The sequence below is a fragment of the Colletotrichum chrysophilum genome (genome assembly GCF_026319265.1).
Source record: "Colletotrichum chrysophilum strain AFK26 chromosome Unknown scaffold_77, whole genome shotgun sequence".
NCBI classification, from domain to species: domain Eukaryota; kingdom Fungi; phylum Ascomycota; class Sordariomycetes; order Glomerellales; family Glomerellaceae; genus Colletotrichum; species Colletotrichum chrysophilum.
In genome coordinates, this window is record NW_026517364.1 from 371 (window position 1) to 136,078 (window position 135,708).

The 135,708-nt window shown below is 52.4% G+C and overlaps 37 protein-coding genes and 4 non-coding genes across 41 annotated transcripts in view; 21 read left to right on the forward strand and 20 right to left on the reverse strand.

Annotated features, from left to right (window-relative positions):
- Positions 1-13,183: 13,183 nt before the first annotated feature.
- Positions 13,184-14,259, forward strand: COL26b_008605 (uncharacterized protein; the record flags this gene model as incomplete). Its single annotated transcript, XM_053181359.1, has 3 exons — positions 13,184-13,241; positions 13,296-13,330; positions 13,387-14,259. 3 exons carry the CDS (start codon positions 13,184-13,186, stop codon positions 14,257-14,259), a joined length of 966 nt encoding a protein of 321 aa, XP_053034635.1.
- A 4,061-nt stretch (positions 14,260-18,320) lies between these two features.
- On the reverse strand, positions 18,321-18,700 carry COL26b_008606 (uncharacterized protein; the record flags this gene model as incomplete). The annotated part of the gene is given in 2 exon segments (XM_053181360.1): positions 18,321-18,681; positions 18,693-18,700. 2 exon segments carry the CDS (start codon positions 18,698-18,700, stop codon positions 18,321-18,323), a joined length of 369 nt encoding a protein of 122 aa, XP_053034636.1.
- A 5,671-nt stretch (positions 18,701-24,371) lies between these two features.
- COL26b_008607 (uncharacterized protein) lies at positions 24,372-25,049 on the reverse strand (the record flags this gene model as incomplete). The annotated part of the gene is made up of 1 exon (XM_053181361.1): positions 24,372-25,049. One exon carries the CDS (start codon positions 25,047-25,049, stop codon positions 24,372-24,374), a length of 678 nt encoding a protein of 225 aa, XP_053034637.1.
- A 3,845-nt stretch (positions 25,050-28,894) lies between these two features.
- On the forward strand, positions 28,895-28,986 carry COL26b_008608. The gene has a single exon. It is a non-coding gene; the product is annotated as a tRNA-Ser (tRNA).
- A 682-nt stretch (positions 28,987-29,668) lies between these two features.
- On the reverse strand, positions 29,669-30,946 carry COL26b_008609 (uncharacterized protein; the record flags this gene model as incomplete). The annotated part of the gene is made up of 5 exons (XM_053181362.1): positions 29,669-29,726; positions 29,791-30,210; positions 30,275-30,412; positions 30,656-30,789; positions 30,914-30,946. The coding sequence occupies 5 exons, from the start codon at positions 30,944-30,946 to the stop codon at positions 29,669-29,671; spliced, it is 783 nt and encodes a 260-aa protein (XP_053034638.1).
- Positions 30,947-31,990: 1,044 nt separating this feature from the next.
- On the reverse strand, positions 31,991-33,358 carry COL26b_008610 (uncharacterized protein; the record flags this gene model as incomplete). The annotated part of the gene is made up of 2 exons (XM_053181363.1): positions 31,991-33,125; positions 33,180-33,358. The coding sequence occupies 2 exons, from the start codon at positions 33,356-33,358 to the stop codon at positions 31,991-31,993; spliced, it is 1,314 nt and encodes a 437-aa protein (XP_053034639.1).
- Positions 33,359-37,467: 4,109 nt separating this feature from the next.
- COL26b_008611 (uncharacterized protein) lies at positions 37,468-38,228 on the forward strand (the record flags this gene model as incomplete). Its single annotated transcript, XM_053181364.1, has 2 exons — positions 37,468-37,748; positions 37,823-38,228. The coding sequence occupies 2 exons, from the start codon at positions 37,468-37,470 to the stop codon at positions 38,226-38,228; spliced, it is 687 nt and encodes a 228-aa protein (XP_053034640.1).
- A 2,419-nt stretch (positions 38,229-40,647) lies between these two features.
- COL26b_008612 (uncharacterized protein) lies at positions 40,648-41,208 on the forward strand (the record flags this gene model as incomplete). The annotated part of the gene is made up of 2 exons (XM_053181365.1): positions 40,648-40,953; positions 41,014-41,208. 2 exons carry the CDS (start codon positions 40,648-40,650, stop codon positions 41,206-41,208), a joined length of 501 nt encoding a protein of 166 aa, XP_053034641.1.
- A 296-nt stretch (positions 41,209-41,504) lies between these two features.
- Positions 41,505-43,319, reverse strand: COL26b_008613 (uncharacterized protein; the record flags this gene model as incomplete). Its single annotated transcript, XM_053181366.1, has 1 exon — positions 41,505-43,319. One exon carries the CDS (start codon positions 43,317-43,319, stop codon positions 41,505-41,507), a length of 1,815 nt encoding a protein of 604 aa, XP_053034642.1.
- Positions 43,320-43,966: 647 nt separating this feature from the next.
- Positions 43,967-45,749, forward strand: COL26b_008614 (uncharacterized protein; the record flags this gene model as incomplete). Its single annotated transcript, XM_053181367.1, has 4 exons — positions 43,967-44,184; positions 44,244-44,607; positions 44,669-45,279; positions 45,335-45,749. 4 exons carry the CDS (start codon positions 43,967-43,969, stop codon positions 45,747-45,749), a joined length of 1,608 nt encoding a protein of 535 aa, XP_053034643.1.
- Positions 45,750-46,242: 493 nt separating this feature from the next.
- Positions 46,243-46,316, forward strand: COL26b_008615. Its single transcript has one exon. It is a non-coding gene; the product is annotated as a tRNA-Asn (tRNA).
- A 1,176-nt stretch (positions 46,317-47,492) lies between these two features.
- Positions 47,493-49,304, forward strand: COL26b_008616 (uncharacterized protein; the record flags this gene model as incomplete). Its single annotated transcript, XM_053181368.1, has 2 exons — positions 47,493-48,566; positions 48,621-49,304. The coding sequence occupies 2 exons, from the start codon at positions 47,493-47,495 to the stop codon at positions 49,302-49,304; spliced, it is 1,758 nt and encodes a 585-aa protein (XP_053034644.1).
- A 581-nt stretch (positions 49,305-49,885) lies between these two features.
- Positions 49,886-51,264, forward strand: COL26b_008617 (uncharacterized protein; the record flags this gene model as incomplete). Its single annotated transcript, XM_053181369.1, has 6 exons — positions 49,886-50,046; positions 50,100-50,266; positions 50,330-50,347; positions 50,538-50,596; positions 50,647-50,732; positions 50,793-51,264. 6 exons carry the CDS (start codon positions 49,886-49,888, stop codon positions 51,262-51,264), a joined length of 963 nt encoding a protein of 320 aa, XP_053034645.1.
- Positions 51,265-51,546: 282 nt separating this feature from the next.
- On the reverse strand, positions 51,547-52,264 carry COL26b_008618 (uncharacterized protein; the record flags this gene model as incomplete). Its single annotated transcript, XM_053181370.1, has 2 exons — positions 51,547-51,856; positions 51,915-52,264. The coding sequence occupies 2 exons, from the start codon at positions 52,262-52,264 to the stop codon at positions 51,547-51,549; spliced, it is 660 nt and encodes a 219-aa protein (XP_053034646.1).
- A 964-nt stretch (positions 52,265-53,228) lies between these two features.
- COL26b_008619 (uncharacterized protein) lies at positions 53,229-55,207 on the reverse strand (the record flags this gene model as incomplete). Its single annotated transcript, XM_053181371.1, has 8 exons — positions 53,229-53,267; positions 53,310-53,410; positions 53,700-53,786; positions 53,940-54,064; positions 54,539-54,645; positions 54,703-54,818; positions 54,875-54,997; positions 55,051-55,207. The coding sequence occupies 8 exons, from the start codon at positions 55,205-55,207 to the stop codon at positions 53,229-53,231; spliced, it is 855 nt and encodes a 284-aa protein (XP_053034647.1).
- Positions 55,208-55,871: 664 nt separating this feature from the next.
- COL26b_008620 (uncharacterized protein) lies at positions 55,872-56,999 on the reverse strand (the record flags this gene model as incomplete). The annotated part of the gene is made up of 2 exons (XM_053181372.1): positions 55,872-56,763; positions 56,821-56,999. The coding sequence occupies 2 exons, from the start codon at positions 56,997-56,999 to the stop codon at positions 55,872-55,874; spliced, it is 1,071 nt and encodes a 356-aa protein (XP_053034648.1).
- Positions 57,000-58,087: 1,088 nt separating this feature from the next.
- Positions 58,088-58,186, reverse strand: COL26b_008621. The gene has a single exon. It is a non-coding gene; the product is annotated as a tRNA-Leu (tRNA).
- Positions 58,187-58,918: 732 nt separating this feature from the next.
- On the forward strand, positions 58,919-59,974 carry COL26b_008622 (uncharacterized protein; the record flags this gene model as incomplete). Its single annotated transcript, XM_053181373.1, has 1 exon — positions 58,919-59,974. The coding sequence occupies one exon, from the start codon at positions 58,919-58,921 to the stop codon at positions 59,972-59,974; it is 1,056 nt and encodes a 351-aa protein (XP_053034649.1).
- A 99-nt stretch (positions 59,975-60,073) lies between these two features.
- COL26b_008623 (uncharacterized protein) lies at positions 60,074-61,615 on the reverse strand (the record flags this gene model as incomplete). Its single annotated transcript, XM_053181374.1, has 2 exons — positions 60,074-61,188; positions 61,384-61,615. 2 exons carry the CDS (start codon positions 61,613-61,615, stop codon positions 60,074-60,076), a joined length of 1,347 nt encoding a protein of 448 aa, XP_053034650.1.
- Positions 61,616-63,339: 1,724 nt separating this feature from the next.
- On the reverse strand, positions 63,340-63,423 carry COL26b_008624. The gene has a single exon. It is a non-coding gene; the product is annotated as a tRNA-Gln (tRNA).
- A 956-nt stretch (positions 63,424-64,379) lies between these two features.
- On the forward strand, positions 64,380-65,891 carry COL26b_008625 (uncharacterized protein; the record flags this gene model as incomplete). The annotated part of the gene is made up of 1 exon (XM_053181375.1): positions 64,380-65,891. One exon carries the CDS (start codon positions 64,380-64,382, stop codon positions 65,889-65,891), a length of 1,512 nt encoding a protein of 503 aa, XP_053034651.1.
- Positions 65,892-66,036: 145 nt separating this feature from the next.
- On the reverse strand, positions 66,037-66,876 carry COL26b_008626 (uncharacterized protein; the record flags this gene model as incomplete). Its single annotated transcript, XM_053181376.1, has 1 exon — positions 66,037-66,876. The coding sequence occupies one exon, from the start codon at positions 66,874-66,876 to the stop codon at positions 66,037-66,039; it is 840 nt and encodes a 279-aa protein (XP_053034652.1).
- A 3,685-nt stretch (positions 66,877-70,561) lies between these two features.
- Positions 70,562-71,033, reverse strand: COL26b_008627 (uncharacterized protein; the record flags this gene model as incomplete). The annotated part of the gene is made up of 2 exons (XM_053181377.1): positions 70,562-70,905; positions 70,976-71,033. The coding sequence occupies 2 exons, from the start codon at positions 71,031-71,033 to the stop codon at positions 70,562-70,564; spliced, it is 402 nt and encodes a 133-aa protein (XP_053034653.1).
- A 3,830-nt stretch (positions 71,034-74,863) lies between these two features.
- Positions 74,864-75,580, forward strand: COL26b_008628 (uncharacterized protein; the record flags this gene model as incomplete). The annotated part of the gene is made up of 1 exon (XM_053181378.1): positions 74,864-75,580. One exon carries the CDS (start codon positions 74,864-74,866, stop codon positions 75,578-75,580), a length of 717 nt encoding a protein of 238 aa, XP_053034654.1.
- Positions 75,581-79,666: 4,086 nt separating this feature from the next.
- COL26b_008629 (uncharacterized protein) lies at positions 79,667-80,333 on the forward strand (the record flags this gene model as incomplete). Its single annotated transcript, XM_053181379.1, has 2 exons — positions 79,667-79,871; positions 79,924-80,333. The coding sequence occupies 2 exons, from the start codon at positions 79,667-79,669 to the stop codon at positions 80,331-80,333; spliced, it is 615 nt and encodes a 204-aa protein (XP_053034655.1).
- A 164-nt stretch (positions 80,334-80,497) lies between these two features.
- On the reverse strand, positions 80,498-82,686 carry COL26b_008630 (uncharacterized protein; the record flags this gene model as incomplete). Its single annotated transcript, XM_053181380.1, has 6 exons — positions 80,498-81,053; positions 81,108-81,156; positions 81,278-81,534; positions 81,594-82,110; positions 82,165-82,370; positions 82,436-82,686. 6 exons carry the CDS (start codon positions 82,684-82,686, stop codon positions 80,498-80,500), a joined length of 1,836 nt encoding a protein of 611 aa, XP_053034656.1.
- A 1,904-nt stretch (positions 82,687-84,590) lies between these two features.
- Positions 84,591-87,013, forward strand: COL26b_008631 (uncharacterized protein; the record flags this gene model as incomplete). The annotated part of the gene is made up of 4 exons (XM_053181381.1): positions 84,591-84,741; positions 84,796-85,067; positions 85,120-85,629; positions 85,679-87,013. 4 exons carry the CDS (start codon positions 84,591-84,593, stop codon positions 87,011-87,013), a joined length of 2,268 nt encoding a protein of 755 aa, XP_053034657.1.
- A 7,989-nt stretch (positions 87,014-95,002) lies between these two features.
- COL26b_008632 (uncharacterized protein) lies at positions 95,003-96,385 on the forward strand (the record flags this gene model as incomplete). Its single annotated transcript, XM_053181382.1, has 1 exon — positions 95,003-96,385. The coding sequence occupies one exon, from the start codon at positions 95,003-95,005 to the stop codon at positions 96,383-96,385; it is 1,383 nt and encodes a 460-aa protein (XP_053034658.1).
- Positions 96,386-97,133: 748 nt separating this feature from the next.
- Positions 97,134-99,158, reverse strand: COL26b_008633 (uncharacterized protein; the record flags this gene model as incomplete). Its single annotated transcript, XM_053181383.1, has 1 exon — positions 97,134-99,158. One exon carries the CDS (start codon positions 99,156-99,158, stop codon positions 97,134-97,136), a length of 2,025 nt encoding a protein of 674 aa, XP_053034659.1.
- Positions 99,159-101,238: 2,080 nt separating this feature from the next.
- Positions 101,239-102,804, forward strand: COL26b_008634 (uncharacterized protein; the record flags this gene model as incomplete). The annotated part of the gene is made up of 2 exons (XM_053181384.1): positions 101,239-101,895; positions 101,950-102,804. The coding sequence occupies 2 exons, from the start codon at positions 101,239-101,241 to the stop codon at positions 102,802-102,804; spliced, it is 1,512 nt and encodes a 503-aa protein (XP_053034660.1).
- Positions 102,805-103,789: 985 nt separating this feature from the next.
- On the forward strand, positions 103,790-104,905 carry COL26b_008635 (uncharacterized protein; the record flags this gene model as incomplete). The annotated part of the gene is made up of 2 exons (XM_053181385.1): positions 103,790-103,855; positions 103,955-104,905. The coding sequence occupies 2 exons, from the start codon at positions 103,790-103,792 to the stop codon at positions 104,903-104,905; spliced, it is 1,017 nt and encodes a 338-aa protein (XP_053034661.1).
- A 5,672-nt stretch (positions 104,906-110,577) lies between these two features.
- On the forward strand, positions 110,578-111,079 carry COL26b_008636 (uncharacterized protein; the record flags this gene model as incomplete). Its single annotated transcript, XM_053181386.1, has 2 exons — positions 110,578-110,883; positions 111,053-111,079. The coding sequence occupies 2 exons, from the start codon at positions 110,578-110,580 to the stop codon at positions 111,077-111,079; spliced, it is 333 nt and encodes a 110-aa protein (XP_053034662.1).
- A 793-nt stretch (positions 111,080-111,872) lies between these two features.
- On the forward strand, positions 111,873-112,369 carry COL26b_008637 (uncharacterized protein; the record flags this gene model as incomplete). The annotated part of the gene is made up of 2 exons (XM_053181387.1): positions 111,873-112,255; positions 112,312-112,369. The coding sequence occupies 2 exons, from the start codon at positions 111,873-111,875 to the stop codon at positions 112,367-112,369; spliced, it is 441 nt and encodes a 146-aa protein (XP_053034663.1).
- Positions 112,370-113,105: 736 nt separating this feature from the next.
- Positions 113,106-115,810, reverse strand: COL26b_008638 (uncharacterized protein; the record flags this gene model as incomplete). The annotated part of the gene is made up of 3 exons (XM_053181388.1): positions 113,106-114,790; positions 114,848-115,450; positions 115,735-115,810. 3 exons carry the CDS (start codon positions 115,808-115,810, stop codon positions 113,106-113,108), a joined length of 2,364 nt encoding a protein of 787 aa, XP_053034664.1.
- Positions 115,811-118,694: 2,884 nt separating this feature from the next.
- On the forward strand, positions 118,695-119,648 carry COL26b_008639 (uncharacterized protein; the record flags this gene model as incomplete). Its single annotated transcript, XM_053181389.1, has 2 exons — positions 118,695-118,956; positions 119,011-119,648. 2 exons carry the CDS (start codon positions 118,695-118,697, stop codon positions 119,646-119,648), a joined length of 900 nt encoding a protein of 299 aa, XP_053034665.1.
- A 244-nt stretch (positions 119,649-119,892) lies between these two features.
- COL26b_008640 (uncharacterized protein) lies at positions 119,893-121,338 on the reverse strand (the record flags this gene model as incomplete). The annotated part of the gene is made up of 1 exon (XM_053181390.1): positions 119,893-121,338. The coding sequence occupies one exon, from the start codon at positions 121,336-121,338 to the stop codon at positions 119,893-119,895; it is 1,446 nt and encodes a 481-aa protein (XP_053034666.1).
- A 581-nt stretch (positions 121,339-121,919) lies between these two features.
- COL26b_008641 (uncharacterized protein) lies at positions 121,920-124,446 on the forward strand (the record flags this gene model as incomplete). Its single annotated transcript, XM_053181391.1, has 3 exons — positions 121,920-122,138; positions 122,214-123,362; positions 123,412-124,446. The coding sequence occupies 3 exons, from the start codon at positions 121,920-121,922 to the stop codon at positions 124,444-124,446; spliced, it is 2,403 nt and encodes an 800-aa protein (XP_053034667.1).
- Positions 124,447-127,132: 2,686 nt separating this feature from the next.
- COL26b_008642 (uncharacterized protein) lies at positions 127,133-127,627 on the forward strand (the record flags this gene model as incomplete). Its single annotated transcript, XM_053181392.1, has 3 exons — positions 127,133-127,271; positions 127,347-127,530; positions 127,591-127,627. The coding sequence occupies 3 exons, from the start codon at positions 127,133-127,135 to the stop codon at positions 127,625-127,627; spliced, it is 360 nt and encodes a 119-aa protein (XP_053034668.1).
- A 466-nt stretch (positions 127,628-128,093) lies between these two features.
- COL26b_008643 (uncharacterized protein) lies at positions 128,094-129,239 on the reverse strand (the record flags this gene model as incomplete). Its single annotated transcript, XM_053181393.1, has 1 exon — positions 128,094-129,239. One exon carries the CDS (start codon positions 129,237-129,239, stop codon positions 128,094-128,096), a length of 1,146 nt encoding a protein of 381 aa, XP_053034669.1.
- Positions 129,240-131,003: 1,764 nt separating this feature from the next.
- Positions 131,004-132,743, reverse strand: COL26b_008644 (uncharacterized protein; the record flags this gene model as incomplete). The annotated part of the gene is made up of 2 exons (XM_053181394.1): positions 131,004-132,174; positions 132,229-132,743. The coding sequence occupies 2 exons, from the start codon at positions 132,741-132,743 to the stop codon at positions 131,004-131,006; spliced, it is 1,686 nt and encodes a 561-aa protein (XP_053034670.1).
- A 2,789-nt stretch (positions 132,744-135,532) lies between these two features.
- The window catches only part of COL26b_008645 (uncharacterized protein), a gene marked incomplete at both ends in the record, with an annotated part of 700 nt that continues 524 nt past the window's right edge, over positions 135,533-135,708 (reverse strand). The window contains one exon of the mRNA XM_053181395.1: positions 135,533-135,557. Coding sequence (XP_053034671.1) covers positions 135,533-135,557 — 25 coding nt within the window. The remainder of the gene's footprint in view (positions 135,558-135,708) is intronic.

The window sequence follows — 135,708 nt, forward strand, 5'->3', positions numbered from 1 at the left end:
AAGTCGGCTGTTGTCTACAGTCGCCGCCATGATCCATTTGATGTGATGGTGTTCATAGCGAGCGGCGTATTCGAAGCTTCCACCGTTCGCTTGGTATCGTGAAACTCCCGGCAAGACTATGGCGGCGCCCGGTCGGCCGCGGTGGGGCGGTGATGGAGGTTGGTGGTCCGGCGTGGCGCTGCGTGGCGTGGCGTTCAGGGGCCATTGCTCAGATTCCTTTGTAGACAAGGGCGGCCCGTTGGTACATGTCCTTTGTCCTGCGCGTTGCTGGTGACCGCATGGCACTTGGGACCTCAGTGGTTAATTAGCGCGCGGGGCCCCGGAGACCGTGCGCCTCCCCGCAAGACCTGTTCAACCAATCAGTTCGCGCCTGGGGGCGGAAATGTACCACAAATATGGTACATTTTGCCGCCGCCATCTGGGAAGGCACTACCCGCCGCTGTCCGTGTCCCACACGCCACGTCTGTGAAAGACCGCGGCAGCAAGAAACGGAGACGGATCAACAAACATATTGGAAATTTCAACATTCTACCTCACAAAAGAAGACGGTCCAAATGAAGGGCATCCACAGCCAAAAAGTAGTTCATCTGCTGAATTGTTCTGCAGGCGGCAAGCAAGGGAGATTCGCCAGCGCCGGCCCCGGTGACTTTTTGTTACGGCGAATTCCACAAGATGCAAGCGTTTTCTGTTCATTGTGGGCACATTCCCAATGCCCGGCCATTGGATTCCGACCTGCCAGAGCTCTTGATCGAGAAGTAGGTTTTCTTACCCTCAATCTGATTGACCCGTCGAGACAGGACCAAAGTGGCCTTCACTTGACGAGGCTGCAAACATCTATCAAGCCCCAAGGTGACTGGGCAACTGGTGAACTTCATGATGACAGTCTTGGGGGGGAAGTTGGTTTGGGCTCGAAGCTTGTCTGTGGCAACGCAAAAAAGCTGAGCACCCTGCCCGCTACATCAACTTCCATACTAGCCAGGTCATTTGGTCCAAAAGCATCGCTGGTAATACTCCCACGGTGTCCTGATGTCCAGGTTCACACACGAGATTCAAGGCCGATCGATAAAGGCTCCAGCTGCGGCCCATACACGTGGTCATTTGCATCAGCGTCCCTGTTGGACAGGAAGATAGAAACTGGGAATATGGCCAGTCCACAAGATTGGATGCAAATCAATATTGGGAATTGATCTTCAACGAAAGTCCTCCAAATTATTTCAAGTTCTCTTGCAACTTACTTGCCGCAGAAAGTTCGGTTGTTAGCACTCTGGTAGGTAATCTTCCGCTTTTACAAAAACAACACAAGGTACGCGGAGGTGACGATGTTGGCCAAACACAAGACCGGAAGACGATTCAGATTTTGATGATCAAAAAATTGAGAGCGTGTTCCATGTCTTCCTCGGGGCCTGTTCCAATGAAGGAGGCGAGGCGGAGGAGAAGAAACTGGGGGTGATAGAGAGCCCCTCTTTTCTCAGTGCGCCACGCAACAACTCCCGCCAATGGGAACGCTTGCCCCCACTGACAGGATGCTTCTTGTCACTAAGGCGTTGAATGTAGGCATCACAATGTTCATGAACTTGACTGACCTGATCGTACGGAGCGTCGTGCTCAAAAAAGACTCGGCACATGCATCTGGTCGTTGTAAAAATCCGCATGGTTCCGTTCAAGCACAATCATGAATATCGTGAACGCCGTCGAATATGGTGCACGGCCCGTCAACGGCAGCCCGGAAGAGAGTTCAATCTGCTGGCGGGATGCATCCAATGGCAAGCAAAGACGGGTGGTTACTGCAGTAGAGTATACAGGCAGCTGGTTCGTAAGGGCACGAGTAGCCGCCATCCAGTCGAGTAGGTCGAGGTCCGACTGTTTCCGGTGTCTGGATGAGGAGAGTTCTGTTTGCCTGCGCAAGATTGAAAACGGGATGGTCAAGCTTCGCCGAGGAGGTCAATTCCCTATTTGGCGTCAGTCGTCGGAGATGGAGGCTTCGGTTGGGATGAAGGCGTGGGAAGTCGGGCAGCGGAAGTGCTCTGTGGTTTTGGAGTTGAGCGCCGAAGAATACGATTCACCCTGGGTATGGGATTCAATGGTATCGGACGATGGTTTCGGTTGCGGGAGGCTTCCAACGGCCAGGCCACAGCAGCTTTTCTGCCCATGCGGGTGTTGCAATGAACATTTGCCGATTTGGAGGAATCTGAAGGTGTTGAGTGCCTTCACCTTCCTCTCAAGCGAGATCTCATCAGTTCAAGTGCCTCGCAGAATGCTAGCGTTGGCTATTGTGCAACGGAAGCTCGATAAAGTAACTTGCGCAGCCCAGAACATAGGGCACCAGTGAACATCGTGCGCTTACAGCCCCTGCCTCTTCCCTCCGTCAAGACTATGCATAAACAGAGACAGGTATTACATGCCACAACGTTGCCCCATGGCGATGACCTCATATGGAAAGGAGCGGGTTAGATCCTTCTTCTCTCCGACCAGCACAAGCGTCGTAAAGCGGGCACGACATGCATGCTAGGTGGTGTGTAGGTCTTGCTTCTTTCTCGCCCCTTCTTGGGCCTGCCGACATGCATCGCCTTTCACTCCCTTTTGCACCCTTTCCCTCCTTCTATCCGCATCCTTACTACCCCGCAACAGCCCCATTGACTTTCCGGTATTATTCATTAAACCTTGCCATGTGAGCACGCGTGCTGATCGGCTGTTTGCGGGGTTGGGGCCTTTGGCTGCACTTGGGTCTTCGTGCCGCAGACGTATTAATCAGCATAAACTTTCCTCGACCAAATCGCGCGAAGCCAATGCGTCTTACAGTTAACAATCAATCCTACCTCAAGCCATTCGCGTAACGATTCCCTGGTTGGCCAATCCAGCGAGTTCCATGCCTCCGCGTAGATAGCTGCGTTGCGGCGTACTTCTGCTCGCACCTTCATCCGTGACGTTCGGTAGCCAACGTAGTCCATCCGTCCAATCGCAACTTGACCCTGATGTAGCTCAAAAACGCCGTGCGCAGCGATCTCTCTGGATCTCTTCCGATTCCGCGCAATCAGCGCTCTCTTGTCGAAACAGAGGCTTCGAGGGGTAGACGTCGAAGAGCCTGTCGGACGATATCGGTTCCGGCCGTGCGGAGGGAGGCGTCTTTTCGTCGGGGCAGGAGTCGAAGCAACCTGGATCTTGTGCGGCATGGTGGGCCGGCGCCAATAAGGCGGCTTCTCGAAAGGTAGATGCCAACGCTGATGTGTTGATCAAGCTGCACCCTGCGGTCACAGAGGTCGGTTCAAGGGCCGGAGCCTCTGGGGACATGGTTGCTCGTGGGCGTTTCGTTTCTCGGGTCTTTGATCGATCTCTAACGCAAGGTCAGCGGAGGGGCGTTGACGAAGGGTTGTCGACGACAGCATGGTCGAGGCAGGAGGCAAAACTTGGAGGCAGCGGCCAGCGATCAAGAGGCCTGGAGTGCGCACGCTGATCGACGAATTGGCCGCAGGTGGACGTTAACAGGCGACAAAAATGTGAGGCTGGCGAAGGCGGACGGAGGGGCAATGGCTGTTTGTCGATGCGCGCGGAAAGCATGTCGTTCTGGGTTCGAGACCGGGCTGAAGTGCAAGAGAAGAAGGCGGGGATCGGGGCAGCCGCAGTGCAGGGGATGATTATCTTGACGTGCCTGAGGGACTTGTTCGAGGGAAGGCACTTGGCGCGGAATGAGCATCCTCGATCGCAACGACATCGTCAGTTCTCAAGACTTCTTGCTTCTGCGGTTATGTGGTCGCGCAAGTGGTAAGTGCAACGTCAACTACCTATTGACCAGTGAGGTGAGGTTCCAGGCTCGCACTTTCCGCTAGTGCACTGCCCTCTGACTGGCCTGTTCTTATGATACCGACGGTAGCCTAAGGGTGAATCGTCTCTCTGATTGGCCTGCCGTTACGATACCAGCGGTATCCTAAGGCTAGCCAGTCACATCACTGGTATCAGTGAACCAGACCACTAGAAGGTGCGGTCCGTTGCAGCGACACAAACGAACGGCGCGGAGCGTACCTGCTTCAGTGCAGTCACAGTACTTGGTGCGGGGCAAGCGTCAGGAATTGAACGGAAGGACCACCGTGGAATCTCCCATCCAGGCCGAATGAGTCTGAAAACTCGGGCGTCCGCACTCCATCGAAATGCTGCCTTCAGCTGGCTTGTCGACTTGCATCGTTGTTGACCTGCAATAAACATCTCCCAAGCCACCCACCTCGGAGCATGTCACCGGCCCTTGCTTATTGGGTCCCGGCGGTTGTCTGGCAGAGCTTCTGGGCAGAAGTGGAGCTTCTCTGGCCAATGAGAGAGGCTGTGTGACACACAACCTTGAAGATGGTGGGGGGAAATGTCATCCTGGGTCGCTGATTGGCTCATCGGGCGCAGGCACAAAAATGTCCTGGCCGACGTCTCTGGTGCGGGGCCTAATTGATGCATGCACACGCGATTCTCAGCTGGAAATCAATTCTCAAAGTGTCTTCTAGCCGTGAGTCTAGAAGACAAAATATCCCATCACTCCACCTTGTGTCCTCGTCGTATTTGCAAGGTGCCTGTTTGCGCCTGGAAGTGCATCGGGCAAGGTACCCGGCTGTCCTTGAGTACGTACTCCTCTCATGGTCCAAGCTTCTGGTGATGGATTTCCGACCCAGAACCCCACACTTCAAGTGAATGGCCAATCACACCAGTCAATGGGGTGTGCAGCCCAAGAGTGCGACTTTGCCCAGCTGCCAACAGCACTTTTGAGGCGAACACCTCTTCGGACAGTTTTGCAACAGCTTCCCAGTCATGAAGTTGCATGGAAGCTGGCATGCAAATATGGCGCACTAAGAAATTTGCATGACAGTGCTTGGGTGCGCCGGGAAATCACCTCTGCGGATAATTGGGCTGTGCAGCGGCTGCTGACTGTCGCAAAGTTGTCCACCACCTGGCAGCGCAAAGGTTGCGCACGGAGCACGCGCCACATCAGCATCACCACAGGGGTCGTGGGCGGAGGCGGCCCTACGTAAGCAGGCCGCTGACATGCACGCAGCATCCTTTTTGAGGTTGAAGATCAAGGCCAAGCACTGCAGACTCAAGTGGAAAGATACAGGCGCCGGAGAATCGGCTGCACGCAAAGTTGCAGCACCAGATGATTGGGTCAACAGATAAATCAGTCGGCAGATAAATTGCGGGATGCATCTGAACAGCAGAAATGTGATGCCGTCTTGTTGATGTCGCTGCGGTCTTCCGGCTCCCACATTGGCCACCAACCCCCGCGGAGGAGTGATCGGGTTTGCGAGAGCAGCTAAAAAAAGAAAAAGAATTGATTGCCTTTCTTGGACACAGCAGAGTCGACGAGTGGATGGAAATGTAAGAAAGATGGCCGGCGAAGAATTTGTTGTCACAAAGCTTGAAGACATCGGACGGTCGGGACACATGTGTCGCTGACGTAAGCGTACCACATTTGTGGTACATTTGCCTTGCTGGGCAGCGTTGATTGGCCGCTCGAACTATGGGGCTTCGGTCCGGAAGCCACGGCACCTCCACCTTTCCCCCCACCCAGTTCACCCCCACCTGCGGATGCCGCCTGGTGCATGCCAGCGTGCAGACCTCACGAATGATTCATTGGGTACATAAGTTGCCAAAGCCGCCCGCGGAATCAACATTTCAAGCGGCGCAAAAACGATTGACATTCATTTAGGTGATTTGCACCTCGTCTTTTTTGCTCGCGCTCTCGACGGGTGCATCTGAGCGACCGAGGCCCAAATCGTGCCTCCAGCCTTCGGACGTCGTGGTCAACTTGACGCACATGCTACACGGAGGACTCTGCAAGACAATTTCCTGTCACTGAGAGGCTCTGTTAATGAAACATAGAAAAATTGGTATCCGGCCAGGAGCGTGGTCGGACGACTTATTGAGGTGAACTCAGAGTCCCCGCCTTAGGGATCAAAGTCACGTCCCAGTGCGGACATGTCATCGTCAGTCACCAACTCCATCCTCGACCCGGACCGACCCCTGGATGCGGAATACCATTGCGCGAATCTGGTAAGTCGCTCCAAGTCGAACAGATCGTCTAGATCTTTCCAATTGAAGTCACCCTACGATCGACATGCTTATCAAGACGGTGCCTCATTCGCCGCTCAAGGGCCGCACCGGACCTGGTGCTTCTCCAGACATCGTGGGTGCCATGACATGCTTACACCTCCTGAATTTGGATAGCAAGTGACAGCCCTTTAACCATAATTCAAACGAATACGCTCGAAAAGGGGACAATTATAGCGATTTCCAGCGACATCCAAGCTGGCTGACTTGCACTTGTCACACCCATTGCGTTTTGCATCTTGAAGCCTCTGAATCCGGCTCTGAAGACCAGCGGCGTTACTCAGGTATTTTCTGGGAAACGGCCGTCATTTAGACCAGTTGTTTTCCCCGCATTGCCCTTCCAGCTGCAACTTCTCAAGAGGCGCTCATTCTCAGTGTCTGAGTTGCTGAGGTTGGGCTAGACCTTGCCGATAAGACCTACGTCGATGCGCACGGCGCCGGTTTTCCGACCAGTGACCCGGTCGAGGCGGCCGCATTCAAAGCTATTCGTCAAGGCGATTCAATCCTGTAACCCGGCGTGAATAGGCTCTGTTAATTTCAATAGGGCATCTTGAGAGAGGCACTGGTTTGGCCCTGTCGTCAAGCCGATCCTCGTGCTGGAGCAAGCCCAGCCCGCGCGTCCCCTCAGACGATTGAAGCATCAGCGTTCTTGACGAGCTTACTTTATGATCATTTGTCAAGCTTGGTTGCATTAATACTAGTTAATTCGGCTGCAGAGGTACAAATGCTCAGTGCATCCTTGACATCACACGCCACCACGTGAAGATCAACGAGATGACTGATAACCACAGCGTCGAAAGTTATTGACAGATAATCCTCAACTATTTTCGGAGGACTCTAGATTTTCTCTTGTTGAGTATGTGGATTGGAAGATGATGGTCTTCCGAATAAGGTTCGGTAACTTCATCGGCTGACCCTTGACTTCTGGCCTGGAGCTGGCATGAAGAGGCCGGCATTGGCCGCCCTTTGATCATATGCGCTGCGGCACTCGCATTCAGAATAGACAATGACAAGGACGATCAGGTGCCAGAGACTTCTTTTTTAGGAGGAAATGGTACACGCCCGTCGCGCTCAACGAAGCCAATTTCCGTGGAAGAGCTTCACCGTCGCCTTTTCTTGCCAGAGGCTATCCCTTCCCTCGAGCAATTCCCCTGTAGACTCAGTTGGTAAGAAAACTCGTCTGGACATCGTTTTCATGGTGTAAGGTGCTGAGTGGCTTGCTATGGTGGGTCAGCTTTGTCCCCGCTCTCGTCTTCTAGGAGACCATCGAGGATACTGATAAGTACATCTCAGCGATAGGCGCATCATAGTCACTGACCGGCAAATTGAACTTCTCCGTCTGTGGATGAAATAATACTGACTATCCTCTGCCTGCAGCTGAACCCTCCTGGAACTAAGAGACCACCCAAACCGGACTTGCGCGCCCTGCAGGTGGCTGTGGTCGACCTTATGCGCCACTTGACTATGAATCCTGGTGTCATTCTCAGCAATTCAAGCTGAGATATTGCTGCGGCATGTTACAATAGTGCCCTCACTCGACAGGATGTCTGGATTATTGCAGTTCATTGTGGGAGACTGACGTGTAACGTTAAGTTAAACGGCGCGATATTGGCTACAATTCTGGGACCCGGAGACGCCGAATCATACATGAACCGCCACGTTCCGGGCAAGGCGATGGTCGGATGCGTCAATAAGACGTCCGGCACCACGCTCCCCGGAGACGCGGATACCATTGACAACCTGTTCTTGCTGGTCAAGGGAGACGGACACTTCGGGCTGAAACCTCAATCATAACGTCGCCTACCACTCCGTATGCATGCAAGCCGTACTTGACAAATATCGCCAATGTCTAACTCAGATCACGCCGCTTTACGAGAAACCTAACTGATGCGAAGTTGTTTTCGCCTCTGCACCCGGGCATTTTCAACAGCGGCGAGCTTGGTCCAGAATTAGGTCTCCAACATGGCCAGCCATATCAACCTCCCTGTCGGCAGGCAGACCGTGAAAGGGGTTGACGTGAATAGAAACATCTGACACAACAAGACGAACAATGAAGTTGAAAACAACATGATGATCGAAACAGACACCGCGGCACGCTCCAAGGACTCTTGCATCAGATATTCACTCACAGCTCTAAGATTCCAATCGACAGTGACAAAATCAAGCTACTTGTAGGTTCTCTATAGAGGCAAAAACGCATCCGAGACATCTCTGACGCTTGCCGGTAAGCTATTCAAACGAAGCCACCTCATCGATATCCAGGCTGTCAACAGAAACTTGGCGATCTTCAGGTTGTTGTTCAATCCTTCGGGCTCCCTTTGACTAGAACCATAGCTTGAATTACTGGTCTGTGTCGCACACAGCCAAGATCCACTGTCCCGCAAATACATTCGTAAATGTCTCTTCCGCTCCGACATTTTGAAGTCCATTAATCCAGAACTTGTATACTGCAACATCCTCAGGCGGGCTGAAATGCCATAAGTTCCATGTCTCAAGGTCGAAGGATCCATTCGGTGCTTGCCTGTCGATATGATGATTATTCCTATGTGCTAGAAGGCCGACGAGACCCAACAGGCGGATGGACACATGCCACGAGCTATTGTTATCGGCAAGACTCTCGCAGTACCCCAGGATGTGGATGATATCGAGACTACTTTGATAGTCAGTCTCTCGCATTTGTGATCTCACACGATCACATCCTTCTGGCATAAATGCCAACTATACCCCCGCAAGGAAAGGTGGGAGCTCAGCTGCTCCGTTCTAATCCGCATTTGCTACAATGTCTCCGTCAACTCAACCTTGACAAACTAAAATCAAATCACAACAGTCAAGTCGGCAGCGCGAAGCCGTTGCATCAGCAAGGACTACTTATTGCATGAGAATCCTCGACAGTCGTGGAAACCTCGATTTAGTGGGACTTCACAATGGACCCGTCTTCTACGGTTTGTTCAACATCAAGAACATCGTCAGCCAGTCGACTTGCTCGACTGAAAGCCAAAATACGAAAAGCACGATGCCGCGTGCGTTCGATCATCACCGTGTTATCCACCCTGTTGCCCTTGACATCAACATTCGGGGGGCGCTCCCCTTATGTTCCGCCATTGGCGAGGATCTGCCCACTTCTAAGATGCCTACAGCCATCTGTCTCCTCTATTCTAGTGTTGTGCGCCAGCATACCCACTTTACTGGGAGTTCAGCTTCCTGGCTTCTGTTGCGCTGATTAAGTCATCACGAGGAGTCGAAATGGTTTGATTGTGCTGGGAGAAGAGCAGGGGAGTACTCACATTGTTGTCTTTTAAGGCATCATGAGCGCCAATCCAGTTCTGACCACCACGGACAGCGCTGCCGACATGCTGAAGCTCCGAAAGCTGGCTTCAGTCTTCCACTGGTATTAGCCTTCCTCCATGCTCGAGTTCTGCGAAGTCAGACAGCTGAACGAAGACAGGTTCAACGATCCGGGCAAAGCCGACCGTAAGGTGCTTGAGGAATTGGAGACTAGATGCCTGACTTACGTCAAGCCAGCGGTCAAGAAATACCAATCTGCGGAGACCATGGCGTTCGCATGGAACCTCAAGCATGGAATACTAAGAATATGAAGAGCGATGCTCTAAGATAGGCCAGCGCGGAGAGGTCTGCAACCACAACTCTGGCTCCGAGGCAGACCGTCTGGAGATGAGCAGGAGTCGAAAGTCGAGCTACTGGCTCGCGTCCCACGAACCTCTATCGACGGCATCTTCTGGTTACATTTGGAGTACCTGTTGTAGATTTTGCAAGGCGAGGCTCCGCCCCTTCGGAATGTCATGCTCGACAACGTTCTCCTGAACATGTGCACTTATGGGCTTAGAACGGGGCAAAGTCTATGGCCGAGCTCTCATGGTAGCTGGCGGGAGCCCTGCATAGTCTTGCTCTTCAATTTCGCGCGACTGTGGAAGGTCATCATTCGCATTGTTCTGGACATTGTCCGTGATGACCAATTGCTTGGAGAAAACTGGCTCAGGGCTACCAGCTTGTCGTTCGATCGTATCTCCTGCGAGCCGTTGCATGCGCACGTCACCCGCAGAATTCTCGACAGGATGCTCGAGAAAGTGGGTGCGGTCTTCCATCGTGCTCATCGGCTGGAGCAGTTGGCGAGCGCGTCAGATGCTGTCTATCGCCGTTCTGCGGCACAAAGTCAGTCGGAATTGTCCACTTCAGCCTGCCCTGAAGTCGTATGTGAATGGATATGGTGGCATCGCAAGGGAGCTTGGTGGGCAGGACATTGAAAGCGTTGGTTGGTATTTCAGGCTGGAGACACATACACAATGGTTACGGTGCTGTGATTCCTCTTTAAGAACACAGAGGACCTTTTCGGGTGGTATATCAACCTCGGCAATCGGCATGCCCGGCCGCAACGTTCGGCATTATGGAACGCCATGGCCGCGCCTTGCATCTTTGACTCGAAGGATACATGCGATGAAGTGGGTTCGTATAACCCGAAAGTTCGTGTGGCTGACGGTCTCGACCATTCATCTAACACGCAGGTGACAGAACGCAGCCCGGGCCAACGGGACCGTCGTGGTTGTAATCGATGAAGAGGCGTTCGCCGCGCTCACAAATAAAGCCATCAATGACGTCCAACATGCTGATCATGATTAGGAACAGCATTTGGGTGTGCCTGAGAGAGGGTTGTGGACCATCCGGGCTGGAATGGCGGATTTGGCCAGACCGTCTATTGGAATCTTACTCTGAGAATGGCAACGCCAAGAATTGAATAAATGACCATAATTCTCATTCGACTCGAGTCGCACGTCAGGCTGGCGGCCTTGTCGGGGTATTGATCGGAGCCACCCGGCGCAACTTCGTCCACGGAGGCGGACGCCACTGGGTCGTGGGACCGAGGCTACACGGTAGCCATCGGCGTCCATACCGAGGTCGCATCCAGGCAGAGGCAATTTCATGGATAGCATATGGCTTACGGATGACAATATGAATGAAAGGGCAGTGATACGAACAGACCGGGGGGCTTGAATGACAGGCTTGCTCAGGAGCAGACAGGAATTTTCAGTGTTCCAGCGGATTCCCTGACGCTCTCTACTCTGCTAGCCGCAAGGAGAGAATTAATACTTTAAGACTTGGATGTAGAACCAGATTGGTGAGCTCAATTATCAAGAGGCGATCCGTGTTATTGACAACTTAGTTCGTTATTGTCTGCGATAATGATGCGTACGTCTGCTTCGGAGAACTCAAACTATGGTTGACATGCGGTCGAGCGGAGGATCAGGCGCGACGCCAAAAGAAACGATAATGCATTTTCTTATGGAAAGACTTTTTGACGGCAAAGCAGTGAATAGGAGACTCACTCTGTACAATGGGCTTGAAGTTCGCAGGATGCCAACAAGTCGACATCTACCTTGATGTTTGTCAGAATCGCATTGATAATGAACGAATCTCCTCGCTTGTTCATGACTTTCATGTCTCAAGCCCGCAGGCGACCTATTCAAAGCTCATGTTACTTCCAACCAAGCGTGTCGCGAAAAGACTTGTGTCGAATCAGTTCCTGAGCCACACATCACGCGTAGAAAACCACCCAGACTCCCTGTCAGCTGCCTTCCCCAATAACCCAAATGAAAGGCGAGAACGAAAGCAATATGTACGACAACAATTTTTTAGGAGACCCTACGGACAAGCGCTCTTCAGACCCCGAAGCCGACGACGACGACACGCAAGAGGGAGACTGTCCCATCTGTGTCATTCTTGTCAGCCAGCGCAGTCCTTTCTCCTCTTTCTCTGCCAGATGGACGGACTCAATCATTCGTTTCGTCTTGACAAAGGCACGCGAGCCAGGAAAAACACTCAGTCACAATGAGAAGAAGTCACAAGCCAAAATTTGCAACATGGTGACGGCATACTGCAGGTCAAATGGACTGACCAACGGGCACATCAAGTCCTTGGTTCTGTGCAGCGATTGCGATGATTTGGTGCAGTTCCTTGGCACAAGGCATTATTCGAGCCCCATCAGCGGTTAATGGCCGACGTAAATCTGGAACTAAAGCATTCGGCACTGGATGAGCGATCTCCAACAGCCAACGCCCATGACGTTGTTGGGTGAGCGGGCTGGAAGGGCAACAGGCCTCCAGCGGCCTGCGGGGAAGCTCTTACTCTCAAACACAGCAACCAAACGACATATATTAAAGAAACTCTCGATCTCGAATTCGCATTGCGAAAGAACTGAAGGATGGCATGTATACTCCCCCTTCCTTCCAACCGTGGGGTGCCAAACCAGCTCATCATCCCATGGGGTATCAGGATGCAGGGATCTCATGCCGTCTATTTTTCCAGCTGCTGGTCAATTCACAGCAGATGTCATGGGGGTGCAGGATAGCTCATCTCCCTAGGCTCCTCGCAACAAGATGCGCCCAGCAAAGCCCCAAGTCTAGATTACGCAGGGAGATTTCGAAGAGTAAGTCCGTCAGCATTACGTGTTTCCCATCTGATGAGTGAGCTCCCCGATTGAAGCTTTGATAATCATCGTGCACGCGAAGTTCGCCTTCTTCGCACTCTAGATGGGCAGTACTGCAGAGCATGTCTGGGGCGGGAACTTTGACGTGCGCTGAGAGACTTGACTTCTGGCGGTGGGCGCCACTCTTTGGATAAACCCAACTTCGATCATTTTGAAATTCTCTGAGATGCAACAGATTCAACTGCATTGTAGAGGAAATCGCGACTTGGCTGAGGCGTGGGTGCCGACGGTCGATGACCAAGTCCAGCCCGACTCATCCTGTGCCGAAAGTGGGTCGGGTCCGGAGGCTTATCCTTATCTCCTATCGCTATCTTATCGATTTTCAGGCAGGAGGCCCAAGCGCATGTGCGACGGGACATGCACTGGGGTTACGTCATACCACGACCTTGATGAGTGCCCAGGTGGGGCACTGAGCTTTTCTGACCAATGAGAGAGCTTGTGTGACACACAACCTCAAGGTGGAAGTAGCGGTTTCTTCTTTCGGCACCACGGCCCTGACAATTTCTTCCTCACAACCCATCCGGCACTCTGCAAGGCTTTGCGACCGCATCGACATTTTCGAATAGCAAGCAATTTTGCCGCATCTTCTCCTGAGAGCTTGATGCAATGGCACACTTCGGACGACACAAGAAGAAGACCAAACGCAGCGCTGCGAATCTACGCGGTTAGGAAACGCGCAGACGCAATGCGGAAGTGAAAGCGGAAGCCGCACAGCCAGACTCCGGCTTCGACGAGTCCGTCCCTGCTCCCAAGGTCTGCCCCATGTCACCACTTTTCTCGTTCATGTTCCTCAATCTGACCGTTGATAGCCGACGACTTCTGACCCTGAGCCGGCCGCTTCCAATGGCGCCGATGGCGCTTCGATCGCCCCTGCTACGGCCCTGGCAGTCTCCGACGGCCCGCGTCCTTCGACCCCTCCCGCTCCGACCGCGACGGCGCCTTCTGCTCCACCCGCTTCTCCGACTGCAATCGCACCAGGCCCAAGCAGCTCATCCTCCGCGAACAAGACACTTGCCGCCTTTGACGCTGCGCTCGTGCCTCCTCGCGAGTTCCACCGAGGCCCGGAAACGATTCCGGAGCTGAACAAGTACTCGGACAAGGTCGCAGCCATCACTGGCTATCACGTTTCCGCATACAACAAGCGCGTGATGCTCGAGTTCCATCTCGTCGGCTCGATGGACCAGTTGTTCGTATCCGAGTACGACGCAAGCTGGGCGGCCCATCAGAAGGTACTCGACTTTTGGGCTACTCAGCCCCGCGGGCGTGCTTACGCCGTCGGCAGGGGCAATGTGCAGACGGCCTATCTCGCTATGGCCGTCATTGGCCATCGAAACGACTCCTCCAGGGGACTGGAAATCCAGGTGGTTTGGCAGGGGCAGCCGTTGGGCGTCGCAACATGGGAACTGTACCACTGGCGTCGTGGCGGCATTCCCGAGGCTATGACGGATGCGTATTGGCGCGCCGCAGGCATCGTACCGCCTGCGAACATGGCCGACTTTCCAAAGTGCGAGCCTCAGGGCGTGAACCTGGCAGACGTATACATTCCGGAGAAAACGTTCCTTGACTTGGGTTCCACCTGGACCTCAGGCAACTTCGCATTCGAGGCATTGGAGGAGGAGCGCCAGGTGGAGGGCAGCTCGTTTCGCATCTACGTCGGAGGCACTTGTTGGTACCGAGGATGACATGATTGGGGTTTCGTTTGATGCAGATACGCGGAGCAGGGGTGGATCAGAGCAGCAGATGTGACCACCTAATGACAGCACATGAGGGCTCAAGAAGTTGTTGAACATCCATCCTATGACCTGCAGGTCTTTTGTGCAATCATCACTATGTCTTCGCATCTCAAGGCTTGGAGTGCTTCAAGCTGGCGATGGTGGGACAGATTTAGCGGGTCAAGTGCTTCACTGATCCTGTTGTGTGATGCCATCTGTTTAGCTGACTGAGCGATCTGGACTGCTCTTAATTTGTCATGTTCACTGAGACCAAGGGAACCCGGCTTTCGACCGATCGCAGGTCAATTGAGATGCACTGTTGGGTATTGGGCGCTGGCAGAAGCAGAGCGTCTTCAATATCTTGGTGTGCGCCCGAAACGAATGGGTCATCCGCAACCATGATGTCAAAGGCCTTGAAACACTACCTTTATCATCGGCGGACATCCCATCGCATGTACTATTACTTTCGCCTGCTGTACTGAATGCACTCTGCCGATATCCGCGAGGGCATTTCCATGTGATGTTTCGGGGTACTGCCAGACCGGAAAAGCTTTGTGCATCTTCATGCGATGTGCACTAAAGGGAAAAAAACCACAGGATGTCAAGGTTTAATTTAGCCTTCAAGCAATGCTGGCGTTGATGCGACACCAGGCTGGATCCGCTTGGGTGCAAAAGGTGGTTCCACGATGGCTTCACTTTCAGAGCGACCAAATTTGGAAGCATCTTGACAACATTGTGAACACTGACCAAAGACAAACACCACGAATACAATTTACAAACCTAAACCACCCACCATAAGCCTGCAGACCGACACACCTTGGTGCACTTCCTGAGTAGGCCGAGCTCCACCAGCTGCCTCTGGAGTCCCATCCCTTCAGGCAAAGCAGCACAGGCAGACCAGCACAACCCACACACACACCCTCGGTGATCCAACCGTGTCTACAGAACATCCCAACCCGCCATCTCCCTGTCTCTCGTCGAAAGTATGCTTTGATTTAGAGTGAGCGCGCTTTTGAAATGTTCTCACTATGCTCCCTAACTCCCTGTCCTCGTCCAGCGTGACTTCCACACCTGACCCTTCGATCCTAGTTCCAGACCTCGGTATGCATTGCGTCGATTCGCATTTTTCGAAGGGAAGATATGCTTTCCACAGCCGTCCTCCAACACCAAGTTTCCAGCCATACCAATTCATGCACGCCCATTTGGAGTCGCCTGCCAGCCCAGCGCAGGTACAAGATCCCAGACCGCGAGTCTCAAGGTATGCCACCACATCTGCTGTTGCTGACAGCAAATCTCCAATTGATTGACTAATTATTAGACAGGCCGTGGGCACACTGCACCCTGGCGCTGAGAAACGCAAAGCCGAGAGCAGCCGACATGCACTCTCATCCTGATCGACTTCACCGAACGCCAAACCATCACCATGCCCACCCACCGCCACCTTCATCAGGGTTCAACACCTCATCTGGATAGGCCAACTGGTCAAGCTCACAACCCACGGAGTATACTGCAGTCCAAGCATTGCCCAAAACCATGCTTTAATCCATGTTTGGCAGGGCAGATAGGCCCATGCAGGCCGTTGACGGCGTTGACAAAAGCGTCGCATTGCTGGGCTGCATGTCAAAGGCCGTGAGAGCGGTCTTAATGGGAACGGCTAGCTGGCGCAGGCAAGGGAGGTCGGGGTCCTGGCGAGGACGACACCTGCGGCTAGATCTCAGAGCTCGCGTGTCAAACGTAGTGATGGCTTTGAGACGCCTGTACGCTTGCTTGACCATCGTCTTGGGCAATAGCGCCACTCCTTTGAAAAGAACAACTCTTCTACTCAGCCGCCGCCTCACAAGAGATGATGGCCATGATCCCTATCTCCAGCTCCATTGACCCGATCGCAGCCTTACACGCCTCCTACTTCGCCAAATCAACCATGCTCTCCCCGTCGGCACTCTCGTTCCTCAGACCGAGACATACGAGACTCAGACCAGGCTGCTACGCAAGATCCTATGCTTTCCTGGCAGCAAGGTGTCGCCATGAACCTCTGGGCACTCCGGGAGAAGCGCCAACGCTGCCAGCTTTTAAGAAATGACAGCTTTTAGGACACGCTATGAACATGTCAGAATGGCACCACCTTCTCTGCTCTCGTGTGAATCTGTCCCTGGTAGATCGGGTTTCTCAATGACTCCCTCGTGGCTTGTCATATCGAACTTGTCTACGACGGCGCCTACATCCCCTATGTCCAAGCCGGAGCTCAACGCTGCCCCTTCCCGTCGTCGTTGACAAGCAAGAAGTAACGGCCGGTGGGCAAAAGTCTCTGCGACAACGCTGCTAGGTACGATTTGGCAAACCAATGCGGGAATCCACATCTATCCCGCTTGGCTCCCAACTAGCTCACGCAACATCCAAGCACCTTGGTCGCCCTGGTAGCCCTGGCGGAGACATGACGGCAGCTGTGGTGTGCTGAGACAATCAGTAGGAACTTTCGGGGGTGGTATCACCCTTCTCCCGTCAACATTCGTCAACAGCCAGCTGACGAACCCATTCGCAAAGGCACATGTTCTCTTTCTCAACGTTGAGCAACCTCGCATTCCGACCTGAGGTCTACGATACCAATGTCCCTGGAGTTTCCTCGATAAACTTCTCCATTATTAGCGGCCGCATAAGTCACTCTCATTTATTTGGATCAAAGGAGAGCAGATTTCGTTCATGTGGTTGTATGACCGATGGCTTGGGTATGCTGAACCTTTGTGCTGCATGTGCCCAAGAGAGCGCGCTTCTCCGTTGTTCTCCTTGTGCCTGTGATCAGCAAGCCGCATGTGCCATTCCTCAACACCAGATGAATGCTGTGCAATCGTATTGAAAGTTTTTCAGGTGAAGGTGATAGTTCATATGGAGGAGGCACTGCGAAACGAGTGGTACAGAGGTTCGCAAAACTGGTGTCCGTTTCGCAAGTGTGTTCTTTCTGTTGAGCACGGGCCTTCCACTCCTGGAGCGGCTTAGCTGCATTGCAGGTCGCAGGGGTACCTTAACAGAGACTATGCTGATCAGTTCACGAGAGCCCGAAAGAGCTGATTAAATAAATCGCTGACAGCTGGCCTTCACAATAGACAGTCATCATGACGCAAGCCAAAAACAGCTGATTGTGTGTATTCCAAGCAAACAGCGTCAGCAATAAGCGGCTTCTTCCAACCTACCCAGCGCGTTATAAAGGTATCGTTGTATCCAGGCTACCATCTCGTCCACGTAGTAAGCAGCTTATGGCGCCAGTACTACTTCTACTTCAAGCCACATTTGAAGCACCATCTGCTTCCGGTGATTCGCGATGGCGCCGTAGCGTGTTGAGACTAAAACTCGGTTTGGGCTCTTCAGGGACCCATATTAGCGCACGGCGAGGCGTGTGTATCTGCCTGAAACGATTGAGCAAGCCGTCCGTCCCTCAATCCGTCCATGTATCGGGGCTTCTTCCTATTGATTCCAGCCAAAGATGCCTAATGCCGCATTGGAGATCGCAACAACATCGCGTCCCTGGAGGTCACCCGCCAGGTCGCGAGGTAAGATACCGCACGAAGTTCGTTCCCCTTGAGTATAACGATCGTTCGACATGGTCTGTCTTCGCGCAGAGTCGGTCGGCGGTCCGGTACCTTGCAGCATCTTCTCGTCGTGCTCTTCGAGTCAGGTGATGCTATATGCGGTCAGATTATTACTTATTGAATTACAGCACTAGATTAGAAGCGCGTCGATGGTTCATCTGCAATAACTAGCAAGGAGGTTTCCCCCCAACAGTCAGTTGTTCGTGTTCCGTACCTTCTTTTCGTAAAAAACTGGGCGGCTATCTCAAGGTTTGTGGAGAGAGATTGCCTATGCAACAACGCTGCGAGCGGGCGGTTAGTTGAGGATGCGTTGTGTTCTGCGTTCGCAATGGCGTCAACGTGCATGCTTTGAGCAGCGAAACCGTGCGTGTCAAAATGAGGGGTTCACAGTGAGCATAGCCGAGCTTTATCCAGAATGACCCAACTTCACGTGTTCCTCCTGTTCGTCGTTCACACCCATTTCGTCGGCGCACCATCTTCAAGCAGCTGGTTTGCGCACCGTTCCTGAAGCATCTGGACGATGTTGTTGTGGCCTCCTGACGATGCAGCCTGAAGAGCGGTGCCATAGACGCCACCTTGAGCGTTGACATCTGCGCCCTTGTCGACAAGCATCTGGACGATGTTGTCGTGGCCTTTATCCGATGCAGCCTGGAGAGCGTTGCCATAGCGGCCACCTTGAGCGTTGACATCTGCGCCCTTGTCGAGAAGCGTCTGGACGATGTTGTTGTGGCCTTCTGACGATCCCCAAAAGAGCGGTGTGCGACCCTCATTGTCTCTCGAGTTTACAGCATCGTTGTCTGAGGCAAGTAGTCTTGATAATACTTCGTCATGGCCATTTAATGCAGCCAGATGCACACTGTTGAGGCCATCCCTCGATTGGTATTGATGGTTTGTTTGCCAGAAGATCGAGACCCAAGTTTGGAATCGCAGATTTTGCATGTCATACAGCCGCACGATCTGCTTTTGCAAGCCCTCCTCCGTTGGGCGCCTTGCACCTCGCGAGTGTGAAGGCCAGTATATTGCAGAATATTCCAAAAAGGGGTTTCGGGATGTATCGGTATCTGGCTTCCGTCTATCAACCCAAAACCCACCGTCTTGAATGTCATTAAATGACAAATATTGAACACAGATTTGCGTCATTATCGTGTCTGAATCTGGTATGTAGAGGGAGTGCTTCCAACAGCTATCTGCTGAAGAGGCGGTAATATCCTGTGCGACTAGGAATTCCTTCGCTGTCTGGTGTATTAGATAGATGCGGTCGTCGTTGATAAACACAAAAAGCCCGCAAAGCTGCCGTATATGTAGCTTGAGGTTGGCGGAGTTAAGATCGAGGTCCTTGTGTACCTGAACAGTTGGTGAATCCGGGGCCAACTGGAAAGCCACAGCCATTTCCAAGAGCGTGAGCGGTCGGCGGGCGGCAACAACGATGTGAAGAAGAGTCTGCGCCTCTCTTTGTTGATTGGAGTTAAGGCGGCCTAATATGTTCTCGTACGCATCTTCCACCTTGGTTGGAAGAGTGTTGATCGTCTTGATGAAGGTACTTTTTGGCCATATGTGGCTGTTAGAAATCTCATCCATTACGAGGTGTAGCCAAAGATAGGTTCGATGCGGGACCGACAAGAGCTTTTCCTCTAACGCGGTCTGCGCTTCCTGGCTCATCTCAAGTTTGCGCCCGGCTCTGGCTACCTCGTGTCTGATAACAAGGTTGATCTCTTCGCTGATATCAGCATTGCTCTCTTCGCCAGCAAGACGAATCGTTCGAGGTTCGGGTATGTCGCGAAACTCAGATTCGATGTCCTGATAAGGCCGGCTAGTCACCAGAAACTTCAGTCGAAACTTTCTCGTAGATGTCGGTTGTCGGTTATAGAAGTTTGTTAGAAGCCTGATCGTCCTTCGTCGGTCTTCAAGGCAGCACTCGTCTAGAGCGTCTAGAACACAAGTGACGTTGACTGCTTCATCATCCGTAGCAGCAGCTGCAAAGATACGCCATAGCTCATCCACTTCAGTCTGCAGTTTCTCTCCATTCTTCTCAAAGGCCGTCGTAGCATGACGGATGAGTAGTGGTTGAGAATTGAAAAGCTGATGAAGAAGAGCACATAAAGCTGTCGCTACGTTATTTTGGTCGTCGTTATCCTTGAAGAAGAAGTAGCAAGTTGTATGGTGGTCTGTAGATCGGAGCTCCCCATCGATGAGAGACTTGGCTAAAACAGATTTTCCACAGCCTGGGTCGGCTGAAATCCAAAGGAGATCATCGTGACAGCTCTTCCGCCATGTTTGGTATAGTGGATGCTCTAAAACCCATTTGCATGTGCCCGAGACCCGATCAGGGTTGATGTTCTTGAACTGCTCATATGTACTCGTTTTGAATGTTCGATGGCAATCGAACTGTTTTTGGCTTTCGTATCTGATCTCCTGCTTCTGTGTCTGTTCTTCAATAATATCGTGAAGGCGAGGATCTGCAATAAATATTAGCATCTGGTTTCCACTTTGTCACAAGGGAAACATTCAACTCCAAAGATAAGCTTAGACCAAGCGAACTTGCGAAAAGCAGATAACAACTAGCCACTTTTTCTGGTATACGAGATCTACTCACCACACACTAATTGCGGTATAGGCTTCTCCTGCAGGACCCTATCTGGCGGTATGACTGAAAGAAGCTCCTTTGCAAAAGCGGCTGCTGTTGCAACTGCGTATTCTTGCCACTGTTTGTTCTTGTGAGAGTCCGCGTAGTCGCAAACACCACGAATGACTAGACATGGAAAATCTTGCAGTCCAGCAGCCTCCATCTCGAAACAGAGCACTCCAAGCTCTTTGCTTAGTTTGTCGCGTGTCTCTCCATGCTTAATCACCTGATCGCCCTAGGCAATATTGCCGTAATGAATGACTGGATGGGTATCATCTCTGTCTTCCCGCTGAATCATCTGCTTGTGATCACACGTATCACAAGTAGAGTCTGGATTGACGTGGTCGTAGTCTGCTTGGAAGAGGTAATCGTGGAGAGTGCCCTGATAGCTGAATTTCTTCTTCATGACTTTTGGGCTTTTGTTGATAAGCTCAGACACAAATTGGGGGATTCTGCTGTCTTCGCTCATGTGATCGGCCTGGAGACGACCCAGGGCGGCTAATAGGACCTGGGGTGGTGTGTTGAGCGATCCTGTACGTTGGAACTCTCCCTCCTGCACTATCTTCCCCCGATTGTGTTGGATGCTACCCCCGCTGGATCCAGTGGGTTGGCTAACCACGATGTCTCCCAGCCGGATGTCATGTTTTCGCGACGGTACACCCCCGCCGATTCCAACCATCAAGCCGAACCGGATTGACTTGAAGGTCCGCAGCAAGTCCTTCGCGACTGTGGCAGCTGGTGTCGTTCCATAGATGCCTGCAGGCAGGCAGGCGATGACGACATTGTGGCCTTGCACCTGACCCAGGACGTAGCTGTTATGATCGGCTGGATCCTGCTGGGCTAGATTCGGATGAACCTGGTCAAGCATCCCTTTCGCAGCAGCCATCTCCAACGGAAGGGCACAGACCCAGCCTACTCGATAGTCCTCAATTGCAATATGGACATTTCTCTCTGGCCGATCAATACCACGATCTCTTTTTTTTCGGGGTTGACGGTCGCCAGCACTGGAATCTTTCAAGGACGTTAGAGATGCCTGCTAGGGACTGGCGACCGGGGGCTCACCAGGCTCCAAGCTGCAGTCACGCTTAAGCGGGCCACTGTTGCTGTCTACGCTGCTCTTATTGTTGTCATCGCCTGCCCTTTTGGCGTTAGGATCGTCCATCTTTTGTTGTTTAGCTGCTAGCAATCATATCTTCAAGCTGAGTTTTGGCGGGTAAACTACGTAGGAGGTGTGAAGGACTGAAACTCTGGCTCCTCGGGGCTTGAACAGATCACAGACGCACTGATTCCAGAGCCTCACGAGGGCTAGATCAGCCCCACGTTAATTGCACAATGCTGATAAATGGCGGCAGTTCAGGGTTCGACCCCCCATTGTTTCACTTCGACCTATCATATTCTGAAGATCACCTTACCAAGATGCATTGATGCCTGAGGTAAATCTGCCAAGGCTAAATGCGCAGGCAGCAGCGCTTATTCATTAAATCTGCCTTGCTACCTATGCAGGCCAAGGACTCATGGAGCCACCAGAACATGCCTGGGCATCAGCATTGAGGCATAGTTATCGCGAAGACAGGTGACACAACGTCAATAGTTTCCACAGCCCCAGTCTCAAACCCCTTTTTCAAGCCTCACTTCCAGCAAGACACTTGGCCATCATAGCTATTAGTAGATTTATGCGTTTGAGTTCACCAGCATTTCGCCATGTTTTATGTGGCCAAGTCTGCCTGCTTTGTCGTCCAGTGAGCTTATCGCTGCCACGTGGCTCCAATAGCGCCATTTGACCTGGTCCGCACCCATCACTGCATTGTCACGCACTCTGCTAACTACATAATCAGCAGCTAGGCTAATTCGTTGGTTTATTTGTATCGATGACATTTTTTGTCATCCAGGCGGCACAATATCAAATTGGTTCATCGTGCTAAGTTTGTCTTTCAAGTCAGGGACATTCCTTTTTTTGTCACTAATTCCGACGAAGAGCAGCGTGCGAGTGGTGCAGCCCCTTAGATGCTGGATTTGAGGTCACTCCAACTGTCTCTTCATGCTTGCCAAGCCAAGTCTTGGTTCTCGTTTTCTCGGTGACATACCACCGCATTGTGGATGTAAGGGTCTAGGACAAGGTCGATGCCATTGGTCTAGCCTACTATTACGAGTACAATAAATCTTCTTGGATGCCATCAATTCAAGGAAACTTTCTCTCAGCTTTATCAAGTCCCGAGGAAATCAAAGCTGGGTCCCGAGATGCGTTCGGGAACATCAAGATTCCAATGCTTGAACACTATCCACAGACAACGACAATCGATGCCGACGGCTGGTACAACGTCAGCCACAATGGTTCGGGTACGATTTGGTCGGCAATTATGGGCATCCCTGTTGCAACAGAGGGGGGGTTTTCTCAAGAGTATAATTACTCTTTCTCCTTAGATACTTCCTACATGACTGCAGACTGCTCACTCAAGCGCGAAGCATCAACGAACCTCTCAAGCTGGAACAACTACAGAAAAGCCCAACGATTTAATTCTGGTAGGACTCTGGTCATCAAGCCAACGCTAGGTCGCTTCACGTTTAGCAAAACGCCTATGGATCTCATACTCGAGGCGTACCACAATGGAAAGGTCACCAATGGTACGTGTATTCTTACAACGATGCATGCCGAAGTTGATGTAGCTTGCCAGGGGTCCGCTTGTGGTGCTCGTCGCATTAGACGAATTGAGAAGCCGGAGAACATGACAGTGTTGACGGTACTGGATAGCATTATAGCGGAAGGGTCTCAGAAAATGCAATCGGGGACGATTCTCGGCGCATTTATGGAAACATTCATCATTATTACCCAAACGCCATGGGAGGCCCAGGGTGTGGGAATGTACAAATCATTCCCCTCACCATTAGAGACGTACTTCACCCACCCGAGTAACCCCTTTTCTGCTCCAGGTATTGGCTCTTGGAGTGGGACAGATATCTACCAAGTCGGCGACGCGGTGTTCTCGCAAAGACTTTCCCAGCTTCTCAACACATTCTGGCTTTCTTCAGTGTCTTCTTCCAGACTCACTGGGGGCTTCGATTTTCAAACGACTCCAAATACCTCAAACGTTATTGCCCAAAATACCACGGGTACAAGAACGCCGGATCACTTGGTGATGCGGGTCAACAGGCTTTGGATTTCTATTTTATTCATCGCCTCAACAGTCATGCTTGCTTCGGGTATTGCGGCTAGCATTTTTGGCTGTCTGAGACGGGGTCCCGACGTACTAGATCGAGCTACCTACTTTCTGAGGGACAGTCCACACGTCAACCTCGCACAACAGAACTCACTGGAAGATGGAACCAGTCAGGTCAAGAGGACAAAAAGCCTGCGTGTTTGTGTTGGCGATATCAGGCCTACGGAAGAAACTGGCTACGTCGCATTCGGAACAGTCGGAGAGACCATGCCGTTGAGTTGGCAAGAAAAGGACAGGCGTTATGCGTGATTTCTAGGTCAGGTACGTGGGTCGACATGCGGTATGTCGCGTGTTCTTCGCGGCAATTTGAAAGAGTTTTGCTAAATGGGCAGTGTCACTTAGTTATCCGGGTAGTGCCCACCACATACTTGCGTAATCCGTATATGCTCAGAACCCCTGTTTTCCCTGTGCTAAAGCGAGTAAGGAACTTGTGTTCGTTATTAGTGCCGTCGTCTTCTATTGTCATCTCCTATCGTCGTTTCATATCGTCGTATTCTGTCATCGTCGTCTATCTTGTGATAAAGAACTAGGTGCGCCTCGATTGGAGGCATGGGGAATACTGCCCGGATAGGCAATTGACGCTGCCCGGTAGCAAAACTCATTTGGAAATGCAATTGATACTACGTTAGCTCAGCGTGAAGATACCGAATACGATGTCTATGTCTACTTCAGGCCTCTTATGTTGGCAATGACCCGTTCATAATCCCCCACTGCCCTCCCTTTCCTCAACATAAAATCCTGGGAGACCACTACTCCGCTTGGGGTCTTAAACTCCATGTAGTCCACTGGCTCGAACCCGTACTTCTCATAGACCGCCTTCGCCTTGGACATAGACTCCAGAAACGCTATTGAGCCCCCTTCATCGGCCTTCTCACATCCCCATCGCAGCAATGGCGTCGCCGCACCCTTCCCTTGGTGTTCTTTGCGGCAAACAATGAGTTCGAGATACCAGTGCCTCACATCGCCAAGGATAGCCGCATGCTTCCTCCCAATACCGCCAAAGAACTCGTTTGCAAAGTCCGGGTTACCCTCCTGTGGCCAAACGTCTTCCGGCGGCGGTGGCTCCACATTCACTTCGCCGTCCTTGGCTGGATGCACCCATTTCGCCCAGGCAATGACCAGCTCCGGGTCCTCCACGTGGTCGGGGTCCGTGACGACGAACACGCTGCAGCGCGGGTCTGTCGCTTCATCAGCGAAGGCTTTGAGGAGAAAGTCGCGACACTCTTGCGAGCTTGCTGGAAAGCACGTTGCGGCGACGGGGTTGTCGCTGAAAGCGGAGAGATAGACGGCGGTTAGGGCCGGCCCGTCCGCGGTTGTTGCGGGGCGCATTTTCAGCGGCATTTTGGGCGGCAGTAACAGGCCGCTGGAAAAGGCGGCGGTCTGGGGAAAGTTAGGTGCTTGTCTCGGCTTCAATTCCGAAGACGACAACCTTGATCGAGGGAAAGGTAGGCGAAGTTAAGTGGGAGTTTGATGTTTGTGATAGCGTGGACAATGCGCTTCTTTGTCCACGTACGAATTCAACATCGGCGCAAGGAGCTTCTGCTTTTGGTTTAAGCCGTGGGTACTGCAGCCGTTTTGGAAATTTTAGTGTTGGGCTACAGGCTCTAGATTTGATCAGATTGTGAAACTCCACACTGAAAAGCTCCCACTGTGTGTCCAGTCAGACTGTCCTACACCGCTTTGCCCTCCTTTCATGGTAATGAATGTCTGCTAAAGGTGTGAAAACCATTCTCTCGACGGGAACGCCATTTTTCCATCATCTTCTCCTGAATCCATGCCTGTGACTCTGATAATTTGACAGAAAGGATGATCCAAATCAACAACAACCCAGTCACAGGTAAAGTAATTGCCCAAAAGATACCAAACAGCCTTTCCCCAGCTGCAAAGTCGCCTCCCATTGAGAAGATGGCTGATACCACAGAAAAGGGAACGGCTACTGTTGCAAGTTTTGTGAGCTGGCCAGCGCTTCTCGCTTGACGATGAGCGGCATAAGCATTCAGCAACTGAGCTCGCGTTACGTAGTTTTCCATGAAAAGTCCGATCCTGAGTTCAAGCTCCTGCAACTTTTCATTGATCGCTTTCCAGCGTCTTTGTTCCAAGACCATGTGCGCCTGAACTCGGTTATCGACCTTTCCATTGACAACAGCTGCGAGGTCGTAGTCAAAACCGTCTAGGTCCGTATTAACAGCCAGAAATGCATCCATCATGTGCCGGATACTTTGCTTCCGGCTCCAAGTGTTTTGAAGTTCCAGCATAGCGTCTTGGTAGCCTTTGCCATCAACTCCAATGTTACTTTCCAAGCGATCAACGTATTGTTCAACATTGAAGTCAGCCCACTCCCACTCGTTACGGTCGTCAAGTAACGCATCATTGATTTGACTGGTGAGACGAAAAGTTTCCTCGTTCTACATAGAATATACCAGGTTGCGTATCAGAATGGTTGCAACAAAAGGGTCCTTGAGATTTTTCTCGGCGGCAAGGTCTTGCTTGGACTCGCTGTCCTCCGGATTGAGGCAATTGTTCTGAGTGCAGCGGCCGTCGTTAGGCCTGAAATTGTTCTCCATATTGATGACGTCGGTAAATTCTCCGTAAGCTGCGTTGAGAACGTCGAACGGAACACAAAGATGCGGATTTGGGACATCAGAGCCCCTTCCGCTGACTTTGACAAACTTGAAAATATCTTTTCTCACATAGGAGCTGTCTTTGGCAAAGATCCGCGTTCCAACCTCGTGCAATCGAAGGCAAGTCAGCTGAGGATCCACGAGAACCACGGCTACAACACCTTCACATTAGCCAGAAGTCGTTTCTCTGGGAATGAACATACCTGTCCAACCGTTATCATGCTTCTTTCCCCAGAAGGATATGAAACCTTCAAATCTCACAATTGAATCATGCTCATTCACTTGCTGACTGAAACGGTCGAATGCTCCTGTTTCGATATAGTATTCTCCCGTTTCTCGGTTGTCATCATGGGGGAGAAACCTCGTCTGCGGAACAGGTACCCTCCAATAGGTTGAACGTCCTTGATGATTTAACATGCCATCGACCGTGTTCAGGTGACACGTTCCATCGCAGTGAGCAAGCCAGAACTCAGGTGGAATATCTAATTCCACACCCAAGAGCTCTGCGAATCGCGGGTCCACGTCTTCCAGAAGAATGAGCCGTCGGAAAGGCTCCGAAGATTCATTGTCACGTCCCTGGTCATAGTGATAAAAGATCTCTTTTTGGTTTCCCTGAAAGTTGGACGGGCCAACATGTCCCGAGAAAACACGTACGGAAACTTTGGGGAAATTGTACCGATAGATCTCCCGTTGCCATGGATGTCTGAACGTGTCTTTGACAAGGCCGTTGTTGACTAATTCGTGGATTCGTTTCTCGTACTGTTCCGCTGCTGTGAGCATCTCGAGATTGTCTCCCCAAAACTCTTCCCGGTCTAAAAACATGCCGATTTAGTAGTCTACCAGCGAGGAAGTAAAGAAGATGACTGACCTTGCGGGACGAAGTAGTCTGACATGGCTAAATGCTGGATGATTCACTTTTGATGTTGTGCTCACTAACTAGCCATAAAACCGTCGGTCAGCAGCGATTTAAAGGTAGAGCCAAATACCAAAAAAAGACCATTATGCTCCGTAACGCGCTATTTGTGAGCAAGCGATTCTCGTGGGCTTTGTTCTGAAACGGGTAACTATTGCGACTTTTCTGATAGGTGATACGCCGTACAACATAAGATCTACGATGAGGGGGGCTGAAGATCGTCGCAAAGGCATCCAGCCCGCCTATCGGCCTAGATTCAGTGCAATATTGGACATTACTGTGGGTATGTCTTACTGTAAACAACGACACCTGACGGAATAAGTGGACTACTTTTTGATTTAAAGTATCACCTTGCATTCAGCTGAAGAGACCATGGCTGAATGTAAGTGAGCCTTATCTTGAGGTTGGATCGTGTGAGAATTGAGAACAGAAAGACCTGGGAATAGCCCGATGAAATGTCCCGACTCTCGACACCGAGTTTACATTGCGCAGGAGTCTTGAAGGTTCAACAATTTCTTAAGCGGCTTCTTAGGGCTTAGATGAGTATTGCTGTACCTGTAAGTTAACCAGAAATAAATCAATCGCCGCAGCCTCCATAGTAGTCGTTACTTGATGTGCTTGCTGGAGAAACACAAGACCGAAAACTCCTTTGCACAGCTGTGCGTCAAAACGCTACATCAACAATTGGTTTCCTTGAAGGAGGCAACCTTTTACGCGGTTGATGCTGACACACGATGATTGGCGGTTGGGAGCCCTTTTCCTGTTCTCGTTCTTCATCTTCCAGAGTACAAACGTCCAGGGTGCCCACCCAAGGTGCCCAATCGTTCATCCTGGCGTTGGGCATCGAATGGTGCGTTTCAGCTGCTCTGCGCAGGACTTTTGTATCCATCAACTCGAGTTGACATATGATTGCCAACACTAGAAACTGCATTTGCGCTAACGCTGTTCAAGGGTTCTATAGTTCTAACGTTTCCTTTTCAAAGCTTCTCTGTCACTGTCACATAGAATGAGGAAAACAACGTCAACCGCGGTTATTTAACCCGTATTCGCTGATAATTCCTATCCTGGACCCTCCATATCCACTAACATAACCACTGACCTACCCAAGTCGGTATGGACGGCATGAAGTACGTTGGACCACATTTCCTACCCACGGCGCGCCCATCATGTTAATAGAGGCTCGCAGAAGACCCTGGAACCAAGCAGAATACCAAGCCAATAGCCGATAAATCAGCTGCATGTCTCATTACATCTCGCTGAGCTGAGGCCGCAAGCATCAGATTACCACTAGAGCCACGTCACTACTGATACACAACACGGCCGCAGCTGCCCTCACCTGCCTGACCTTCCAGCATAACGCTAAACGCGATTACCAAGTAGGTATCGCAAAGGCAGCTTCAAAGGCAGCTTCATGCGCAGCTGGAGCGATCAAATAATCGATTACGGTTGCATCGCGTGAGTCAACCAGGCAGTCAATACGTAAGGAATTGAGCATGCACACAAGTCGCGATTAGAAGGCTATTGCCCTGGAATATGTCCTAAAAATGCACTAAAGGTCTCTCTGATGCGGGGTATTGCGTGACAGGACCCCTCGGCTACATGCGGCTCACAACAACGCAGTGATATTCTGCGATAAGCTCTGCGGAAATCACGGCGAAGTGCCAGAGTGGTGAATGGGATTGACTCGAATTACCCCCGATATCAATTGGCTTCGGCCGCGCAAGTTCGAATCTTGTCTTCGTCGATTTCTTTTGCTGTTTTGCTACCCTTTTTATACCACAAGCTGAAGCAGTGATCATGTGACTCTGAAACTGTGCTTTTATTGTATGTTTTTCTAAAGTAAAGTGAATTTGCGCGGCGGCCAGTCTGACTCGGTTGTGGAGAGTGATGCGGTGCATTCAGGATGAGGGATCTGGCGCACTGACGACCTCAACAACCTCGACCTTGCAAGACGCCCACGCTATTAGCGAGGCCTTCCAGGTGGACACACCTCAGTTGGCAGAGTGCCATCATCCATGTAGTAGCCGCCTTGTCCAGCACATACTGTGCAGTATTTATTCCACCTTTGGGACACCCATCATCGGCGAATCTGAAAACTTCTACTATTTACACTTCAAATCGGGTACCTTAAGAGCTGTTTGTATGGTCTTAGGTCAAACATCGCCCAGTCAAAAGAAATGAAATCCTTATTGTACACGAGTCGACAGCCAACCCTCTGTATTTTCAGGCAAATGAGTGCCTTTAGCAGACGTGGGGGCTTAAGGACGCTTAGCCATCGTCACGCGTCGTCTCTGGTTTGATCTGCAGTCTTTCACCCATCGTCAATAATGCTTCCCACACTATGACACCGTTAAGTTATTGTCTCTGGGCTCGTTGTTGACACAGGAAGCTTTGAGAGTTCCAGAAAGACTGATGTCCGTGTGTCCTTACTCTTCGTCTGACTCTTCCGACTGATCTTCCGGCTTCTGTCCGTATACAACGTGGCTATCGACATATCAGCGCCTCCATCACAAGCGAAATGATCATCGGCAATGGCTGGTCCACATACTGATCGAACATAGCGTGGAGTGCGTTGCTCTTAATCTCTTGCCGGATCTTCGCCAGCATCACAAGGACTTCGTCCTTCGTCTGTCCTAAGACATCGCAAAAGAGCTTAAGAGAAAAGGCCTCTAACCCGTCCAGTGTTCGAATCAGGTTCAGCATGCCGACCTCTCTGTGGTGAGGGTCCTTAGCCCAGGGACCGACAGGGAAATTGAATTTAGAGTGCTTCACGTTCTGGAACCCAGCGCCCTTATCCCACTCTTCTAGCTTCAGTCCTGGGCGGCCGGTTCGACCCATAGACTCACAAGCGTCCACGAACTGCTTGTTCCACTTGCGCGTAGCATGCTCCTCGGTATATGTTCCGTCGTCTGAATAGTACTCAGAGTTCAGATCCTGGAACTCAGCCCAGCCCCCAGGGTTGAGATATCTGAAAATTCACTGCACTTAGATGCAATCTTGTTCCAAAGCTCACGGGAGGAGTCTAAACTTACTTGAAAACATTGCGAACTAACTTGGGCCAATCGGCGATAGCGACAAGCATATGTCTAACGAATATGTAGTCGTATTTTTTGACTCCAGCCCACGAACTCTCAATGTCATCAATCTCAAACTTGACGTTGGGGGGCACCCTAGGTATGTCAGTCTAGATTCTAAACGCGGACGACTTGCCGCTCATTATTCATTACCATCCGGGCTGGATAGCGCTCAAGTCATTGCCGATGATCTGCCCCCATGTTAGCGGTAGCGCAGTGAGCGCAGCCCCTCGAAGCACTTCACCTCGGCGTTTGGGAAAACGTCGGCCATCTCGATAGTTCCTGTACAATGAAAGCTAACCCCGTGCTATCACTTCGCTTGAAAGCAGGTGTCAATACTCACAAATGCCGATCCCAGTGCCAATGTCAAGTATTCTCTGAACCTTGTCTTTCTCAAGCGGGGCAAGATAGAGTCTGTTTCCAATTGCCTTCACTGCCATGGCATGGGTCACCTCCAAGCGCTCCATCTCCAACTGGAATCATCAGGAATGTGTAATCCCTTATTATCATGATAACCTACATTATCGTTCGGGAGTACGTAGGCTACTTTGGTGTTAGGTAAACACGTAGTGACCACGTATCTAATCCGAGACTCACCTCCTCGGCGAAAAGCATGATATCTTCGTTCATAGTCAACTGGATAGTCAACGATGCTCGATGAAAGCGATTTTGTGCATGTGGTGCTGAGACGGTCAGCGAAAGGGAATGATATTCTTTGACAAAGCAAGCTTACATTTGCTCGTCGATAGAAGAGCCGTGAACATCCTATTGTCATCAGAATATTGATTGACGTGCAGCATCGAGTATGCGGCTAAACTTACAACGGCATCATCAACTTTGAGCAATGCCGGTTCAACGGTCGAAAGTTCGTTCAGCACTGGAGTTGTTCCTGTTTCAGAAGTAGGGTTTTCAGCGGCCGACACCGGGTTCTGCGCGGGCGTGGGAGCACTATGGCGAGTACACTCGTTGGTGATTCCCATACTTGAGGCCTGACGTTGCATTTCTGGATTTGAAAGAAGAGACCACTTGTTTGGTGGAGGAGTGAACGTAAAGGAGAGACAGAAGAAAGCCAGAAAACAGCAGTCGGAAAGAACATTCTTTTTAGCATGGGCATTTCTCAACCAACGCATCGACTGACAGACCCGCTGTTGGAACGGCATAAAACCTGACCAAACATAAAACAATCTTCCTGCACCCAGCTTTGCTGCCGCTGCACCAACCGTTTAGGACCAATTAGAAAGGGTTTTCCTACAGGTTGCTTTCAACCAGAACGTCGATTTGGGCAACACGTCCGCTCGACTGCGCAACTTCCCCTCTTCGCCAAGATTATGTGCGGATTGGCCGACGCAAGTATCATGATCGTATCGGAATTCGTGTCCGGCTCCGCGGGTTATGGCGGTCTTATGTTGCGCCGCTTCAATCGCCAAGCTTCCATGTCGCTATGGCATTATCATTTCACCGATTGCAAGCAGAACTCGGGACGTCGTGCTATTTGGTTATCTGATTGAGTAACATGACAATAGTTCGAAACTCTACATGGTCTAATAACCCATATATCCCAAACGCATTGCTATGGCCTTTTGTCAGTTTAAGCATGCTTTCTGACAATGAGATTCATCACCACTCCCTAAAAGGAGAATAAAGGAAAGGGTCCTCCTCAGGTGCATAGTTGGCTTAGCACTCAGTGGTCTCAAATGCTCCTGTGGTGAAAGTGCCCGCACCGGTGGTGTCCAGGCGAAGGAAGCTCCTGTCCGGTACAGATCCTGGCGAGTTATACCCGACTTGAACGGAGAAGTTGTTACCGTTCCGCAAATTTTGAACACCGACAGTTGCACTCTCGCCCTTATCGTACGAAGTGTAGTAACGGTAAGTGACAATGCCAGGCTGGGCCTCCTCAAAGGTGGCGGTGAAGTGGTAGAATTGGCTTGGCTCGCCGAAGTGCACGGCCACCCACTCGAAGGTGACGTTCCGGCTGCCAGCATCGGAACCAAAGACCTGGTATTGGACGGCTTGGCTCGGGGTCTGGATGTACAGGTCATCCCAATATGGCAAAATGGAAACGGGCGGAATTTCACTGGAGGGAAGCGGCTCGTTACTGTATTCGCCAGAGCCAGAGTAAAGCGAGAGAAACCCGTTGCTGCTGGCATAGATGGTCGTTTCATAAGATCCGAAAACGCCGATGGGGAAGGGAAGTAAGGCGCTCGCGAAAAGATCATCGCCCCCAGAGATCAGAGAAGTGGGACTGGGCAAGACGGGAGTAGGAGTGCAGGTGCTGCCGATGCTGACCGTAGTGCTGTCGGCGGAGGGAGTAGTAGAGGTCGAGGAGGACTCGACAGGCGTAGCGGAGCTGGGAGATGGGGTCTCGGTGGCTGAAAATCCTGTACTAGTCGACGTGTCTGTGGATGATGCCTCTGCGGAAGACGCCTCAGTAGAGGAAGCCTCCGCAGAAGACTCCACAGACGACGCCACTGCAGACGTGATTGTGGATGTCCGAGTTGACGAAGATACTTGAGTGATCGTGACGGATGACGAAGAGCTCTCTGCCACCGAAGAGCTCTCTACAGCAGAAGAGCTGACAACTACCGAGGAGCTCTGACCACTGCGGGTAACTGTAACAATCGGAGTCGCCGCTGTGACAGTAACGGTGGTAGGCAAGATACCGGAGAAACACTGACAAGCCGACCAATACGCGGATGCATCGGCGCAGGCGCTCGCGTAGGCGGGAACAGCACCGGTGATGGCAGGAGCTGCCTGTCGGGGCGCGTGAACGTTCCTACGGGCAACGGGGTTCGCAGTGACAGTCACAGCCCTTTGCTTATATTAGCTTCTGTCATCCAAACGCAGAATTATACGGATAGTCTACCCTGGAGTGACTGTGACTGTGGTGGACACGAAAGCCTCGCATAGAGACTGGCGGGCAGCAAAGGGAGGGCTCTGCCGGGCTGTTCCAGCGACGGCGCGGCCACAGTTGTTGTTACAAATGGCCGCGGACACGAGCGAGGGAGTGCCAAGGAAGGCTACGATGACCGAAAAGGTCTTCATGATGGTGCAAAGAATGGATAGATGTCAAGATGTGAAGAAGTGTAAGTCGATGGGTGAACGAATGAACCGAAAGACTGCGTGTAGATGAATTGATGAAGGGAGAAAAAAGGGCGAAAGGTCCTCCTTTTAAATAGTTTATTCCATGGAAGCACTTTCTGGCCGTGACGTTTTGGCCGGTTATCCTCAGCCAGGGATGGAGACTTTGAGAAACACGACAGAATGCTTGAGCCTTACGGCTGAATCGACATGCATCGCGCTGCCCTTGAAACATCTTGACCAAGGGCTAGCTGAGGAGTCATGGTTAGATTTGTCCCAAGGAATTGGTTTGCCTTCATTTCAGAAACTTCAGGGCAACCTACGCGCTCAAACACAGTAAAAGAATGCGCGTAGTCTTCAGCCCTGCGAAGCCCGATGCCAGGATGATTGACACATGCTGATGGTGACATCAATCTAGCGGTGCTACCCGAATAACCTTAAAAATGACCTCACACATAGGACTCTAGGCGAATCTCTGGGTTTCGGTGTTGCGAGAGGTGGCTTCCTAAGGGGGCGGCTGAAAGCACCTCCTAGCCTTAGCCCCGTCAGCGTCGTTCGACTCTACATTCTTAGACGCTTCCCTGAAACTGTTCAGAGACCTATGCGATGCCACACCACGCATTGAAAAAGGTTTGAAAACCAGTCACGCACGTCAAGGCTTCTCTGATGCCAGAGAATGAAGCTGAAAAATGAGCCTGCCATTTTTGACGAACTCATCGAGCGCGCCATCTCAGGAACTTGTGAATAGGTTACCGGTATGGATGAAAATTAAGTCCGGAATAGGTTGTATGTGGTTACTTTCGTGGCGAAGACTGGGTTCCAGGCATCACCTCAGCTAGTTCAAGCACATTTCCGCAGGACATGTTATGGACTGGTAAATGGACCCTTAAAAGATACATTCTGACAACGGTCCCTTGACAAGGCTGCCTGCGGCTTCGAGATACTGGCCCTACAACGTCACATAACCCTTGTTATGCGGGGACCATCACGGCTCTCTACATATTTCAAGGGCAAGTGGCAGTGGCCTCCCTGAGAAGATAGAAACAACGAAAGAGCCCGAGCATCCTTCCGCCGTGGGATTAGAACGGTGAAAGTTGTGGTAATGTTCAATATTAGAACCTGAAGATCAGAACCCATGATGTAGAAAAACGAACGGAAGTGCCCGTGAAATTGATATTGATAAATGAATATTCCATCGCTATGCCGCCTTTTGCCCAACCCAAGAACAAAACACCATGTATGTATGCACGCTATCATCATTCAATGCCTCTTTCACTTGTGCCAGAAACCCCTGAATCTGAGTCTCCGTCATTCCCAAGCTTGAGAACGGTTTCACACCTGCTGCTCCTAGAAAATCTGCGCACACCTGACGCATTTGCCTTCCCACGTGCTCTTGCAATTCGTTGTCATGAGCCCAGGGGCCGATTGGTATCTTGTACGTCCTGCATTGCACATTTATAAACCCAGCTTGGTGCAAGAGTTCTCCCGTCCTTGCTGCTATTCGAAGGTCACATGCAGCTCGCTGCTGGGCCGTCTGCAGATGTGCCCAGAATTCGGTGACAGGAAAGTCGCCCGGCATTGTACCGTCGTCACATGACAAGACGGCATTAAAGTCTTGGGTTTCTATCCAGCCCCCTGGCTTTAAGTGACTGGTGACAATTGTTAGATGCGGGGGTGATGAGGTGATTGGATACAAAAGAACCAGAATAAACTAACTTGTACGCCTTATCAAGTATCATTGAAGCATTGGCTATATATGGAAGGAAGTCTCGAGCATGTATAAAGTCGAAGTCATTGCTTATCTGATAAAGCATAGCATGAGAGACGGCCTCCGGTATGAAATTGGTAAATTCTCATGAGGGTTTCAGGTACTCACAGGATCTACCCATTCATCTCCAATGTCGTCTATTAAAAAGTCCACATTTCCTGGAATCCTAAAAGCTCTGAGTGGTTGTCCTCCTGCAAGTAATGGCCAGATAGTACTTACATATCTGGTTGTATTGGAGACAAATCTACGGCGACGACCTGCGCCCCAGGATATGTGTCTGCGACTAGATTGGACAGAATTTAGTCCCAAGATGCAACAGGCCATTGACGAAGACTCTTGTTACCTTCAATTGCCCAGACGCCTGCAGTGATATTGAATGTCAGCTCATGTCGCAAACACTTCACACACTTTGCTCTCACTTACCTACGCCGGTGCCTAAATCGAGAATCTTCTGCGGGTGACTCCCGATCGGCGCATGGAAACGTCGGCCCTCGGTCACACGCGTAATCATATCATGCTTCAGATATTCTCTTCCTTGCTCAATCATGTCGTTCGGAAAGGGGTATTTCCCATCTCTGTAGCGGTGATATCTGTTGATTTCCATCAGCTCGAAGACTCCAGGCAACAGGCGGTGAAGTCTGAACATGCGCCGAATGGGAATATTCGTACCGTCTGCCTCCGTAATGAACATGGTTCTTTATTGACGAAGTCATAGACTTCCACCCATCCGGCTCCGCGCTGAACAGGAGGTAGTCGTCATCGTCGCCGATGCCCTCGTCGTCGGCGGGTGAGTTATTTGCAGTAGCGTGATGTGGCGAGTGGTGTCTCTGATTGACGGCAGAGGAGGACATGCTCTCGTCGCGGGTTTAAGGCTAGACAGAAAACAGTACGAAAAAAAAGTAAAGAGCCCAGGGCCCCGGGGAAGAAGAGTGGTTTGACGAAGTTGGGGCGGCGGTGGAGCTTCTAGAGGAGAGCGGGCAAATGCGACGGAGAGGCAAGCTTTCATCATTGAGTCGGGAGGACGGGACGCGCCGAGCCTCTCCACTGCTAAGCGCTTCGGGCCCAACAAGAGAAATGTCACGCGACCTGCAGCCCTGATTGGTTATGCCTCATCTATCTGATGGGGCATAGCCCACTCGCCTCCTCACGCCTGCCAGTTTTTCCCAAGGCTGCTCGCCGCATGTTGGTCCCAGTGGGTGGCGCGAGCCGACATTCCGTCACTGGCGGCGCTCCCTTTTTTTGACGCGCAAACACACAAAATTCGTGTTGGTGCCAATGTGGGTGGGAGCATACCACCCCGGTGTGGATACGGAAAGGTGGTGTAGCAATCTTGTCGTGACAAATGTATGGGGGTTTGCTGTAGTTGCAACGTGTCTGGCCTGTCAATTTCGAATTGCAACGGGCCCTTCCGTTGGCCGCATTCACCCATGCTTGACACTCCCGAAGGAACCGATTGCAGAGATGGAAGCACGCTCTACTCTACCCAGTGTAGCCCACGAGCGGGACCAAGCGCCGATTTCCTCGGGGCCGGGACGGTGGCCCCGCCGCGGCGGACGGTCTCCGTGGGCCGCCGAAGTCGCCGGGCTTATGCACCGAGCATCCGGACAAACCGCCGCTACGGCTAACCGTGTGGTGTGCTCGAGGGAAAGATCCAACGTCTGGCACCAGTTTCACCGCCATCACCAGAGTTTTCTTCAACATTTAATCCCGGTAGCCTATGAGCGGCACAGCTCGCTGAAATGTGACGCGAAGAGTCATTTCTGGCCCCCTGGCCAATAGTCTCTCGTGGCGCAGCTTTGGCGAGATTGCTCCAACCTCAGAATTACAGAGGGGAATTCCTTGGCATGCAGCCTGTTTTTGTGTTTGTTCAGCGTGTTGGACCAACATGCTGCACCTACTGCGGAGCGCCAACACCGCTGCAGTCTTCCAACAACACCAACACCGGGCGGCAACACAGCCCAGGATATTCGGTCTTCCACGCGACTTTTCTTACTGCATCGTCACTAACTGCATAGAGCCAACCAACCGTGCCTGCCTGGATGAACAGCGCCAATCAACGTCCTCGCCGTCTGACAGATCGGGGCGGAGCACGAGGCCTCCATTCCGCCCCGGGCGGGAGGACTATCAGAGAGGGCAGAGGACCGAAAACGCTACTGTCCCGGGCGCTCATCTGATGCCAAAGTACCTAGAGATAAGCATAAGATATAACGGCATCACCGTCTGGTAGCACGTTCCAAGCTGTGAATATCGAAACGCCCAACGCAAAAGATAGAGACAGAAACTGAAACTGCTGTGGCTGTACAAAATGATGTTTTTGCAACAACTTGTACTCCTTGCCGCGGCCGTTGGCCTCGTCAGCCCGGTCGCAGCCCAGTCGTCGACAAAGACGGAGAAGTCGACCGTGTGGCTGCCGCCGCGCTCCACACGCGCCGGCGAAAACATTTACGCGTCCGTCATCACGGCGGCTCCGTCCTCGACCGAGTTCCTGTTGGCATGCACGTCAAACTTTCGATCAGCGGCGTCGTGCTCGCAGTTCAGCGGCGTGACGCTGACCTACGGCAACAGCACCATGAAGATCGGGTTCAGGTAATACACCGCCAACTCCGTTCTAGGCAGCAGCGGGTTGTTCAAGGCAGCAAGGACTAACATTGCCTGAAAAGATCTGAAACATTCGACTGCACGCGAGGCTCGACGGCAAGATGCTCTGTTGGTGGTGCCAATAACGCCGCTGCCGCCGAGACGGTTCTCGCGAGCTCCGAGTCTGCCTCGTGGTCGACGGCGATCACTATCATCGCTGGTCACGATAAATTGAACAGCGCGAAGAGCAAGACATCGTCGACGTCGACAACGCCTGCATCGGCGGCGACGTCAACGGCCAATGGCGTGTGCAAGCGCGCGACGACGGGCGATGTTGACGGTGGCACCAACAGCGCGACGAAGCCCAAGACCAACCACAACAATGGCGATGATGGCTGTTCTGGCGCCAACGGCAATTTCGCTGGGCTACCAACAATCATGGCCGGTGTTGCATTGGTTGTCGGCGTCGCCGTGACCATCTACTTGTAATGAAGAGAAAATAACACGCAAAGATCAGTGAGAAATGGCAATGAAGAAAGAATAAAGTTGCGAAAGATTGTTCTCAGTTGATGAGATGATCATGGGCAAAAAACGCGACGGGGAATGGGATAACCATGCAGATAACAGCGAGCTGTTATTGATGGACATCCGTCCCTGATCATTTCCGTTCTCTGGCCCATGGTCACGAGTCTGTCGCTTCTTTGGAGGATATATCCGGTTCATGTTGCGTCTGCGGATGACTTTTGGTGGTCGATATAGGCATGGTTTCAGAAGCGAGTACGACGACCAGACTATGAGTTTGTATGTTGAACGAGAGTATGTATGTATGTATGCCCTAGGGATGTTCTCTTTCTCAGCGCCCACGTCAGGGATTCGCACGATTCAAACAATAATGACACACATATGACAATCCGCCTGGCCCCAAAAATATGCCACCCCGCAGCGCTTAACCTTTGAGGGGGCGACAAGCCGTTTCGGTGTCCCTCGGCCCCTGGGCGGGTTTTGACAGGCATTTGGGCCGTTGGATGTGGTGGGAAAAATACGCAAAAGGACCGGAAAAGCAGGCCAACGCAGGGGATCCAGTGTTTACGGTAGGCTCAGGCTGCACTAGCGACAGTTAAGCACCTAGCGCGTCTACCTTGTTTTCCTAGTCTCCTGGCTTCCCGAAAGTCTGTTGGGGGCAAATGCGAGGTTGGTTCCTGAATCGCCAGAGGCACCCTTGTTCCTCTTACTGACCGGACCTGCGGGCGTCTTTGAATGACAGATAGTCTTCGTCATCGGCGACTCGTCCATCGTGCTCGGGAGGACGTGTTCCCGTCCAAACATCTAAGATTGGGCTTATGCCGTGCGCGGATGCCGTCGGGATGAGGTGTTCACCTGAGTGTCAGTTGATTCAGTTGACAAGTTGTCAGAGCTGACGTCAAAGAAAGTTTCGCGACATTGGCGCAAGATGGGACGAAATGTAAGAATATTCTGCCCAGCCAAACGCGCATCAGCAGGCCCAAGGAATCTCGTCTTTCGGTCGTCGTGTTTGGGATCTCCGTGGGATCACCGACACAGGGTAGAGAGTCCACTTCAACTCGCATCTCTCGCATCATCCAGGCGGTGACGAAAGCCGGTGCTAAGCCAACCGCGCCAGACCGACGTCTCCGAGGCTCTTGTGACGAGGCAAGAAGAAAAAAAGAATGGGCATGACAGATGTGGGCACGGACGAAGCTGATGCCGTCCCAATATTGTCCTCCACAGCGTCTGAAGGTTAAGCTTGGCAGTATGAGGCAAGGGTCGTGAAACCCCCCTGGTGGTGGGGAAGCTCGGAGCTTTCCCGCCAACTCAATCAACCAACAGTCGACTTCCGGAACTCTTCTTTGTTATTGACGGTCTGCGAGTGCATCTCCCATTGGGTGCTACAGCCGGATCAGATAGTATGAGACCCGGGACCCTGGGATGGAACAATACCGCTAAGTGTCGGAGGTCGAGGCCGACTTGGCTTGGCTTATCGCCAAGACCGTCCCTCGAAATTGCCCCAGTTTCTCGTAGCAGCGCCTCCGTCTCAACCCCGGGCCCAATCTTTCTCCTAGTCCATGATCCATTTCCCCCTCTGCCGTTGATGTCAGCCACTCAGAGACCCCTTTCGTACCTTAACACAACTCCACGGAGCCTCACGAGCCTCAAAGTTGTAACGACAGGCGCTCAGGCAAGGCATTCCCTGTCGCGCACGCCAGATCCGGTCGTCAGTTAGCTTCCCGATCAGGCCTAGCAGAGGCAGCCGCAACATCTTGGCAGCTTCATCGCACCCATGCGTCACGAACTCTGGAACCTCCTTCGAGGCTGGCGGGCTGACCTGCAGCCTCTGAGATGACATGCTCGCGACCTTGACGTCTCAACCGCCCTTCCGAACCCTGCCATCCCATCTTGAGTCTACTGTCTGAGTGGTGCGCATTCAGCGGCCGCTACGACCATGGCGACTGCGACAGCTGGGGCACATCAGATCCAAGGGGAGAGGGGCCGGATGGAAGCACTTGCTCGGATGTCTCCCCATCACGAGAACGAGGGGCCCTGCCAGAAGCGGGAAAGATGGGAGGCAAACATCCAATGATCCAATGTAACCATGCAGCTTAATCAGGCACGTAAGTGTGAACGGACAAGACGATCGTCTGAAGAACGAATCTATAAAGATCAGCTCGATCTTCCTCTAATCCGCCTCTTCTTTCCTTTCCTCATCACGCTCTACAATCATTACAACCTTGTTTGTTTTCTTCTTCTCTTCAAAACAGCTGTGCTGTCTTCAATCTCTTCCTAACGCACTTGATCATTCATTCTTCTGGGTCCGTGTCCCTCTTTTTCGACTCTTCTCAACTTTCGACAACTTTTTCAAAGTCACCAAAACCCCCCTTTCCAACCTTTCAAAATGAAGTTCTCTCTCGTCGCTGTCGGCTTCGCTGCCTTCGCCGCCGCCGCTCCCCTGGCTGCCCGCCAGAACAACGTCTTCTCCACCCAGACCTTCAACGACCTCTCCATCAGCGGCGGCACCGCCGGTACCGCCAAGCAGGAGGCTCTCGACAAGCTCTCCGGTCTTCCTACCGACCTGAGCACCGTCAGCAAGGCCGATCTGGACTTCCTCAACAGCGTCAACCAGATCGCCAACGACGCCGAGAAGGAGGCTTTCAACCCTGCCATTGAGGCTGCCACCGGCGAGGAGGCCGATGCTCTCCAGGTAAGACCTTCAACCATCTTTGCAAGCAACCAAGGACGTCACTAACTGTGCAATGAACAGCGCGGCAAGATCAAGAACAAGGTCCTCAAGCTCACCGCCACCATGCTGAAGCTGCAGGCTCAGCAGGCCCAGGGTGAGGACGTCGCCGACAAGATGGCCACCGAGCAGAAGAAGCTCGACAACAACATCAAGCAGGACGAGGATGAGGCTGGCAACGCCTCCACCGCCCTCGACTTCAACGCCTCCACCGCATAATCGGCTTAATTACCGGGAAGGCATGGGTGTTCGGGTGTGAAAGCCCACCAACACTAACATGATTGGATGAAAGGGGATGAGACAGAGTCGATCATGAGAAACTTACGAGATGAAAAGGGCGCTGTGTGCCGGACTCGGATGATTCGATCAAGTGCTGGCCATTGTAATGTTATTGGGGGTTGTATGGATACCAGTATACGCTCTAATAACCTTAAAAAGAGATTAAAAACCCTTAAAACCCATGTGGCCTGCTGAAGTGCATGCTTAATCTGATGGTTCTATTAGCTGAGCAAATCTCAAGAAAGAGCCTTCTTTGGCATTTCTGTCCATCTCTTCTTCAACACATGAACCGAGCTCTTCGGTTTTCTGTCCCGTGTGAAGACCCCCTTTTTGTTTCCGTCTACGCGATGGATACCAGATGTTGTATGGAAATCCGCAAAATTCCAGACATGCTCACCTACCACGCTATCAACCCGGTCGAACACGCGGTGGAACATTTCCAAGAACCTAGCTTGGTACTCCTCACTCCACGGCAAGTTTGTAACAGAATGCAGTCCAGACAATGCCTCCGCGCCGTACTCCGTCATGATAATGGGCTTCCCGTATTTTTCCTGCCATCCTAAAAGATCATCTTCCAGCACCTTCTCCGCCGCTTCCAGGTCTCCAGTCTGCGAATACCACCCGTAGTAGCGGTTCAAGCAGATGACATCGAACAGGTCCGTCACGCGGTCCTTTTCACACGTGGCAAAGCCCATGTTCGCAAAGCACACCGGCCGCGTCGGGTCCAGCTTGCGGGTCAACGACACCAGCGGCTCCAGGTACTCGCGAGCGCCGGGCTCGGCGGAGGCCGGCTCGTTCGTGACGGTCCACATCACCACGGACGGGTGGTTCTTATCGCGCGCCACCAGCTCCCGGAGCGCCTGTTCGTGGGCGGCCTGTGTTTTGTCGCTGCACGCTTCCGGGCAGAAGGTCGGCGGCGGCTTGATGCCGAACATGCCCGCGATAATGCCAAGGTTCAGACCCACCGCGGCCGTCTCGTTGATGACCACGATGCCGTGCCGGTCGGCGTAGTCCAGGACTTCTTCGGCGTACGGGTAGTGCGATGTGCGGAAGGAGTTGGCGCCCACCCAGGACATGAGGTTGAAGTCGTGGATCATGTAGGCTGGGTCGAAGCCCTTTCCACGGATCGGGCTGTCCTCGTGTTTGCCGAAGCCGGTGAAGTAGAAGGGGCTGCCGTTGATGAGGAAGCGGTTTCCTTCGACTTTGATTGTTCGAATACCGAAGGAGAGCTCATAGGTATCAAGGACATCAGCAGATCCAGGCGCGGAGAGAATTCTGGCATGCAGTTGGTACAGGTAGGCAGCCCCGGGTTGCCAAAGATGAGCCGACTCAATTTCGATCCGGCCTTTGGAAGTGTTTGCAGACGCCACAAGAGAGCCTTGTTCGTCAAAGACCAGAACCTCAACAACGTCGTCTGTGACAGGATGCGTCGTTTCAATCTCAAAATCGACGACTCCTTGGCTGTTACCGCCAATCTCTGTTACGACAGTGATGTCTTTAATGCGGTTCTGAGGCACTGAATAGAGATACACCGATCTTGCAAGCCCGGCATAGTTGAAAAAGTCATGCTGATAATGCTGTTTTTGTCTTCCATTGGCAAGAGTCTCAATCCGCCCGGGCGGTATCGTCTCCCAAGAAAGTTCGTTGCTAACAGCCACGGTGAGCCGGAACTTCTGGCCTGGTTTGACGACGTCGGTGATATCCGTCTCGAAGGGCGTGTATCCGCCTGAATGATCAGCGACTAGCTTCTCATCGACGTAAACGCGGCCGTGGTGTGTCGCAGCGTCGAAACGTAGGAGGTAACGCTGTGCGGCCCAGCTCCGGGGGACCGTGACTTGGCGCTGGTAGTAGACCCAGCCAACATGACTGCGGATTTTCTCGTCCACAAAGATGTCGTTGTAGCTGGCTGGGACTGGCACCTGCAATGTTGATGGAATGATTTTGGCCCAGGGTGCATCCGTTTCAATGTCGACCGAGTCAGCGATGGCAAAGTTCCAGATGCCATCGAGAGACACCAGCTCCCTGGTGGAGTTGGCCTGGGGCTTGAGCATGATATTTATTGAAAAAGTCTTGGCTGATTTTGTCGTTTGTAGATGTGATTGCGCCCGATCGTGAACTTCTATCTGATGATGAGCAAGCACTTTTGACATGTTGAATGTCGCACCCTATTTGTCGAAATATGGGATACACATACTTCGGGTCATCCGCCAAAGTATCTGCCGGTCGGGCTCCGATCTGCCGTTGCCGTCCCTCACTGCCGGCTTTCCCGGCCAGGATCACCCGCCACCTCGGAAGCCCCCACTTCGCCTGCCCACCATGCTTCCGTTCCGTTGGACTCACCCAAGCCCTGACTGCCAATGCCAATTGCCATATCTAGAGATAAAAGAAAGAGGCGGAGTAGTCCGCCAGGAATATCACCCGTACTGCGACCCAGTTCACGGGACACACGACTCGCATTTCTGGGGTTCGTGCGGGGAGTGGGGGATGGATTCGGGGAGGATTGTGAAAGCGTGGGGGATAGTCTGGGGAACATATCGAAAACTCTGGGGTGCATGCCAGGTGGCCGGGTCTTTCCAAGATTGAGTTTGATAGCTTGAACGCACTATAAAGGCAAGGTTCACACAAGCGGGCAGAATTCACCTTAAGTCGAGCGAGCCAGACCCTGTTTCTGTTATATTCGAGCTGCTCTATGATAATCATGGCTGGCGACACAGATCCCAAGTCTAATGTCGAAATGGTCGAAAGGCCAGGCCAAAGCGATGTTCAGCAAGAGTCGGCACCCGTTGAACGTCCATGGGGAGCCATTCTCCGCCACCGCAAGGTGGTCTTGTACGCGATTCTCGCCAACATCGGGCCGCTGATGTTCGGATACGATCTTGTGGTTGTTGGGGCCATCTCAGCTCTTCCAAAGTTCCGGTATAGCCCAGTGCGACTAGTTTTCATCTCTAACTTATAGAGCTGATACCTTGATATAGTGAAGACTTTGGGGATGGTTACGGCAGAACATCAATCCTCCCAGCGCTGTGGCTCGGCTTGTGGAATGGTCTTGTCCAAGCCGGCGCTGCGGGGGGTTCCATACTCGCTGGTTGGTTCCAAGACCGCTTCGGTCGGCGTGCAACGTTCTTCCTCGGGGGCATCTTGGGACTAGCAGGGACAGCTGCAGCTTTCACATCGGGCATGCCTTCCGGTACAACTGACAGAAGGGTCTTATTCCTATTCGCCAAGATCATCATTGGAATGGGTTGTGGTGTTCTCATGTCTGCTTGTCAGACGTACATCTCTGAGATCGCACCCAAGAATCTTCGTGGTGTTGTCCTGGGCTTTTATGCGTTCAACGTTGTGAGTCAACGAATCTCCAAGATGATTCGTAAAGCGAGACGCTAACGGCTTTGTCCAACAGTCTTTCGGGCACCTCCTCGCAATCACAATCGTTTACAACGAAGTCGGCAACCTGAGTTCTGAGTCTTATCAGATCCCGTTCGCTACACAATGGGCCTTCGGCGGAGTAGCCGTCATCGCTGCCCTGTTGCTGCCGGAAAGCCCGGTGTGGTTGATCTCCCAGGACAGCATAGAGAAAGCGGACAAGTCATTGCAAAAGCTTGGAACCGCCGGCGGCCAGAACATGCTCCAAAGGATTCAAGCTACGCTGGCGCACGAGGACGATGACACGGCCCAGGACAGAGGGCCCCCAACCTATCGCGAATGCTTTCACGGCGTCAATCTGCGTCGTACGCGCATCATAATTTTCCTGAACATTCTCCAGCAGTTCGTCGGCATGGCGCTGTTGCAGAACGGGGCCTACTTCCTTACCATGGCTGGCATGTCCGCCAAGTACTCACTCATGGTCAACCTCATCGGCGTCGCCTCGAACATGGTCGCAAACATGATCTCGTGGTACACAGTGCCGAGGTTTGGTAGAAGAACAATGATTCTCATCAGCATCGTTCTCGATATCTTTTCTTGGGCTGCGATGGGTATTGCCGCCTGTTTCAATACCTCCGCAGCTGGATGGTGAGCATTCAAGGATTTCCTCTTGACGATATCTCATGACTAATACCATGTGTAGGTTTGTTGGAGTCGCCCTTCTTCTTTTCGGGTTCTTCAACAGCTTCGGCGTCGCCAGCGCAGTTCCGGTCATCGCTTCCGAGGTCTCCTGCGTACGGCTGCGGTCCAAGTCCGCCGGCATCGGCCTCGCTGCCCAATCTATCGCAGCCTGGATCTTCAGCTTCTTTACGCCCTATCTTTACAACCCCGACGAGGCAAATTGGGGAGGTAAGATTGGGTTCTTCTTCGCGGGTACCAGCATCTTGGTTCTCTTTGTATCATGGCTGGAGATTCCGGAGACCAAGGGAAGAACCCACGCCGATCTCGACTTTCTGTTTGAATCACGGATCAAGTCTTCTGCTTTTGCAAAGACTACTGTACCGGAAGTTCAGAACGCTGAAGATGACTTGAAGGGATTGGGTGGTGAGAAGTTTTAACGGAATACTTATCATGGGCTGCTGCTGTGTAGAATTCTCACTGCCAAGTCCGAGCCTAAGCGTTGAGATAAACAATATTCTTCAACATTGGAAATCAAGGCTTATCTCCAAGGCATGATTGAAATCACTATGGTTGTCTAATGCAGGCTCGTTTGAAACCACATATCGTGAACAGTCAAGACAAAGACTCCAACCAAACCCTCCAGTGCACGTCCTCCTGCAGAAAGCAATCGAGATTGCAGAAGGGGTCGAGTCCTCGGTTCGAAATACAGCGGAGCCAACGCCCCTGTGGTGTCCACCTGTCAGGAGTTTGGTGACGAATTACTCGCGTTCTCTGGTCAGAAACAGTCACATCCACATTCACTACCGACGTCTGCGGCCAGCACCCTAGGGTTCAGACTTGCCGCACAGCCGCCCAAATGGGTCCTGAACATTGATAAAACGGTTCCGGTCGCTGGCACATCGACAACCTGTCCAGCTCATTCAGAGCTTATCCCCGATGGCACAATTGGCTAGCGCGTCAGACTGTTAATCTGGAGGTTGGTGGTTCGAGCCCACCTCGGGGAGATTCAGTGGTTAAAATCCACCATGGGTTCTATCTTTTGATGTTGTTATGTTTGCTTTTTTCGTCTGATGTCGTTTGCCGAAAGTTGTGCACCGTGACTCGTCTCATTTTTTGCCGCAATTCAAATCTGCCGTGGCCCCTGCTAGCAAACCAAGACTAACCAAATATGAACAAATGTCTCCGGCGTCTCACTCTATGTTGCCGATCGCTTGACATCGTGTCTATCTGCGGATCTCATTTAGCTCAAGATTTCAGAGATGACATCGCGTGAGGTTTGCATAAGCGTCCGCTTTTGCAGCCTCGACGTAGTCGCCACGTTTCTTTGGCACTGGGCTGACCGCTTGTTTGCTTGTGTATCGCCTGGCATTTCACAAAAAGCAAGGGCCTCTGCCGGGAGTGGACTAGGTGACATCAGGCACATGGGGCCTGGGCTTCTTTACGAAACCGCGATAATCACTCTCAGCCACCAAAGTGGCATAGACACAAATCCGGTCGGAACAAACCCACCTCATTCATCGCGCTTCAAAGAACTGACTAGTTACGCATTTCCAGTGGCTCTGATTGGCCCGTTTCCAATCTAACAGGATGAACCAAGAAGAGTCCGGTGTTCAGCCGCTCTCCCGTACAAACGGAACCGAGACCAAACATCAGTCCGGCGGACGCCCGCTCATGGTCGATAGCGCACACAATCTGGAGCCTTCCGTTTCGATCGATATCATTCGTCCATTCTTAAAGAGTTTGCTCCCCAGTGAATATGGCACAATAAAGCCTGGTAGAGACAGGCGGGGCCTCGCGTGGGCCACACGGCTCACATACGGGGGTCATCCCTACTCACATCAATTTTCTGCGACGAGTGAATTGCCGCGTCTGGTAAGACGTTCGTGTCCCACTCTGCTCCCGTGGCGGCTTCACCAAAGTCTTCTGGGTTTCTGCCGGTTGCCCGCCCGCGGAGAGCCTGACGAGCTGCGAACTGCCCCATGCTTCTCCCACCGGACCCTTAAACTTCATCCAGAAAACGGACGAATGGTCCAGTCCGATGCTCCGTCTAGATGTCCGACTACCTCTCAAACCCTCACGCGTGTTGATGATTTAAACACGCCGTGCCGCTCGCTGGTAGAGGTGGGAATTCTTCTTGACGTCACACATCGCTGGAATTTCGACCTCACACAGACATCACGATGCCAGGCATCAGCGTGCATTCTGGCTCGACCGACGCGAGCCTTCTCGCAAAGCCATATGCCCTTCTCTCTATCGCAGCCGTCGTGCTCATCTACGCCTTCTACCGATGGGCCCTGCCCAAACCGATATCCAACATCCCGCACAATGTGAGCGCCACAAAGAGCGTCCTGGGAGACATCCCCTCCCTGATGGAAGGCATCAAGCGCACTGGAGAGTTCAACCTCTGGCTGCAGGAGCAGGCGGCAAAGCTCGGCTCGCCGCTCTTCCAGGTCTTCATCCGTCCTCTTGACCGGCCTACGTTGGTCCTGTGCGACTTCCGAGAGGCGCAGGATATCCTCATGCGGCGCAAAGAATTCGACAGATCGCGCGCGACGGCCGATCTCTTGGAGAGCAGTGCGCCGGACCACCACATCCACCTGAAGACGGACAGCGAATGGAAGCGTCATCGAAGGCTTTTGCAGGACCTCATGTCCCCGGGTTTCCTCAACGAGGTCGCTGGCCCTGCTGTGTACGTGGGCGTGCAGAGACTCATCGACCTCTGGAACGACAAGACTCGCATGGCTGATGGACGGCCCTTCCCCGCTGAGCTGGACATTTACTATGGAGCCCTGGACGCCGTGAATGCCTTCACCTTTGGCGGCAACTTCCCCATTAGCGCTATCCAGCCCTCACTGGAAGCCGTGGAGAGTCTCACGGCCGAACACGTAGAGCGGCTTCGAAACACTTCCACCTCAAGCAACAAGCCCATGGATTTTCCTTATGGAGAATGTGACGAGAAGATCACGGGAACTCTGGATTTGGCCGGCGCCATCGAGCATTTGTTGGGATCACCGATTCCCAGGATCAAGTGGTGGTTTGTTAAGAGGAGACCCGAGATTGTGAAGGGTATGGCCATCAAGCAGGCGTACGTCAAAGAGGAGATCGCCAAAGCGCTGCAACGCCTCAAGGACAGTGGCAACGTGGAGGAGACGAAAGTCTTGTCCGCCGTTGAGCTGGTTGTGCTCAGAGAGAAGAAGATGGCAGAGAACGAGGGCAGACAGCCCAACTACTTCAGCCCTATAATGATTGATGAGGTGAGCACTCCCTTCTTCCACCATCACTACCTTCACGTGCTAACCTCTCCGCAGGTCTTCGGCGTAGTCATCGCAGGCCATGATACAACTAGCACCACCATGTGCTGGGGCGTCAAGCTCCTAGCAGACAACCCCGACAGGCAGACGAAGCTCCGCGACGCTCTCCGGGCCGGCTTCGCCGACGCCGCGGCCGAGGGCCGCAGCCCCAGCATCAAGGAGATCACAAACACCAAGATCCACTACCTGGACGCCACGATGGAAGAGATCCTCCGCTGCGGTGGCGCCGCCCCGCTGATCGACCGCGAAGCCATCTGCGACACCGAGCTCCTGGGGCACCACATCCCGAAAGGCACCGTCGTGATGATGCTCGGCAAGGGACCCAGCGTGATGAAGCCCGCGATCCCGGTCGACGACTCCAAGCGCAGCAAATCAAGTCTCGCCGCGAAGGCCCGGGTCTGGGACGACGACGACGTCGACCAGTTCAAGCCTGACCGCTGGCTTGTCGACGGCGAGTTTGACCAGCAGGCCGGCCCTCAGCTTGCTTTCGGTCTCGGCACACGCGGATGTTTCGGTCGCAGGCTCGCATACCTGGAGCTAAGGATTATCGTGACGTTGATTGTGTGGAACTTTGAGCTACTGCGTTGCCCGGATGAGCTGTCTGGGTATGCCGCAAAGGAGGGTCTCACGTTCAAGCCCAAAGATTGTTACGTTCGTCTGCGGGCACTAGGCAAAGACTGAGCATGAGTGTTTGGGCAATTAAAAAGTTTGGGTACGAGGAAACCGAGCAGCATAGTTGAGCGCTTCATGGCGAGGGGTTTGTCCTTGCGTGTAATTTTAGGCATTAGACTGGAGGCGATCATCATCAACTTACCAATTATATCTATCCAATTAATTATCCTTGACCGCATTGCTATATTATCTAACACGTCCGAGCAACTGCATTGAGCCTGCTGGAAGGTATTTTTGCTTGATCTTATTAGCCGACTCTAATCATCATCCTAGGTCGGCAGTACAGCGGGAATGGAGACTATCATTGGCTTCTCTCGATTGAAGGCACTAAGATAGGGATAAAAGTCTAGGCTCTTATCGCCACGAGATACGATTCGGGCGACTCTTTGAGGCATATTATTCAAGTCTCCACCAATCACAGCGAGCCCCATCGTGGTGACAGCGACGGACTGGCTGGACGTTTTCAACTTCCCCGCCCCTCGGTTGCTAGCGTTGTCCGGCCCAAGATCCACGCGCAGAGGCTCCAGCAGAATGCATGACGCAGCTGATCAATTCAAGCAGTTCTGATATCACAGTATTGAATTTAGAAAATGGCAGACACTACCGAACAAGCTCCCCCGGAGCAGATCGAGGCAGGCGACGCTGGCCAGAGTGAGGACGAGTTCGAGCCCCAGGAATGGGAATCGTCCTCGTCTGGATCGGCCTCTGTTACGTCATCAATCTTGCAGCATGCTTACGCCAATGGAAGACGGTAAGAACTGATTACTGAGGAACCAGCATCGCGGCTTTGTTCACAAGGTTTAGGTACCACTACTATCGGGATGGAAAGTATCCCATCCCAAACGACGATATTGAGCAGAACCGCGAGGACATGAAGCACGCCATGGTCATGGAACTAACCGACGGAAAACTTTTCCATGCACCGATTGGAAAGACACCTGGGAAGATCTTGGATCTTGGAACCGGAGTTGGTGAGTCCGACCCACAGATTGATCTTGAAAAAGTCGAGCATCCATGTGTTTACAGAATTACAGGTACCTGGGCGATAGAAGGTGCGTCTGATTCTTGCTTGCGGGTAACCCTGTCAAATAAACTGCCATAAGACGGGTATGAACTGACAGGCTCTCTGCTAGTTGGAGATCTCTATCCCTCCGCAGAAGTGACCGGCTTAGACTTGTCTCCCATTCAATCCGACTGGTTTGTATATGAATCCAATCCCTGCGTCAGCCCTCCCTCTAACAGTCTCAAGGGTGCCCCCAAATGTTCACTTCATCGTTGATGACGTTGAGGACGAATGGCTTGTGAGTTTCTTTGGCAAAGTGAGGAAGTTTCTGTTGCTCAACGTGTTCAGTCTGGCGATAATTTTGACTTCATCCATATGCGGAACCTCGCATCTTTGGTTCATGACCTACCCAAGTTGCTTGAACGTGTCTATGCGTAAGCATCCAAAATTCCCAGTCTCCATGTCTCTTCGTGTTACTAACTGCTCCCTCATAGCAATCTCAAGCCCGGTGCGTGGGTCGAGACTCAAGATTTCAGTGCCAACGTCGCCTGCGATGACGGCACTATGCCTGACGATTGGTATCTCTTGCAGTTCTGGGAGAAGATCCGCCAGGCCATGTCGAAGCTCAACATCGATATACAGGTGGGACCTCGCATCGGTAAAATCATGGAGGAGGCAGGATTCATCAACGTGCAGAAGAAGTCGTACAAGGTCCCTGTCGGGACTTGGCCCAAGGACAAGACCTTGCGCTTGGTGGGCATGTACATGCGAACCGTGACTGAGGACTTCCTGGGTGCGGCAGCGAGTAAGCCGTTGGCGGCTTTGGGCATGGAACGGACGGAGATTGAGGTCTTTCTCGCCTTGGTCCGCAAAGCGATCAGGGACCCTGAGGTGCATGCGTATGGGACTTACTACTCATGGACTGGACAAAAGCCTCGTACCACTGAGGGCGAGCAGCATGCGTGAGTGCGTGAGAAAACACGAGGAATGGGAATCGCTGCTGCCGCATCAGGTGTGATTGAAACAATTTTTATCTGAATATTGCAACTAAGCCGCCGAAGACGCATCTTCAATCTGAGAGGTAATGTGATGATGGTACGCAGCCTTCAGTAGTGTTTATGAGGTTCTCAAAGAGTCCGTCATCAACGTAGTTACTTCACAGGAATTCGGTGGAGAGTATCAGATCACCAGGTCACATGTGTTTGTAAACAAACCAATGCTCTTACCATGAACGTCTCTAATGAAGAATTAATCTATCGGATCTACTTTACCGACAACCTTGGCTGGAACTCCGACAGCAACTGAATAGGGAGGAACATCCTTATTCACAACCGCTCCGGCGCCGATGGTACAGCCCTTGCCAATCGTGACTCCAGGAAGCACCGTAACATTGGCTCCCAGCCAGCAGTCATCCTCAATCGTGATCGGCTCCGCATACTCAATGTTGTCTCTCCGGGACTGCAGGCTAGTCTCATGCGTCGCCGTGATTAGGCTCACACCAGTAGCGAACATGACGCGGTCACCAATGGTGACGTGTGCGCAGTCCAGAATGACGGTGCTAAAACAATGTTAGGAAAGAACACTTGGAACAATCGAAGAAGGACGAGACGTCTTACTTGAAGTTGGCATAGAACCGGTCTCCAATGGTGATGTTGCAGCCGTAGTCTACTTGCAAGCTCGGCTCAAGGTAAATGTCTTCGCCCACCTTGCCGAACAGCTCCTTGATCATGGCAACCCTCTTGTCGGCGACTTGTTCCGCCGTGGCCTCCTCATCGGGGACATAGGTGTTGAACTTCTGAGCCATGCGACGTGCTCGGTTCCGGGCGTGAACCAGCTCGGGTGCCATGCAGCTGTAGAGCATTCCGGAGATCATCTTTTCGTAGTCATCGCACCAGGGGACGTGGGTCAGGGATTTGGCATAGGCCACCGCCTTTTCATTCTTCTCTGTGCGAACCGGGGGAACCATGGTGGTTGGATATGTGGTTAAGAGGGAGAAAAATGAAGAAACAACAAATCAAGATGGAATGCGATGAGCGATGGGCTTCTTTATATAGATTAAATGGATAAGGTAGGAAGGGAGCAAACGGCAGTGGTGATGATGTCTGGAGGGGACAGCTGGCCGAATTTCCTCATTGGGTAATAAAACCAATTGATCGTCTCCACTAAAGCAGCGGCTGAATTTCTGTTGGTTAGTGAAGTTCAGAGGCTTTTGTTGGGCTCCTCAAATGGAAGTATATCCAATCCAGTTGGCAAGACACGCGCTGTTAGCTATGGTGTTGTGTTCCTTCGCACAGTTATGAGATACCTACACTGATGCGCTGCGATGGATTGGGGTTAGCGTAGCGCACAGCTAAAGTACTCGCATTGCAGGGCCTAGTTACAGGGGACACATTGCGGTCAGAACACCCGACAGCGACTCGACGTCTCATGACCAAGAAAATACAATGGCGGTTACACAAGGCCCATTGAGCTCAAGCCAAAAATATTTTATCAGGGAGATCATATCTTTGTCGTGTCTCTCTAGGCTGATAATATCCACATCACTGCGTTGTCCCAGAACTAACCTTGACCTGGAACTCAGTGAACGAAATGAGTTGAAGTCTTGAAGACTTCTGATAGCTGGTCATACTATGATTGACCCATTCATTCGATAATTAGGTACTCATCACCCCTCAAAAATATCTGTTGTCTGATGTCTGGAACCCGCTAATATTCATCGCAAAATGCAGCACCAAGTGTCTACACTCCTCCACCAACAGGCTTTTGCCTAGCGAGATCTCGGTTGTAAAAATGCCGAATCAGGAGCGCTGTCAGGGCCGCACATGCCCCGAAACCAGCGGTAATGTAGTTTCCGGTCACGATGTAAGGCTGGAGGTTTGCTGGAAATGTGAAGATTGGGACCCATGCCGTAAAGATGTAGGCGAAAGCGTTCATCTGACAACGAACATCCACGTGTTAGCTTCGGCCCACTGAGAAGAGGGGATGAGTTGATGTTAGGTAGAACGACTCACCAAGGCAGAGGTGTACGCTCGCTTTTCTGGATCATGTCTGCTGGTCTCGTTCACCCAGGTCCAGGTGATTCCGGCACACGTGCCGGAGAGAGCGGTTAGATCTGAGAATGATAGTTAGCAATGATTTTGGGGAGTGAAGAATCAGTACGAATCTAAGGCCTTACAGTAAAGAGCCCAGCGACTGCCAATATTCGGTGGATGCACGGGAGTCGCGGCAAGGGCGATGGGAAAAATGATAGCCATGACGCTGGCAAACACCATGCCCGGCCATCGAGCTGACCTGGGAAGACTGTCGGAAACCCATGAATTGATGAGGGTGCAAACGATTGAGATAATGTTTATCTGAATCAGATCTCAGCCAAGCACGATATCAGCTACATATAGACGGACGCACGCCGAGAGGGATGATGTTGATTTCGGCAACTGAAAACACTGGAGGTTTTCCGGTAACGTTGTAGCTCTTCACCCAGAAAATCACTGGAAATTGTTAGTTCATGATGAGGGGAATGCCAATTCCTTTGACACTTACTGGATCCTCCAGATTGGCCAAGTTGTGCTAGGAACGCGAAGAATATGGGGACTTCTGGTGTCAGCGGGTGAGACTTTCACGAATGAACTGAGTGCTCCTACATAGATAGACGTGCCAGGTGGTATGCCATCGTTTGACGTCCTTCCATTTGAAAAGTCCAGTCATCGGTCGAACCTCGCTAGGCATTCTGGCACGAGCCAACTCGACCTCCTTCTCGGTGAATATCCTAGAAGTTGTAAGAACCTTTCCTTCATGGTTGCGGAGGACGCAGATACGAACCAATTCGGCTTTGCACGGGCCGGTAGCTGAGGCATCGCAAAGGCTGTCCACACGGCACAAGGAAAGGAAATGCAACCGCATACGCTGAGAGGTTGTCAGCTTCGCCGCCACCTTCGTGGGTCCACAACATCGGTTCAGCTGGAGAACTCACATGTACATCCATCTCCAACCAGGCAGACCGCTGACTCCATCTAGTCCGGCATAGACAGCAGCCATCAGGAATCCCGAGAAGAGGGGCCCAACAGAAGTGAAAACTTGGATCAAGGTGTTTCGCCGAGCTAGCTCATGAGGTTTGTAGTAGCTTGAGCAGACATACATAACCGCAGGGAAATGGCCTGCTTCAAACAGACCAACGCTGAGAAAAGAGTACCATAGTGAGCTTTGCAACCAATTAGAGTTAGATATGAGGGGTTCAGCTTACAAGAAGCGGAAGACATAGAGCTGGTTGACATCCTTGACACCAGCGGTAGCGAAGGTGAAGACGGTCCATGATAACTCAAGGAAGGCGATGTAAAGAGGCGCATTGACCTGCAAGCCCCTCGTTAGTCATTGTGGTCATCTACGGGTGCTCTGAGGATTGCTTACACGGGTGAGAAGCAAGTTGGATGGAATTTGACCAAACACATAGGCCGCACTCCAGATAGCGTTGGCGTAGTTGAGCTCTTTCCCATAGAGTGCGAGGTCTTCTTTCATACCGCTGTCTGATCGGTGTCTTAGCTTATCGTTTCGCATGACTAGTTCTGACTGTTGCACATACTGAACGCGTTGGTGATGTTGACTTGGTCCAAATAGCGACACATCACTCCCAAAGCAGAGGAAGAGATGAGCGTCAAATCGAGCTTGGTTAGAAATCTGGCCTCCTCTTTAGGGACATCCAGGGCTGCAATGATCAGCACGATGATACATGAGAAGATATCTGGTTGAGAGACGTACTTGACCAGAAGAAGGATTTCCATGTCCTCTTGGACTCCGTATAATTTGCGCCATTGGTGGTTTCATGATCGGAGTCCTTGGAACGAACTGGCGATTCTTCGTTGCTATGCCGGACGACGGAAGCATTCTTCACGTCTTTTTCTTGAGGCAGCGACATGATTGCAACAGCTTTGGACATGTATGCATTGCGCCTGATGGAGACATCTGGCTGTTGATCGAGACTGAGCACTGATCTTATCTGTCAGGCCAATAGCCACACCCATGGGCTCTTACTCCAGGGACAGGTAGGTTGGGGTTCGAATTCAGTGTCGCCTTCAGCGGGTCTCATGGCGACATCGCGCGATGAGTGGGCAGACTTCAGTCCAGGGCATCGTCAGCTCATGGTCAGGCACGTCAGCTAGTCATTCAAAATCAATCATTGCTGACATTTACAGCCAGATTTTATCGTCTATGCCTTACTTGACAACCTTAGCGATCGTCGGTTATCAGTGATGTTGGGCTTTGGCAAGGGCAATCTGCAGCCGGGAAGATGACGCGAGATTGTTCCAACCACGGGGCCATATTCAAGATGGCGTGCTTCAGCCCGTCGGGAAGAGTCCGCTTTCTTGTCGCAAATTTCGGGTCAATGTCACTGCAAAGGCATGAGCCACGGCCTTGGGTGAAAAAGCATCGGCAAAGATCACAATATTGAAGGACGCCGGTTAAGAGAGTAGTAACATATAATATTTACTTTGAACATAAGTTGTCCTTTTTTGGGATGATTATATCATCTGTAGGGTTCGCCTCAGACAGGACGCGGGAAAAGAACTTCGAGGTTTCACTCACTGAGCGGCCAGGAACGCGTCAATATCGGCGGTGATGTCAACCAGCGGCCACTCCGTACGGTTTCCGGCCAGTGTGCCCGCAACCTTGTCGTCGCCGAACCACTCAGTCACCGAGTACACACTGCCACCAATCTGCACCGTCGCCGTAGTCGAGCCACCCTCAGCCAGGTATGCGTTGGGGACGGTACCGACGACCGCAGCCGAGTCCCACTTAGCATCCGCCGAGTGAAGCACGACCGTGCCATCGACATTATCGGAGACAAGGATGACGGTGCCCTTGTACCGCGACGGGATCGACGCACCGTCAAGCGCCGAGCCGATGGTGCTCGCCAAGGTCAATGGGATCCGGGCCGGTGTCGGAGCAGTGGCGTTAGAAGCGGTGTCGAGACTGAATCGGTAGAGCTGTCCATCGGAGCTGTCCGCGATGAGGATCGACTTGCCGTCAGGCGCTGCTACGAGGCCAGAGAAACCGTGAATGGTGTGGTCCGCAGGTGTTTTGAGGTACCACGCAGTCGCCTCGGATCCGTCGGGGCTGACGCGGATGATGCTGCTGGGAAAGGTGCCGAGAGCATATGTGGTGCCATCGGGGCCGTGAGCCGTGTCCTGGAAGCCGCCGTAAACGCCGCCAGTGACTTCAGTCAAATTGCGCCGCCAGAGGACCTTCTCCTCCGTGAGGTTGTACTTTACGAGAATGTTGTCACCGGTGATGTTCTGTCCTGCCGTGTCGAAAGCGGATCCGGCGTCGACGATAATGGACAGCCGATCAAGAGGATCGACGCGGACGCCGCTGGAGTGAAGCTCGCTGTCGAAACTGAGTCCGGGCAGCTGGATGGTCTTGATCTCGGAGGTGTACGGGTTCCAAGTCGCGACGCTTGCGTTGTAGAGGACGCTAGGTGAGGTAGATGAGAAACCGGTGGTTGTTTGGAGCCAGCAGAGGAAATCTCACCTGAAGTAAGCTAGGCAACGCTTTTCGTCAAAGTCAGCGTTCTCGGGGTAGAGCTGAAAGGCGTTGACCGTCTTGTTTCCTGACACCGAGCCACATGTCGTGTTGTGATGTTTTGTCGGGCATGCTTGGACTGCTGGCAATGCCAGCAGGGGCAGTAGATAGGTGAGAAAAGCGGCCATCTTGACTGAGATGATGTGGATAAAAGGCAGCTAGAAACCACCGGTAATTGTGGTTTGAGATGCCTATTATTCATGGATCTTTGAACGAGGATATCGCGCAACTTATGTACTCACTTCAAGTCCCGGGCGCGAAGACTCCCGGTTCTCTCCTGTCTACTTACAAATGGCAGGTCACTTACAAATTCCCGACATTAGTAGACATGCGCGTCAATCTCATTTCTCGTAATGCTACAATGGCAACTAACGGGGAGAACGAGGACCCGCAATCATGGGTGTAGCCGGTTACGGCAGTGCAAAGTTGACTCGTGCTTAGGGATGTAGAATGGGAGAAAACTTGGTGAGGTGGTTGTTCAGCCCTACGGAGTCAAAATGCATCCGACGGGAACTAATTGGCAACAAGCTTTTGGCAAGATGCCTACGCCCGGCAAATCTGTTTCTTATTCGACATCGTTTCGACGCATATCAGCCGTTGTTTTTACAGGTGTTCACTCTCCAGACGGACTAAAACACCGACAGTGTGACAAGTATCGACTACCGCTCGTTCCCGCCGAGCCTTTCAACATCCAAACATGGAATGACATGAACTACGGAGGCCGCGGGGCATTTCAGAGCGCAAAAAGGGAATGCAAAAAATACAGCAGAACAGCAAGCATATGTTCCATCAGTATTGTCCGATCCATTTGAGCCAATGATAGACTCTTCACTCCTTATGGTAGTTGGAATGAATTACGCCCAGCCATCCACTAGCTCGTTCAGGAAGTTTTATCCAGACCCATCAGCGCACTGCCGCTGTCAATTTCAAGGGTGACCAAGCTTTGATCTTGATAGCTTGGCGTTTAGATAACCGTATTGAGCACAGCTTCATGATCCCCAGGAATCCGATTTCCGAGGCCCCACATGATGAACATCTGCATCGAGAGTCGTTCTCGTCACGATCTCCGTTGCGTTAACTCGCGCTTAGAGAAGACCTTTACAGGCTACCGTTGAATCTGCTTGATAGAGACAGGAGGGTTGCGAGCAGACCGCGCGCCAATCTAAGAAAAAAAGTGAGTGCATCGTCTCTCGATTATGACAACAAAAATGAAAAATGAAAGGGACGAGACTCGAACTCGCGCGGGTTGCCCCACCAGGAAACAGATGTTAAGCTGACCTTAACCTGGCGCCATAACCAACTCGGCCACCCTTCCGTGTCGTGATCCTTAGATCGGTGATGGTGGCCCGGGAGGATTACGGGGATATCGACGAGCCCTAGCTTGCAGAATTTTCGAACTTGGTGTTGTGGGGTATGGCGAAGTGGATTTCACGAGAGCCCTGGCCGAATGAGTCTGCACCCACAGACCGGGCCAGGCCCGGAGCCGGGAGAATTGAAAGGGACGAGGCGCATTAAGGCTGCACCGGTACAGGGATGAGACACAGGAAGTTAATGCAGCAAGACTACTGGAATATGCGGTAGGTTCGCGTAAGGGTAACACCAACCAACATCCATTAGGTACTTTGACTGCAATAGTGGTGATGTCATGGCAGGACCCTGAATGCAAGCTGCAGGGAGCTTTGACGCGGAACATCGAATCCTTCGCCGTGGTTTTAGCGCTTATGGCTTGCCGCAATGCCGACTCGCGCCTAGAATTGCAGGTCGCGTTCCGTGGCAGTCTCCAATGACAAAGGCCCGGCGATAAAATGGTGTTAACCCGGACTCAATGTACGTACCACGTGCTAAGCCCGTGTTTGATACAGCTTAGTTCCGCCGCTCCCTTGATGTAATAATGGATTTACAGAGATGCAAGCGTTGATAAGAGCACCTGGATCTTCCAACTCGCGAATCAAACCAAGAACACAATCGCGGCAACTCAACCTTGTTAATCTTGTTGAGAATAAGACCTACTAAAACACCAACAGAGACCGCACACAGCAACTTCAGGATGTCATCCACGAAAGGTCTTGTCCTTGTTACGGGCTCAAATGGATTCATCGGTGCTCGGACTGTCGAGGCATTCCTTCATGCTGGATACTCTGTCAGGGCAGTAACCCGATCGCAATCATCGGCTTCTGGTCTGCTCGACGCACTCCCAAAATTTTCCGAGTCTGGTCAGCTATCAACATCTCTCGTTCCCGATATCACCGTCCCAGGTGCCTTCGACGAGGCTGTCAAGGGAGTCACGGCCATCGCCCACCTTGCAAGCCCCGTCAACTTCAAGATCATAGACGCGGATCTCATCATCAGCTCGGCCGTCAAAGGCACAACCGGTATTCTGGAGTCCGCTCTCCGAGAACCAAGCTTGAAGTCGTTTGTGTACATGTCTTCGATCGTGGCAGTGCGGGGCCAGGGAGAAAAGTACCAAGGCCGCAGCGTCACCGAAGAAGACTGGAACGACGAGGCAGAAGACACGCTGGCGAGACTCGGCGACGCTGCCACCGGCCACAACCTCTACGTCGTCAGCAAAATCAGAGCCGAACGCGCATTCTGGGACTTTCGGACTAAAAGTACAGACAAGATTAAGTTCACCATGACGGCAATTAACCCGGTCTGGGTTGCGGGGCCGCCTCTGATTTTGCCCGAAGACCCGAACAAGCTGAGCGATACCGCAATCATCGCCTACCAGATCATGGCCGGCCAGGCTGTCCCGCCGGCGGGACCTGGCAACGGAACTCACGTCGACGTCCGGGATGTTGCCCGGCTGATCACGTTTGCGGTGGATCATCCAGACATTACTGACGGCCAGCGGTACATTGCGGGCGGTAATGGCAACTTCGCCAACGTTCAAGCCTACAGCGATGTTCTCCGCAAGGCTTATCCAGACAGGCGGGATATCATAGTTGAAGGCGAACCTGGGAAAGGTTATCTTGAAGACTACAGCGAGCCCCCTGAATCTAGGAAGGTCGATGCGAGCAAGGCGGTGAAGACATCAGGCCAGAGCTGGATACCGTTTGAGAAGACGTTACTGGATGCAGCAAAGGCATATGAGAGATACTTCTAAGAGACATTATGTGTTGACTTGAAAGAAGACTTCAAACGTCGAGCGTAAGGATGGTCTGCTAGTTTGTGTGAACAAACGCAAAAATAGTCATCACTACATTTAGCTTATAGACTCAACAGTAACTGCTCTGACCCGTCCACTCCGACTCGACCTGACTACTCGCACATGAGCATCTTGATCGCTCAATTGGCTTTCAACATGTGAGTCGGACGATTGCGTCGCACCCTCCAATACCCACGCAGTTTCATCCGACACAATCTGGGCAATTCCTTGCCAGTAGTTCCCCTGACTAGAGTACCTGCATTGCACCATAAAGATGAGGATCACAGTCAGGCCGACTGCCATATTCAGAGCTACCACGCCGAACACAACCATCAGACCTCGAAAGCTCTGCGGCGTCAGCACGTTAAGAGACGAAGTCAGCACTGCGTTTCCCTTGACATCAAACTGCGGGAGCGCGTCGTTGATGATCGAGCCTGACAGTGCTGTCAAAGTGGACTGCATCGCCACGCCTGGCCTGTTGGTCGCGTTGAGAATGTCGGAGAAGATGGCTTGGTATTCGACATTAGGTTTTACGTGGGAGATTCCGCTTCCGAGCGGATCCATGAAGATCGAGATGTTGTCGCGCGGCGAGTTGTAAAGATCGTTGATGAGCTTGTTGGTGAGGTATTGCGTGGCGTTGAGGTGCTGCCGATTTTGAATGAAGTCGACGCTGTAGATGCCACGCCGGGTTGTCGTATTGGATCGAGGCCCGATGCCCAGCTGGCGCTGAACTTTGCGAGTATCCCATACCTTTCTGTCGGCGTCCCAGGTCACCTTAGGTTCTGTCAAGTCCTTCTCACTCGAGACCTTGACATCGGCAAAGTTGATTGCGACTTGTTGGAAGCAGATGGTCATGTCCAGCCTCAGAACGCCCTTGTTGATCCGTCTGCCCTCGGGGGTAAGTTCTGCGATGGGGCGTTCGTATGTAATCCACTCTCCATCGGTGTATGAAACATTCGGTAAGGCGAGGTTGACACTCAAGAAGCGCCCATCAGAGCTCCTCCACAGCTCGTGAGTTCCGTTCGTGCGGAAGAACAAGAAGGCCTCTGACCAAGCTCTCACAGGATCAGCCGAGATTGTGGAGTTTTGGGCGCTTGCTCTGGCATTGCTGCCGTCTGGCAGGCATAGACCGTTCGTCAGACCCTGCTTGACTTGTGCTTCGGTATATTGGACTTGTGGGAGGGAGCAATTGAAGGACGAAGGGAAACACGCTCCGTCCTCACATCCTGGCGGTAATTGCAGTCCTGCTTCCCGAAAGGTTGCCTGGATTGATATATTGCCAACAAGTGCGAGGTAGAAAGACAGCAGACTGGTTGAGGAGGGGGGCACTGTCATAGATAGAGCGGCGGAGACGGAGGGACGCATACAGACGAACCGAGAGTCGAATCCGTAACCTTTGCCTTCGTAGGCGCGCAACGACGACATTCTCTCCGAGGAAACGGGCAAGAAGACTTTGTTGAGGATTCCTGTGTCGCTAACTCCCAGGTTGTTTGGCGTGGAGTTGGCTGATGACGGCACCTCACCGAAGGGAACATATGCTCTGGGCCGCAAAATCCAGTCGTTCGTTTGCCGATTCAGCGAAATCACCTCCTGACTCATGTGTAGTCTCAAAGTACTATCACGGGCATCTCCAACCAAAGAGGCTAGGCCTAAGTCTGAAACCAGGAGTGTTGAAGAGAACTGGACGGCAAGAGTAGTCAGGAGAAGAATGACCACTAGCGCGGCCTGCAAGATAGACTTGCGGGCAGAAGATACAAGCAGCCATGCCAGTCTCAAAGGCCCGTCGTTCGCGCAGCGAATCATGGAAATTTCGGCAACCCTGTACAGAGGTACTCCGTGTCTTTCCAAGACGATGCCCGCGACGAGGCTTGTGTAGATTGCTGATTGTGCAGTGACTGCGCTCCGAAGAAGAACGGTTGACAGGGTGATTGCTTGTGTGATGTATTGGTCGAGCATGATCCGCCTCCAGGCGACGGATGCGGTCCTTCCGTCTTCGAAGCCTTCGCCGGACCACAGAAAGAGAAGAAAGCCGAGGATTCCCAGTATGAGTGTCGTCCCACCGCCGATGATTATCATGCCGTATTGCCCCAATCCATACTGCAGCCGGTGCAGGTAGCTTTTAGAATAATCTTTCGTCTCGTCGGTTTCGGATTTGAATGTTGCTTTTGGAGACTTCGCAAACGTCACCTTCGGAGTAGGCTGTACAGACGCCTCCGCCTGAGGGAAGAATGAGTACCCCATACTCCTAGCGCATGCTCAGCTCGAAGCTGTGCACCTGTGAAGATTGGACGGAGCTCAGATGACACCCAGCAACAAACAGCTGCCATCATCTCCAATACTCAGAGGACGGCCATGGATATACATAAGCATAACCAACCTCGACCAGCCGCACCCTCGTCACCCACGCGGGGGAGCTCGTTCCCGTCCCACCACGCTGTCTTGAATCAAGCAAACATGCATACTTCAAAACGGATCTCCCCGCATCACAAAGACGCAACGAATGGCGCGCTCTCGTCAAGTCTGCCTTGCCGTATTAGACTCAACGACGACATGGAGCTGCTACAGTCGGCTCCAGAGTGTCGGGGCAGGTATTGGTCAATTTGAGTTGTTGGTCCGTGAATCCCGCCGCACCTTATCGACAAACATCGTGATGCATGAATGTCAGGTGGGAACTGTTCGTCGAAAAGGGATGTTGGAAGGACGTGCGTGGGGGAGTTGCAGGGGTTCTCTGGCAGATGGCGTCGCAGAGCGTACGGCGAAGCTCGAGATGCTTGCACCGATCCTACGCGACGGGTCTTGACACCCATGGCAAGCGAAACTCTGATACGGCAAACTTGGGGATTGCGCGCTGTGATGGAAGACGGGACCAACATGATGACAACTGTGAGAATGGCGCCTGTCTGCCACATAAATGCTGGAAGAGGCAATCCGACTGAGTCGGTGTTCACTCGGTTTCGGAGACGCCAATAGTCTCAAACATACGCTACAACATTGAGTGAGGTAGTTAATACAGCGCCAATATAGCTTTCAAACCAAATACATGCCAAGCAGGGCGCTGGAAAACTGGAACGGGCAGAAAAGGAAATGGAAGATGCGGGATGAACTCAACGGCCCGCAACCAAAATTTAGACTTCGGTTCTTGTTAAGCGCGGGGTAAGAGCCCATATTTAGGTGCTGCACGTTAACAAAGGTAAAAAAGAAAAAGAAACAAAAGGAAAGCAACATGCAGCTGCCAACAGCCGGCCTAAATCAATGCACAACGCTATTGTAAGTGTCGTGGAACATGAAGGCCTCTGGAATGAAAATCCAAAAGACAAAAGTTGAGGTCGAGCCCGGGTTCGAACCGGGGTTGCCGGAAGTTTTGATACGATCAAAATCCGGAGTGATAACCACTACACTACACAACCGAGAGTCGCTGCTGAACAGGCGGAGTCCCTGTTCCGTGATTGGCCGGAGAACAGAGCAGCTCATGAGGCCTTGCGACTGGCGTAAAGCCGACGTGATCGGCGCGCCTCTCCTTGTCAGCGGCGGAAACCTCGCCGAAAATCTGCTCAAGGAAAATCACTCTCCACAACTCCCTCAGTCCATGTTGAGGCTCTTGGGGCCCGCGACCGCGAACACTGCAACCTCATCTCGCAGAGTTGTCTTGGCACTCACCTTGACGGGGCACTGGAATATTCTCAAGACACGCTGCGCCCTGAAACCAAGCAGCCGGGACACACCTGAAATGCGCCCTTCGTCATCTGTTTGGTGCGAATTCTCCCCATCCAGAACCTACAATGCCATCCGCAATATCTCTCAGGAGATGGTAAGTCTTGGCAGCCTGATGCTCCAGAGTGGCAGTGCGCCGACTTTCAATGGTCCCGCAGAGGCCTCTAGGGCGCTTTACGGCGCGTTATGAATACAGAGATCCCCAGAAATCTCGGGGAACAATGACTCGAGCGCCTGTGGGCGGACTTTTGACATGCCCGCCCGCTTGGTACATCCCTGGCGGGGGCCGAACTCTATCTCAATAGAGTGAGGAAACAATCTAAGAAACTTTCTGCATCTTGATTGAAGTTGGGACGATGGGGGAATTGCTACGGTCAAGCTGCCCCTTTCCATTACAACCTTACTGATGGTTCATCCAGAGTCCGGCAGTCCCGGTTGACGAGACCGACCGGCGAATACCTCCGTATGGTGCGAGTAACCCGGTGGGAGTGATGATTATGGACGATGCCAAGAAATCACCATGGGATTTAGGGGGGCTATATGAGATGCGTATAAAGAGAAGCACAACGCTCTGGCATCACGGACTGCTCGGCGAAGTTTTCCAAGCACGGAATTCCAACTCCAGTCTCTCTTTCGTCTGACCTCCGACATCATGGTCCGTCTTTCCAGCTTCGTCGCCTTCGCCGCGGCATCCCTCGCCCCGTTCACCCAGGCCCAAGACCTGGAGACATGTCTTGAGACGGCGGGTCTCATCACATCGTTCCCCGAGACCAACGCCTCGTTCCCTAACGACATCCGCTCATGGCAGCGCCGCATCACCCCCACCCCGGCCGGTGTCGCCTGGCCGCGCACCACACCTGAGGTGGCCGCCGCCCTTGCCTGTGCCCGGGAGGCCAAGGTGCTCGTCGCCGCTCGTGATGGCGGCCACTGCTACGGCTCTTACAGCTTGCCTACTGCCGGCCTCACCATCAACATGACCCATTTCCAGAACGTCAGCTATGACGATACTACTGGCTTGCTTACCTACGGCGGTGGTGGTTTGGTGAGCCCGGTCGTCAGCTGGCTCTGGAAGGAGCACGGCGCCCGTTTCCCCCACGTCCGCGCCAACATGGTCGGACTTGCCGGCTCCTCCATCGGAGGTGGCTTCGGCTCCCTCTCCCGCATGCTCGGAACTCCCATGGACTACCTCGAGGGTGCCACGTACATGCTGTACAACGGTACCATTGCTGAGTGCTCTCGCACCAAGAACCCTGACCTCTTTTGGGCTCTCCAGGGTGCCGGCAGCTCCTACGGCATTATTCTTGACCTGACCACCAAGACTTGGAAGCCTACCTACGAGAAGGCCATCGACTACACCATCACTCTCAACGACACCTCGCTCACTGCCGGCGTTGACGCCCTCCTCGCCATCCAGGAACATGTCATCACCGGCGAGTGGCCCGATGAGCTGACCCTCCGCTGGTCCCTCACCGCGCCACCCTTCACCGGCTCCGGCTTCTACTGGGGCAACCCCGACGACTTCGACGCTCTGATGGCGCCTCTCATGGCCAAGCTCCCCGCCGGCACCAACCTCACCCGCAACATCAACGACTTCTGGGCCACCGAGAACGTCGCCACCCCCTCCATCGACACCCCCGTCGACACCTACCCTCCCCGCAGCTTCTACCTCCAGGCCCTCGTCCTCCGCGCCGACCAGCCCTTCACCAAGGAGTCTGCCAGCGCGCTCTACGAGCACACCACCCTCGCCTTCAACCGCACCGACCTGACCAAGTTCGGCTTCATCGACCTCTGGGGCGGCAAGCCCGCCCGCGCCCTCAAGGACGAGGACACCTCCTTCGCCCACGCCAACAGTCTCTGGCTCATCCGCTGGGAGGGCCGTCTCGCCACCGGCCTCACCGACTTCCCCGCCGACGGCCTGACGTACATGCAGAACGGCCTTGAGCCCTTCCGCCAGCAGTTGACCACCGAGGGAGTGCCCCTGCGCGGTTTCGTCAACTACCGCGACACGGCCTTGTCTGTTGACCAGTGGAGCGAGCGTCTGTACGGCAAGAACTACGCCAAGCTGCAGCAGTTGAAGACCGTCTATGACCCTGAGGGCATGTTCACTGCTCATCCTCAGAGCATTCCTCTTCCTGGCCAGGAGCCCCCTGCCGCGATTAACTAGGCTGGCAGGTTGAAATCTCGGAAAATTGATGTATATACTTCAGGCTTGAGACTATTATGAGTCCAGCCAAAACATATTAAGAAATTCATTGGAACTTGGTAAAAGCATGGCGTGCCTATGATAAAACTTATTCCAGCACTAAGCCTCATGCCGCTAGCTTGCCTCCTGACAGTATTCTTCTCGCAGTATCCTTCATTGCATTCATCGCAACAAGATACAGACTAGGACCGACGCTGATTCTAGCTACCCCAATTTTCCCAAGCTCACCCGTTGACAATGAATCAGACTGATCACCCAGCTTCACCGCAACCCGGCCCGATAGCTCCCGCACAAGAAGTTCAACCTCTGACGTCCGCAATCCCCGGCCCATGCCGCCCCAGTAGAAGACCGTCGTCGCTCCTGCTTCAAGGTACTTCCTGCCCCTGGCAACAGCCTCCTTCAATGCACTCTCATCGTTGTTGGAGAAGTACGGTTCCAGCCTGAAGATGTCGCATCTCGCATTGATTACAAAGTCGGGACATCCGGCCTCCCTCGCCGCTGCAAAAGCCCTGTTGAGACGCTTGACCTGGATGTCGGTATCGTACAACGACCCCTCGATTCCCTGTCCAAACCCAGCCGACGGGATGCTGTCTTCGATATTCGCGCCCACAGCTCCGAGCTCAATGACTTTCTTCACGACGTCTTCGATACTTTCGCCGTAGCCGTCTTGGATGTCGACTGTGAGCGGGAGCCCTGCAGCCTTGACAGCGGGGGCGATCTGTGCGATAGCGGCTAGGTTTTGCTCCAACGTGAGGTCCTCGTCTTTGATTCCCAGAATTGCCGCAATAGCCCACGAGGCTGTGGCGATCGCTTTCACAGGCTTGGAGTCGCCGGTGTTGAGAGAGACAATGGCGTTGAGGGACGCGAGGTCCCACACATTGGAGAGGACGAGTGGCTTCGAGGGGGCATGGAGCTCCTTCAGCTCCGTTGCTAGATGGGTGCTCATGGTGTTTGGCGGTGATTTGGCTTCCGCGTGGATGTCTATGAGTGCAGTGAAAGGATGAAAACTATAACTTCGTGCAATAATTGAAGGTTGGATTACTGCGAAGCGATGAGTTCGCAATGACTCTTCGCGGGGAGCCCCTTATATAGTAGGGCGCTAAAAGAAATAGTTAACCCCTCTATAATAACGCGAAATTTTGCGTTTTTTTATATACTTAAAAAACACCCATTATTATAAAATACGTATAACGCTTACTATAATAAAATATAAGGATTTTAATAAGTACTCTATACTTTAGTTATTAATAATTAAAGATTTAGGGAAAGTATTAAACTAGTTAATTAGTATATAATATTACTTTTTATCAAGATATTAATAAGTAATATATTTATAATATTATTATATCCTATAAAGTCTTAAATTATAATATCTCTTTATTAAACTATAATTATATAAAAAAACTTTCTAATTATGATAAATAATATATTTTATAAATTATTAACTTTAACCTTTTTATTACTAACTAAGAGCTATTTAATCTTTGTTATCTTCATATTTATATAATAATATTATATTAAAATTTTAAAACTAAAGGATGTTTATATTTAAATAGTAATATATCTATATTTTAATAAAGAAGTAATTAGTAAAAAATATTATTTTACTTTCTATTATAAAGATAAACTACGTAAGTTTTAATACATAGTTCCCTTTATGAAGAAGAATATTATTAATAAAAGTATAAGTTATAAGAAAAGGTAAGTTTTTTATTTTATTAATTAATTTTATTGTAATTTTTTCATACTTTTTTAAATTATTATTTTAACCAAAAGTAATAAGAATAAGTTTAATTAATATATTAAAGAAATATATCTAACCTAAGTATTAAAATTAATGTTCTTTATAGATATTTTAAAATACTATTTATTATAGTATAAAGAGTAATTTTATACTTTTCTATAACTAGTAACTTTAAAATGTTTCAATAAAATATAATAACTACTATTTATATTAAAATAGTTTTAGAAATATCATTTACTATATAAAAGCTTAATTTAATATTAATATAAAATAATACAAATATCTGTTTAGCTAAAATTATCATATTATATCTAGAAGATAAAGGCTTCTTTATATTAAATTAACTTCTATATTTACTAAATATAAGTCTTCTTAAAAATATATAGAAATTACTTAAAGAACAAATAATAAAATACTCTCTTTATTTCTTTTTAATATTTAAAAATAAATATATATTAAAAAGGTTTATTAATATTATTATTAAAGTTTAAAATAGTTTTGACAATAAGATTATTAATAAGCTAATTAATAATATACTTTAGTAAATCTAGATATTATTAATTATAAAAAACTAATAACTATATAAAGTACCAACTATAATATTAAATAGAGTAGTTTTTAATAAATATATTATAAAAGCTTAGCTTTACTAGTTTCTAAATTATTATTTTTACTTTATATAGTATATATAAGGCTTATTTATAGTTAAGTAGGCGATTTTAGCTAAATTTAGTATTAACTATTTTTTTAGCGCGTCACTATAACACGCTAGTGATAAACGAAGGGCGCGCTTCACTTTCCTAACGCAAGCCGCTGCGAAACCAGCGCAATTGCATGGAATCACCCAATTGACTAAATAGAATCAAGCCTCAGAGATATTTTCAAGAAGCGTACTTGGTTCCGGACTTCAGCCATCATATGGATCACCCTTCCTATGCTGGTGCTCCTTTTCCATCTTGTCATATGGATCCCCCGACTTGTGCCCACCGCGTCCGTGATGCCCACTCTCCTGATGCTTGTGCGGCTTGGCAACATGCAACTCATCAGAATGCAGCGCAATACCAGCCTCAGCCGCAATACTATCCAACGGATCCCGCATCAACATCATCGTCATACAGTGATTAATATGCATCAACGTGTCGTAACGCTTCTCAATCACCAGTATCCCATCTTCTCCACACGAAGCCCCTGCCACCCCCCTCGCACACCGCGCCGCCTCCCACATCTTGCGCCAGTAGAAGACACAATGCACGAGGTGCCATTCGTGAGTGGTGAAGAATCGCGCATGTTGGCCTCGTCTCGCCGCCTCGGGGAGCTGGCTGACTTCCTCGAGCGTCATCGGGTGCGTCTGGTTCTGGTCGTGCCAGTATCCCCAGGTGTTTCCCGTCGTGTCGGGCTCATTCGGGCCCAGTGATTCAAACTCTGCGGTGAGTTTGGCAGAGCGGCAGTGTGGTGGAAGCCATGCTGCGGCGAGGGAATCATAGACACAGCCGTTGGAGCGCGCTTCTTCGATGGTCTCGCCGCAGTTGCATGAAAGAGGGCGTTGCTTTTGGGTTGGGGAAAGGTGAGGTACTAGTAGGGACAAGAGTCCATAACCAGCCAGAATAATGATTATGGCGCGTATTATGATGATACAAAGTCTTTTTGAAACTGAAGGCTTGCGTAGAGACTCTCGGTCTTCTCCCTCGGAGATTGGCTTCGCTTCTTCATTCTCGGATAGTTGGACGTACGCCACGTTTCTTGTTCTTGTCCATGGATGGACGATTCCTTGAAACCTGCGAACAAAAGTGATTAAAAGCTGCACCCATTCCATCGTGATTATTCCCCACTCACAGTTTCGACATCGTGATCATTCGCTCAACTTCCACTTTCCCAGGCTTTTTTGGTGGGTGAAAGCGAACGCAACGAAGAACGCATTTGCTTTGAAACTGCGGAATGAGCGAAAGCTGGATTCGGTATCGAGAGTACCAACAAGGCCATCCGAAATAATTGCTTTCAATCTCTTCCGAGTGGTCCCGTTCAGGTCGTTTCCTTCCGTCAAGATAAACATCTGCAGACCTCGCCTAACGCCAGGATTCCGCCAAGACGCCAGTTCGGGTTGAAGGATTCGGCAAACTTGCCAACTCCTCCAATCTGACAACCTCTCATCCTGAGCGCAAGGCGGACCCCCGCGCCCTAATCCAAAGGAAGAAGCTCGCCTCGCAAGATCTGCCAGACTTCGGCCCGCCTCGCGGGTCGGATCCAGCACGCAATGCTGCCGATGAGTGCCGCGGGCTGATATGACGCGGCATGGTTGCAGGCGCACTTTCGTGGTTGATCCACATGCATGCAAAGAAACATTGCTGCCTATTTTAGGCAAGAAGATACTCGATCGTGGTTTGATATGACCATGCTTGCTGTGTGTGTGTGACTTCACTAGTCCGTTAAGATTCCTGGACGATGGAATGGGGACTCTTACCAGTCTTGACGTCCTCTCCAATTCATCGGGACGAGAATTTTGGAGATTCAGAACTAGAAGAGCGGCACTTATTTTCCATATTATTCCATGTCATAAGTACTAGAGTCTAACGGGAATTGGCATTTCCTTCGTCATAATTCATTTGCGAAAGCTTCATTTTGGTTCACGGATTTGAAACGAGTGATAGTTGATATGAATGAGCGTGTCAGAGAACCACAGACCAGATCGGTCCCTCCTACTACATGCGAGAACATCAAGTTCCTCGACTACATGATGAGGCCCGCTCTTGACACTGGGTTGAACCTATTTGTCATTTTCATCCTCCGAGTAGTGCTCATTGTTGCCAAGCTTGTCCTAGACCAGATCTTCCCTCCCAGACCTTCCCTCAAACACCAGCTTGTGTTCCATACCCGACATGCATAAAACGACTTAGGCCTTAGCACGGGCGTCCCTCTTAGGGTAAAGGGGAATAGCCTCAGCTTCGGCATCGGCACCACGCTTCGGGTAAAACGGAATGGCCTCCGCCTCAGCGTCGGCGCCCCTCTTAGGATAGAAGGGGATGGCCTCAGCTTCTGCGTTCGCACCTCTCTTGGGGTAAAAAGGGATGGCCTCTGCCTCGGCATCGGCATCTCTCTTAGGGTAGAAAGGAATAGCTTCGGCCTCGGCATCCGCTCCTCTCTTGGGATAGAAGGGGATGGCCTCAGCTTCTGCGTTCGCACCTCTCTTGGGGTAGAAGGGAATGGCTTCGGCCTCAGCGTCAGCTCCTCGCACATCTTCAAGCATCATAACAGTCAGTTTTGTTCCAGTCCAAGATGCACACATTGAGCGAGAGCAGCATCATACCAAGAGGAGCAGCAGCAGCAAAGCCAATAGCGGCAAGAATGAGATGCTGAGCGCGCATGTTGAAAGCTTTCGGATTCTTTCCAAAGTTGAAGTTGATGTGATTGATAATCAAGAGGAAGGTTTGAGCTGTTGTGATCGCCAGTTAAGATGGGGAACGACAAGTTGACAACTCGACATCGAGGGCGGAGACATAGTCTACTACATAAGAGATTTGACGCCGACACTTACATCACCATCTTCCTGACGGTCTCAATGGCGGTATGCGTCGCTATCTTACCGCCACCAATCGCTACCACGTATCTAAATGCCACGAAGGATTCCCGCAGAATTGCGATTCGACAGGCATCATCACCGCTTACACCCCGACATTGAGACCAGTCAGGCGTTCAATTCCGCAAGACTCCGCATGCAGACCAGAAGTAGAAGGTTGCAACGGAAAATATGCAGCTTCATGGAGCTTGACGGCGTGAACGACACCCACTGGATTCGCCCGTTGCGCCGAGCTTCCAGAACGCGAGCGAAGGATTGAGTGGCGGGGCAGCAGGATCCGGATTCTCGCGGCTAAGCATCATCGAAGATGAATGCATCAACTTTGGGGCCTTGCTTGTTGCGTAGATCGTAAAGAAATGGAGGAGAACTCGTCTTTGCAACTTCATTTGTATTCATGGCAGTATGTGCTTCTTTCGGGTAGGAAGCCACGCCCCATGATTCTATCTTGTGCCTACGCTCATTTCACATCCAACTCCTCTCTTCCTACATGCCACTTTGTATTTAACACATTCTATCAGTGATGGAACATCACAAGAGGCCGTCGACAGATTCTCGAGGGATGGTAGACGACGAGTCCTCTTTGAGCAGCCATGACGACTCTGGCAACCTGGAAAAGGCTCTGCTTTCAATGGAACAGTCTACAACGCAGCGTTCAAAGAGAGACGTTAGCCGAAACCGAGTTCATCTCCTGGTACGACCGTCGACATGGCTGACAGTCTTCAATGTTGGGGTATTTGTCGCGTCATGCATCGTTTGGTCAGGTACATCATCAAAGCAAACCCTCAAGGATCAGGACTTCTGGAAAGCAACATCATTCTATTGTAAGCCTATGATCATGAGACTTCAACTCGGATGTTGTTTTGTTGATGAATGAAAAGCTCCCATTCTGGAAAGATTCGAAATTCCCAAAATTACACGAGTCACCAACGGCACACTGTACGACACGAGGCCATCGTCTATCCTTCGTCAACGTATCGGAAAAGAAGCGGACGACGAATGGCACCGGATTGGTGATCACGTATGGCCGATGGTCATTGGAGCGGAAGACGTGCGCCGCTTGGGCAAAGACCCAGCCGTTGCGGTAAAGATCCCGGACGATCTCGGCTACGGTTCGGATGCCTACATTGCTCAGACAGAGGTTTTCCACCATCTGCACTGTCTCGATATGCTGAGAAGGGAGGTCTCATACGAGCACTACTATGAGGAAAAGGAAGGGCCGAAGCCAGGAGGAGCACAGCATCAAGCACACATTGGCCACTGCTTCGATATACTCGCCCAGGCAATCAAGTGCACGGGTAGTGTCGACATGATCACGTTCAACTGGGTGGAAAACTGGGACCAGCCATTTCCAGATTTCAGGAACCGCAAAGTCTGCCGGAACTTCGATGCCTTGTTGGACTGGGTAAATGATAACGCGATGGACCCGCAAGTATTTCAGAGGATGAAGACGCCTCCTTCGGGATGGCCGGTGCTACCGGAGCCAGGTCCAGCCCGGGGAGTGAGAACAGATAGACTTTGATAGGAGCTACTTTGATAGGAGCTCGTAGCTTCCGAAGCCACGTAGAAACTGGTAGTTGTACAGACAAACGTGGTGGTGACATCATACGTCGATCAAGAGCCGTTGTGTCCTTGTGCATCGTGATATGGATTTCCACACGGAAACCTCCATGCAAACAACACATGGTATCACGCATTCAGTTACAAAGTTCCTTGCATCCGTGCCGTGATGCGGTGGAGGAAGCAAATCAGGCATTTAGACTCGGACCCTCCAGCCCTATGCACCATGGCCTGATGTGAGGAGCGAAATTGTGACATTTTATGCCAGAAAGTATGGAAGCAGTGGGTGTACTAGATATACCTGGATATTTCTATAGCTGTTGTTGGCGAGGGTTTCTTCCTTTGCCTGAAGCCGACGAGTTTGTGAGGTAGGATTTCGGCCCCTTCGAAGCTTGAGTGTGCAGCCATGTGTAAGTGCTACCACGGAACCGGCTTTCCAGATCATGTGGCCTTCTTGAAAGGCTGTTGTAGGCGGCTTGCAGACTATGTCGGACGAACTGTAACTTGAGATCGGGCATCCCGCCCGTCGCACACAATACGAGAGGCGAACCTACAGGGGAGCCTCCGAGCACGCTCCTGTTCATAAGGGCACCTTATGAATCATTCGGACTAACATTTACTTCCAAGACTTTGATCATCCGCTAGAGTTTGGAGCAGCTTGACTCTTGAAATCAAACTACCACAACCCATTAAAACTGTAAGACTAAACTCTATTCATTCTACCAACTATCTGGTCACAAAATATGCAAGTGCTGTACGGAAGCTCTGGTTTGGTCTAATAGCTAATCATTCGCAGTGAGACGCAACCAAGACAATCATCATTGCTTCAATATCATGAAGACCTCTTTGTTTATCTCAATCATTTCGCTCGCCAATACATCATTGGCCGTTTACTGCGAAGCATCGGCGTACCTTGGTACAGGTCAAGTTGGCAGATGCACTGGTCAACATTTAAGTAGGGCGAAGCAGACACGACCTGGAACGAGCCGCTGTTTTCCAGCAATGAACGGGGCTTGTGGAATCGTGGCCGACCAGGAAGGGGGCTGCAATTGCACGATCAACTTCTTTTCTGGCGGCGACTGCAACCGGACTTCAGTTGGGCAGTTGTCTTGTCACAACATTGGTGCCGTGAAACAGATCAACTTTGATCACTTTAACATTCGTTGCTAGTTGCTGTCAGCCTATATACCAGACTGAGGTTTGGAGAGTTTCCTTGGTGAACTGCTGAAGAGCTCACTGTAAAACTTAAAAGACTGTCAGTCTGAATAGTGTGATCCGAGCGCACAAGTTGGGAGATCTTGGGAAAAGATTTCCTGTTTAATTGATAGGTATCATATGTATTGTTACCTACCTATCAGGCCCTAGACTGGAGGTCCAGAAATTGGATTGAAACTTGCACCTACTGCTGGCGATGCACTTAACTTCTGCGTCACCAAGTCGCCGCTGACCCGTTTCATAGCCCCCGCCACGCGACGGTGATGTGATGCTAGCACATCTTCTCTTGCATCGATTAGATGGAGGGCTTTCACCGCTTGCTACCCCACTGAGTACGCCTTGCTGGTGCCACTTTAGTGCACTCTGTTTCCCTACCTATTGGTCGAAATCAGTTGCTTACCCGATGTGAAAGCTGGTATTTGACGCAATATGCAGGGGTGGAAAAGAAAACATTCACGCTCCTATGAAGTTTTCCCACCGCACTATTAAAACCAGCAACATCACTCTTTTTTGTACCATTCATACTGAAGAGAGCCTCATTGATAAGAAACGACACACCATCGACACAAAAAACCGAGAAATTGCCGGCAAGCTTTACAGTCAGATTGAGAGAATATGCCGCCACGTAAGGACTATCCTGACTGGTTTTTCCGCTGGCTCGATTGGAATGCAGAACAAGGGTCAAAAACTTCCACCGATTTTCCAGACCTCTTCGACGACGATCTCTCGGAGCTTTCTCCGTCGGACTGGGATTGCGGCTGCGACAGCGACGATTCCGACTGCGAAATCCAATGCTTGCCCCCACCTGTCCACCTGGCGCCTACATCTCGCAGTGGCCAGCACTCAATGGCGAACAATTACAAGTTTGCGAATCAAGTGCGAGAGCGTTACAAACGATCGGTGCGCTTAGCCCAGAAACGCGAGACAGTGTTCGAACGGAAATACTATAAGATCCGCCTGAAGAAACGTTCTAAGCTGAAGGCCGCCATCGCGGACATCCGCAAGAAGTCATCTGTCCAACCCCAGGAGATGCCATCCGTTCAAGACCTCAGGGGAAAGGACTATAACCTCATCTCTATCACCCCACATGCGAAAGAACATCTGGCCATGTTCATGTATGGCAGTGAGCTCAGCCTGGAGAAATGTCACACTAGGGGGTATACACGGACACATCTGGATGCTCATTTGACGCTTGGTAACAGAGTGATGTCTGGTACGGGTGGCAAGCCCTTCCTCGGCCCCAGTGAAGATGGGAAGATGGTCGTTCCAATGAAGTCGTACCACGATCTGAAGGTCACGTTCCACAGCATAGACTATATTGAGGTCGAGATTCCGATGAGCATCATCCGCAGCTATCAATGGATCTTACCCGAGAGGGAAGGGGGACCCCGTCAATTCCCGAGAGATAGAGGAACGCCTAAGCCTGTTGATGGCGGATCCGGTGTGCCTGCGTACCTGACCTTTTACGGGGTTAGAAGCACTCGGAAACGGGATGCAGAGAACGAAAGGGAGAAGGATCGGCTGGAAAGATTACCTCCACCTCCACCGCCACCATCGCCTTGATCTATCTGGCGCGATTCGGCGACACCAACTCATGGGCAACTTTTTTGAAAGCTGGTACAGCGACATGAGTGGAGATGGCAAATCAGGGGCTGCAAGTATTTCGAGCTTTCAAGATTGGAAATTACGGTTTGCCATGTAAGCTGCAATCTTGTTTAGCAGTATGTGGAAATAGCATTCTGTTGAAAAGTTTCGAATATTGGCCAGAGCCTCAACCTAGGCTGGTGGTAGTTGAACTGATGGCGAAAGTTGCAGTCAAACTTCGTGCGGCCTCTAAGTGGTTCATATGAATGAAGTAGTTCGCAGCTTAAAATCCTACATGTGAGAACCACCAAGAGCTTTCAGATTTTGGCTTGGTGTCTGATTAGATTGAGGAGAAACCAACGTGCGCAAACTAATAAAAACGTCGTAACCCAAGCAGCCCAATGTACTGTTTCCTTGAGTCTATGTATCAGCTTCCGTTCGGTGGAGGAGCGTGAAGCGTCTCGTCACCCAGATAAGGTTGAACCGAGATCCGGGGTAGAATCATGCGCACTCAATGATCACTGCGGAATATTGAGCTTAGTCCTCAATCTAATTCCGCTCTAGTGAGTCCAGAGATTTGCCGGTTTAACTACAGCGATCACGGGACAAGCGCGCGAGGCAGTCAAAGAACTCAACCACTACCATGCCCGGATCCGGACATCTTCGCCACGAGGTTAGTAATCGCAAGTTTGGTCCAATAACTTAGTCATTACTGTAGGCAATGCCGTAAATCTAGACCAGGGTCATGCATCTCGATGTCCTCAGGCTATCTGTATCGCGGCGGCGTGATGTTGTGTAGTGCTTCCATGTATACAACGGCTCGGAGCATTAAGCTTAGAATCATCCATTGAGACCCAGCAACGTGCTGAACAGTATGATAAGACTATATAATCTGTCCCCAGAGAGGTGTTGGCGAGGTTGTAAGACCTCCAGAATACCTATCGAACCCCAACTGTGTTCCTAGTGTCATGGCCGCCTGTCGACCTGCAGTGCCGCCGGCGGTTCGCCGGAAGTTGGGTATCATCTCGGTCAACCCCCCGGGAATCAGTCGCTTTTATGGAACCTTCCGTCTCCATGTGTCCGGCGAATGTACTAAGGGTCCTTCAGGGCGTCACGCATGTATGGGCGCGTCGGTACAGCGTTGTGTGAATGCTAATATGCACGTTTTTGCGTGGTCCAGATCAGAAGGGGCGGCAAATTCTATCGCAAGCGCTTCAAGAAGTCTGGGCCTCCTGGTGCCGAATGCAAAGGGTGAATAACGTGGGAAAACGTTGTGCTGACAGTGCCCAGAATTTGCATGCCTTGGCACTCCATTGAAGAATCGGCGGGATGACGGCCAGCTTTTGACTCTTGGCGAGATTCTTCAAGTCATTGACGTTACACGAAACCGGTCCACCTTCTGCTCCAAACGTTCCAAAGAATCGTCAATGAGGCATTGCCGAGGGTTTGGTACTACTCGGGTAATCCGCCAAGAGACCTCTCACGTTTTCGTGCGAGGCAGTGACTGGAATCAGCCGTGTTCGTTGAAAATAGCCGGTGAGCAGTTCGAGACACTGCCAGCAGTTGCTACTGTTTCGTCGAAGATTGGCGTGTCTCTGCCGAAATTGCTTCCAATTCCGGTGGAATGGCATCATACTGGCAGCCGAAAACACTTGGCAACGTAATGATAGGGGCCTGGCAACACCAGAGAGTCGGATGCATCGGGTTGCTCCGGCGTTGACACAACATGGTACCTCTCACGATTGTCAGGGTCCAAAATGCTCAAGTCTGGTAAACATGACGTTTTTCGAAACACGCCGTGTCTGTGAAGTGATTTGGACCCTGTCGAGATCTAAGCCCTTCGCATTTGGCGATTTACGCAATTGACCGATGCCATTATGATCGATAATCATCTAAGGCGTGCCTGGTGTCCCAGCATCTTGGTTATCAACGGGAGCCCGACTCCTATTTCGACGCCGTCTTCGCCAAGGTGCACCGCCGTCCTCGCGAAGTTCGCGAAGCAAAGGGAAACTCCCGAACATCACGATTGCCAATGGCTGAGTTCCCAAAGGTAAGTGAAACCATGTCTTAAAACGAAAAATGCTGCCGACCCCAACGCATTCCTTTCAGGAACACCCAAGGCCATCTCTCCACGCTTAGATCAAATACGTACGCCACCAAAGCCCCCATCGAAGCTAGCCCCGCGACTAAGCCCTGGCTGTGTCCCCGGCGCCTCAAGCGGCCTTGAAGGGGGCTTACGGTAAAAGAGGCACGCTGTATTCCGGTGACGCATTCAGTTAAAACATCTTGTCCGGCACTCCCATACGGTGTCGAGCCAGCCGTCTGACTCGGAGGTCCTGCCCAGATTGTATGGAAACTGCCGACAGTCGAAAGAGGCTCGTAGCTCCAAAGCAGAACTCCCGACCAATCCCTGTCCCGCATTTGGATTTCACCACCTGGAATCAAGACTTCCAGCCAATTCAAGGGCGCAAACATGCTTCGGCGGGTCGGAGCGAGGCTCGCCGAGAGGGCTCATCGCCGAACACACCCTCTCTGATCAATATGCTGGTGTCGTGACCGCTGTCATCTGAGACCCGTTCCTGATGCCCAAAAGATGTTCCAGGGTCTCGGTCGCGTAACCAGTCTCCTGGTGCTCGTGGATAACGTGGGCCTACGTCCTTTCTTCTGTAGTCAAGAAATCTCACATGCACGTCCGGGCTTCCCAGCTGGCATTGCTCACACTAGGGTTGTCATGGATGGTAGCTTGAACTTGAATGACTTTGACAGCCCCAGTGGTCTGGGCTGGGTCTTCCGCACCCGGTCAGCCACCTCGCCATCGCTCCCGTGGCTTACACGACGTCGCCCCGTACGCCACGGCTGATCCGGACCTTGTCTGCTATCCACATATGTGGTTTACATACCCCATCCCGCCCTTGTCTGAAATGTGCCCTCGTCTTCTCTTTTCTTGCCCCGCGATCTAACAGCAAATTTGGTGTCTGCCAGAGCACCCTCGAGCCACAGCGCCCTGCCCTTTCGTCATGCTCTGATCGACATCACCGAACGACACGCCTCTATTACCGCTGCAATGAAGGCCTCGCTCTGGGCCCTGCCCGTTCTCGCTTGCCTACCACTCGTGTATGGCCTTTACGATAACGTTCCCGACTGCGCTGTAGGTCTTTTCTCTGGGGGGTTCATGGGTGAAAATGAAGTTTGTGAGGGGTTCTCTGTTAACATCACGTCATAGTTGCCCTGCGTATTCGAACCCCTCGATTATACACCATGCGAATTCACGAATTCGACATGTCTCTGCGGAGACATGAACTACAACATGGCTGTCATTCACTGTGTTAGGATTCAATGCAGTGTACAGCAGGCACTCAGTAGGCTACCTTTCAGAATTTGTGTCACGGAAGGAGAAACTAACGGGGGAATGAGTCACGAAAAACCAGACCTGGGCAGATTGCCACTTCACCTACCACGACGAGGGAGCCACTGCAACATGGGTTCCGGCTTTCCTATTCGGGACCGTCACAATATTCTTTGCAATGAGACTGTTGACGAAGTGGTTGCGGATGGGGACCTGGGGATGGGATGACTGGACAATATCATTCGCATATGTAAGTCATGAAAGTTGATTTTCGGTACGACTGGTTTGACTGACGGTTGGGCTCGCAGCTTATGATGGTTGCGTTCTTGGTTGCAACGACTCTTGCAAAGCAAGCGGGGATTGGTCGAGATATTTGGACTCTGACCGTGGATCAAATTACAACATTCATTCGGGTAAGGTTGCACTTATTTTCGTATTGATCATCACTAGTGCTGACGAGAACACAGGGTTTTTTTGCATTCGAGATTGTCTACTCGGTTACACTCGCCTCGATCAAGGCATCGATACTGTTTCTTTATCTTCGCATTTTCGGATCGATCACCGAAACGTTCCGTCAGATCTTATGGGGCACTCAGATTTTCAACGTCGCGGTCTGCATCACCTTCGTCATTGTTAATCTGAACCAATGCAAGCCTCTGAGCTACTTCTGGTATGGGTGGGACGGCAGGCATCCCGGATACTGCATCGACCTATCAGCCATGGCGCTATCGCATGCTGCTCTGAATATCGCGATTGATGTGTGGATGCTCGTGCTTCCAGCGACTCAAATCTACAGGCTCAACCTTCAGAAGAGGCAGAAGGCAGGAATCATGTCGATGTTTGGTGTTGGAATCTTCATCACGATCGTCAGCGCTGTTCGGCTGAAGAGCGTCGCCACCTTCAGCCACTCCTGGAACCCAACGTGTAGGTTGCATTTGTTCTTACTGCTTCCTTCTCTTACTGACCAGAGTTTCAGATGACTTCTACGGTCTTGCGATGTGGTCTCACACTGAGCTTTGCGTCGGCCTGATCGTGGCATGCATGCCCGCTGCTCGATCCCTTGCCCGGCGCCTATTTCCCGAACTTCTTTACGTCACCAAAGTCAGCACCACCCGGCAGTCCACGAGAGCCTCCGGGAACGTCAAGATTGTTTCTCAAGACATCGGCACCATTGCGACAGACGACGTACCCGAGAGCTCGACTATGTCTTCCCCGTCAAACACGTCGAAGAAAGACTCGCTGGCTACCCTGACGCCGGACAGAGTACCACTTAAACGCCTGACCACCAGCGATAGCTTGATGGATATTTCGCCCAGCGAGCGAGGTACGTCGTTTTACAGCGATTCACAGAAAGGAGGCGGCAAACTCAGTGATCCCTGGGAATAAGGCAACGCAGGAGTATGAGAGGTGTGCAAAAGTGACTGACATAAATACCCCCTTTATAACGCAAGATTGATTAGATTACCATTAGCGTGCCTGTTCGAAGCAACTGTTGTTCTCAATCTCTGTAATAATAACATCCCCTATGTTTTAATCAATGCCTTAGCTTCCTAGATATGCAAGATCTCTGCTGCGCGGGACACTGCCGATGCACTCTTCTCAACCCACTCACGTGCCTGCTCTTCGTTCTCGGAACTGAGACTGTCTTGAACGGCAGGGAAAACGTCAGCACCATAGCCGTTGTCCAGGCCCGGCGCGCTGACCACGTTGTGGAATGTCGGCCGCCCGGGGAGTCCTCCTGCGCTTGCGAACCCGCGGGAGAAGTCGCGGTACTTGCTGTTCACCACGTCGATGAGGACGGTGTCGTTGAAGGCCAGTGCTTGCTTGGCGACTGTAGCGATCCGCTCCGCTGCTGTCTCAAACTCCACGATCGCATCGTCGATAGGAGACAGGTCCAGGTCTAGGTCGGGGTAGGTCTCAGCGATGGTCTCGTTGAGGTCCTCGTAGTAGGTGCGGAGAACCCTCCCTGCGTTTGGAAGATCCCAAGGGATAATCACATCGTCGGCAATGTGGTAAGCAATGAGAGTGAGCCATTGTCCCATGACTCGGTGGATCTTAAAGCCGGGATCTCCAAACTTGGCCATCCAGGCATAGGAGTCGTAGTGCCTATGTGTTTTAGCTGCCTGACGAACGAAGAATAAGAAAGCCATAATTGCATACCCATGGTAGTGATACACTGGGTCAGTCTTGCCTCCATCTGAGCCAATGTCTATCTGAAATATCGCTTAGCAACCGATTTAATCATCGCATGGTAAGGAGACTTGCTGCGCTGATTCCGTTGTGATAGAAAGCTGCGTAATCACTACCACTTCCAAGAGGAGGAATCTCACCCTCGGTAGTGTTGAACCACATGTCATACAACGTGGGGCCAACATCCCAATCCTCAGGGAAGAGAACCTTCTTCATCATGTCGATTGCCAAGGTTTGAATCTCCCCAGACCCAGACAGAGCTGTCCGCGGCCCAGATACCGCAACGTCCAGGTTCAGATAAGCCACAGCATTTGTGACGAGCCAGGGCAAATGAGTCTCAACCCATTCAGTCGAGCCCTGAAGTCCAAACTCCTCGGCATCCCAAGATCCTAGGATTCTTCAAATGAGACTCGTCAGCAACTTATGCGGTCTTAAGTAGATTTTGGGACCACTCACATCGTCCGTCGAGGCTTCCACCCGTTATCAACGAGTTTCCCAAAAGCCTTCGCGAGCTCGATCAGAACAGCCGATCCCGAATTCGGGTCGGCCGCGCCTCCGATGACCCATGCGTCACGATGGTTGCCGATGATCAGGACCTCGTCTTCTTTGGTTCCGTTAATGACACCAATCACATCCCAGGTGGGTGCAACGGTCTGGTTCATGAAGTGAACCATGTCCAAAGTCGCGCCAGTCGTCGGCCCACTGCTGTAAGTGATGTCTGGCAAAGCACCGACCCAGCTGCTTCGGTTGACCTGTTCGGCAGACAAGCCATTTCCATCGAGAGCTGCGAGAAGGGGGGCGGCATCTTTCATGCTGATGGGGACCGATGGAATGGATGGGTTGTAGGGAGTGACATCGTTTCGTGGACCGTCTTTCTCCGAGGCGTAGCCGACAGTCGAAGGATCCCCCGAATAAAGCGATGAGAATCGAACGCTGCCTCTTTGGATCATGGACGGGTTTCGGGCAGGTCCATCTTGACAGCTTGGTCAGCTCAAAGCAAGAGCTCCTGTTGATGAAATCAACGTACCTGGATAGGCCGCATAACCATTTGCGACAGTGATCTCGCCGTCATCCAGGGGATCGGTGAACAAAACAGCGCCAATCATTCCATTGTCCTGTGCATTCTTGACTTTGGTGCCTCTGTAAATTGCGCCATACATTGAGAGGGCAATCTTCCCCTCCAGCTCGATACCTTGATCCTTGAGGGCTTCGAAGTCGGCTCGTTGGCCGCGACTGAAAATCCGATTAGTACATACCTTACTATTCTGTGGAAAGTGCAAGACCAAGTAAGAACATACCCCACATAGACATATTCCGCACTAATGCTACCACTGCCACTCATCGCGTGGTAAGCTGGAATGCGGTTGGGATAGCTCGTGGTTGAGTCTTCTTCAAGCATGTCCTCGATCAAGCTAACCTCATGAACACTGCCGTCTGGTCTATTCAACTTCAACGTCGTTTCGAGAGGCGCCGTGTACCAGATCCAATACTCCTCGATGTGAGCATCCCACCCAGCATTCGTCCACTGCTCCTGCGTCCACTCAGCCATCGTGCGGTTGTGACCTCCGAGATGGTCTCCATGAGTGTAGTAGTAAGACCAGTCATCCAGAGCTTTACTGTCGAAGGAGTTCACCAGAATACTTTCATGTTCAGTCAGCGATGGCGGGTACTCGACTGCAAGATCCCGTTTCTTGTGACCATGGTCGTGGTGCTTGTGATCGCTGATGCGCTTGTGGAGGGCCGCCCAATCACGCTGGCAAGCATAAACACCAGTCAACACGGCACCGGCTGCCAAGAAAGTTCTTCGCATAATGAGGAGGCTATAGTTTCACTCAATTGAAGAGACGGGTGGTTCCAAAATCTCGGAACTTCAAGAAGTGTGCTACCACTCCGGAGATTTTATGTGTAGATTGCTTACTAGCCTCGATTGCAACCACGAACCCCTCATCTGGGCCTTCAATGGGCCCATACCAGGGGCGGAATCCGGGCAGAACTCAACCGAACGTCGTTGAGTGCTAGGAAATGGGCTTTCCGGGCGAGAGTCAAAAGATGACTGCTTTTCCGGCTTATCATGCTTGCGTGACGTGCTCCCAGCTTCCTATCTTGTATAGCGTTCATGTAATGTAACGAGAAATAGCGGAGAACCGTCCCAGTCTCTTTTGTACTAACTGCAAATTATATCGTCGAAGGATTGGTCGTAAGTGAGGGGTATTCCGGTCGTCATCATGTCCAGCGTGGGGTAAAGCTTGGCGTACGTCTTCACGCACCAAAGCGACATTTGTCCGTAATCAACACAGGACATCTTACCAGATATTCAACATGATTCAGACTCAGAAGAACACATGATGGTTTTGCCGTTATCGGAGCTGCCGATGTATGGATTATCGGCTTTCAAACTGACTCCGAGATCGCGAACGTCCAGATAATGTCACGGGTCACGACGGAAATATCCGGCCTGAGAAAGGCCCAGAGATGCTGGAGCGTTAACTGAATTTTTCCATCTTAGAAGCTCTGACATGTCTATGTCAGAGCAAACCAACGGGCTGTACTTTGGCCGCTTCATATTACCTATGTCGAGTTAGTATTTGAGTGAGGCTGTGAGCCTACATAGACACGATTACGAGTATCTTCTCTACTCAAAGTTGCGAACCAGACACTATTACCCACGCACGAATTATACTAGTGCAGGAACAGGCTTAGCCTAAGCATCAGAAACATGTGAATTTCAGTGAGGTGCGTACAAGTAACCTGTGGTAATGATTTTGAAGAATCATTATGTTCCTGTTTCATTGCCAGGCATCATGTTCATTCTACAGAGCCTTTTCAGTTAGCAAAACCTATTCACTTGAGACATTCGAATCTAGTAGTCAATTTTTGGGCATTTTCAACAAGTGATTCCTTCACAAATTTAACTTCAAATGCCTTCAAATGTCAAACAACTCGGGCCAGACTCAAGCACAGTAAGTAGGTTCGGCGGAGCAGCGGCACTTGGGCGGGATTTCCCCGGTGCACAGGCCCGTCAGAGCTGTGAAGTTGTGCAAGTCGCAGTACAAGCACGGTGGCACAAATTGTGCACGGCACAAAGTCTCGGATACGAAAGTCCCCCCGCCAACCCGCAGCTCCAACACTGCACTGCACAGCACAAGCAGGTAGCTGCTTCTCCACATCAAAGCGTCATCGCCTCCGCAGGGTCACAGTCTTGGGTCCTCTCCCCCAGCTTTCCGAGCTCAAGCTCCCCCAAAGCAAAGCTCCAAGCTCCGAGCTCCGTCAGCTGCATCGGCCCACTCCCATTTCTCCCTTCCTCCATCCACCCGCATGCAAGCCAGCCCCATCGAACCAATCTCTCTCCTCCATCATATCTCGATGCTCAGCTGGCTGGGTTCGTCCATCGTCTTATCGCTCTACTAGCTTATCTACAATCAAACAAAGGTCCCGTCTCCCGATAGCGCCATCATGTCGGAGAAGGCGCCTCTCGTCTCCCACAAGCCCGTGAGGCCGAAGCAGCGCTGCCCGTATGCCGGACGCTGCTCAGCCGGCAAACGCGCCGTCAAGGTCCTCGTTCTCGGCGCCGTTGCCGGTCTTCTATACTATGGCGTTCCGCATGGTGGGTATTTTCCACGGCGTAATTCAGCGTTGCGTGCTGACACCATCTCCGTAGCTCAGCAGCACTTCGCCGCCGACAAGGCGGACAAGATGTGCATGACACCCGCCTGTGTTCACGCAGCGTCCGAGATCTTATACAACCTGTCTCCCGACTACAAGGAGCTCGACCCGTGCAACGACTTTGAAGAGCTTGTTTGTGGCGGATGGCGCGACCGCCACGACCTCCGCTCCGACCAGGGCGATGCCTTCACCGGCACCATCATGTCGGAGAACTCGGAGCTTCTCCTCCGCCACATCCTTGAGGCGCCGTACCCCAAGGACTCCAAGGTAAGGGAGAAAACCAGTTCAAGCAGGGCGGCGATGTTAACAATGCCAATAGCACTCCTCCTTCTCTCCGATGCGGTTGTTTTCCAGCGACAAGGATGCCGACGAGGAGAACTTTGACAAGATGAAGGCTGTCTACGACGCCTGCATCAATGAGGACAAGATCAAGGAAGTTGGGCTGGAGCCTCTGACCCAGATTCTGGACCAGATCAAGCAGGCCTACCCTCTCGCGAACGCCAAGGACGATGAACCTAAGCCGACGAAGGACGCTATCTTGCTCCTCGCCAAATACGGCGTTGATGCCTTCATTGCAAGTGGCACTGGTGCTGATGACAGAGATCCCGACACGGTTGTGGTTTCCATCGCGGCGCCAGGCAGCCTTGGTCTCCCATCCAAGGAGCGCTACGAGGACGACAAGCTTGTCGAGAAGTACCGCAGCGTTGCGGTCGAGGTTCTCGGAAACCTGTACCCCGACAACAACAAGGACAACTTCGCCAAGGTCATTGATCTTGAGAAGTTGCTGGCTGCTGCTTCGCCAAGCACTGAAGAGAGGGAAGATGTCACGGTAAGTATTCCACGTCTCATAAAAAGAACATGTTTGCTAACTTTAATAGAAATACTACAACCCCATGCTGATTGACGAGGCTGCTGCCCTCACGCCCGAGATCGAACTCACGGCTCTCATCGCTGGCCTGGCTCCCGAGGGCTTCGTGGTGGAGCGTGTCATTGTGATGGCACCCAAGTACATGACCGAGCTCACCACCATTCTCGCCGAGACCGACAAGGAGGTAATCCAGAACTACTTCGTCTGGAAGGCTGTCCAGTCCCTCTCCCGCTACGTAGACGCCGACGCCGTTAAGCCTTACCGTCGCTTTGTCAATGAGCTCGCCGGAAAGGACCCCGAGTCTGCCCCTGAGAGATGGCGCACCTGCGTTGGCCAGGTCGATGATGGCGTCGGTTGGATTCTCAGCCGCTTCTTCGTTGAGAAGGCATTCTCCGAGAAGGCTAAGAAGTTTGGTGACACCATCATCACCGATATCAAGACCGAGTTCGCCAAGAAGCTCAAGGCTACCAAGTGGATGGACAAGGAGACCACCAAGAAGGCTATCAACAAGGTCCACAACATCATCCAGAAGATTGGCTACCCAACCAAGAGCCCTGATATCATGGACCCTCCCAGCCTGAACAAGTTCTACGAATCAGTCAACGTCAACCCCGACACTTTCTTCCAGAACGCTCTGGAGGTTCGCAGCTTTGCCGTAAGCGACGAGTGGTCTGCCCTCGGCAAGCCCGTCGACAGGGAGTCGTGGGGCATGACAGTCCCGACCGTCAATGCCTACTACAACCCTCCGGGCAACGAGATTGTATTCCCCGCCGGCATCATGCAGTTCCCCGTCTTTGACGTCGAGGTCCCCGCCTATATGTCCTACGGCGCCTTTGGCTCTGTCGCTGGTCACGAGCTTTCTCATGCCTTCGACTCCACTGGTCGTCACTACGACCAGAATGGCAACTACACTGACTGGTGGACCGACGACACTGTCAAGGCCTTCGAGGAGCGTGCCGAGTGCTTCATCGAGCAGTACTCCAACTTCACCGTCCCAGGCCCCGACGACGAGCCCCTCCACGTCAACGGACGCCTCACCCTTGGCGAGAACATTGCCGACGCCGGCGGCCTCTCCGCCTCTTTCCAGGCCTGGAAGCGCCGTGCTCACGAGAAGCCCAACAAGAACCTGCCTGGTCTCGAGCACTTCACTCAAGACCAGCTCTTCTTCGTCACCTACTCCAACTGGTGGTGCGGAAAGTCTCGCAAGGACACAGCCATCAACCGCATTTACACCGACCCTCACGCACCCAAGTGGGCCCGTATTCTTGGCACTATGGCCAACAGTCGCGAGTTCAGGGACAGCTTCCAGTGCAAGAGCAATAAGCCCACTTGTGAATTGTGGTAATATGTCCAGGCGGGCCGCTGTGTATGAACGGTGTGAGGTTTATTAGTTAGGTTGTATAGTATGTATGGTATATCACAGAATGGAAATCGTTGCTTGGGCCCCTTTATCTTTGCTTTGTGATACTGTGATGTGGATAAGCGACGCCGGGTAAGGCACTAGTGTCAGCGTACGGAGAGATATTCGACCTTCGGAACGCACCGGATCGTGACGCAGGCCGAGAGCCCAGAGAGGCTTGATTGCCCAGCGTGAACGCCGTTCCTGAGTGCCGAGCTGTAGAGATCGTCGGTACTATTGCTTATTCTCCAGTCCCAACGGCTTGTTCAAGACCTCTTCGGGCCCCCGGACTAGGGGCTCAGGTGTCAGAGGCATTCTATCACACTCCTCTTACAGATGGTTCTAAAGAAAGAGGCGTTGGTGTATCAGAGAGTGCGGATACTACTGGCAGGCGGCTAGGCCGTCGGATGCCAAGAGGTTCAACAGAGGGGACGAAAAATGTGAGGCGTACAATCGGAGCCACAACGAGATCGAGAGCCTAAAAAAGATGGGCAAAGTGATTCAGGGGTAGGTTTAATACTGTATTGTACAGAAGCTTCATCGCTACCAGACTTTACCCTCGAGACCAATGTATTCGGAGCTGAATGATCAAATGGATCGCCAAGTCCGTCTAGGCCCTAAGGCGTGTATAGTTTACTCTAACCGCGACCAAATCAGAGAAGCTTATACAGAATTCCTCCTGGATGGTTGAAGGCGAAGCAAACTATAATTTGTAGATGTATTCGCAAGCACCCGAGAAATTTTCGTGATGTTCACAGCCAGGCCGAAAAAGACACACCGGTGTCCTTCAACCTCCGTCCATTGTCATCTAGATATCTGGAAATAGCTGCGACTTACAAAGTCACAACTGGACATCGAAACTACGAGATATCATTGGATACCACCTAAAAAGCAACGCTGCTTACATGTACACGAACCAAAAGGAACGGTAGGCCTTCTCTCGCTGCGTGCTGAGCCAATAATAAGTTTGAAACGTCTGCAACCTCTGCGGACAGGTTGCTGGATAGTGGGGACCGCGGATCTGAGTTGTCAACTCCTTGAGACAGGCCGGCCCGGGGTCTGCCGTTTCGGATTGTCGGGGCGCGGACGGTGGGGGTTCGCTTCTTGTTCCCACCGTTGCGGTTTTGTTTCTATTCTAGCTTATCGCGAAGAAAAATTTCATTCTTTGGTGTAGTTTGGCTCCTTTTTTGCTGTCTCCTTCCTTTTTGTGACGGCGTTTTGGTGTGTTCTAGTCTCTATCGTGGGGTCCCGGCCGGTTTTGTGATGAACTAGCGCCGGGCGTTTGCACTCTGTCCAATGGGTCCGGAGTCTGGAGTTCCCCGGACTGTCTTCTGAGACGAGCAGAGTCCGCGGTCGGGGAAAATAGAACGGGCGGTGATGTGGCCGGGCAGATTTTGTGGTTGTAGATTTTCACATGTCGCTGTTTTTGACTGAGTCAATGCTGCACCAAGCGCATTTTTTGGCGGTGAGGCTCAAGCACCGAACACCCAATATCACAACTCCAGGGCTACAGGACTTACAATTACGAACACGATAGCCTCGTGAAGAAAATTTTTCACATCAAGTTTCTTTGATATTGCAAGACCGTGATTCCATGGGTCGTTGGGCATCTTCCAAATGGCTGCGGTGCATTCGCCAGAGACAAGCACTTGCCAAGTTCTTATCGGTGTGCATCTAACACTCTTGGCTTGCCAGGTACCGGGCCTGCCGAAATTGGTTACACTGCAGGCCTCCCGTCGATTGGACACATTGAGGCTCTCAGCGGTTGCATCATGATAGATTCCCATGTCGCGATAGATTGTTCGCAAAAGAAGAGACCAGATTAAGCCTAGAGATAAAAATTTTGCTAGACGTTCAGGGGCGGCGACGATGAACCCAACCAAACCAAACCCAAAAGTCTTTTCGTCCTGTTCGTGATTTATCTGAGGCCCCGGCGCTCCGAAGACAGCGGGCCGCTGTTCTTGGGACGACGGAGGTGCCAACCGGACCAGCGCCCCGGTGCCTTTTGGTGCGTGCGCCGTTGGGAAATCCATGGATTTACGCTGATGTTGACTCATGGGCTTGTGTCGGGCATCAAGGTTGTGTGGATTGCGACATGTGCTTTTTCTTCCCAGGCCCATTGACAAGGTGTCGCGACAGCAGTTAGCAACAACCCGGTTTGTGGCCGTGTCGGAGGTTTTCGGGCTGTCTTTCGGTCCAACGTTCGCTGTCTCGAGCACTGCATGTTTTTGAAATAGCGGATACCCTCTTTTTTCCTCAACCAAACGTTCAACGCAGCTAGCCTGCCGGGAATGTCGATGTCGATGCTTTGGAGGCTCCATGCGTTGAACAAAGGCATTGTACGAGTAAGTCGGAGGAGAAAGGCGTCAAACACGATCACTTAGCGTCTTGTCCCGGTATCCCGCGGGACGCCCTACGGCCAAGACTTTCTAGCTATCTCCCTCACGAAAACGAGTGACGATGAATAGGCATGGGAAAAAGGAAGGTAGGGAAATCGAATTCTGGGCAAATGTCACTTGGACGGCTGATCTGCAACTGTGCATGTCTTGCGCTGGTCCATAGCAATACCACTATCCCGTACCAGAGGTTTCTCCACTGAGGATGCCACGGTGTAGACACGGCAGGCGTCACAGCGTTTAGGGGTGGGCGGTGATGAATCAAGAAAGACATCGCCGGGGGAGGTGTAGCCTGTAGGGGAGGACGACAAGGCAGGTTTTACGAATCGACCAGCCAACCGCCCACGTTGTCGTCAAATGAGGTCGTGGCGGTGGACATGGCGATGTCTTGGCGATAATGCCCATCGCCATCACGATCAACAGGGGGCGGTGCTCTTTGTCTCTTGGGCCTAGTCGATAGTTCAATACTCTGGTTGTATGCACTCACACGTGTGCGCACTCATTTCCAAAGAGAAACCTTCCCTCACTAGATGGGAACGAAAGAGAGGGTCTCGCCAAGAGGTGGTGTCCGCGGCCGCGACGGGCAGGTTAATAGCTGTGTGATGTGTGTGTGATGTGTGCTGGTTTGCCTATCACCGGTGTAGATGCAGACGGACGGACAATCGTTGTGGGTGATGGCCGGCGGCGGCGCATTGCACGGCAGTGGATGCAGCCGGATGGGCTGGACCCATAGCAGCAAGACGCTTATCGTCGACGGGCTTTTGTCATGCTGCTCGCGCGTTTCGAGGGACGCTTGGCGATTGCGGCGCAGATGCCAGGAGCCGGATCTCATCTTGCGAGAGGCGGTATCCCGTCCGGTAGGCCGCAGATTTTTGATGGGGATTTTCCCTCGGCGGTAGATCATGTCACCCAATCTGGCCAAGACTCACCCGTCGAGCAGAGTTCCCACCGTGTCCCGGGATGATGCGGATTGCTCTCACCGGCGCCCTATTGAAAGCCAAGTCAGCAAGCGATGCAAATCGACATGTTGCTGTAGCGTAGCATAGCTCACTTTCTTGTGTCTCCCCTTTGGCCTCTCCCGGCTGGGCGTTTTGAAATTGTGGTTTCCCAGGCTAGTGTTGAGCTAAACAACATGGAAAGCTGTGATGCATCATCTTGGCTTTCCTGAAGAGGAATCTCTTTGATTGGGTCGTGATGGGAGGCTTAGTAGAAACGCGGAAACGCCGCGCAATTAGTTTGGTGGGGGAGTATCCAGTAGAAGATGCAGAACGCCAAGTTGTTCGAGGCGGGGAGAGATGGGTTCAAACAGAGGGGACGGTTGCATCATCATTGAGGCTTCGTTCGCGATAGGACTGTGGGCACGTTCTGTGGATAAGAGACAAAAAAGCCAAGAATTCACGAGAATAGAAACGGGCGGTAACGGGATTTTGTACGTTTAGCATCCTCGACGTAGCGTCTGCAGGTCCAACAAACAGCGACAGTGAGCCTTTTCGTCCCAAATTCGCAGTTGTGTTGTTGGTCAACGGGCTGGCGGTGCTCCCGGCATCGTGTGGTGGTATTCTAGTCTAGCCTCTCACACCGAGTGCATAGGAAAGCCACCACCTTCTGTTTTTAAAGGGTCAGATATGATTTGCGGTCGCACGTACACACACATACACACATACGCAAAGCGAAGATCTGATGGCGGGTGGCTTAACGGAAGGACGGATGGACGGCCCAAGGGCCAAGACAGCCAGACCACGTTTTGTGGCGGCCGTCTGTGTGTGTGTGATTGCGACTTGTCAGCATCGATCATCTTACTCAGTCATCAGCGATGTGGTCGAAGAGCTGATGACAATTCATTGAAATAGGCTCGAACGGCACGGGTTTTTGGAGATTCCAGGCGTCGATCAGTGGACGAGGGAGGGACATCAGACCAAGACCTGTGACGACAGACTGCAGCGAGACAAAGTGAACCCAGCTTTGTTCTAGTCCTTCTCAACAAAGCCGAAGAGGGCTGCTGCTGTCCACCACAATGCAACTGGGAAGACTGGAACCAGCGGCTCGGCCAAGCGACCACAGGGCCTGCGAGACAGCCCAACCCAAGCCATCAGCGACCGGGAGGCTACCTGAAGAGGCAATTAGGGGGAACAACGGGATGCACGGGACCCTCTTTTTTGACTTCTATTTCAATTTCGACGGGTGGGACAGCCGAGCCGTCAACGGGAAGCGAAGGATGTGTGTAGATGTGTGTGTGAAAGTCGGGATGTAGACGGTAAGAAACAGGGCGTGGGACTCTTACTCAAGTGGCGGCGTCCCTGGTTCCTTATCGCGGCACCTGGTCGTTTTCTTCACATGTCCGGCCAGAGCGGTGTTTCGTCCCGGTGGGCACCGGTCCCCTGAACCGTCCATCGACGGCGCACGCAAGAGATCGTTACCACCGAAGAGAGGCCTTCTACGGGCTGAATGCTACGCTCCGGCGGCACTCTGGCGCAGTAGCTGTCTGTACTGTATCTTTTTCTGTGTTTTCCGACACATTATCGTGCCCAGCGCAAGTGGATCGAGGCCAGTGTTTGGTTGTGTGTTTTGCTGGCATGCTGCTGCTGCTGCTACTGCTGCGGCTGCGCCTATCAATGGATACACGATGTGCGTCTTTGACGTCTTCTCAGCTGCAACCTGCCCGTCTGTCTCGCGGCTGCAATGTTGAAGCGTGCGTGCGTGCGCGTCGTCGTGGCAGGACGAGGCGGACAGTCTGAATCGACAGCCCGGATGAATGTATAGACGACATAGTGACAGCACACAGCGTACGCAGTAAAGACTGAAGATCCATGGGAACACGAACGAACGACTGGCTGAGCGCGGTCTTGGCGGCGTGCGCAGTTCATTACGAATATCTGCAAAAGACGTGAAGCCAAGGCCAGGAACACGAGCTGGCAGATATCCAATATTGTTGAGGCGCGGCTTGGCTCTTGTCTATCCTCTGCACGACCTGCCACGATGCCGGGGGGCGCGTGCAGGAACAGCATCAGCATCAGAGAGTCAGAGTCAGCGATCCAGAGAAAATGCCATCCATTGCCTCATTCTCACCAGCGTGTTTCGAGGTCCAAGGCGGGTCCTCCCATCTCTTGGCGGCCAGAGCTCCGATCGTGAAACGAATGTCCCGACTCGGACAGCCGGGGGTCCCCCGTGCGCCTTTTGGCTCTCGCCTTTCCATACAGAGTGCGTCGGTCTGGCTGTTCTTCACACAGGCTTGACGAAGCAGCAGTGTGTGGCGTTGACACAGGCATACATCACACACACGGGAGGGAGGCAGCGGTCCGCAGCGTGCGTTAGTCGAGGCTAAGAGACAAGACACGCGCGCGCAGGCGCCTTTCCGCCAGGATCCGAAGTCTTTGGTGTTCCTAGACCTGCTTCATCTTCTTCACCTTACACTAGCTGAGAACATCCTGCAGCAGGCCTCTACCCTTCTGTCGTATCTCGACGATTCGATCAGTCGCAGCGATGCAGAACAGAACCAGGCGCGCAGAGTGTTCCAGCCAGCCGCCTGAAGCAAGCTTTGAACAGGCATATGCATGGGCGGGCTATTAATATTTCCCGATTCATAACAATGACAGGGCCCTGCCTGCCCCTGCACCCCTGAAGCCCCGAACACTGAGCGTCCAGCAGCAGCAGCGTCACCCCCCCATCACCATGACCGATTCTCAAATCCATGCAGTGCTCCGGCCTACCGTGCGTGGGTGATCGACGTCGAGATGGCCCCCATGGACCATTGTTCAGATAAGGAAGCCCAAAAGAATGAATGAAGGAAGGAAAATCTCTTCCCAGCACGGCCCTCTCGAGACCGCGAGGGATGCGCGGCCCTGGTGTCCCTGGCGGCCCCCCGATTGGCCTTTTGGACCGTCTCCTGTCTTGAAGTCTTCAACTTTCCTTGCCTTTCTTCCTCCTTGGCACATATTCACTTCTTGGCATCTTGGCACGGCTGCGCCCGAACTGCTGTCTTCGCCCAAGACCGTGACGGTCGTGATCCAGGAGTACCCCTCGGGCCCCAAAATACCTCGCGGCTTGTATCACATCACACTGATGGGACTGCCCCTTGACACCGTCGTGAGGTCTCTCGCCCGCGGCCGTGTACAATCATTGCCGGAACCGTCACTATCGCGACCTTCTGGCCTGCAGATGCGTCTACACTCAGCAGCAAGCCCCAGTGGGCTGAGACGGTAGACGCCCTCAACCTGCTCTTCAACCGCCATCTTGCTGCATCTTGCCTGCCATCGCGCCGCCGTCTGCCGGGGACCCAGAGACAGGCCGGCCCCCTGGCATGAGTATCCAAAACCCCCTTCCTCTTCTGGCGAACCGTCGTCGCCCAACTGGGTCACCCTGTGCAGGGCCGTGGGGGTATCTTCCTTGGGCCGCCACCCAAACGCCAGCCCGCCCACGTTCTTCCTTCTTCCCAAAGAGCCTCAACGGGTACGTAGCGCTGGGCAAGGCATGGCAGTCTTGGTATTCCTACAGCCATGTATTTCTGCCCACAGCCAACTCACGGCCTGCCGCCAAAGAGTCGACGCAACCATATGTTACCCGCTGTGCGCGGTATCGCCGCCGCATTGGATCTTCATATCAGTGGATCCCGTCCGCCCATCCCTCTCACACTACGCGGCTATCCAAAACTCTACAACCCTTGGTGTGTGTCTATGGTGTCGTGAAGCGGGTCTCCCGTCTTAACTTTTGCCTCAAGCCCAAATTTGGTATCTGAAGAGGCGCTGAGCGTTGCTGCTGTCTCGTACGCACAGAAGCTGGCTGACGCAACAGAGGGCCCTACATTCGTGCAAACGCCTGGGGAGGGGGGGGGAGGGAGTACACACCTCACGCACCCACATCACCCATCCACGCAAGCAGTAGGAAGAACAGAGTTGGGAGGAAGAGAGACAAGGCTCCAGTCGGCTCCAGTCGGGCTCTCCAACCCCTCAAACAAGGGTGCCCAGAACCACACATCTCCATCTACCGGACCTGTCTCGTCTCATACGCACACACTTTGGTGTATTTTTGTTTTCCCTCTACGTCTCTCACCTTCACTCACAGACGGACTGGCTCCACCGGACTGATACCCCGTTTTGCTAACCAAGTCAAGTGTAGCTATTCTAAGAAGCCCTTGCTTAGTCTGATTTCCTCCCAAGACTTGGGACCTCTCGAGCCACCGAGATATATCATCCCGTCCGAGACCTAATTTCACAGACAACCCTCCGGAGCTGGAATCCCCTTGTCAGCGACATCAAGTTCTTTTCTTCCGTTGTATTTCTGTTTGCATTTATCTTCCTCCCCCGTCACCACCATCGTCAACTTCTCTTTTCATCACCTCTACCCGGTTTCCTTACATCTCACAACAACTCTCGACACTCACTCTCGAGCGAACGACTTATTCTCTGCGAGATTCGGCGTGCGTCTTTCAACCTGTTTCCTGCTTCGACCGGTCCGATTTGAAATCACACTGCGAGCGAGCATCCACCAACTGCAAAAAAAAAAAAAAAAAAACACCCTTAAAACATCAACACATTCACACACAATGGATCGAAGGGATCCAGTCCACCCGGGCCAACACTCGGCCTGGACCGAATCAGAGGTGTCGACGCGCAAGAACTCAGCGGAATGGCAAACATCAAGGCCAAACTCCCCCAAGCTGGCACCACTGGACCTGACATTCAACGACGAGAAGCGCGGCCACGGTAAGGAGAAGGATGAGGGCTACAGCAACTCCATCACACCGGTAGTCGAGAAGGGCGCCTCCCACGGTCACGGCCATGGTGAGCATGGTCACATCGACATCAACGACCCCAACAGACCACGGATGGCTTTCAAGGCTCGCCTGCACCACTTCACCTGGGCATGGTACACCCTCACGATGAGCACGGGCGGTCTCTCGCTACTCATCTTCGCCCAGCCTCACCAGTTCCCCGGCCTGAGGCAAATCGGCACGGTCGTCTACGTTATCAACATCATCCTTTTCGTCCTCGTCTGCTCAGCCATGCTGGCGAGATTCTTCCTGTACCCCGGTGACATGAAGAAGTCGTTGACTCATGAGCGTGAGGGCTTCTTCTTCCCCACGTTCTTCCTCTCCATCGCGACGCTCATCACGAGTACAAACCGATACGCGATCCCCGAGAACGACGAGACCCTCGTCTGGGCCATCCAAGTCGCCTTCTGGGGCTATGTCATTGTCACCCTCATGTTGGCCATCGGCCAGTACAGCTTCGTCTTCGCCAGGCACAACTTCGGTCTGCAGACCATGATGCCCACGTGGATTCTTCCCATCTTCCCCATCATGCTTTCAGGCACCATCGCCTCCGTCATTGCCGACACTCAGCCTGAGATCGCGGCCGTCCCCATCGTCGTCGCCGGTCTCACCTGCCAGGGTCTTGGTCTGTCCGTTGCCGTCCTCATGTACGCCCACATGGTCGGCCGCCTCATGTCCGCCGGCCTGCCCAACCGCGAGCACCGCCCCGGTCTGTTCATGAACGTGGGCCCGCCGGCTTTCACCGCCCTCGCCCTCATTGGCATGGCTAACGGCCTCCCCAACAACCTCGACCCCGACCGTGATGGCATTCTTATCGATGTCGGCATCATCAGGACCATCGCTCTCATGAGCGCCATCTTCCTCTGGGCCCTCGCCGCCTGGTGGTTCGGCATCGCCATCATCGCGGTCGTCTCGTCCCCTCCTGTCTACTTCCACCTGGGATGGTGGGCCATGGTCTTCCCTAACACCGGCTTCACGCTCGCGACAATCACTATCGGCAACCAGCTGGGCAACGAAGCCGTTCTATGGTTCGCCACCGCCATGTCTCTTGTCCTCCTCGGCACCTACTTCTTCGTCCTCTACCACCACGTCCGAGCCGTCGTCATCCAAGACATCATGTACACGATGAGAGACGAGGACTTCAACGACCACTAAACTCACACCGTCTTCACATCTTTTTCATCACTGGGAAAGGAGGAAACAGCGGTGGGAAGCGGTTTGTTTGGCTGGACAGCTCACCGAGCGTTCACCGAGGAGAAAAGAAAAAACACGAGGTTTGGAACGAGAAAAAAGGTTACCAGGATAATCGTGGCACGGATCTACGGATGTGTGCCTGCGCAGTCGTGGGCCAGGGTGGCTCACTGTTCATGCTTCAAATGTTCATAGCGCCAGAACTGACTCTGGGAGGTTTTGCAAATTATTTCCGCTCTGGCCAAAAACGAGCGAGAGGCGGCGTCATTTTTAATCATGTGTGTGTTTATCTTTGGTTTTTTTTAGGGGCATATTCCAGCGTGGAACGAACAACAATAGCGCGCGCGCTCATATCAAGCGTAGTCTCATTTTTTTCAAAGAATGGATTCTCTTTTCCTTGAATACCCTTTACGGTCTTTACTCCCGTTTGTTCGATACTCATTTTTGTAACTTTTGCGCACGAGGCATTGGATCATCATCATTCATACCAGTTTTGGGGCTTCTTTGATAGACTTTGGGCACACATAGACTGGGGGAGCGAGAGGTTTAGGGCTGGGCCAGATTGGACGGCTGAACAGGACACCTTTAGAAGAAACACTTGACGAACAAGAATGCAAGTCATCCCCGCTAAAACACTTTGCTCTGACCCCTTTTTGTCCCCCTCCCAGTGTGTGTGTGTGTGTTTTGTGTTTTGTGAAATTGTAAGCCAGAATCAGACCACGAAGAAGGTGGTCTTTGGCACCCGCTTAGTAACTAACACCTCGCCATACATCACACCATCGCAGTACGCTTCCCCGACGAAACGATACGTGTTCTCCTGCCTCGTAGTCGTCCCATCTCCGGACGGTCTCAGGACGTACGGGATCCGAGAACCGAGCAGTATCACCACCACATCGCCCGGACGTGCGTCGGCCGGGCCCATGCCCACGTAACCCTGCCGCCGCGTCGTGAAGGGACGTTTGCCCGTCATCTTGTCCATGTTTTCGCCGTACATGGCCTGGCCAGGGCTTCGAGCGAAGAATTCCTCGAAGCGCTCCTGCCGGTCTTCTGGCGTGAGCGTCTCGTACTCGGTAAGGGTTGTCAGGACGCTTATGCAGTCTTCATAGTCGCTTTTGTCGGTCAAGTTGGCTCTGTGGTAGGTTCTTGTTAGGGTCCAGTACAGGTCACCAATGGGCGCCCGCCACACTGCTTCATCCTGCCTTTCTTGACTTTCGTATACACCATGCTGCAGGCTCTTTGCGGCTGATTTCTCGCAAAAGGCCTTGATCGTCTGGAGATGCGCCGCGCGAGCCGCGTGACCTTCCTCCCACTCCCATACCTCACCCGTCTCTTCGATTATGTCGACTGCATAACCGCATATCCCGAGCATAGACGAGTCGTCCGTGTGCACGATCTCGACAGTGCTGTCTCCCGCCGCAGCCGTAAGGAACTTCTCGGCATCGTCGTAGATGGCCGTGAAGGAGCGAGTCAGTCCGGGTCGCCAATCCGGGACCCAGGACGGCAGGCCGTCAATGTCCTTTGGCATCTGCGAGAAGGAGAGGATCTCGACGCGACCTGCCTGGATGAGAGCGCGGGCTGTCTCGACGAAGGTGGGATGGCAGTCTGGGCGTTTGTAGTCCGGGGTAATGCCAAGGCGATCTGCGTCCACGGCGATGCTTAGGAGACCATGGATCCTGTCTCTGGGGAGGGTCGCCTGGGCGTTGCCGTCGATGTATGTCTTTCTCAGGAGGTGGAAGAGATCATCTCCGGGCCCCGCGCCTTTGACGTAGTTGCGCTGTCTACGGCGGATGGCCAATAGGGGGCCAACACGGCGATCTTGAGCAGTGAGAAGGAGTTGGTGCTGTTGTCGAGGGAGCTCATTCTGCTCAGCAACTCTACCGAAGCAGTGGTCGAATATCATTCCAGCCAGAAAAAACAGGTCAACATCCACTACCTTTGAGCCGCACACAAACACTGTGTCAGGGGATAGGGCCTGCTCCTGAATGATCCATACTCGGCCAAACCAAAGCCTGTCGTTCCAGGCTATGACGGCCTGAAGAAGCTTAGTGACCATGGGCAGAGCTTTGGCAATCAGAGCTTGGAATCTCCTCGTCAGTTCATCCTCCGGGTCACGATTCTCCAGCAGAGGTCTCAGCAGTGGCAAGCGCTCTCTGTTGAAGTAACTCTCGATATCCAACTCGCGCGCACCTCGCCCGATCTCCTCCCAACAATCCATGAGGGCGTCAGACTCGTCCTGCGCTGGCCCGAGCCACACGAGGACCTGCTGCGCTTTGCTGTAGATTTGCGTCATCAGCGGAACCTGTTCAGTCTTCTCCGCGGCATCGTCCTGGTTGATGCATATCTGATCGATCCAAATCGTGACCTTCTCGTCTCTACTTCGAAGGTGTCGCAGAGCCGCATCGAGCGAGGCCGTGATGCCGAGGCGCGACCCTGAGATTTCGATGGTGTGCGTCTTGTCTGGGCCCCCCCAGGTGTACGAGAGTGCCTTGAATAGCCGCGGCGTGGCAACCGGGGTGCTGGAGATTTCGCACACGAGCGGGCTCGAGAAGTGGGCGTCGCTGTCGCCTTCGTCTGTTCGGATTGCAGCAGCAGATGCAGGTTCAGGTCCTATTCCTGACGAGGGATAGAGTTCGAGAAGTCTGATGTGTGTCGATGCCGACGGCAGGATCGCCCGGTCGTCGTTGTAGGTGAAAGGGACAGGGGCATGCGGCTCCGGAAAAGACGGCACGGAAGACATGGTTGCCGTGTGCGCTGGGACCAGACTGCGCGGCTATTCGAGACAAGGAACGCCCATGCACGATTGTTTGATAGCGTTTAGGTGGCAAGGTCGTTCTTTTAAAGTACTCGAGGAATCCTGCCTCGGTAATGGGCTGGGGCTGGGTATCCTGGGCTTCCAGATTGGGTGCGGAGATGGAGACTATTGATGGCGCTACTGCAGCTGTCATCCATCATCAAGCAACTCCTGCAGGCACGACTAGGTAAGATATACATAGCCATGCCTTTGAATCCATCACAGTGAACAATGCAAGAGATCCTTTCTTACGAACGGTTCACGGCTCTCGCCAAATGAAAGGTATCATTTTGTGGTTTATGTGGGTTGAAGTCTTCAGATGAAGTTCCCATAACCCATAGACACTCATCAGACCCTTGCGAACTCATGAATAGGACAAATCGTGCCAGAAAATTGTCTCACTTGAAGAAAAGCGACAGTGATGAATCCTCAACGGTATATGAAACAATGTGATTATGTGTTATCCATCTTGTCCAAGGCAGTCAAATGCTTGAATTCGAACTGGAAGTCAACATTGTGAATACAATCTAACACTTTTTCAACGACGCTTGAGTGATAATAAAAGTTCTGGACGTATATCCCCAGTAGTAACACTTCATATCACGGAACCGGCTGCTTGAGTGTTTGAGTGTTCAATATTAGAACAGAAGAGAGGCCCGATTTTCCATACATCACAAGACTTAGTGAGCGGAGTTCGAATTATTCAAGAGAACGGAGCAAGTCAGAGGCCCTAACTTAAAGCAAGAACATACTGGGACGCCTTCTCTGCAGTAGACGTGGTGTTAGTGAAAAACAGTTCGGTGTGATAGTCTATCTAGCTTTGGAAAGTGTGAAGAATTATCAAAGTCACTTTTGTGTTAGCTGGTCATTGCTGACGACAGACCGTGATTCTCGTTATTATGAGACATGGTAAGATCACCTCTCAGGTGGCTGTCACGGAACCTACCCATTGGTTCACCTCAGAAACTGTCTTACCTGCGGGAGCTTCCCGTCTGCCGTTCGACATTCGACATGGCATCTCGCCAAAGAGTCGGTGAATTAAGATCTACGTGCAACGCCAGGAGCGACTCAAGTAGCAGTCTACAGAAACAAACGATACCTGGACTCTGTGTCTACCCATTATGAGAGGATATTTATTCGACATGTCCACTTTTCAAGCCCCGATTGCTCTGCATACCCGATGAAGGAACTCGTTGGCAATGTAGACCTTACAATTAACATTTGTGTTGCTCATGATTTTGATGACCATTAATCCCCATGTCTTGGAGGCAACGAAACCAAAATATGCGAGACTTGAGAACTTCTAGCTCGATGAAAAGGATCGGATGGTCGTACGTTATGTGAGACAGGCGGATCCAGACCCGTGCCAAGACTCGCTTTAGGATGTGTGCTGCGGAGCTGAACCTCATGTTCTACGGAGCTGAATTTCGTGGCTGGCTCAAATGCATCCATGATTCTACCAGCATGAGACATGGGGAACGGTCCCCCGCAAAAGCTCGACGTGGTATAATTCACCTATATAAACCTATCTAGAACGACTGAATTATGTTTACGTTTGGCCAGAGGTTCTTTCACACTCGGTCAATTCTTCTGTCAACTGCTTCTCATCATCATGAATACCTCTAATAACGTGCATACGAACCCTTCTTATGGGGGGTCGAGCTTCCACTGCCGTGTGGGGAAACCGCCACTGCCGCCGAAGCCAACGAAGTCATGGGGGTATCCAACTCCAGGCGTACAATCTCCAACGGCGGCCATGGTCATGACCAAGGACTATTTCATTGAGTACGTAGAGGCTGGTCGAAACTGTGACATGGAGCGCTTATGGATATTGTCTTAGCAACAATAAGTTCGACGGGATCCTAGACGACGGTGAATACGACTACGTTGTCGTCGGCTCGGGCTGCACTGCTCTGGCTTTCATCCAGGAAGCGCTTACGATTAACCCGCACGCACGCATTCTTTGCCTGGAGCGAGGAGGTTTGTGATCCCCCTGCGGCAACGCTGCAAGTTCTCATGCTGAACGATGGTAGAATTCTGGCTTCCCGCTCATTTCCAAAATCTTCCGCTCCCATTCAAAACCGTGCTGGGTGGGCCATCAGAGACCTTCCCATGGACGCTATCCAAGAAGACTTTCAGTGATCCACTGCTTAAATACTGCCATGGATCTTGCCCCTTCTTTGGGGGACGATCATTGTTCTGGTCCGCTTGGTCTCCTCAGCCCAAGGTAGAGGACATGCGAGACTTTCCAAAGGAGATGGTCGATTCAACCAAGAAGCCGGAGTTCTGGGATCGTGCTAGGGACCTTCTTCACGTTACAGGGGCCGACAAGATCGGAGATTCCGTGTATTCGGGTCTTCAGCGAGAAATTGACCAGAGACTGAAGGACCGCCTACGAGAAGTCAAGACCGCCGAATACAGCGAGCCTGCTCAGCTTGCAGTCGGCCGGGCCTCTGTGACCTCTAACCTTCGGTTCAACAAGTTTTCCACACCTGCGCCATTGTTAAAGATATACGAGGAGCAAAAGTCCAAGAATGCGGCGTCTCTCGATATTCTCCTGAACTGCACTGTCAAAACGCTAGGTGCGGTTGACGATGATGGAGGCCATGTTCATGCGATCGAAACCACTCGAGGAACGATTACATGGCAAGGCGACAATACGAAAGTGATTCTCTGTGCAGGTGTAAGCAATTCAAGCTGATGCTGGTCCGCGTTCTGAGCTAACACTTATTCAAAGGCTTTCCCTGCCGCAACCATACTCCTCAACAGCTTCTCGGAATGCCGCAAAACCGTTGGTAAGCGGGTGTCAGGCCATTTCTTGACGCACATAGTTGCGCGAGCACCGCTATCTGCGTTCAAGTGGCATCCTGTGGGCAGCAAACCTAAGGATCGCAGACTGGAGATCGCCGCCCACTATCTGGCCGGCAAGGATCCGACCAGCGGCCAGCAGTATCATGTCCAGATCACAGCTATTCAGAGCCCGCACCCGAAAGAGGATGCAGAGGATGCGGCTCGCGAATGCCCGGACTACGCCGCTGCCGCGACTTATGAGCAGCTGGAACACTCAACAGAGCATGTCGTCTTTGTGTGTGCGACCCTCGGCGAATTTTCCGAGCTCAACCAGGAGAACTGGTTTAAGATGGACCCTAGCAACCCGGATGTGACTACGAACATGAAGCTGCAATACACCCTCACCAAGTCCGACCGACATCTTTGGGATACTATGGATGAAGCGACCTACCAAACAATTGAGCAGATGGCCACCCCGGACGGGTCCGAATCGCCCGCTGAGGGTCTCGAGTACTGGCATATCGACGAACATGAGCCCAACAAAGGATCGTGGAAGCCGGCTCATCCGAAACAATCAGAGATCCGTATCCCAGGCATTGTCCATGAGACGAGCACCGCCTTCATGGGTTCAGACCCATCGGATGGCAGTTCAGTTGGACCAAAATATAACGTTCATGGTTTTCCAAACGTGTATGTCACTGGCGGTGCTCTGTTCCCGACCGCAGGAAGCTGGAACCCGACCCTGACGATGTGTGGGTTTGCTCAGGATCTGGCGAGGCAGCTGGAGAAGGGACGCCACTAAAATTGGCATCAAGGGTCTAAGATCGTTCAAAATTGTCTGTAGTCTTCATGAAAAACTTGTCTTGAATGAAATTGGAGGGTTTGAATCATGTTCTAAACCACATGGTATGGAGGACGTGAGCTCATATGAGGAGTCAGTCCCACATCGAGATGGCGAGACCCTGAATTCCCCGCGACGAATCCCTGCAACTTGGCTTGCATGCCGCGTGGATACCGCACCCGTAGGTAGCCACACCAAGATGGATATTCTGTGGGCCATGGCATTTTAGTGAGTCCAACCAGCAGCCTCAGTGACACATTGTCGGAACCAGCTCAGGTGAGGACACGAGGACGGTTGAGTTGATTGATGATGGGTGGGCGATGAGGGGGTGGTTTGTGACCATGCATAAAAAGGCATAGGGGACAATTGTGCAACGTGCGATGATAGGTATGAATGTAGTCTGCTTTATGAACACAAGTCATCAGCAGCAGAGCATGTCACTGTAGGATGCAAAACCCAGTGACAGCTCATAGCAGTGACAGACAGCAGTGACAGTGACAGTGACAGGCGGCGGAGTGACTCGTCCCTGAACAAAGCTGAAAATGCCATGTTTTGAAAGATGGAGCTTTGGCCCCACTGCGGACACAGCTCCGTGGTGTCTGATTCGGCAATCTGGGCTGCTAGCGCGAGCATGAAAAAAATTCAGACTGGCCCCGGTGGATTGGCCGAATAACGAGATTAGTCATCGTCCCAGGTTCACGCTTGCTTTTTCTCTTGTTTGTCACCACCAACCACCAGCAAAAATTCAGCAGGCCCTGCAGGCCCTGTTTTTTTTTTTTTTTTTTTTTTTTCCTTCCTTGCTGCTGCTGTTGCTTCCTCGCCCATCGCCAGGTTCTTCCCTCACACCGCCCTGCGGATGTTCGTCACCATCTTCATCCTCTCCCGGGAATCTCGGACGGTATAGGAAACCACCCGCCATCTGGACAGGTCGACACACGAGGTGCCAATGTCGTCGGAGCAGGATTACCAGGACCTCTTCGGCCCGCAGGCCAAAAAGGCGAAACGGGGACGGGTAAGTCATGTCACCACCATCTTTTCTGTTCCTTGTCGTTGGTTCCATCTCCAACTCGTCTTTGCCGTCCGATAACATCTAAACATCGCCACGATTCAGCCGTCTCTCGCGCCATCAGCTGACGTTTCCTTCGAGGAACAGCTCCAGACCGACAAATCGGCCAATGCCATCCGGATCCGCGACAACCAGCGACGGTCACGCGCCCGGCATAAAGAGTTTGTCGACGAGCTGCAGCGAAAGGTCCAGGAATACGAGAAGCGGGGGATCGAGGCTTCAGTGCAGATGCAGAAGGCCGCCCGCGACGTGTCCATCGAGAACGCGCGCTTGAAATCTTTGCTCGCCAGCAGAGGTGTTTCGGGCGAACAGGTGGAGGCGTACTTGAGGTCCTTTGACGACGACAACAAAGGCTCACCAGCGGCACCACCCGGAGTTCCTCTCCCGACGGGCATTCAGGGCGAGCAGGCGGACGCTTTCATGAGGAATTTCGACGACGATACCAAAGCATCGCCTGCTGCACCCCTGCCAGCGACGCTGCCTCCCATCCTCAGCAACCCCGTCACCCTCGAACCATCGACGCAACTCCCGCCTTTGCAGGAGCATTTCAGCAAGGCGAGGTTCCCGCCCGAACCTGAGCCCGAGACGAACGGCACCAAGAGGAAATACGGCGAGGCTTTGATGCCACCGGTTCTTACCCTGACGCCTACCCCGGACGTGCAGCAAAGCTCCCCGCTCGACAAGCTGACCATGCTTGCCAACGCGAGCCTTAACAGGGTCACGCAGCTGGCCCCGAAGCAGAAATTTCAAGAGTCTGCAAGGAGCCCCCATTACTACGACAGGAGGAGCCAGACGCCTCCCCGTCCGTCAGAATCACATCATCCCCCGCAGGCATCTCCACATGAAATGTCATGCAACGCCGCAGCGCAAATTATCGCCGACATGCAGGGCTACGGCGACCAGCGCACCGCCCGCATAGCTCTGGGATGCCGCTCCCAGGAGGACGAGTGCTTCGTAAAGAACACGGCCGTCTTTCGCGCCCTCGACCACCGGTGACGCGATTTCGTACAATCGTGATCCGCTTTTTTCGATGCGGGATTGATCAAAAATATCGTGCCGATTTGACCGGGATCACTTCAGCTCTCTCCACTCCGCGGAGGCCGGCTCCCTAATCCCGTCCAAAGCCGCCCGCGGCAATCACGACACCCCCGAGCAGCGCACGGCGCCGGGGGCAGGGATTCCCGTAACCGTGTCCACCGAATCGGCGATGAACAACCCCGTCCATACCCCGACATAATCCGGCTTGTTTGTCTCCATCGGCGTTCGTCGGAAGGCATCATGGAGATCGGAAATGTCTTCGAAAACCCCATTGTTGCCACCTCACACAGCTCGAGAGAGGTCAGAAATGACCAAAGAGAATTGTGTCTCGTCACGTCGTCGCTTTGGAGATGGATGGATCGTGCCGTCATGGATCGCTGCTGTGCAATGCTTCGGTTAACCTCGCTGGCGCGGCTTTTCGCAACTGCTTAGCCGATCTATGGTCACGCCGTGCATCGAATGCAATGGGCTCATCGTGCTTTGCGCAATTGTACTATCAAAAAGAAAATAATGATGTAATGTAAATAGCTTCGCTGAGTCGGCCGCCGCGTCGGGGCCAGCGTCGTCAATCAAAAAGCGTGTATACTTGTTAAGCCCTGCTTTCGGCCATCTGATAACCGACTTTTGCGGTCCCCTTGCTACTGCTTTGCCTGTCCAATGAAGGCGACGGTCTGAAAACTGCGACCCTGCCAACAAGGCGAGTTTTGCCGCCTAGGCATACCGTTGGGCTTCCATAGCCTGGCTATGCCTACAGGCATCCGAAGTTTCGCATACAAATATGAGACCACCGCAGGACCTTGATCATCGCTCATCATGAAATCAAACCTCACACGATTGAGACATGGCCGAATTTGCAAAACCTCGACAAGCTCCCCGCGCCCCTGCCCGCGCCCATCAGCGGAGACAACATCACAGTCTGGGCGAACGTGACTGGGAGCAGGCCCTGGATAACACTGGCCATCGATGGGCTCTTGAGGCCATAGGCTACCGCGGCCGACGACACCACAATGATGCTCACCTGCTCATGAAGCTTTTTCTAGCTCTTCCGCAGATTGTGAATCCAACCCCGGAGCTGCCAACCTACATTCGCGATCCGTATCGTGGGATTCGTGAAGTTAGATATGAAAACCGGTTTGCGGACCATTTGGGTCCGGGCTTGCTGCCTCCTCCTCCACGGGCCGAGACGCCTTTTCGAGCAGAGACGGTTGGAACGGATGATCCAGGGGTTGAGATGGGTGACTCAGGGAGTCGACAGCAAGCGACCGGGATAAGACGTAGGAACGGAGGAGCCTCAGATGTGGCTGACGATTCGGCGGAAACGACAGCCACGAATCAGAGAGGTTTTACCAAGCGCATCAGAAAGATTGCCGTTGAAAAGAAACCAGATCCTGACGCGCTGATTTGGGAGGAAATCAATGCGTCACTTGAGCCCATGCTTGACAGCCTCGACGAGGACCATCTTTACCTCTTTCTCAGCTCCGGGAGTTCGGATTTTTGCAGAATATCACTGTTATCTCTAGGTAACGATAAACGACCGGTTAAACAGTGGAACTTGATACGGCAGGCTGCATACGCCCGTCGCGGCAGATGGAATTGGCCGCTTTTGCGTGGGAAACCGCGACTTGATTTAGTAGAGGTAGGTTTACTCGAAAAGACCCAGAATGACGCATTGAAGGTCAGCTCGAACTTGAATGTCTAACCTCCTGAATAGATCCGACCACTTGCGCCTCATCCCTCCCACGTCGGAGACCTTTGTGGACTTTATCAAGTCGTGAGCCTCGAGGAGATGATCAGGGAGCTTGAAAAGAAAGTCGTCGCATACGGGTCTGTGGACTACACCCCAGGTCACGAGGTTGTAGAGAGATGCTTCTACGATGCAAGACTTAGGCTTCCCAGTCATAGCGAGTACTGTCACAGCCACGCCGGCTGGAGGGACGACGAATATATCGACCCCGACAGGGTTTATTATTGTGGCATTAAGGAGCAACTAGAACATTTGGAGGAGGTTTCTAAGCTCAAGGCCGCTCCACTGTGGTCTGCTACTTTAGACAACCCACTCCTGGCAGCTGGTAACTCCCTTTTCCCTGCGGGTGTGGTCAAATCTTCCAGGTTCGTCGCAAATCTATTCTTCTCCGTGCCCCTGGCGTCCTCTGGTTTAGGTGCTCATCATTGAGTTGAAGTGAAATCCGCGAAGAAATGTCAACAGCTCGGGACTCTGGCCACATTCGCGGTCTTGCTCAGATCAAGTTTACAGGCCTTCGTGTCATGTGGCCAGAAGATGAACCAGGTTTTGTCTTCACCAGAACATGCTGCGGAGGCGTTTTGCTTTCCTGCCTAGGAGTCCTCGGGTTCCGCGTCGCCTATGGAGATTGGGGGACAGCGTACACAGCTGGCGCGTATTACGTGGCGTTGGCAGGGATTGTTCTGGCCTGGTTTGGACGCCAAGGATTTATTGATATCTTGGGAAAATGACGGATTGATTGTCGTTCCTGACGAACATGTCTTGAAGTCGATTGATCATAGCTCAGCCTGAGAACACTGTTTCGTAGATTCAAAAGGAAACTAGAAGGCCATAGTCGTGCCCCGATCCAAGACTCAGAGGGTCCCAATTTTGAATATCTAACGTGAAATCTCAGTCTAGATATCTATTGAGGTCCCAAAGTATGTATTTAGTGTGCTCATTGGTAGCGTGGTCCCGTGATCTGGCAAGACTGATTCTTCGTGATCATCATGGATTGAAAGACGTAGTAGTTATTTTCCACGACGACAATGAACTTACTACCTGATGGCCACAAATCACGGTGCTGTATGATCTCCACTCGTTTGAATGAACAGCCTGCTCAACATCCAGCGCGCTTCGGGTCGCAATGCATGCGACCAGACCAACCTGCATGCAGGCGCACCACAAGGCATAATCCTGCCATGAACCAAACTGGCGGTTAGAGGTATTTTGACATATTTATTTCAGCAAATGGCAGGAACCGTAACTGCTGCGCATTTGAAACGCCTCTCCACTCCAGTTCGCTTTGCTCTCTTTTCGCATCCTCAAATCTTTCTCGGCCTACAACTTCGGCATTTTGTGCGCATTCCAATCATGACTCATTCGGCCATGGAAATCGCGAATCTACCAGCTGTTCATCTAAAAGATCGTCGTTATCAATGGGCTCCAAATGGGGGTCTGTTATTAGATCCCCAAGAGGAAGAGCTTGAAGAAGGACAGACAGAGCGCAGGGCTTTCGCGAGGCTGGTGCCTGCTGTGCTCGCTTGGGTGCCTGGTTTGCTTCTTCAGCCGAGCGCAAGACTTGAGCTCCCAGTATCTGAGAGGTCAAGCTCAGAGACTTTTGCCAGGAGGTTGATTGACCATCGCGACAGCTTTCAGCGGGCTGAGGCGCGTGCCGTCCCAGATCCAACGGTACTAGACCAATCTGTGGATAGTCCTTCATCAGCGGGCGACGACGAACTCCAATCGCCTTCGGTTCCCAGCGCAACTGAGAATAAGTACGAAAACCGGGAACATGCAGGACTCCGGCAACGACGAGCACCTCCTGACGGATCAAACAAGCCCTCTGAACCTGCACTTCTGGACCCAGTGGCTGCTAATAGGGAAAGGACCAGAGAAGCTCTTGATCCGCTCTTCTCATCAGCACCGTGTATCTTGCTTTGCACTGGAAAGGAAGAAGATTGCAAAATCGATCCGATTCACGTTGGCGAGTCAGGTGATAGAGTCAGCCACTGGAGAACGATCCAGCAAGCCGTTCGAAAACGACAACCTCGCTGGAGGCGGTACTGCGGAGCTCCAAAGCTTCAATGGGCACGAGTGAGTATCCTATACAAAAGATTGCAAAGTATTTCAGTTCTAACTAGGTTCCTTCGTTGGAGATAAGAATAGTCGGCCGCCACCCACCAGACGAGGGATCACTCACTGGAGAATTGTTGCCAATCAATGCCGCACATGTCATTCAAAATTTAGAGAATGACCTCAATGGCTGCGACGCGGATATTATACCGACTAATAACTGGGATCGTGGTTACGATTCCACAAATGTCATAGAGAGGAAATACAAGAAGAACTGGCCTGCCGGTATCTCAGTTCGAGATGATAAGCCAATGGCCCAAGCTACTGAAAACCCCTGGCCTGGCTTCTGCGAACGACTGCCTCATTGAAGGTTCTATATATTCTTCCAAGGAAGTTGAATTTCTCCTCACTACGTCGCCCTTGAAAGCACTCCTAAACAACGGTATAGGGATATTATACTGCGAAATTTCTTTTCAGGAGGGGGTTGGTATGGGCTCCATAGCGTGGGCGAAATCTGGTTTGGGGGATACTGGATAAAAGATACGCCAAACCTCACCGACCAAATTAAGCTGACAATATCCAGACGCACCAAGATATTCACGTTCTTCTGCACCGTGGTTTTATTTTGGGGACTGAATCATGGTGTGGACTGGATGACAGCGTACACTGCCGGTGCTTTTTTCGTGGCCGTGGTTGGATACGCATCGAAGTCTGCACGAAGCGCATGAACTCTGTATCCCTGAGATGTATCAACATGACAATTGGAGACATGGCTCTCATTCCATGCCATCCGAATTACCCACTAGAGCAATGACACAAACGCCACTGCATTTGCAAACTTCGGAGTTCCAAAAACTGCGTGAATATACATCAACTGGATCTGCATTCCTCCTCCAGCATCTTTCCAACCTTTCAATGAGTCGTATCGATTGAGAGCCGGTCTGATGTCGCTCATGTCTCAATTGGGCACACATCAACTTTTCGAGTTTCAATACAGTAAACCTCTAATGCCCGCAAGAGGCCGAGCTTTCCCTCAAGTGATGTGACGGCGCGTCACCTCACATTATGGTCGTGTCCAAATTTCTCGACGGGCCAGCATCTTTGGCCAAATGCGGCTCAGTCTTGCGGATTTTCTATGGCTGACAGCGTACGACCGAAGGTCTCCACGGAGCTTACAAAGTACGATTCGTATTATTGTACGCCTGGCGATTGAGAAATATGAACTAAATTTCTCTTTCTGTTTTAGTAAGGCAGCTAGCTACCTTGACGCCAGCCTGACAGTGGTGAGTTGTCACACGGGGCCAAATCTGGATTTCAAAACCCGCAAATATCTCGGCAAAAATGAACTCGATCCAACTGGTGTCCAGACTTCACGGAGACGGCTGCGACTTCCGGTGTCTATGGAGTTTCTTTAGCTTGGCAAAGAGGGGTAATCGATGCAAACATGCGTTTTCCCAACTTGTCCACAGCGACCAACAGATGAGGAAGTAGGCCCGAGCCGACAACGCCAACTGACCCTGGTCGATGCACGACGAATCCCTAGTGCAGGAATGTCTTCAATGATAGAAACAGTTCCAACCACGGCCCCGCCTACCCATGTTCCCCGTGCGATAAGTGGGCAGACGACTGCCCCGTCGCTGACGCTGCCGTGACTGAACATTGCCAATGGCCGTCAAAAAGACGACTAATCCCTCCTCAGAGATCTGTTGATTTCCTCTTGTATTTCTCCTATTTCTTTTTCTTGGCCAAAAGCCTTCATGAGACACTCGACGGCCCGTATCTGCAAATTTGAACCTGCAAGACCGACGTCCACCGAGACGAGAACACAACCAACATGGCCGACTCGACGACTGGCCCACCGGCCGCGGAGCCCCAAAGTCCCTCTGCAAACACCGCAAATACCGCGAACGCCGCAGCTTCGCCATCCGCCTCTCCTGTCGCAACCCCCCCGGCTGCAACCCTTCCAACAGGATCAGCCCAGCCTGCCGTGACTGATGAGGGCGAGGCAACCAGGAATGAGTCTGCGACCATCCCTGCCGAACCGAACTCAAATGCCATCACCTCAACTGAACCCCCTCTGACCATTTCAGAACCATCTGCGTCTGAGCCAAACGAGATCGCTCCTGCTGAAGAAGTTCCGGTCAGTTGAAGTTGAAATTGTGAGTGCCTGAGGTGGGCAAAGAGCTGATTTATGATTGTCAGACTGACGACGATGGTAATTCTATTTACGAGAGGATGTAAGGGACAAAGGCGGATGTCGAAAATGCAGCACTGACTGATCATACTACCGATTGCAGTTCTTCTTACAGTGCATCGCTAGTGTCCAGTGCAATTAACTACCCCATTGAATACGGCCGTAGATTCCACTCTTTCAGGGAAGGAGGTGAGTGTGCAGAGTGATCAATACATTGGGAATATTCACTGATGTGTCAGTTTATGTGCTTCCCAACGATACCGTAAGAGTTTGTGTCGCCTGCAAGCCATTAGATTACGTTGCTAACCTTAATGTTCTCAGCTGGAAATGGAGAGACTCAACGTCACTCACAACATGGTAGTCAGGGCCATTGGGGATAGGCTTTATCTGGCTCCCTTGGAGAAGGAAAAGATTCATAAGATCCTAGATGTAGGAACTGGTACTGGAATCTGTATGTGTCTTGAAGAAAAGGCAATCCGTTGACCTTCTTGCTCATCTCTATCATCATCCAGGGGCTATTGAAATGGGGGATTTTTTTCCCAACGCGGAGGTCAGTTTTGGTCGCACTGTCAATATCCCTTCCCCACAGCCACTAACTTCAAGCAGGTCTTCGGGAACGACTTGAGCCCTATCCAGCCTGATTGGTAATAAAGAGCACCAGTCATGCTTCTAGAGACGCGATTAACAAGTTTTCTTCAAGGGTCCCTCCGAATGTCAAGTTCTTCGTTGAAGATGTGGAGAGTCCATGGATCGAAGACGAGATGTATGATTTCATCTTCGTACGACATATGCTGGTTTCCATCGCAGACTGGCCGAAGCTAGTCAGGAATGTTTATGAGTAAGTCGGTGCTAATCATCGCCCCATTAAGCGCGTCTCTAACATAGGATGGCACTGTAGTCATCTGAATCCTGGAGGCTGGGCCGAATTCCAAGACATGGACGGCCAGTACTACTCCCAAGACGGCACTCTCACCGAAGATCACGAAACGCGTAAGTGGAACAAGCAGTTTGTGGATGCCTGCGAAGGGATGGGCAGAACCAGTCGGCCAGGACCACAGCTCAAGGGCTGGGTCACGGATGCAGGGTTCCAGCGCATTACTCACTACAAGTTCAAGTGCCCAATGGGGCCGTGGCCTGTTGATCCTCATTACCAGGACGTTGGAACGCTCAATTTGTATCAGCTGCTAGACGGTTTAGAAGGGTTCACGTTGAAACTCTTCTGTGACTACTTGGGCCATACCAAGGAACAAGTCTTCGTTATGATGGCTAAGGTCCGCAAGGAGCTACAAGATCCGTCTCTTCATGCGATTTTTGACCAGTTAGTTATACATTCCCTGAGGTGTACGATATCAGAATTTACTAACACCTCTCAAGTCATGTAGTCTTCGCACAAAAGCCTGAGACCAGCGACGAGGAGAACGGCGATGCGTAGTCTGACCACATTGACATTGCAATTGAATCGAATAGAATGCGCTGCTTTCTGTTACTTTCTTGTGATTTATCGCGAGCTTATCACATTTGTCTCTAAAAAGAGCCCAAGATTACATTTCATCGGCATTGATCTTGTGATATTTCACTGGCCCATTGGGCGTCACTCCCCTCCCAGGGACCATGTTGATATTGGGTGAATTTAAAACACATCAAGGTTAAGTGCAAATTTGAAGACGCGTGCATGGAGCTATATTCTGGCCATGGGGCTTCAGCATTCCACTTCCAGCTCTCTGCCATGAACCATGAGCAGGTGCACTCAAAAGTGGAACATTGCCATTCATTGAGTAGATGCTCAGGTACGGACCATTGAATCTTCCAAAGATAGCTTGAACCAACGAGCCATATTTAAGCCTATTGATCTCTAACCTCATGGCAGTGATATTCGGACATATTCTTTGATGATTTTAAAGAGATTTCTCGTGATCGTTACTACTAAATCGGTCAATCTAGCGGAAGTAGACCGAAGACTGAGCTTGAAATTTTATATCAAGGATTGAAGGCTTTTAGTCCTGTTTCTGACTGGGTGACGCAAAGTTTTGCGAATTCCGCCATAGTAGACATATGCAACCTTGCTACGATTTAAATTCATGATTTATAGTGTCACAACGCGACTCCGCCCATGGCTATCGATGACGCAAGTACTTTCATTGATGTTCAGAGTATTTGTTTTGCCCCCTCTAGAAGAGCGAAATGCTGATCTTCTGGCCCCTGTCTGTGTTAATTGGATCAACCCCCGCAATCACCCCATCAGCTATGAATGTTGACCCTTCACCTATGCGAACTTTCAATGGATTGCCCAACAAAGAGATAATCTCGGCTTGAACCACGACCCCGTTTGACCAGGTCATGTCGACCTCGAAGCCACCACGAGCAATCCACCCTCTGAAGCTACCGCTAGATAAGCCTTGACCCGCAGGGGGGATGGCCGGTCCGAGGTGGACGACGCCAGCATGGCTCTGTAGAAACATCTCGACGATGGCTGCCGTGAAGCCAGAATTGCCATCGATCTGAAAGTAGCTGCCGTTCCGGCTAAACAAGTTGTTGTGGACCCATCGGGATAGGAGTTCCATGGCGTTTTTCAACGCATTCGTCGCATCGAAAAGACGTGCGTGAAGCAAGCTTGCCCAAGTCACCGCCCAGCTGTTTCCTCCTCCGCCGTTGTCCATCCGATGACGCAGCAGCTTGTACGCCATGTCTGCATATTCTGGTGTCGTGAGTGGCGTGACCCAGGTTCCCGGGTGGGCGCAGACAAGGGGTGAGAAGTGACGATGGCCCGGTTGGTTCTCCCGGTACTCCCGGGAGTACTCGAGCAGTTGGCCGAACGAGCCCGCAACAGGAGGTTGGATCTTGTCTCGAAAGGATCTGGCGCGATCAGCTCCTTCATCAGAGCTAAGAGCTTCAGATATCTCAAGAAAGCCGGACATGATTTCCCACATGATTGCTCGATCGTTCATAGCCCCTGCATCAATCCCCGTAGTCTCTCCAGCCACGGTCATATTCTCTGGTATGTAGTAAGAGTTCTCAGGGGAGCAGCTGGGATTCGTGATCCGCCAGTCGTCTCGCTCCGTAGCCCAGCTATAGATGAAGTCCATTGCGCCCTTCAAGATCGGCAAGATGCGGTCACGCGCGTATGTCGTGTCTCCAGTAAATCTGAAGTATTCAATAGCTTCAAATGCGAGCCAGGCACCCCCAAGCGGGTAAGGTGCTGCGATTGTGATAGCATGGAACGGCGTGCAGTCGCCCGTGATGTCAGTGTTGTGATGACAGCACCACCCGTCGGCTCCATACATGCCTTTTGCGACTTCACTGCCAGTCACAGCTAGCCGATCGAGAAAGTCAACCACCGGCCCCGCAATCTCTGGCAAGTTCAGGGGCTGCGCAGGCCAGTAGTTCATCTCCAGGTTGACGTTGATGGTGAACTTGCTGTCCCAGGGCGGTCCAAAGTCCCTGTTCCAGATGCCTTGGAGGTTGGCCGGGAGAGATCCAGGGCGGGATGATTGAATCAGGAGGTATTTTCCAATATTGAATTGAAGCGCCATAAGTTCGGGGTCAGCCGTAATGTTACTTCCTCGCTTCCAGTTCTTAAGGCGGGCAACTGTGTCTTTGGTGCCAATGTCTTGTGATGTGCCGAAGTCGATTGAGGTACGGTCGTAATATAGCTTGTAGTCCTCCATGGCTTCGTGTTGGATTGCTTTGTAGCCAGCCTCCTGGGATGTTTCCAGTCGGTCGTTGACTATAGTCTCCAATTGTTCCATCGTTAAATCTGGATGTCTGAAGGCCGTTTCGGCTGTGTAAATGATGAAAACTTCCGTTGCATTTCTGATGTGCAAGGCCGTCCCATTGCTGATGATATCGCCAACTCCTGTCCAAAGAGATTAGTAGCCGCATAAAACAGGCTCTTGATGTTATCAAAGCTCACCGTCGGGAAGCAATATCTGAGCTTGAGACGCAAAGCGGTAGGTGTCGTCTTCCTCCCCAGTCCCATGTAGTTTGAGGATTCTTGCGGCAGCATCCGCCGTCAATTCAGTAACGTTTCTATCTCTTGACAAAGAGACGTCGAGGCTAAGAGACCTGGAGTTGTTGCAAGAAATCCTAAAAGCCAAAACATCCTTTGGGCCATTTCCAAACGCCTCCCTGGTATACTCCACTCCGCCGAAGACGTAGCTCAGAGACGAGAGTCCGTTCGAAATGTCCAGTGAATGTCTGTAACCTGATGTCTCGTTCAGAGTATGATTGAAGTCAAGTCTTAGTTCCCCTGCCGGCTGGTATCGTCGCATGTCATCGTACTCGGGGGTGAAGTTGGCAACCCAGTTCTGGTCAGCTTCTGTTAGGCGTCCATCAAGAATCTGCTCTCGAAGAGGCTCCAGTGCGGCGAGTGCTGTTGCTGGTATCTTATCCATCGGCCCTCCACTCCAGATGGATTCTTCATTGAGACGAATGAGCTCCTTGTCAGTGTAGCCATGAATCATGGCTCCCAAGCGACCGTTGCCGATGGGGAGGGCCTCATAGAAGTCTCGAAGGGCTGGTTGGCTATACCATAGTGTGTGCGATGCTTCAGACGAGGCACTAGCCAGCCAGCTCAGAGCTAGCAGCATGCAAGCAGCGACTGGCGAAATTGCATTCATGATGCCCCACCAAATTGGAGTGAAGAAGCAATTGATACAACTCAACATATCATGCCTCCAATTGAAGTATCCCCGATACTTGTGTAATTTATTCTCCACTGAGAATTGGCACCAGATCATCCTCGGGGTATCATTAGAGCAACCTCTGCATGAATATTTCGCCGCAGATGACCCTGCTGACCTGCCCGCTTCTTGGCATCGAGGCGGCGCATATCTCTTTCCTCTTTGAGGACGGAGTCTAGCTTCCTCGCAACCATTGTGGCATTTCCTCTTGGGCTCTGTGATTGAATCACATCACCATTGTGGCCGGTTAGCTAGTCCAACTTAGGTCGACAACACATGCGTCAAGGTCTCCGTCACGCCTTACTGCACCCGCGCAAAGACGAACATGATTTGCACCACAGTCGGCCCTGAATAGCAGCTTTCCAACAACCTGCAGCTCTTTGCTTATACAGCTTTCCTAAAGCAGGTGCACCGGATCCCCGGGTACGTACACTGCGATACTGGATAGAGCCGACCGAGGTGGTTTACTGCTTTCTCTCCTTCTGCAAAACCTGAGTGGGACAAAATTTTCGTGGGCGTGGCTTTTCAAATGCCATAAGGATGATCTCAAACCTCATTGAAACCGGCTTACACGCCGCAAGAACTCCCTGTAGTCTCCAGATGAGCTGTTATTCCACTTTTAGGCCGATGGTAGCTGAACATGCGACCTGTTGTATGTAAGGCCTTTGGTCTCCGAGCGGACTGGAAGGATTTGCCCGTACATCAAACCCCTTTTGAGAAGGCTTTGATACTGGTTCTTTTGCCAAGCCACAGCCGTCCAACCCATAAGGGTTCAACCAGGCAAGGTGCCTCAACCAAGTGGGCTTCACCATTCGGAGATACCTCAATCGTCACCTGCTTAGTTGAACGTCGGCTCTTGGTTTTCGGTTAGCAACTCGCTGGCCTGCGAAAGCCAATCTCTTCCCGTTTTTTCTCTACTCTGCTTTTCAGTTCTCCCACCTACAAACATCAGACAGTACCGCCGCTGCCAACACTGACCTCTGATACTGAGTGATACTATGCTCAGAATCAATACTCAATTACGACCTACTACGGAAATACCTGACTCAAGAAAACAACATGGACCGAGCCGACAAAAACATGACGAAGACTGCTGGTGATCAAAAAGCCAAGATTCTACAACTTCCTGTAGAGTTGGTGCTGATGATCACAGGGGAACTGCCGCTGCACGCAAGGTTTCTTCTATCGAGAACATGCATCGCTTTAAGGGTTTTGACTGCCAGAGACTGTAACGAAGCAATAGTCCGGCTTAAATTTCAAAAGCGTTACGACTTTTGGTTCGAGGTTGCGTACAGCCTTCCCGACTACTGGCCATGCAAAGTGTGCTGCAGGCTCCATAGGATGGACACATCTGACTTGCCTCAGCACGGGTCAGTCCCTTCATGTCAAAAGGGCGAAGTTCGAGAGTTTGATTGTCTGTATAAGCTGCGACTGACTCATGTGCTACTTGCCCTGAAGCTCTCTCGGCGAGGGGATGTAAACCAGGAGTACCTCAGGAAGATGATGGCTCCTTTCACGTTGAGAAAGGGTGCGCTGATGAATCGGTCCCTGCACCGCTACCAAGCCACGCCAAAGGTTGTCAACGGCCGGTTCCTCCTGAAGACGGAGTGGACGTTCCAGCGCCACAATTACGAGCGAGTCGTCCTCGACGTACTGGACGAATTCTGCGCGGGAGGCATCTGTTCTCATTTGTTTGTCAGCCCAGATTGGTCGTGGATGAAGCGGATTTGCCGCGGAAATCGGCTCAACTACAGTTACTTCTCGGACATTTCGTTCGAACGCAATATTCGCAAGGCTGAAAATGCGCGAAAGGAGACACGAGGCTACTGTCGGAACTGTCACACATACTATACGATTCGTATCGACAAAGACGCGGCCATCGTTTGTGCGTACTGCGACCTGGGCGGCAGTGGCAATGTCAGAAGCTTGTGGGAAGCGCACTCTAAGGAATACCGGTGGGTGCGAAAACCTGGTCCGCCAAGAGCTACCAAAGATTTGTTTGAGCTTTGAGGAAGGCTTTGGAATGGTAAAAGTGTCATATGAGGGGGCGGATACGAGGTTATGTCTTTCAAATAAGTCCTCAAGTGGCCATAGAGGTTTCTCTCTGAGTCATCCTGGCCCTCGATATTTCACTGTCAGAGTCATACGGCAGTCAAAACGGTGCACCCACAAGCGGCAAACTGTGAAAGAAAAGGTAAGAAGGAAAGAAGGAAGAAGGCCGCCCTGGAGTTCTGGCTGCTGTTTAGGCAAACTATCGTTGGGGATAGCATTTCATGTAGCGCTCAATGAGTTCGCTTGTTTTCAACGTGTTGCGCTAGACGCCGGAACATCTCTAGTTAGTCAAACGTCATGAGTGATTCGGTCCTGCGAACCCAAAGATAAATAGCTTTAAAAGTGTTAATACGTATTGGAGTTTTTGTCTCGTGTAAAGATGAGTTACATATTCCAAGTAAGATGAAGAAGTTTTAGCAAAATTATGTCATTGAAGTTTGCTAGTGTTATCGTCAGGCTAAGCCCGTCAATAAGCACTGACTGTGAGTACTCATGGCAAGGTAAGAAGATGACTCTGTCGAATATTTCTCCCGCTAACGTACTCCGAAGGCATTGTTTTGGATCCCAAACTCACGTTTCCAGATACTAGAAAATAAACAGCCTAGCAAAGAAGGTTATGCCCAGACGAATTCTATCTTATTGCGCAGTCACCAAGTGGAACGTGGCTTCAAGCGATTGGAGACTGATACACTGGTAACGAGTCGTATTGCGGGAGGTATGTTCCTATTTAAGAAGAGCCCCGAAAATTGTAACCCAGAGTTTAGGTATTCGGGCGGTCTTCGGTGCAAGGAAACCCCCGATGCGGCGGCCTGCAACCGGCGGACAGCCCCGGAAGACCCACGCGCCCCGCGGTAGAGCTGCCGCACTGACACTCGCTGAAAATACCCCGCATCCCGTCATCACCTGCGTCCACTTTCTTCAGCACCTTCACCAAGCTCTACTTAGCTCCCGCAGGACTTGCATATAATAGCCGCGACCTATCCTGAACGATCATCTTCCTCAAAGGCGCAGCTTCCGGCTAACAAGATGGCATCCGAAGGTCTTAGAATCGGCTTCGTGCCGGAGCACTTCTCCACGCCCCTCTACTTCGCCAAAGAGCACTTTGGTCTCAACGCCACCCTGGTCCCGTTCCCCTCCGGTACAGGCCACATGATCACCGCTCTCCGCGGGGGCGAGATTGACATCGGTATTGGTTTGACGGAGGGCTGGATTGCCGGCCTGGGCAAGGAGGATGCTCCCGGTGACGGAGGCTACCGCCTCGTGGGCACCTACGTCGACACGCCGCTCTGTAAGTCACCTCCATCTCACAATATATGCATCCGGTCACTGAGACAACACTTAGGCTGGGCCATCTCGACCGGCGCCAAACGCCCCGAGATCACCTCCGTCGCCTCCCTCAAGGGCGGCAAGATCGGCGTCTCGCGCATCGGCTCCGGCAGCCAGATCATGGGCTTCGTGCTCGCGGACCAGCAAGGCTGGCTGACGCCGGCCACGCCGCAGCCCTTCTCGGACACGGTGATTCTCAACAACTTTGAGAACCTGCGCAACGCCGTCAACTCGGGCGCGGCCGACTTCTTCATGTGGGAGCACTTCACGTCCAAGCGGTACTACGACTCGGGCGAGATCCGCCGCGTTAGCGAGATCTACACGCCCTGGAGCAGCTGGAAGATTGTCGCGTCGACGGCGCTGGCGAAAGAGGGCGGGAAGCTGGACCCCCGGATCAAGGACCTGTTCGCGAAGCTCGACAAGGGCGTGAAGCACTTTAACGAGAACCAGGACGAGGCGGTCAAGTATATCAGCACGCATCTGGATTACTCTGAGGAGGATGCGAGGGAGTGGTTGAAGACGGTCAAGTTCACGGATGGGGTCGGGGGCGTCAAGCCTGAGGTTGTGAATAACTGCGTGGACATCTTGAGGAAGGCTGGTGTTCTGGCTGAGGGCAAGGGAAGACAGCCAGACGCTATGGTTGTGAGGGATTAGGAGCCGCAAGGCACACAATAAAGACTGCCAGTCAAAGTTAAATGCGAATTCATCTCGACGGATCGTCGTGCCAGTTGAGTTGCAGCAGGGCAGAACAACTCCTCAACAGCAGTGAGCGTCATGAAGAGCGAGCATACTTGGGCTCAATTGAAATCCTGACTGATGATGCTAGGGTATCTACCACTTCCATCGTATGATTCTTCCACCATTATCATGCCCCTGAACTTTCCACGCGGATCCCCACTCAAGCCTTGTTCTTTCTTCTCCTGCCCTTGCCCTGCAACAACTCGCGTTTCTCCTGCTTGCGCGTCTCCTTGTCTTTCGTTCCGATGACGCCCTTCTCAGAGCCACAAGGCCACTTCGCGAGCGCAGCAGCCTCATCTTCTTCGCTCCACTCACGGGGCAAGACGGCAAAGACAAGGTATGAAGTGTGCGTCTTCAGCTCGGGCTCCGCGCGGTGAATGACGCGGCCTTGGAGCCACGGCTTGACGTTGCTCGCCTCCTCGGGTGTGGCGTTTCCGTTCGTGGTGTTCGCCGAAGGGTCGACGTCCATCGCTGGCGAGTCTTCGGCGGAGTTGGGGTCCGCCGGGTTGTGGAATTCTCTCGTGCGCTTCTCGATTTCACGCAGCTTGCCCACTGCCTCGGTGACGTCGCGCGCTTGTGGGGGAATGCCTCTCTCGGGCTGACCCAGGCCGGCGCGGTCTCGGATGACGTTGAATTTCTTGTTAGAGATTTCAATCATGTCGATGTCCACCCAGCCGAGGGTTCGCATGGTGGTGACCGTCCTCGTGACCTGCTCGATGCATGGGGAGAATGTGCAGATGTAGACGGACTTCTTGGGGTTCAACGGCGACACCCACTCGGCTGTATCTGTGTCGCCCTCCTTCGTTGGCGCCGGTTTCCTCCGCGACAGGTGAGGGAGTGCCTCCCAGGGCGCGGGTAAGTCGAGGAAGACGGCGTCGGCCTCGGGACTCTGTCCGTCGACCAGGAATCCACCATTGTAGACGTCGCGATGTGTAAGCTGCACGATACCCTCCAAGCCGTGCTCGACAATCTCCTCCTGCATCTTCTCGTATCGGTCCTTGTTGAACTCGAAGCTGTAAACCTTGCCCTTGCGCTGGGTCTCGTTTTCGGGGTAGCCGCTGTAGACGGCGCGAGCTGAGGCGTGCGAGAAGGAACCGCTTCCCGCGCCAGCTTCGATCAATCGGCTGCCGGGACGGGCACGTATGCGCTGGAGGATGTAGCTGTAGTCGGGAGTGTAGACGACCTGCGTGCGGTGCGGCAGGCCCGCGGTCCAGAGCTCGGCGGTGGGTTGAAGGATGTGAACGAAGCCACTTGCTGCGGCAACGGCCTTCTTCACGGGCGCGGCGGAGTCCTCGTCGGCCGCATCGGCAGCAGGCGTCGATGCGCCATCGGTCTCGTCTTCCTTTCTCTTGCGCTTGCGACCGCGCGAGCCGGTGTCCACATTCGAAGCGCGGATCTGAGAGCCCCAGGGGACATTAATTAGAGTCGAATGAGGAAAGGAGCCGAATCGTGTGTTGAGAACTGCGCCCTCAGCGTAGCCATCGACGGCGCCGGTGGAGTCCTGGAGGATCAAGGGAACTAGGTTGTCGCGGGAGAGCTGGACGATGGCGATGGAATTGGCCGATGTCCGCGCGCCAGGCTCGAGAAATGGTGATGGCTTCGCCATTGTGACAGGTAAGCGCCGCAAGGCTGGTTGGCTTTGGATGGCCTGGTCTTGGATTGTGGCGGTTGGGGAGAAAAGCAGGCCGACGTTGGTGCAGGGAGACGGCACCCAAGAAAACTTCGCGCGAGGCTGATAAGCCGATAAAAAAAAAGAAAAAAAAAAAGGAAAAATCAATTGGAGAATGTCAAGTGTGGCTTGACGCGGGGCAGATGTGGCTGGTGCTGCTTTCAGCCAGTCAGACAGTGACTCACCGCCTGGGGTCCTGCAAGGCTGAGGATGGTGTCACACTCTTTTTTCCAAATAGGCGACTTGGCTTTCTTACACCCCGCCCTGCGACCATCCCTTCCCTTTTCTAAGTGACTCAACCCCAGCCCTCCGCCCTCCCGCATCCCGCATCCCGAACCGCACCCTCGACTGCACCTCAGCTGGTGTCCCTTCACATGACCCTCCTTCTTCTTTAAACCCCCCTGTTCTGCGTTTAGTCCTGGATGAATCGCTTCCTTAGACTCACCAGACTTTCTTTTCGACTCTCCACTCAGATACCCAGATTTCGATTCTCCAGGTCCTGCGCAACCATCGCGACAATGGAGGCGTTGAAGTTGCACAACTCTCTGAGGCCCGGCCAGCCGGTGCCCTTCGTTCCGATCAAGCCAGGAAAGGTGTCCTGGTACGCTTGCGGTCCTACAGTTTACGACAAGAGCCATCTGGGCCATGCTCGCAACTATGTCTCCACTGACATTATCCGGCGCATCATGATGCACTACTTCGGTGCTGACGTGCAGTTCGTCATGAACATCACCGATGTTGACGACAAGGCAAGCTCTCTACATGCATTCATCCCTGCTATTATACATATTTACTGACAATTGCGCATACAGATTATCATCAAGGCCCGCAGACAACGCCTGCTCGAGCTCGAGAAACAAAAGAAGTACGCGGAGGAGGAGCTCTACAACCTGGCCTTGACTGCCTTCCGCGCCTACGCGGAGAAGAGCTTGCCTCTCCTTGCCACATCCGACGGCCAACCCCTCGACGAGAACAGCTACCTCGAGCGAAGAGGTAGCGCATACGGTAAGGTTTTGGCGGGCGGCACGCTCACTGGAGAGGGCAAGCCTGGCGACGACGAGGCCAAGACGAAGATGCATATCAGCAACATGGATGCTGCGGCGTTTGCAATCAAAGACAAGAAGTTCTACCCGGGAATTGACGAAATCCTGCTGCCGTACCTTGACTCGTTGTACAAGGAGACAATCGACACCAGTGATCAGACCATCTTCACCGACCTGACCCAGAGCATGGAGAAGCTCTTCTTCGACGACATGGATGCGCTCAACTGCTTGCGCCCCGACGTTATCACGAGAGTCACCGAGTACGTACCTCAGATTGCGGCCTTTGTAGAGCGCATTGCGGACAAGGGCTTCGCCTACGAGTCTGACGGTTCCGTCTACTTCGATATTACGGCTTTCGAGAAGGCAGGCAACACCTACGCGAGGTTGCGCCCTGGAAACCGGAACGACAAGTCATTGCAGGAGGACGGAGAGGGAGCGCTGTCAAAGAACCTGGGCGAGAAGCGCAACGAGGGCGACTTTGCGCTCTGGAAGAAGTCGAAGAAGGGAGAGCCGTACTGGCCCAGCAGGTGGGGTCAGGGTCGTCCCGGCTGGCACATTGAGTGCTCCGTGATGGCCTCTGACATCCTCGGCGCGCAGATGGATATTCACTCTGGTGGTATCGATCTGGCCTTCCCCCACCACGACAACGAGTTGGCTCAGTCCGAGGCTTTCTACTGCGAGAAGGAGAAGGGCGAGCACACCTGGGTCAACAACTTCCTGCATATGGGTCACCTTTCCATCTCTGGATCCAAAATGTCCAAGTCCCTGAAGAACTTCCAGACCATCCAAGACGCACTTGCGACAACGTACTCTGCCCGAGGAATGCGCATTGTGTTCCTCATGGGCAAGTGGAACGATGGTGTCGAAATTTCTCCCGACATGAGAGCGCAGGCATCAAGTTGGGAGGCCACCGTGAACGTGAGTATCTTTCTCTCATCAGCACCCAAATAGTACTAATTATTGGCAGAACTTCTTCTCCAACGTCAAGGCGCTCGTTGCCGATGTCAGCGCATCGACCGAGGGCGTCGAGTCCCTTTCCATTGCCGAGAAGCCCACCGACGGGTTGTTGGCTGAGCTCGAGAAGGCCAAGACCGATCTGCACACCGCCCTTACAAACTCTTTTGATACCCCCCAGGCGATGCGCGTCATCCAGGAATTGGTCAGCGAGGCAAACAAGGTCATTGTTGCTCAGGACGCCGAGGCGAAGCTGCCCGAGCTTGTGGCTATTGGCCAGTGGATCACCAAGATCCTGGGCATCTTTGGTCTTGACGAGAACGCCAAGGCGCCTTATGACGGCCTTGGATGGGCTCCTTCCGCCAAGAAGAACGTCGACCCCGAAGCTGCGGTGCAGCCGTATGCCGCGGTCTGGAAGAAGGTCAAGGCGGACATCGAAGCGTTGAAGGTGTCGTCGGACTCCGTTTCCAGCCTGCTCAGCCAGGACCCTGATGCCGAATTCGCATCCATTTCACAGAAGGGCGTTCGCGACTCCGAACAGCTCGCGCTTCCATACCTGCGTGCTGTCTCTAGGTTGCGTGACGAGCTGCGCCGTATCGTCTCGTCGGTCTCTCCCGACATCAAGAAGGCCATTCTCTCGCTGACGGATCGTATTCGTGACGAGGACCTGACCGTGCTTGGCGTCTCACTGGACGACAGGCCGGACGGCAAGTCGTCTCTGATCAAGTTCATCGACGCCAGTGAGTTGATTGCTGCCAGAAACGAGAAGCTGGCCCGGGAGGCCGAGAAGGCACGAGCTAAGGAGGAAGCCAAGCGCGCGCGCGAGCAAGTGGAGAAGGAGAAGTGGGAGAAGGCCAAGCTCCCCCACACGGAGATGTTCAAGGGAGATGAGAAGTACTCGGAGTGGGACGCCGAGGGGCTTCCCACCAAGCTCAAGGACGGCAGTGACGTGCCCAAGAGCCAGCTGAAGAAGCTGCAGAAGGAGTGGCAGAGGCAAAAGAAGGCCCACGAAGAGTGGCAGGCCAAGTTTGGCGGAGCAAAAGCATAGACGGGTTGGCGCTGTTACTGCGATCGTGTTGCATCTTTTGCCGGAGGGCAGTCAACGATACACCTAGGGGAATATGTTCAAAGCGGACGGGGCAGAATAAATGCCCATCGCAAAGTAGAGTTCGCGGATAGGCGCACCATGAGATTATCACAGTCTTACTCTTCTGCGGATGGAATAAAGGATGCATACTGACACGCCGTTATCCTGGTGTTGGAGCCATTGCCCGTGGGCAAGGTGAGATGATTTGAGTGTGACCAAGCCACCGTGAGCCGGCGTGGTAGATGAGCTGCGCTACCTATAATGGTAGTTGTGGTGGCTGGCTGTTGGAGTGTGGGAGTGTGAGTGGACACCAGGACCCCTGACCGTCTGGACCCTGCCAAGACGGGGGGCTTCCGATGATGCACGATCCCGCCCATCGCCAAGACAGACGATCAGCCTGACAGGTCTCGGCCACCACGCAGGGCGATCGGAATCTTGAATAGACCTCATCGCTTGCTGTTCTGAGATGTGTCCTTTTGAACGCTCATCATCATGTCATGAGGTCCAGCTTATGGAGCAGAATTCGTAAGATCAGCAGAGACAGCATTAAGCAAGAGGATAAGCTAGACAAGGGGTCAAAAGGAAAGGCGGGGGTTGAGGGAGGGAGGGAGGGAACCTGTGCTCGGCATGGCTGAGCTTGTCTACTGCCGAAGATACATGCAAGTTCCAAGGCAAAGGGCCAAACCTTGGGAAGACGAAAAGGAGGCGGGAGGGAGAACATGCCTCGGATGGAGCCGTCAAGGTTCGGTCCCCTCCTTCACTGGGGCGGTCTGGATCCCACGGTCCCCGAAGTCTGGAATCGCCGTCGTGGTGGTGAGGGGATTTGGAAAGGCTAGAGAAAGGGCCGCGTTCCAATAGTACGGCATAATGAAGCACAAACACCACCCACCTCCCGAGAGACACACACAGAGAGATGGGAGGGATCTAGCTACCCCTCACGATGACGCCACCCCCGGTTAGGTTCTTCTCTTGTTTTCATCGCATCAAAGAAACTCGTCGGATGGTTTTTGAGACACCCGCTGCACGAGCCATCTTTTACACGTCATGTTGGCGAGAAGAATAACGGGTACGAAGGAGGGGGGAAAAGGAGCTGGAGCTGGAGCTGGAGCTGGAGCTTGGTCACCGCCGTCGTCTCAAATGCAGGGTATCGAACAAGCTTCTGTATCTCATCGAATGCCATCGATCGATTGGAGGGGGACCTGGGCTCTGTGGTCCAATTGACTGGCCCGAGTCTGTCTGGACGGCGGTTACTGGGCCCCAGATCAGATGCTTGGGAAAAGGGGGTTTTTTGTTTCTGCGTTACACGGCATGGAGCTTTGTTTGCCGATGTGCCGGTTTGCCGCGTCCGCAACAAGCTTTCTTCGCAGCTCTTTGCGTGGGTCTTTTTCTTTGGTTCAGCCCGGCAGGGGGTGGGCAGGGTCGCTGACGCATTGAAGATGCCGAATTCCCCGGGAAAGGCGGGGCTTCGTGCTGCTTTAGCTGCTGGCGGCTTAACCGGATGGCGACAAGCTTCGCTACTCCCGAACATCTCAAATTCCCCCCAGAGCCAAGTTTTGGTAGGTCATTACCTCCAGGCTTTTCAGCTGTGTTCGTCCAGTGAGGTACGTAAACAGGACTGTCTCAGCCAATCGCGCCGTTTCAACAGCCGTAGCCTCTGCTTGTTTTCGATGTGAAATCCGGGTGTGAGGGGTGGTGTCATACTCATCGCATTGATGGTTTCGCTCGCTTGCTTGCTTCTCCTCTGGCAGCTGAGTTTGATCTTCCCAGCTTCATGTCGGATTACTCTGCGAATCACGGATCCTCGTCCGAGGACAGGTGTCAAAGTAAGGCGAGGAAGCCCACTCGAAAGCTCGCGTTGGTTCGTTCGTTCGTCCATGTAATGCGGCCTCCGTCTCCTCTCCACATCGAGAGCTGCCGATATCCCGAGCGACCCCGCCAAAACTTCCAAGCTGAACGGGCTTTTACGTCAGGCCATGTTTGGGCAAGGTGCGCTCTTCGTCAGCCCGCAACGGAACTCGACGTCAGTAGGTATCAAGTAAAGCTCCAATCGGGCTAGACAGCCACCAGTGACAAGCAAGACAAGACACCGCCTCCTTTGACGTCGTCCCTCCCCGCAAGGGTTTAGTGGGCGGACGGCGTTTAGTTCAGGCCTCCCGTCTGTTTCTCTCCAGGGACGCGGGCCGGGCGTGGGATATGCCATTTTGCATGGACAACGGGGGAGCTAGACCAGACGGTGGCGGGGATTTCTGTACACACTTGCGGTGACCTTTGAGACGGTGGAGAGCTAGCTAGCTACCTTGTTGTCTACGTCGAGGAAGATCGGACCCTCCACCCCCTTGCTACGTATACATGTCATTGAGGCGTGGGCAACTGGGTAGGGTGGGATGTTGAAGATCAGGGGCTTTTGGGTTTAGGCTCTCTCTCGCTCTCTCTCGCTTTGCTCGAAATAGAGCACCCCATAGCTTTGTAGCTGGGACCCCTCCTCATACCCATGACGATCACATGAGAAGCTTGGGGGGATAAGAACCCCTCGAGCTGCCCCTCCTTCTTGTGTTTGGGAGGTAGCAACATTCCAACGCAACTCAATTGACTTCAACAACTTTGCACCTTTCCATAAACCACCAACCACCACTTCAACCTACTCAAAATGTTCGGATTCGGCGAGGCCAAGGAACACCGCGATGCCGTCTACGGCGAGCACGAGGCTAAGCTCTCCCACGAGGTTGTCGCCGGCGGCGCTGCCTTTGAGGCTATGAAGCTCTTCGAGGACCGCCAGCGCAAGAACGGTACGTTGCCCTCATACAATCTCTCTGCCTCGTTGTAGGTGTTGAGCAATTTGCTAACGTCGGATATGTTCACAGGCGAGCCCGTCAAGCACCAGTTCGCCAAGGAGATGCTCGCCGGCATCGCCGGCGCCGAGGTCGACAAGCTCTTCGAGACCAAGGGCCTCGACTACCTCGACCGCGAGAAGGCCAAGAGGCACGCCGAGAAGCAGGCCGAGCACCTGTACCAGGAGCAGTACGGCGACATGGACGAGTACAACCCGTGAGTTGAGCCACCAAGCATTAGAGATATGGGATGGTGAATACTGACTACGCCTGGCAGTGAGCGCCGTGGACGCCACCAGCACATGGAGTACTAAGAAGCATGATGTAACGGCCGGATGGGATATTTAGTATGACGAAATGAAACTATTTGGAACATACACGAAGTTCATACCAATGTGATGAGTGCCAATTACAGACAATGTGATGCGTGCCATTTCAGATTGACCTATCCCGTTTACACGTCGTCCATTTCGAAGCTATCTCCATACCCCACGTCGAGCATGTGAGCACATCGACTGAAACGACATTTCCAGCATTGCGGAGAGCTTTACGGCTTGAGAATTCACCTCTCCTAACCAGACTTTCACTCATGTTGCCATCGTCAATGGATACAGGGACCCCAACCTGACCTAGCCAACACTACAAAACGGAAGCAATAGCCACCGGGTCCCGAGCTTATCATTGATTCAAGATGCCAAAGCATGGTTTGTTCAGTCTGCTCAGACATGCAAATAGGTATCAATAAGCTAAAATCACAAATGTACAGCTACACACCGATACTCAGTTATCCCACGGTTTAGACATTGAGCCTGAAGCAGTAGCGACCCCACCATACGAACCCTTCCCTTCAGCCGCATTGCCAGCAATAATCTCAAATAATCTTTCACGCTCCTTTTGAAGCGCCTCCCTCGTCTCATCAAGCCGTCTCTCACGCTCCCTCCCGTCCCTCATCAACCTCTCGTGCCGGTCCCTGGTCTCATGCAGGAATCGGCTCAGCGTCTGCGTACATCTTTCCACCGACATCCTCGACTTCTTGATCTCGTCATGGAACGCCATATCCGTGAAGATGTTGTCAAACAACACATCCCCCATGAGGTTTCCGTGATTGATATTAACAGGCGGCAGATCCCCGATATACGGCGTCATCCGCTGCGCCTGCATCACCAGCATCTTCGCCTCCTGCGTCGCCGACTCGGCACGCTGCAGCGCGCTCCGCTCCATCATATCCGACATCGTCCCGCCCCCAAACATATCCATCCGCGAATGGCTCAGCGCATCGTCTATATTCCTCAGCGCGTCCCCCATCCGCTTCATCGCGTCCATCAACAGCTTGATCGCATGCTGCTCCGCCTCCGCCTTGCTCCTCGTGTCCTGGTACGCCCGCATCGCCCGCGAGGCCTCCTGCTCCCTGGCGTCCTCCTCCGGGTACCCGGTCGTCGGCCCCGCGAAGATGGCCTCGTACAGACTGTCCAGCTCCCGCTGCGCCTCCTCGTGTGTGCGTGCGGCCTCCTCCAGCGGCTGTCGCGCGCGCGTCGCCTCGTCGAGCTGCGTGCGCAGGTTCTTGTTGATCTCCTTCTCGCGGTGCTCCTCCTGCAGCACGTCAAAGTACTCGCGCTCCTCGCGCGCGGCCTTCTCGTCGAACTTGTCGCGCTTGCCGACGGCCTTGTGCACGAAGCGCCGCATGACGCTGTCGCGGTACTTTTCGTGGTCCTTGAGCTCCTTGCGCCGCCGCGTGTCGAGCTCCTTGACGTGCTTGTCGGAGGCGGCGAGCTGGTGCTCGAGGTCGGCGATGAGGCGGCGCTGCTGGGCCAGGTCGGGCACGGCGTGGTTGGTGGAGGAGAGGGTGAACAGGAGCTCGCGGTTTTTGACGGCCGCTTGCCGGATTTTGGATTCGAGGTCGGCGGTGGACATCATGCCGGTGGCCATCCTGATGGGAACGTGTTGGTTGATGAATTTGATGGCGGTGTCGTAGATGATGATGCCGTGATGTGATTGAGTGTCGTAGGTATTGAGCGGTGTAAATGAGGGTGTTGTGAGATTACGGAGGATGTATTAGGTCTAAGTCAGGGGTATCGTTAAATTTGACAAGAAAATCACGACGGCAATTGAGTGTATCTTCGAGATGTTAAAAGAGGATTTTGCCTCGTCGTAATTCTTTATGGTGAGATGCTAAACACGAATGACTCTTCCATCGCAAGGGGGGATGGCGTCCTTATGAGAACCACAAGAACCACGAGAACCCAGGAAGTAGACCGTCGCCCGTCGCCCAGCAATCCTTGGTGGCGCATATCCAAATGGCGTGCCAAGATCAAATCAACGGCACGAAGGATTGGAGCAAAACATCAAGAGTGTAATAGCATGAGAACACAAGGTCGGACCATGACATCAGACACCACACGCGCCAAGGGTCCGGCTGCCTCTGCGGCGCGGCACACGGAACACCACACCCAAATGCGGGGAGCCTACACCTTTTTTTCACTGTAAGGCATGGACCGGACGCTGGACTTTCTCCCTGATTGACGGGGATCATCGGTGCTTGTAGGGCTGCGCCACGGACCGAGACGGCGGGACAAGACACTTAGGCGCCCAGGCGCTGTAGACTGTGTGACTGAGCAGCAAATCATTACGGATACAAGTTCGCCTTATTTCTGCCTGTTTGTCCACTTTCTCACAGGCAAACGCGGATGATCTCCGTGTAATCTGCATCACCGCGGAGGTTTATGAGTGGCTCGATACGGCTGGGATTGGACTGCCAAGGCTAAAGGATTCGCCCGGGTAAGCTTGCTAAGGAAGCCTAGTTTCTTCGATATCGCGGATCATGATGAAAGGGCTTGTGGCTGGTGAGGCGATCGGGGGCGAGCAGGGATCTTCGTTCCTGACGGTGAAGCAGACACGGCATAGTGCCAGAGGTTGGGCCTGAGAGTGAGGGCATCGTGGCTTTTGCAGCTACATCGGATTTTCCTTTTTTAATCATTGAGGCAAAAGATGCCTTCGTAATTCTGTAAGTTACTGGGTTACTCAGAATGTCCGATGAACAATAGCATTATGGATGGTAACATTGGCCAAGTGAGGCATTTCAATGTCTCTTTTCTTCCGCGCTAGAAATACAACCAACGCAACCATTTTTCGAGCCCGAAAATGCCCAATTTCATGCGCGCTTGAACGGTCAACACCACGGTAACCCACCGCGACCGCCTTATTTCACTCTCCTAACGACCTCAGACAATCAAAGTGGACGGCAACGCTTCAGGTCAGCCTCGTTGGCCCGCCAATAGTGCAAATGTCGCCGCCACGTGGGCGAATGACAGCTGGCGCTGGCGATGCCAGCGAGGCTCACGATATCCACCATCCCTGACGTCTCGCAAGGGTCAACCTCGTTGGCTTCATCATGCCATATGCGCCAATCATGAATGTTGGCCCTGCCCAACACACCATGATAACGACATAATGGCAACAAGAGACATTGGGTCATTGGACGTGTTAAATTGAGGCCATCGCCGGAGGGGGGAATTGTTCTGGCGTTGCCAAGAGTCATGCGAAAAAAACATTCGCGCCGTCGCCGGCTCGCGATACCTTTAATTCCTGTCTACTAATGTTAAACCAACCCTGCCTGTGGCCAATTCCTCGTCTATAATAAAAACGCCAATTACATACTAATACAGTGACCAGAAGAACCAACACAAGACTTTTTCACCGCCCTTCTACCGCCTCGGGGTCATAGTTGCGCCCACTCACGTCCTCATCATGGCTCTCGAGCTGAATCGCCCCCTTCTTCCTCGGCTCAGTGACTAGTGACAACGCAGCCCACGTCAGCCCAGCAAGCAGCGAGACATAGAACCACGGCAGCCCCCTCCAGGGCCCCTTCTTCTCCAGCCCGACGGTGAACGTCCACGCCAGGGCCGGGCCGCCGAGCGGGGAGCCCAGCGTGTCGACCATGCTGATGAGCGCGTACAGCCGCGACGTGTGCGCCTGGTCGACAAACTCGGTGATCATGGCGCGCACCAGCGGCCAGCTCGCGGAGCCGAAGGTCGTGACCGACAGGCCCGCCAGGAACACCACAATCTCCCAGCTGCAGCCCTCGATGAAGCCGCCGAGCGCGATCATCAGATACGAGCCCTTGGCGAGCAGCGCGTCCTTGCCGAAGCCCGAGCAGCGGAAGCGGCCGCGCGGGTTCGTCAGCACCTTGGACAGCCAGGGGAGGATGAAGAGGATGCCGAGGTGGAGGAAGCTGAGCGGCGACAGCAGGAAGGACGTCTGCGCGAGCGTCCAGCCGAAGTGCTTGCTGACGTACTGCGAGAGCGTGCTGGAGTGCGAGGCGTGCAGCGCGCTGGCGAGCAGGGAGGGCACGAGGCAGAGGAGGATGTTGCGGTTGCGGAGGATGCTCATGGACTGCTGCAGCTCGCGCAGGCCGTTGGCGAAGGAGTCGCGGACGGCGTGGGCGAGGGGGACCTGGGGTGTTTGGGGGCCGTCGCCGGCCTTGACGCGGAGGGTCTCGGGGAGGAGGGCGCAGATGAGGAAGATGGGCGGGGTGAAGAGGAAGACGAGCTTGATGGGCAGCCAAGGGCCGTACTGCTCCATGAGGTAGCCGGCGGTGACGGGGCCGATGAGGCCGCCGAGCACGGCGCCGACGGAGAGGTAGACGAAGTTGGAGGCGCGGTCCTTCTCGGTACTGATGTCGGCGGCGATAGCGTACACATTGTTGAACATGACGACGATGCCCCCGCCGATGACGCCGAAGACCATGCCGACGAAGAGGAAGTAGATGTTGGCCTCTGGGAAGAAGGAGAGCATCAGGGGCGCCCAGCTGAAGGTGAGGACGGTGCCGAAGTAGGCGAGCAAGAGCACCGCTTTGCGTCCGATTCTGAAATGTGTTGGCATGCTTATGATATGCGTACATTGGGGTGCAACAACTCACCTATCCGAAAGAATACCGTAGGGAAAAGCGACGAGCATGTTGATAATAGCGCCAAGCAGCGACTGCCACCCAAACAGCCACGCCATGTCCTTCTGCACCGGGTCCACCTTGCACTTCATCTCGGGGATCGTCTCCGAGTGCGGCAGCCGGTAGTGCTTGTGACAGATGTCGTCCTCGATGAGCCGCAGCATGGGGATCATGAGCAGCGTCCCACTCGTCGTGATGGAGAACTTTAGCAGCGCCAGCATGAGGATGACGGCGCGCGGCGAGCGCACCTGGAACCGCAGCAGCGCGTCGTTGATGCGCACCCCGACGGCCCAGAGCGCGCTCCCCATGGCGCTGCTGCCGTTGCCGCCGCCGGCCCAGCCCCCGAGCCCCGGGGGCGACCTGCTCCATTTCGACCGCGTCTGGTCAAAGGCCCGGACCGGCGCGGCGTCGGCGGGCAGGCCTTCTAGGTCGGCGAACTCGGCACCCATGAGGTGTGCGGCCTCCACTTCGTCTGACAAACGTGGCATTCTCACTTTTTGTAGAAGCCGGGTTGCTGGAGTAGCAAACCCTGAGCCACTGGGATTAGAATAAGAATATAGAAGAAAGGGGAAAGGGAAAGTGATGATCTTGAGCGTACAAAGGAAAAATGTCAAAGGGAGCGGATGTGAGGAAAGGGGGAATCAGTGCAAGCTGACGACGCATCTGGAGATTCAAATTCCATCGCCAAGCTCTCTCTCCAGTTTCAGCTGCGCCCGCGGCGCGCGGGTGCCAGCTTTGGCCCCGAAGCTTGCCGGAGCAGGCCTCGCAGGGCGATCTGGGTTATCTCAGGATGTTGGTCGGCGACCCCTGAGTCGCGATATGGCAATACTTCTGTCGGGGTGTAGAATGACCCGATATGAGAGTATCTCACTAACACAAGCTTCCACAAGCCAATCTGCAAGCTCCGCTGATCCCCCAAATTCACGCGTATTCGCCTAAGCAATGACAGCTTATTTTAGCACTGGTCAGCTCCCTAGCAGGGGCCTACCGTGCTGCCGGGCTCGCTGAACGCGCCGGACCGACACTTTTTAAGCAGCCGGTCCGCAGCGGAGGTTAAAGCTTGCTGTTCCGTTCTCTCCGGTGCACTCTGGTAGCTCCCACGGTGCTCTATGAAGCTTCCGTGGAGCGATGCGGTATTTTGTAGGCATGAAGCTGGTTGATTTTCATCTGTCCAAAATCTAGTGTCATGAAAGAGCGCATGGAAGCGGAAACGATGCTATTGAGATGAGATGTCTGGGCAGTGTTCACCACCCCGGACATTTACACCATTTGCTTTCATAATGGTAGCTTTGCCTGGCTAACGGCGATACATTGCGCTGCACTTGTAGCAGGATAATGAGCGCGCGAGAAGAGATAAGAAACCAACTATTGATTAAGCGTGCGGCGATAAACATGAGACTTTGAGATTTACGGTCACAGTAGGAAGTGGTTTCGGTAAGTCCATGTAGGGAACGCATTGAGATTGTCCAGGTGCCAGCCGAAAGCCTGCCAAATTAGAGAGAGAGAAAAAAGAGAGAAAAAAAAAAGCCCCTTATGAGTATTCTCACCGATTCTCAAACACAGGGAAACACATCGGTACTATCACCAAGTGATGTAAAACATTCTGATATTGCTTTTCATATTCCAATCTTAGACCAATCTCTTTTATCATTACCCTAGCTAAACAAATAAGCTCACATCGACTGTCCGCCTTTGACGTGTATTATTGATATCCAGTCGACCCATGAAATTGGATGGGTGTTTCATTCGTCAAAAATCTCCCGGATTGACTGTGACGAAGATCCTCTCCGAGGCATTTTTTTTTCCAGAAATCCCGTGATTGATGCCCCGTCGTCATGCGTCTCGGTTCCATAGTCGTACCAAGCACGGATGATCATCGTGTACTTATCCGGGCACAAGATTGAGTACTCTGTTCTGTCGGAACAGTTCGCACACTTTTCTTTGAACTCTTTACCAATATTACAAACCGGGTACCAGAAGCTCTCGTCGAAGGGTGTCTGGGGATATAAACGATATTTCTGCGCGAGATTCCACTCTCTCAAAGAGCTGTACATGAAAGCTATGATCATGTGATAACAAACTAGCGGCGCCCGTCTGATTTGCCCATGTACGTCTTCAAAGTGGCACTCGCCGCCGCTTTTGAATATCCATTCTTTCCTCAAAAGATACCCACCAGAGATGATCTTTGGCATGGCCGCGAAGTACTGAAGGTGGCCACGATCGTCGGGTTGACGGTTCCGGGTGAATGGAGTCATGAGCTTCTCGAGATACCCCTGGTGAATGTTCCCGAGCCGAGATAACTTCAAAGCTGTTTGGACGTGTTGAGGACGTACTTTATACGGATTAAGGCTTATAGCTAGCGACCGGTTCTGCGGCGTTAAAACACAGGGAGGCACAACATTGCATGTCTGTGGCACGTCCGCGTGGTTGATTCGATGCATTCTATGGCAATTTTGGCACACGGAATGGTTGGGCGAGTCGAATGCAATCTTGCCCCAGAATACGAGCTTTTTTACGAAAAGAAGTTGGCGAAGGAATTGTTTCCAGTCCCTGTGAGCGAGGGCTCGAAAGCGGGCGCAGGTCCTTGAGAGGATCGCCACAGTGACAATATCGAGGTAGCCGATGATGTCCAGAAGGAGCTCTGAGGGTAGTCGAAGGAGATGCGCTCGTGCGACTGTCTTAATAGAACGAGTGTTGCTGAGATCGAACCCGCTGGGGGCTGTCGCGTTGTCGATATTTACCATGCTGGGCGTGGACTTGAGTGGTAACTTGTCAACCTGCTTCAACTAGGATTCGCAAAGAAAATGGAATCTATCACACATATAAGCAATCTCTGCGATCAATCTCCGATTGCCGAACAGAGTTTATTACATATTTGCGGGCCTACAGTGCAAAAGTTGAAAACACTACAGCACCAACCTTGAGAACCAATAGGCTATCCACCTATGCGTCTTTGGTTGGTGATGTGGCGCAAACTTTGATGTATACGCTCCAGGTTGGATAGACCTACAAGCAATTGTGAACATCACAGCCGAGCAGAGCCTAGAGTGGTTGGCATTGGGATTCAAGTTGACGAATTCGAAATTCATGATAAGATTTGACAGAATCAGTGACCTAGGCAGGCAAGTACCCTCCTTTTCATCAGCACCACAATCTCTGGGTGATGGGTTTTCTGTACTTACTTGGTATTCTATTGGCGAAACCAGAAGCATAACCTACCTGAGTTTCGTCACTGTATTTTACTGTTCGACAAAGTGCAACAACAGTCCTCAAAGCGTCAAAGACTCTTACGAACACTCAAACTGTAGTGTGAAGGGGTCAAGTAAGCTTCTTTTGCAACAAATCATTATTATTAAAACTACTAGTATCAAACCTCAGATAAGGTAGTGTGCAGTCAGAAGACAACTATCTTATTTATTATAAAGTCTCCTAATGGAGGGGAAAGCGGGCCTT